Source organism: Cherax quadricarinatus, chromosome 41 (assembly GCF_038502225.1).
Source record: "Cherax quadricarinatus isolate ZL_2023a chromosome 41, ASM3850222v1, whole genome shotgun sequence".
Lineage (NCBI taxonomy): Eukaryota > Metazoa > Arthropoda > Malacostraca > Decapoda > Parastacidae > Cherax > Cherax quadricarinatus.
In genome coordinates, this window is record NC_091332.1 from 33,277,451 (window position 1) to 33,421,629 (window position 144,179).

General features: G+C 44.4%; 1 protein-coding gene across 1 annotated transcript; it reads right to left on the minus strand.

Moving 5' to 3' along the window:
• Positions 1-38,282: 38,282 nt before the first annotated feature.
• On the minus strand, positions 38,283-81,828 carry LOC128695777 (lysosomal aspartic protease). The gene is made up of 9 exons (XM_053786594.1): positions 81,670-81,828; positions 76,477-76,597; positions 71,149-71,272; positions 70,664-70,769; positions 69,921-70,133; positions 41,379-41,501; positions 41,005-41,104; positions 39,849-39,992; positions 38,283-38,626 (listed from the first exon to the last, which is right to left on the minus strand). Exons 1-9 carry the CDS (start codon positions 81,726-81,728, stop codon positions 38,465-38,467), a joined length of 1,152 nt encoding a protein of 383 aa, XP_053642569.1. The 5' UTR covers positions 81,729-81,828; the 3' UTR covers positions 38,283-38,464.
• Between the last annotated feature and the right edge of the window lie 62,351 nt (positions 81,829-144,179).

Sequence of the window (144,179 nt, forward strand, 5' to 3'; positions counted from 1 at the left end):
ACACTTACCTGTTACTTACCACACTCACTTGTCAGTTACTCACCACACTCACTTGTCAGTTATTCACCACACTCACCTGTCAGTTACTCACCACACTCACCTGTCAGTTACCCACCGCACTCACCTCTCATTTACTCACCACACTTACCTGCCATTTACTAACCACACTCACCTGTCAGTTACTCACCACACTCACCTGTCAGTTACTCATCACACTCCCCTGTCAGTTACTCAGTACACTAACCTGTCAGTTAATCACCACACTCACCTGTCAGTTACTCACCACACTCACCTGTCAATTACTCACAATACTCACCTGTCAGTTACTCACCACACACACCTGTCAGTTACTCGCTACACTCACCCTCTCAGTTACTCACTACACTCATCTGTCAGTTACTCACTACACTCCCCTGTCAGTTACCCACTACACTCACCTGTCAGTTACTCACCATATTCGCCTGTAAGCTACTCACTACACTCACCTGTCAATTACTTACCACACTCACCTGTCAATTACTCACCACACTCACCTGTCAGTTACTCACCACACTCAACTGTCAGTTACTCACCACACTCACCTGTCAGTTACTCACCACACTCACCTGTCAGTTACTCACAACACTCACCTGTCAGTTACTCACGACACTCACCTGTTACTCATCACACTCACCTGTCAGTCACTCACCACACTCACCTGTCAGTTACTCACAACCCTCACATGTCAGTTACTCGCCACACTAACCTGTCAGTTACTCACAACCCTCACCTGTCAGTTACTCACCACACTCACCTGTCAGTTACTCACCACACTCACCTGTCAGTTACTTACCACACTCACCTCTCAGTTACTCACCATTCTCACCTGTCAGTTACTCACCACACTCACCTGTCAGTTACTCACCACACTCATCTGTCAGTTACTCACCACACTCACCTGTCAGCTACTCACAACACTCACCAGTCAGTTACTCACCACACTCACCTGTCAGTTACTCACTATACTCCCCTGTCAGTTACCCACTACACTCACCTGTCAGTTACTCACCATATTCGCCTGTAAGCTACTCACTACACTCACCTGTCAATTACTTACCACACTCACCTGTCAATTACTCACCACACTCACCTGTCAGTTACTCACCACACTCACCTGTCAGTTACTCACCACACTCTCCTGTCAGTTACTCACCGCACTCACCTCTCATTTACTCACTACACTTACCTGCCATTTACTAACCACACTCACCTGTCAGTTACTCACCACACTCCTCTGTCAGTTACTCACTACACTAACCTGTCAGTTAATCACCACACTCACCTGTCAATTACTCACCATACTAACCTGTCAGTTACTCGCCACACACACCTGTAAGTTACTCACTACACTCACCCTCTCAGTTACTCACTACACTCACCTGTCAGTTACTCACTACACTCCCCTGTCAGTTACCCACTACACTCACCTGTCAGTTACTCAATTCAGTCACCTGTCAGTTACTCACCACACTCACCTGTGAGTTACTCACCACACTCACCTGTCAGTTACTCACCATACTCACCTGTCAGTTATTCACCACTCTCACCTGTCAGTTGCTCACCACACTCACCTGTCAGTTACTCACCACACTCACCTGTCAGTTACTCACCACACGCACCTGCCAGTTGCTCACCACACTCACCTGTCAGTTACTCACAATCCTCACCTGTCAGTTACTCAACACATTCACCTGTCAGTTACTCAACACATTCACCTGTCAGTTACTCACAACCCTCACCTGTCAGTTACTCACCACACTCACCTCTCAATTACTCACCACACTCACCTGTCAGTTACTCATCACACTGATGGGGAACATAAAAAGTCCGGGCTGAATGGTACTGCCCTTGATACTGGCCATGTAGTCAGAAACTGTAAGGCTGGAGATGATGTCCTGGTAGTCAGTAAATGGGGGGCTGATAGTGCTGTCCTGGGAGACAGTAATGGGGAAGCTGGAGGTGCTGTCCTGGGAGACAGTAATGGTGAAGCTGGAGGTGCTGTCCTGGGAGACAGTAATGGTGAAGCTGGAGATGCTGTCCTGGGAGACAGTAATGGGGAAGCTGGAGATGCTGTCCTGGGAGACAGTAATGGTGAAGCTGGAGATTTTGTCCAGGTAGTCGGGAATTATACGCAGGAAGGAATACATATGAATGACCGCATAGGGGACAGGAGCCATAGTAGGGAAACAAGTGTAGTCAAAGATAAGATAAAACCAATATTGCAAACTAGAAATACCGCAGGAAATAGCAAACAAGAGGACTCCACTAGCAATAATGAGGATATATTAACAAAAACAAATGGTGGGAGCTCCATTGTTGGTGCTAGGGAGGATAGAAGTAAGACAGGGAAACATGCACCAACAGGGAATACAGTCACAGAAACCCAAGACAAACGGAAACCAAGCCTGTGCACATACTATGCACTCGGTATCTGCTGGCATGGGAAATCTGGAAAAACAGATGGGACGTGCAACTATGACCACCCTAGGAAATGCCATGCCCATATGACAACAGGAAAATGCAAACTCCCTTCCTGTAAGCTTTTTCACCCTGAACTGTGTACCTCTTCAGTACAGGAAAGACTGTGCTATAACTTAAATTGCCAGGCATACCATCTAAAGGGGACAAAAAGATACAAAACATCCAGGCCATGGGAAAACCTGGGTAGCCACAGCCACTCAAGAGGGAGAGTTTTTTTAGTGCCAGGAAGGAAAAAAAACTGGCAGGAAATGGCAGAAATCGTACACCAAATCCAGTCATTCCTGGAGTGGAACCACAGTCGATGGCCTCCACTCCAAACCAACAGATACAGATACTAATGCCGGAAAAAAAATCCCCCCCCAGTACCAACAATACCACCAGTCCGATAACATTCTTCTTTGCAAATATACAGGGTCTAAAGCCAGCAACAAACAACAAAATACCTTTCATCCGTGGACTGCTTGCAGAGGCAAAGGCAATGTTCGCGGCTTTCACTGAGACCCACATAAAGGATCACTTGGACAACGAAATATGGATCCCAGGTTACAACCTATACAGATGTGACAGAGTGAACAGGCAAAAGGGGGGGGGGTTGGCCTGTACATTGCAGAGTCACTTGTTTGCACAGAACTGCTAAATGCCTCAAATGATGTAGTGGAAGTTTTAGCAGTAAAGGTCGAGAACCAAAACCTAGTCATTGTGATAGTCTACAAGCCTCCGGATGCAACATCCCAGCAATTCCAGGAACAGCTGTTAAAAATTGACCACTGTCTGGAAAACCTTCCAGCTCCTGCACCCAACATCTTGCTCCTGGGGGATTTCAACTTAAGGCACCTAAAATGGAGGAATATAGCAAATAATATTGTTGCAGTAATAACACCAGGAGGCAGCTCTGATGAAAACTCACACTCACGCGAGCTTTTAAATCTCTGCACAAAATTCAATTTAAACCAGCAAATAATAGAGCCTACTAGACTGGAGAATACACTAGACCTCATCTTCACTAACAATGATGATCTGATAAGAAATATCACCATATCAAAAACAATATACTCAGATCACAACATAATTGAGGTTCAGTCATGTATGCGCGGAGCCCCAGACCGACATAATGAGATTAGTCACGAGGGAGCATTCACCAAATTCAACTTCAATAACAAAAACATAAAGTGGGACCAAGTAAACCAAGTCCTAACCGATATAAGATGGGAAGATATACTAAGCAACACAGACCCCAACTTATGCCTAGAACAGATTAACTCGGTAGCACTCGATGTATGCACAAGGCTTATTCCTCTAAGAAAAAGGAGGAGTAGATGTAAAACAGAAAGAGACAGGCGCTCCCTTTACAGGCGACGGAAAAGAATAACAGAGCGGCTAAAAGAGGTCAATATATCTGAAATGCGTAGGGAGACACTGGTCAGAGAAATAGCAAGCATCGAACTTAAGCTAAAAGAATCCTTTAGGAGTCAGGAATCGCGGGAAGAACTAAAAGCCATAAATGAAATCGAAAGAAACCCAAAGTATTTCTTCTCCTATGCCAAATCAAAATCGAGAACAACGTCCAGTATTGGGCCCCTACTTAAACAAGATGGGTCCTACACAGATGACAACAAGGAAATGAGTGAGCTACTCAAGTCCCAATATGACTCAGTTTTTAGCAAGCCGCTAACCAGACTGAGAGTCGAAGATCAAAATGAATTTTTTATGAGAGAGCCACAAAATTTGATTAACACAAGCCTATCCGATGTTATCCTGACGCCAAATGACTTCGAACAGGCGATAAATGACATGCCCATGCACTCTGCCCCAGGGCCAGACTCATGGAACTCTGTGTTCATCAAGAACTGCAAGAAGCCCCTATCACGAGCCTTTTCCATCCTATGGAGAGGGAGCATGGACACGATGGTCGTCCCACAGTTACTAAAAACAACAGACATAGCCCCACTCCACAAAGGGGGCAGTAAAGCAACAGCAAAGAACTACAGACCAATAGCACTAACATCCCATATCATAAAAATCTTTGAAAGGGTCCTAAGAAGCAAGATCACCACGCATCTAGAAACCCATCAGTTACACAACCCAGGGCAACATGGGTTTAGAACAGGTCGCTCCTGTCTGTCTCAACTATTGGACCACTACGACAAGGTATTAAATGCACTAGAAGACAAAAAGAATGCAGATGTAATATATACAGACTTTGCAAAAGCCTTCGACAAGTGTGACCATGGCGTAATAGCGCACAAAATGCGTGCTAAAGGAATAACAGGAAAAGTCGGTCGATGGATCTATAATTTCCTCACTAACAGAACACAGAGAGTAGTCGTCAACAGAGTAAAGTCCGAGGCAGCTACGGTGAAAAGCTCTGTTCCACAAGGCACAGTACTCGCTCCCATCTTGTTCCTCATCCTTATATCCGACATAGACAAGGATGTCAGCCACAGCACCGTGTCTTCCTTTGCAGATGACACCCGAATCTGCATGACAGTGTCTTCCATTGCAGACACTGCAAAGCTCCAGGCAGACATCAACCAAATCTTTCAGTGGGCTGCAGAAAACAATATGAAGTTCAACGATGAGAAATTTCAATTACTCAGATATGGTAAACATGAGTAAATTAAATCTTCATCAGAGTACAAAACAAATTCTGGCCACAAAATAGAGCGAAACAGCAACGTCAAAGACCTGGGAGTGATCATGTCGGAGGATCTCACCTTCAAGGACCATAACACTGTATCAATCGCATCTGCTAGAAAAATGACAGGATGGATAATGAGAACCTTCAAAACTAGGGAGGCCAAGCCCATGATGACACTCTTCAGGTCACTTGTTCTATCTAGGCTGGAATATTGCTGCACACTAACAGCACCTTTCAAGGCAGGTGAAATTGCCGACCTAGAAAATGTACAGAGAACTTTCACGGCGCGCATAACGGAGATAAAACACCTCAATTATTGGGAGCGCTTGAGGTTCCTAAACCTGTATTCCCTGGAACGCAGGAGGGAGAGATACATGATTATATACACCTGGAAAATCCTAGAGGGACTAGTACCGAACTTGCACACGAAAATCACCCACTACGAAAGCAAAAGACTTGGCAGACGATGCACCATCCCCCAAATGAAAAGCAGGGGTGTCACTAGCACGTTAAGAGACCATACAATAAGTGTCAGGGGCCCGAGACTGTTCAACTGCCTCCCAGCACACATAAGGGGGATTACCAACAGACCCCTGGCAGTCTTCAAGCTGGCACTGGACAAGCACCTAAAGTCAGTTCCGGATCAGCCGGGCTGTGGCTCGTACGTTGGTTTGCGTGCAGCCAGCAGCAACAGCCTGGTTGATCAGGCTCTGATCCACCAGGAGGCCTGGTCTCAGACCTGGCCGCGGGGGCGTTGACCCCCGGAACTCTCTCCAGGTAAACTCTCCAGGTAAACTCACCTGTCAGCTACTCACCGCACTAACCTGTCAGCTACTCACCACACTTACCTGTCAATTACTCACCACACTCAACTGTCAGTTACTAACCAAACTCACCTGTCAGTTACTCACAACAGTCATTTGTCAGTTACTCAAAACTGACCCGTTAGTTACTCACCACACTGACCTGTCAGTTACTCACCACACTCTCCTGTCAGTTACTCACCACATTCACGTGTCAGTTACTTACCACATTCACTTTCCAGTTACTCACCACACTCATCTGTCAGTTTCTCACCACACTCACCTGTCAATTACTCACCACTCACTTGTCAGATAGTCACCACACTCACCTGTCGGTTACTCACCACACTTACCTGTCAGTTACTCACCACACTCAACTGTCAGTTACTCACCACACTCACCTGTCAGTTACTCATCACACTCACCTGTCTGTTACTCACCACAATCGCCTGTCAGCTACTCACCACACTCACTTGCCAGTTACTCACCACACTTACCTGTCAGTTACTCACCACACTCACCTGTGAGTTACTCACCACACTCATCTGTCAGTTACTCACCACACTCACCTGTCTGTTACTAACAACACTCTCCTGTCAGTTACTCACCACTTACCTCTTACTCACTCACCAAATACACCTGTCAGTTACCACACTCACCTGCCAGTTACTCACCACACTCAACTGTCAGTTACTCACCACACTCACCTGTGAGTTACCACACTCACCTGCCAGTTACTCACAACAATCGCCTGTCAGTTACTCACCACACTCACTTGCCAGTTACTCACCACACTTACCTCTCAGTTACTCACCACACTCACCTATGAGTTACTCACCACACTCATTTGTCAGTTACTCACCACACTCATCTGTCTGTTACTCACAACACTCACCTGTCAGTTACTCAGTACTTACCTCTTACTTACTCACGAAACTCACCTGTCAGTTACTCACCACACTCACCTGCCGGTTACTCACCACACTCACCTGTCAGTTACTCACTACATTCACCTGTCAGTTACTCACAACATTCACTTTCCAGTTACTCACCACACTCATCTGTCAGTTTCTGACCACACTCACCTGTCAATTACTCACCACTCACTTGTCAGTTACTCACCACATTCATCTGTCAGTTACTCACCACACTCAACTGTCAGGTATTCACCATGCTCATCTGTCAGTTACTCACCACACTCACCTGTCAGTTACTCACCACACTCGCATGTCAGTTGGTCACCACACTCACTTGTCAGTTACTCACCACACTCAACTGTCAGTTACTCACCACACTCACCTGTGAGTTACTCACCACACTCATCTGTCAGCTACTCACCACAATCACCTGTAAGTAACTCACCACACTCACCTGTCAGTTACTCACTACACTTATCTGTAAGTTACCCACCACACTCACCTGTGAGTTACTCACCACACTCACCTGTCAGTTGCTCACCACACTCACCTGTTAGTTACTCACCACAGCCACCGGTCAGTTACTCACCACACTTACCTGTCAGTTACCCACCAAACTCACCTGTCAGTTACTCACCACACTCACCTATCAGTTACTCACCACACTCACCTCTCAGTTACTCACTACACTCACCTGTCAATTACTCAATACACTCACCTGTCAGTCACTCACCACATTCACCTGTCAGTTACTCACCACACTCACCTGTCAGTTACTAACCACACTAACCTGTCAGTAACTCACCACACTCAATGGTCAGTTACTCACCAAACTCACCTGTCAGTTACTCACCATACTCACCTGTCAGTTACTCACCACACTCACCTGTCAGTTACTCACCACACTCACCTGTCAGTTACTCACCACAAACACCTGTCAGTTACTCACTACGCTCACCTGTCAGTTACTACAATCACCTGTCAGTTACTCACTACACTCACCTGTCAGTTACTCATCACACTCACCTGTCAGTTACTCACCACACTCACTTGTCAGTTACTCACAACACTCATCTGTCAGTAACTCACTACACTCACCTGTCAGTTACTCACCACACTCACCTGTCAGTTACTCACCACACTAACTTGTCAATTACTCACCATACTCACCTGTCAGTTACTCACCACACTCACCTGTCAGTTACTCACTACACTTATCTGTCAGTTACTCACCATACTCACCTGTCAGTTACTCACTACACTAACCTGTCAGATACTCATTACAATTACCTGTCAGTTACTCACCACACTCACCTGTCAGTTACTCACCACACTCACCTGTCAGCTACTCACCACACTCACCAGTCAGTTACTCACCACACTCACCTGTCAGGTACTCACCACACTCACCTGTCAGTTACTCACCACACTCACCTGTCATTTACTCACCACACTCACGTGTTACTTACTCACCACACTCACCTGTCAGTTACTCACCACACTCACCTGAATGTTACTCACAACGCTCAACTGTCAGTTACTCACCACATTCACCTGTCAGTTACTCACCACACTCACCTGTCAGTTACTCACCACACTCACCTTTCAGTTACTCACCATACTCACCTGTCAGTAACTCACAACACTCACCTGTCAGTTACTCACCACATTCACCTGTCAGTTACTCGCCTCACTCACCTTTTACTTACCACACTCACTTGTCAGTTACTCACCACACTCACCTGTCAGTTACTCACCACACTCACCTGTCTGTTACTCACCGAACTCACCTCTCATTTACTCACCACACTTACCTGCCATTTACTAACCGCACTCACCTGTCAGTTACTCACCACACTCACCTTTCAGTTACTCACCATACTCCCCTGTCAGTTACTCAGTACACTAACCTGTCAGTTAATCACCACACTCACCTGTCAGTTACTCACCACACTCACCTGTCAAATACTCACAATACTCACCTGTCAGTTACTCATCACACACACCTGTCAGTTACTCACTACACTCCCCTGTCAGTTACCCACTACACTCACCTGTCAGTTACTTATCATACTCGCCTGTAAGCTACTCACTACACTCACCTGTCAATTACTTACCACACTCACCTGTCAATTACTCACCACACTCACGTGTCAGTTACTCACCACACTCAACTGTCAGTTACTCACCACACTCACCTGTCAGTTACTCACCAAACTCACCTGTCAGTTACTCACCATACTCACCTGTCAGTTACTCACCACACTCACCTGTCAGTTACTCACCACACTCACCTGTCAGTTACTCACCACACTCACCTGTAAGTTACTCACCACACGCACCTGCCAGTTGCTCACCACACTCACCTGTCAGTTACTCACCACACTCACCTGTCAGTTACTCACCACACTCACCTGTCAGTTACTCACCAAACTCACCTGTCAGTTACTCACCATACTCACCTGTCAGTTACTCACCACACTCACCTGTCAGTTACTCACCACACTCACCTGTCAGTTACTCACCACACTCACCTGTAAGTTACTCACCACACGCACCTGCCAGTTGCTCACCACACTCACCTGTCAGTTACTCACCACACTCACCTGTCAGTTACTCACCACACTCACCTGTCAGTTATTCACAACACTCACCTGTCAGTTACTCACGACACTCACCTGTTACTCATCACACTCACATGTCAGTCACTCACCACAGTCACCTGTCAGTCACTCACAACCCTCACATGTCAGTTACTCGCCACACTCACCTGTCAGTTACTCACCACACTCACCTGTCAGTTACTCACCACGCTAACCTGTCAATTACTCACCACACTCACCTCTCAGTTACTCACCATTCTCACCTGTCAGTTACTCACCACACTCACATGTCAGTTACTCACCACACTCATCTGTCAGTTACTCACCACACTCACCTGTCAGCTACTCACAACACTCGCCAGTCAGTTACTCACCACACTTACCTGTCAGTTACTCACCACACTCACCTGTGAGTTACTCACCACACTCATCTGTCAGCTACTCACCACAATCACCTGTAAGTAACTCACCACACTCACCTGTCAGTTACTCACTACACTTATCTGTAAGTTACCCACCACACTCACCTGTGAGTTACTCACCACACTCACCTGTCAGTTGCTCACCACACTCACCTGTTAGTTACTCACCACAGCCACCGGTCAGTTACTCACCACACTTACCTGTCAGTTACCCACCAAACTCACCTGTCAGTTACTCACCACACTCACCTATCAGTTACTCACCACACTCACCTCTCAGTTACTCACTACACTCACCTGTCAATTACTCAATACACTCACGTGTCAGTCACTCACCACATTCACCTGTGAGTTACTCACCACACTCACCTGTCAGTTACTAACCACACTAACCTGTCATTAACTCACCACACTCAATGGTCAGTTACTCACCAAACTCACCTGTCAGTTACTCACCATACTCACCTGTCAGTTACTCACCACACTCACCTGTCAGTTACTCACCACACTCACCTGTCAGTTACTCACCACAAACACCTGTCAGTTACTCACTACGCTCACCTGTCAGTTACTACAATCACCTGTCAGTTACTCACTACACTCACCTGTCAGTTACTCATCACACTCACCTGTCAGTTACTCACCACACTCACTTGTCAGTTACTCACCACACTCATCTGTCAGTAACTCACTACACTCACCTGTCAGTTACTCACCACACTCACCTGTCAGTTACTCACCACACTAACTTGTCAATTACTCACCATACTCACCTGTCAGTTACTCACCACACTCACCTGTCAGTTACTCACTACACTTATCTGTCAGTTACTCACCATACTCACCTGTCAGTTACTCACTACACTAACCTGTCAGATACTCATTACAATCACCTGTCAGTTACTCACCACACTCACCTGTCAGTTACTCACCACACTCACCTGTCAGTTATTCACAACACTCACCTGTCAGCTACTCACCACACTTACTCACCACACTCACCTGTCAGGTACTCACCACACTCACCTGTCAGTTACTCACCACACTCACCTGTCATTTACTCACCACACTCACGTGTTACTTACTCACCACACTCACCTGTCAGTTACTCACCACACTCACCTGTTACTCACCACAATGTTACTCACAACGCTCAACTGTCAGTTACTCACCACATTCACCTGTCAGTTACTCACCACACTCACCTGTCAGTTACTCACCACACTCACCTTTCAGTTACTCACCATACTCACCTGTCAGTAACTCACAACACTCACCTGTCAGTTACTCACCACATTCACCTGTCAGTTACTCGCCTCACTCACCTTGTTACTTACCACACTCACTTGTCAGTTACTCACCACACTCACCTGTCAGTTACTCACCACACTCACCTGTCTGTTACTCACCGCACTCACCTCTCATTTACTCACCACACTTACCTGCCATTTACTAACCGCACTCACCTGTCAGTTACTCACCACACTCACCTGTCAGTTACTCACCATACTCCCCTGTCAGTTACTCAGTACACTAACCTGTCAGTTAGTCACCACACTCACCTGTCAGTTACTCACCACACTCACCTGTCAAATACTCACAATACTCACCTGTCAGTTACTCATCACACACACCTGTCAGTTACTCACTACACTCCCCTGTCAGTTACCCACTACACTCACCTGTCAGTTACTTATCATACTCGCCTGTAAGCTACTCACTACACTCACCTGTCAATTACTTACCACACTCACCTGTCAATTACTCACCACACTCACCTGTCAGTTACTCACCACACTCAACTGTCAGTTACTCACCACACTCACCTGTCAGTTACTCACCACACTCACCTGTCAGTTACTCACCACACTCACCTGTCAGTTACTCACCATACTCACCTGTCAGTTACTCACCACACTCACCTGTCAGTTACTCACCACACTCACCTGTCAGTTACTCACCACACTCACCTGTCAGTTACTCACCACACTCACCTGTCAGTTACTCACCACACTCACCTGTCAGTTACTCACAACACTCACCTGTCAGTTACTCACGACACTCACCTGTTACTCATCACACTCACCTGTCAGTCACTCACCACACTCACCTGTCAGTCACTCACAACCCTCACATGTCAGTTTACTCTGTCAATTACCACACTCACCTGTCAGTTACTCACCACACTCTCCTGTCAGTTACTCACCACACTCACCTGTCAGTTACTCACCACACTCAACTCTCAGTTACTCACCATTCTCACCTGTCAGTTACTCACCACACTCACCTGTCAGTTGCTCACCACACTCATCTGTCAGTTACTCACCACACTCACCTGTCAGCTACTCACAACACTCGCCAGTCAGTTACTCACCACACTTACCTGTCAGTTACTCACCACACTCACCTGTCAGTTACTCACCACACTCACCTGTCAGTTATTCACCACACTCACGTGTTACTTACTCACCACACTCTCCTGTCAGTTACTCACCACACTCACCTGTCAGTTACTCACAACACTCACCTGTCAGTTACTCACCACACTCACCTGTCAGTTACTCACCACACTCACATGTCAGTTACTCACCACACTCACCTGTCAGTTACTCACCACACTCACCTGTCAGTTACTCACCACACTCACCTGTCAGTTACTCACTACACTCACCTGTCAGTTACTCGCCACACTCACCTGTTACTTACTCACCACACTCACCTGTCAGTTACTCACCACACTCACCTGTCAGTTACTCACCACACTCTCCTGTCAGTTACTCACCGCACTTACCTCTCATTTACTCACTACACTTACCTGCCATTTACTAACCACAGTCACCTGTCAGTTACTCACCACACTCCTCTGTCAGTTACTCACTACACAAACCTGTCAGTTAACCACCACACTCACCTGTCAATTACTCACCATACTAACCTGTCAGTTACTCACCACTCACACCTGTAAGTTACTCACTACACTCACCCTGTCAGTTACTCAATACACTCACCTGTCAGTTACTCACTACACTCCCCTGTCAGTTACCCACTACACTCACCTGTCAGTTACTCAATTCAGTCACCTGTCAGTTACTCACCACACTCACATGTCAGTTACTCACCACACTCACCTGTCAGTTACTCACAACACTCACCTGTCAGTTACTCACCACACTCACCTGTCAGTTACTCAAAACACTCACATGTCAGTTACTCACCACACTCACCTGTCAGTTACTCACCACACTCACCTGTCAGTTACTCACCACACTCACCTGTCAGTTACTCACTACACTCACCTGTCAGTTACTCGGCACACTCACCTGTTATTTACTCACCACAGTCACCTGTCAGTTACTCACCACACTCACCTGTCAGTTACTCACCACACTCTCCTGTCAGTTACTCACCGCACTTACCTCTCATTTACTCACTACACTTACCTGCCATTTACTAACCACAGTCACCTGTCAGTTACTCACCACACTCCTCTGTCAGTTACTCACTACACAAACGTGTCAGTTAACCACCACACTCACCTGTCAATTACTCACCATACTAACCTGTCAGTTACTCACCACTCACACCTGTAAGTTACTCACTACACTCACCCTGTCAGTTACTCAATACACTCACCTGTCAGTTACTCACTACACTCCCCTGTCAGTTACCCACTACACTCACCTGTCAGTTACTCAATTCAGTCACCTGTCAGTTACTCACCACACTCACCTGTCAGTTACTCACCACACTCACTTGTCAGTTACTCACCACACTCATCGGTCAGTTACTCACTACACTCACCTGTCAGTTACTCACCACACTCACCTGTCAGTTACTCACCATACTCACCTGTCAGTTACTCACCACACTCACCTGTCAGTTACTCACTACACTTATCTGTCAGTTACTCACCATACTCACCTGTCAGTTACTCACTACACTAACCTGTCAGATACTCATTACAATCACCTGTCAGTTACTCACTACACTCACCTGTCAGTTACTCACCACACTCATCTGTCAGTTACTCACCACACTCACCTGTCAGCTACTCACCACACTCACCAGTCAGTTACTCACCACACTCACCTGTCAGGTACTCACCACACTCACCTGTCAGTTACTCACCACACTCACCTGTCATTTACTCACCACACTCACGTGTTACTTACTCACCACACTCACCTGTCAGTTACTCACCACACTCACCTGAATGTTACTCACAACGCTCAACTGTCAGTTACTCACCACATTCACCTGTCAGTTACTCACCACACTCACCTGTCAGTTACTCACCACACTCACCTTTCAGTTACTCACCATACTCACCTGTCAGTAACTCACAACACTCACCTGTCAGTTACTCACCACATTCACCTGTCAGTTACTCGCCTCACTCACCTGTTACTTACCACACTCACTTGTCAGTTACTCACCACACTCACCTGTCAGTTACTCACCACACTCACCTGTCTGTTACTCACCGCACTCACCTCTCATTTACTCACCACACTTACCTGCCATTTACTAACCGCACTCACCTGTCAGTTACTCACCACACTCACCTGTCAGTTACTCACCATACTCCCCTGTCAGTTACTCAGTACACTAACCTGTCAGTTAGTCACCACACTCACCTGTCAGTTACTCACCACACTCACCTGTCAAATACTCACAATACTCACCTGTCAGTTACTCATCATACACACCTGTCAGTTACTCACTACACTCCCCTGTCAGTTACCCACTACACTCACCTGTCAGTTACTCACCATACTCGCCTGTAAGCTACTCACTACACTCACCTGTCAATTACTTACCACACTCACCTGTCAATTACTCACCACACTCACCTGTCAGTTACTCACCACACTCAACTGTCAGTTACTCACCACACTCACCTGTCAGTTACTCATCATACTCACCTGTCAGTTACTCACCACACTCACCTGTCAGTTACTCACCATACTCACCTGTCAGTTACTCACCACACTCACCTGTCAGTTACTCACCACACTCACCTGTCAGTTACTCACCACACTCACCTGTCAGTTACTCACCACACGCACCTGCCAGTTGCTCACCACACTCACCTGTCAGTTACTCACCACACTCACCTGTCAGTTACTCACCACACTCACCTGTCAGTTATTCACAACACTCACCTGTCAGTTACTCACGACACTCACCTGTTACTCATCACACTCACATGTCAGTCGCTCACCACACTCACCTGTCAGTTACTCACAACCCTCACATGTCAGTTACTCGCCACACTCACCTGTCAGTTACTCGCAACCCTCACCTGTCAGTTACTCACCACACTCACCTGTCAGTTACTCACCACGCTAACCTGTCAATTACTCACCACAGTCACCTCTCAGTTACTCACCATTCTCACCTGTCAGCTACTCACCACACTCACATGTCAGTTACTCACCACACTCATCTGTCAGTTACTCACCACACTCACCTGTCAGCTACTCACAACTCTCACCAGTCAGTTACTCACCACACTTACATGTCAGTTACTCACCACACTCACCTGTCAGTTACTCACCACACTCACCTGTCAGTTATTCACCACACTCACGTGTTACTTACTCACCACACTCTCCTGTCAGTTACTCACCACACTCACCTGTGAGTTACTCATCACACTCACCTGTTAGTTACTCACCACAATCGTCTGTCAGTTACTCACCACACTCACTTGCCAGTTACTCACCACACTTACCTGTCAGTTAGTCACCACACTCACCTGTGAGTTACTCACCACACTCATTTTTCAGTTACTCACCAGACTCACCTGTCTGTTACTCACAACACTCACCTGTCAGTTACTCAGCACTTACCTCTTACTTACTCACCAAATTCACCTGTCAGTTACTCACCACACTCACCTGCCGGTTACTCACAACACTCACCTGTCAGTTACTCACTACACTCACCTGTCAGTTACTCACAACATTCACTTTCCAGTTACTCACCACACTCATCTGTCAGTTTCTCACCACACTCACCTGTCAATTACTCACCACTCACTTGTCAGTTACTCACCACATTCATCTGTCAGTTACTCACCACAGTCAACTGTCAGTTATTCACCATACTCATCTGTCAGTTACTCACCACACACACCTGTCAGTTACTCACCACATTCGCATGTCAGTTGCTCACCACACTCACTTGTCAGTTACTCACCACACTCAACTGTCAGTTACTCACCACACTCACCTGTGAGTTACTCAACACACTCATCTGTCAGCTACTCACCACAATCGCGTGTCAGTTACTCACCACACTCACCTGTCAGTTACTCACTACACTTATCTGTCAGTTACCCACCACACTCACCTGTGAGTTACTCACCACACTCACCTGTCAGTTGCTCACCACACTCACCTGTCAGTTACTCACCACAGCCACCGGTCAGTTACTTATAACACTTACCTGTCAGTTACCCACCAAACTCACCTGTCAGTTACTCACCACACTCACCTGTCAGTTACTCACCACACTCACCTCTCAGTTACTCACTACACTCACCTGTCAATTACTCAATACACTCACCTGTCAGTTACTCACCACATTCACCTGTCAGTTACTTACCACACTCACCTGTCAGTTACTATCCACACTAACCTGTCAGTAACTCACCACACTCAAGTGTCAGTTATTCACCACACTCACCTGTCAGTTACTCACCATACTCAGCTGTCAGTTACTCACCACACTCACCTGTCAGTTACTCACCACACTCACCTGTCAGTTACTCACCACAAACACCTGTCAGTTACTCACTACGCTCACCTGTCAGTTACTACAATCACCTGTCAGTTACTCACTACACTCACTTGTCAGTTACTCATCACACTCACCTGTCAGTTACTCACCGCACGCACCTCTCATTTACTCACCACACTTACCTGCCATTTACTAACCGCACTCACCTGTCAGTTACTCACCACACTCACTTGTCAGTTACTCACCACACTCATCTGTCAGTTACTCACTACACTCAACTGTCAGTTACTCACCACACTCACCTGTCAGTTACTCACCACACTTACATGTCCATTACTCACCATACTCACCTGTCAGTTACTCACCACACTCACCTGTCAGTTACTCACTACTCTAACCTGTCAGATACTCATTACAATCACCTGTCAGTTACTAACCACACTCACCTGTCAGTTACTCACCACACTCACCTGTCAGTTACTCACCACACTCTCCTGTCAGTTACTCACCGCACTTACCTCTCATTTACTCACTACACTTACCTGCCATTTACTAACCACAGTCACCTGTCAGTTACTCACCACACTCCTCTGTCAGTTACTCACTACACAAACCTGTCAGTTAACCACCACACTCACCTGTCAATTACTCACCATACTAACCTGTCAGTTACTCACCACTCACACCTGTAAGTTACTCACTACACTCACCCTGTCAGTTACTCAATACACTCACCTGTCAGTTACTCACTACACTCCCCTGTCAGTTACCCACTACACTCACCTGTCAGTTACTCAATTCAGTCACCTGTCAGTTACTCACCACACTCACCTGTCAGTTACTCACCACACTCACTTGTCAGTTACTCACCACACTCATCGGTCAGTTACTCACTACACTCACCTGTCAGTTACTCACCACACTCACCTGTCAGTTACTCACCACACTAATTTGTCAATTACTCACCATACTCACCTGTCAGTTACTCACCACACTCACCTGTCAGTTACTCACTACACTTATCTGTCAGTTACTCACCATACTCACCTGTCAGTTACTCACTACACTAACCTGTCAGATAGTCATTACAATCACCTGTCAGTTACTCACTACACTCACCTGTCAGTTACTCACCACACTCATCTGTCAGTTACTCACCACACTCACCTGTCAGCTACTCACCACACTCACCAGTCAGTTACTCACCACACTCACCTGTCAGGTACTCACCACACTCACCTGTCAGTTACTCACCACACTCACCTGTCATTTACTCACCACACTCACGTGTTACTTACTCACCACACTCACCTGTCAGTTACTCACCACACTCACCTGAATGTTACTCACAACGCTCAACTGTCAGTTACTCACCACATTCACCTGTCAGTTACTCACCACACTCACCTGTCAGTTACTCACCACACTCACCTTTCAGTTACTCACCATACTCACCTGTCAGTAACTCACAACACTCACCTGTCAGTTACTCACCACATTCACCTGTCAGTTACTCGCCTCACTCACCTGTTACTTACCACACTCACTTGTCAGTTACTCACCACACTCACCTGTCAGTTACTCACCACACTCACCTGTCTGTTACTCACCGCACTCACCTCTCATTTACTCACCACACTTACCTGCCATTTACTAACCGCACTCACCTGTCAGTTACTCACCACACTCACCTGTCAGTTACTCACCATACTCCCCTGTCAGTTACTCAGTACACTAACCTGTCAGTTAGTCTCCACACTCACCTGTCAGTTACTTACCATACTCACCTGTCAAATACTCACAATACTCACCTGTCAGTTACTCATCATACACACCTGTCAGTTACTCACTACACTCCCCTGTCAGTTACCCACTACACTCACCTGTCAGTTACTCACCATACTCGCCTGTAAGCTACTCACTACACTCACCTGTCAATTACTTACCACACTCACCTGTCAATTACTCACCACACTCACCTGTCAGTTACTCACCACACTCAACTGTCAGTTACTCACCACACTCACCTGTCAGTTACTCATCATACTCACCTGTCAGTTACTCACCACACTCACCTGTCAGTTACTCACCATACTCACCTGTCAGTTACTCACCACACTCACCTGTCAGTTACTCACCACACTCACCTGTCAGTTACTCACCACACTCACCTGTCAGTTACTCACCACACGCACCTGCCAGTTGCTCACCACACTCACCTGTCAGTTACTCACCACACTCACCTGTCAGTTACTCACCACACTCACCTGTCAGTTATTCACAACACTCACCTGTCAGTTACTCACGACACTCACCTGTTACTCATCACACTCACATGTCAGTCGCTCACCACACTCACCTGTCAGTTACTCACAACCCTCACATGTCAGTTACTCGCCACACTCACCTGTCAGTTACTCGCAACCCTCACCTGTCAGTTACTCACCACACTCACCTGTCAGTTACTCACCACGCTAACCTGTCAATTACTCACCACAGTCACCTCTCAGTTACTCACCATTCTCACCTGTCAGCTACTCACCACACTCACATGTCAGTTACTCACCACACTCATCTGTCAGTTACTCACCACACTCACCTGTCAGCTACTCACAACTCTCACCAGTCAGTTACTCACCACACTTACATGTCAGTTACTCACCACACTCACCTGTCAGTTACTCACCACACTCACCTGTCAGTTATTCACCACACTCACGTGTTACTTACTCACCACACTCTCCTGTCAGTTACTCACCACACTCACCTGTGAGTTACTCATCACACTCACCTGTTAGTTACTCACCACAATCGTCTGTCAGTTACTCACCACACTCACTTGCCAGTTACTCACCACACTTACCTGTCAGTTACTCACCACACTCACCTGTGAGTTACTCACCACACTCATTTTTCAGTTACTCACCAGACTCACCTGTCTGTTACTCACAACACTCACCTGTCAGTTACTCAGCACTTACCTCTTACTTACTCACCAAATTCACCTGTCAGTTACTCACCACACTCACCTGCCGGTTACTCACAACACTCACCTGTCAGTTACTCACTACACTCACCTGTCAGTTACTCACAACATTCACTTTCCAGTTACTCACCACACTCATCTGTCAGTTTCTCACCACACTCACCTGTCAATTACTCACCACTCACTTGTCAGTTACTCACCACATTCATCTGTCAGTTACTCACCACAGTCAACTGTCAGTTATTCACCATACTCATCTGTCAGTTACTCACCACACACACCTGTCAGTTACTCACCACATTCGCATGTCAGTTGCTCACCACACTCACTTGTCAGTTACTCACCACACTCAACTGTCAGTTACTCACCACACTCACCTGTGAGTTACTCAACACACTCATCTGTCAGCTACTCACCACAATCGCGTGTCAGTTACTCACCACACTCACCTGTCAGTTACTCACTACACTTATCTGTCAGTTACCCACCACACTCACCTGTGAGTTACTCACCACACTCACCTGTCAGTTGCTCACCACACTCACCTGTCAGTTACTCACCACAGCCACCGGTCAGTTACTCACCACACTTACCTGTCAGTTACCCACCAAACTCACCTGTCAGTTACTCACCACACTCACCTGTCAGTTACTCACCACACTCACCTCTCAGTTACTCACTACACTCACCTGTCAATTACTCAATACACTCACCTGTCAGTTACTCACCACATTCACCTGTCAGTTACTTACCACACTCACCTGTCAGTTACTATCCACACTAACCTGTCAGTAACTCACCACACTCAAGTGTCAGTTATTCACCACACTCACCTGTCAGTTACTCACCATACTCACCTGTCAGTTACTCACCACACTCACCTGTCAGTTACTCACCACACTCACCTGTCAGTTACTCACCATAAACACCTGTCAGTTACTCACTACGCTCACCTGTCAGTTACTACAATCACCTGTCAGTTACTCACTACACTCACCTGTCAGTTACTCATCACACTCACCTGTCAGTTACTCACCGCACGCACCTCTCATTTACTCACCACACTTACCTGCCATTTACTAACCGCACTCACCTGTCAGTTACTCACCACACTCACTTGTCAGTTACTCACCACACTCATCTGTCTGTTACTCACTACACTCACCTGTCAGTTACTCACCACACTCACCTGTCAGTTACTCACCACACTTACATGTCCATTACTCACCATACTCACCTGTCAGTTACTCACCACACTCACCTGTCAGTTACTCACTACTCTAACCTGTCAGATACTCATTACAATCACCTGTCAGTTACTAACCACACTCACCTGTCAGTTACTCACCACACTCATCTGTCAGTTACTCACCACACTCACCTGTCAGCTACTCAACACACTCACCAGTCAGTTACTCACCACACTCACCTGTCAGCTACTCACCTCACTCACCTGAAAGTTACTCACCACACTCACCTTTCAGTTACTCACCATACTCACCTGTCAGTTACTCAGCACACTCATCTGTCAGTTACTCACCACACTCACCTGTCAGTTACTCGCCACACTCACTTGTTACCTACCACACTCACTTGTCAGTTACTCACCACACTCACCTGTCAGTTACTCACCACACTCACCTGTCAGTTACCGCACTCACCTCTCATTTACTCACCACACTTACCTGCCATTTACTAACCGCACTCACCTGTCAGTTACTCACCACACTCACCTGTCAATTACTCACAATACTCACCTGTCAGTTACTCACCACACACACCTGTCAGTTACTCACTACACTCACCCTCTCAGTTACTCACTACACTCACCTGTCAATTACTCACTACACTCCCCTGTCAGTTACCCACTACACTCACCTGTCAGTTACTCACCACACTCACCTGTCAGTTACTTACCACACTCACTTGTCAGTTACTCACCACACTCACCTGTCAGTTACTCACCACACTCACCTGTCAGTTACTCACCGCACGCACCTCTCATTTACTCACCACTCTTACCTGCCATTTACTAACCGCACTCACCTGTCAGTTACTCACCACACTCACCTGTCAGTTACTCACCACACTCTCCTGTCAGTTACTCAGTACAATAAGCTGTCAGTTAATCACCACACTCACCTGTCAGTTACTCACCACACTCACCTGTCAATTACTCACAATACTCACCTGTCAGTTACTCACCACACACACCTGTCAGTTACTCACTACACTCACCCTCTCAGTTACTCACTACACTCACCTGTCAGTTACTCACTACACTCCTGTGTCTGTTACCCACTACACTCACCTGTCAGTTACTCACAACACTCACCTCTCAGTTACTCACTACACTCACCTGTCAATTACTCAATACACTCGCCTGTCAGTTACTCACCACATTCACCTGTCAGTTACTTACCACACCCACCTGTCAGTTACTCACCACACTCACCTGTCAGTTACTCACCACACTCACCTCTCAGTTACTCACTACACTCACCTGTCAATTACTCAATACACTCACCTGTCAGTTACTCACCACATTCACCTGTCAGTTACTTACCACACTCACCTGTCAGTTACTAACCACACTAACCTGTCAGTAACTCACCACACTCAATGGTCAGTTACTCACCACACTCACCTGTCAGTTACTCACCATACTCACCTGTGAGTTACTCACCACACTCACCTGTCAGTTACTCACCACACTCACCTGTCAGTTACTCACCACAAACACCTGTCAGTTACTCACTACGCTCACCTGTCAGTTACTACAATCACCTGTCAGTTACTCACTACACTCACCTGTCAGTTACTCATCAGACTCACCTGTCAGTTACTCACCACACTCACTTGTCAGTTACTCACCACACTCATCTCTCAGTTACTCACTACACTCACCTGTCAGTTACTCACCACACTCACCTGTCAGTTACTCACAACACTTACTTGTCCATTACTCACCATACTCACCTGTCAGTTACTCACCACACTCACCTGTCAGTTACTCACTACACTTATCTGTCAGTTACTCTCCATACTCACCTGTCAGTTACTCACTACTCTAACCTGTCAGATACTCATTACAATCACCTGTCAGTTACTCACCACACTCACCTGTCAGTTACTCACCACACTCATCTGTCAGTTACTCACCACACTCACCTGTCAGCTACTCAACACACTCACCAGTCAGTTGCTCACCACAGTCACCTGTCAGCTACTCACCACACTCACCTGTCAGTTACTCACCACACTCACCTTTCAGTTACTCACCATACTTACCTGTCACTTAGTCACCACACTCACTTGTCATTTACTCACCACATTCACCTGTCAGTTACTCGCCACACTCACTTGATACTTACCACACTCACTTGTCAGTTACTCACCACACTCACCTGTCAGTTACTCACCACACTCACCTGTCAGTTACCGCACTCACCTCTCATTTACTCACCACACTTACCTGGCATTTACTAACCGCACTCACCTGTCAGTTACTCACCACACTCACTTGTCAGTTACTCACCACACTCTCCTGTCAGTTACTCAGTACACTAACTTGTCAGTTAATCACCACACTCACCTGTCAGTTACTCACCACACTCACCTGTCAATTACTCACAATACTCACCTGTCAGTTACTCACCACACACACCTGTCAGTTACTCACTACACTCACCCTCTCAGTTACTCACTACACTCACCTGTCAATTACTCACTACACTCCCCTGTCAGTTACCCACTACACTCACCTGTCAGTTACTCACCACACTCACCTGTCAGTTACTCACCACACTCACCTGTCAGTTACTCGCCACACTCACTTGTTACTTACCACACTCACTTGTCAGTTACTCACCACACTCACCTGTCAGTTACTAACCACACTCACCTGTCAGTTACTCACCGCACGCACCTCTCATTTACTCACCACACTTACCTGCCATTTACTAACCGCACTCACCTGTCAGTTACTCACCACACTCACCTGTCAGTTACTCACCACACTCTCCTGTCAGTTACTCAGTACACTAACCTGTCAGTTAATCACCACACTCACCTGTCAGTTACTCACCACACTCACCTGTCAATTACTCACAATACTCACCTGTCAGTTACTCACCACACACACCTGTCAGTTACTCACTACACTCACCCTCTCAGTTACTCACTACACTCACCTGTCAGTTACTCACTACACTCACCTGTCAGTTACCCACTACACTCACCTGTCAGTTACTCACCACACTCACCTGTCAGTTACTCACCACACTCACCTGTCAGTTACTCGCCACACTCAGTTGTTACTTTCCACACTCACTTGTCAGTTACTCACCACACTCACCTGTCAGTTACTCACCACACTCACCTGTCAGTTACTCACCGCACTCACTTCTCATTTACTCACCACATTTACCTGCCATTTAGTAACCGCACTCACCTGTCAGTTCCTCACCACACTCACCTGTCAGTTACTCACCACACTCACCTGTCAGTTACTCACCACACTCACCTGTCAGTTACTCACCACACTCTCCTGTCAGTTACTCACTACACTCCCCTGTCAGTTACCCACTACACTCACCTGTCAGTTACTCACCATACTCGCCTGTAAGCTACTCACTACACTCACCTGTCAATTACTTAGCACACTCACCTGTCAATTACTCACCACACTCACCTGTCAGTTACTCACCATACTCACCTGTCAGTTACTCACCACACTCACCTGACAGTTACCATACTCAGCTGTCAGTTACAGACCCACACTCACCTGTCAGTTACTCACCACACTCACCTGTCAGTTACTCACCACACTCACCTGTCAGTTACTCACCACACGCACCTGCCAGTTGCTCACCACACTCACCTGTCAGTTTCTCACCACACTCAACTGTCAGTTACTCACCACACTCACCTGTCAGTTACTCACCATACTCACCTGTGAGTTACTCACCACACGCACCTGCCAGTTGCTCACCACACTCACCTGTCAGTTACTCACCACACTCACCTGTCAGTTACTCACCACACTCACCTGTCAGTTACTCACAACACTCACCTGTCAGTTACTCACGACACTCACCTGTTACTCATCACACTCACCTGTCAGTCACTCACCACACTCACCTGTCAGTTACAACCCTCACATGTCAGTTACTCGCCACACTCACCTGTCAATTACTCACAACCCTCACCTGTCAGTTACTCACCACACTCACCTGTCAGTTACTCACCACACTCACCTGTCAGTTACTCACCACACTCAACTCTCAGTTACTCACCATTCTCACCTGTCAGTTACTCACCACACTCACCTGTCAGTTACTCACCACACTCATCTGTCAGTTACTCACCACACTCACCTGTCAGCTACTCACAAATCTCACCAGTTAGTTACTCACCACACTCACCTGTCAGTTACTCACCACACTCACGTGTCAGTTACTCACCACTCTCACCTGTCAGTTATTCACCAAACTCACGTGTTACTCACCACACTCACCTGTCAGTTACTCACCACACTCACCTGTCAGTTACTCACAACACTCACCTGTCAGTTACTCACCACACTCACCTGTCAGTTACTCACCACACTCACATGTCAGTTACTCACCACACTCACCTGTCAGTTACTCACCACACTCACCTGTCAGTTACTCACCACACTCACCTGTCAGTTACTCACTACACTCACCTGTCAGTTACTCGCCACACTCACCTGTTACTTACTCACCACACTCACCTGTCAGTTACTCACCACACTCACCTGTCAGTTACTCACCACACTCTCCTGTCAGTTACTCACCGCACTCACCTCTCATTTACTCACTACACTTACCTGCCATTTACTAACCACACTCACCTGTCAGTTACTTACCACACTCCTCTGTCAGTTACTCACTACACTAACCTGTCTGTTAATCACCACACTCTCCTGTCAATTACTCTCCATACTAACCTGTCAGTTACTCACCACACACACCTCTAAGTTACACACTACACTCACCCTGTCAGTTACTCACTACACTCACCTGTCAGTTACTCACTACACTCCCCTGTCAGTTACCCACTACACTCAAATTTCAGTTACTCAATTCAGTCACCTGTCAGTTACTCACCACACTCACCTGTCAGTTACTCACCACACTCACCTGTCAGTTACTCACCATACTCACCTGTCAGTTACCACTCTCACCTGTCAGTTGCTCACTACACTCACCTGTCAGTTAATCACCACACTCACCTGTCAGTTACTCACCACACGCACCTGCCAGTTGCTCACCACACTCACCTGTCAGTTACTCAACACATTCACCTGTCAGCTACTCACCGCACTAGCCTGTCAGCTACTCACCACACTTACCTGTCATTTACTCACCACACTCACCTGTCAGTTACTAACCAAATTCACCTGTCAGTTACTCACAACAGTCATTTGTCAGTTACTCAAAACTCATCTGTTAGTTACTCACCACACTGACCTGTCAGTTACTCACCACACTCACCTGTCAGTTACTCACCACATTCACGTGTCAGTTACTCACCACATTCACTTTCTAGTTACTCACCACACTCATCTGTCAGTTTCTCACCACACTCGCCTGTCAATTACTCACCACTCACCTGTCAGTTACTCAACACATTCACCTGTCAGTTACTCACAACCCTCACCTGTCAGTTACTCACCACAATCACCTCTCAGTTACTCACCACACTCACCTGTCAGTTTCTCACCACACTCACCTGTCAGCTACTCACCGCACTAGCCTGTCAGCTACTCACCACACTTACCTGTCATTTACTCACCACACTCACCTGTCAGTTACTAACCAAATTCACCTGTCAGTTACTCACAACAGTCATTTGTCAGTTACTCAAAACTCATCTGTTAGTTACTCACCACACTGACCTGTCAGTTACTCACCACACTCACCTGTCAGTTACTCACCACATTCACGTGTCAGTTACTCACCACATTCACTTTCTAGTTAGTCACCACACTCATCTGTCAGTTTCTCACCACACTCGCCTGTCAATTACTCACCACTCACTTGTCAGTTACTCACCACACTTACCTGTCAGTTACTACTCTCCACTGTCAGTTACTCACCACACTCACCTGTCAGTTACTCATCACACTCATCTGTCAGTTACTCACCACAATCGCCAGTCAGTTACTCACCACACTCACTTGCCAGTTACTCACCACACTTACCTGTCAGTTACTCACCACACTCACGTGTGAGTTACTCACCACACTCATCTGTCAGTTACTCACCACACTCACCTGTCTGTTACTAACAACACTCTCCTGTCAGTTACTCACCACTTACCTCTTACTTACTCACCAAACTCACCTGTCAGTTACCACACTCACCTGCCAATTACTCACCACACTCACCTGTCAATTACTCACCACATTCACCTGTCAGTTACTCACAACATTCACTTTCCAGTTACTCACCTCACTCATCTGTCAGTTTCTCACTACACTCACCTGTAAATTACTCACCACTCACTTGTCAGTTACTCACCACATTTATCTGTCAGTTACTCACCACACTCAACTGGTAGTTATTCACCATACTCATCTGTCAGTTACTCACCACACTCACCTGTCAGTTACTCCCCACACTCGCATGTCAGTTGCTCACCACACTCACTTGTCAATTACTCACCACAATCAACTGTCAGTTACTCACCACACTCACCTGTGAGTTACTCACCACACTCGTCTGTCAGCTACTCACCACAATCAGCTGTCAGTTACTCATCACACTCACCTGTCAGCTACTCACCGCACTAACCTGTCAGCTACTCACCACACTTACCTGTCATTTACTCACCACACTCACCTCTCAGTTACTAACCGAACTCACCTGTCAGTTACTCACAACACTCATTTGTCAGTTACTCACCACTCATCTGTTAGTTACTCACCACACTCTCCTGTCAGTTACTCACCACATTCACGTGTCAGTTACTCTCCACATTCACTTTTCAGTTATTCACCACACTCACCTCTCAGTTACTCACTACACTCACCTGTCAGTTACTCACCACACTCACCTGTCAGTTACTCACCATATTAACTTGTCAGTTACTCACCACAATCACCTGTCAGTTAGTCACCACACTCACCTGTCGGTTACTCACCACACTCACCTGTCAGTTATTCACCACACTTACCTGTCAGTTACTCACCACACTCAACTGTCAGTTACTCACCACACTCACCTGTGAGTTACTCATCACACTTACCTGTTTGTTACTCACCACAATCGCCTGTCAGTTACTCACCACACTCACTTGCCAGTTACTTACTACACTTACCTGTCAGTTACTCACCACACTCACCTGTGAGTTACTCACCACACTCATTTGTCAGTTACTCACCACACTCACCTGTCTGTTACTCACAACACTCACCTGTCAGTTACTCAGCACTAACCTCTTACTTACTCACGAAACTCACCTTTCAGTTACTCACCACACTCACTTGCCGGTTACTCACCACACTCACCTGTCAGTTACTCACTACATTCACGTGTCAGTTACTCACAACATTCACTTTCCAGTTACTCACCACACTCATCTGTCAGTTTCTCACCACACTCACCTGTCAATTACTCACCACTCACTTGTCAGTTACTCATCACATTCATCTGTCAGTTACTCACCACACTCAACTGTCAGTTATTCACCATACTCATGTGTCAGTTACTCACCACACTCACCTCTCAGTTACTCACCACACTCGCATGTCAGTTGCTCACCACACTCACTTCTCAGTTACTCACCACACTCAACTGTCAGTTACTCACCACACTCACCTGTGAGCTACTCACCACACTCATCTGTCAGCTACTCACCACAATCACCTGTCAGTTACTCACCACACTGACCTGTCAGTTACTCACTACACTTATCTGTCAGTTACCCACCACATTCACCTGTGAGTTACTCACCACACTCACCTGTCAGTTGCTCACCACACTCACCTGTCAGTTACTCACCACAGCCACCGGTCAGTTAGTCACCACAATTACCTGTCAGTTATCCACCAAACTCACCTGTCAGTTACTCACTACAGTCACCTGTCAGTTACTCACCACACTCACCTGTCAGTTACTCACCACACTCATCTGTCTGTTACTCACCACAGTCAACTGTCAGTTACTCATCACACTCACCTCTGAGTTACTTATCACACTCACCTGTCAGTTACTCACCACAATCACCTGTCATTTACTCACCACACTCACCTCTCAGTTACTCACCACACTTACCTGTCAGTTAGTCACCACACTCACATGTGAGTTTCTCACCGCACTCACCTGTCAGTTACTCACCACACTCACCTGTCAGTTACTCACCACACTTACCTGTCAGTTAGTCACCACACTCACCTGTGAGTTTCTCACCACACTCACCTGTCAGTTAATCACCACTCTTACCTGTCAGTTACTCACCACAATTACCTGTTGCTTACTCACCAAACTCACCTGTCAGTTACTCACCACGCTCACCTGTCAGTTACTCACAACACTCACCTGTCAGTTACTCACCACATTCACCTGTCAGTTACTCACCACAATCACTTTTCAGTTACTCACCACACTTACCTGTCAGTTAGTCACCTCACTCACCTGTGAGATTCTCACCACACTCACCTGTCAGTTACTCACCACACTCACCTGTCAGTTACTCACCACACTTACCTGTCAGTTACTCGCCACATTCACCTGTCAGTTACTCACCACATTCACTTTTCAGTTACTCACCACACTCATGTGTCAGTTTCTCACTACTCTCACCTGTCAGTTACTCAACACACTCACTTGTCAGTTGCTCACCACATTCACCTGTCAGTTACTCACCACACTCACCTGTGAGTTACTCACCACACTCACCTGTCAGTTACTCACCACAATCACTTGTCAGTTACTCTCCACACTCACCTGTCCATTACTCACTACACTTACCTGTCAGTTACTCACCACACTCACTTGTCAGTTGCTCACCACATTCACCTGTCAGTTACTCACCACACTCACCTGTCAGTTACTCACCATAATCACTTGTCAGTTACTCTCCACACCGACCTGTCAGTTACTCACTACACTTACCTGTCAGTTACTCACCACACTCACCTGTCAGTTACTCACCACACTTACCTGTCAGTTACTCACCAAACTCATCTGTCAGTTTGTGGAAATTTATTTGGTCCCTAAAGTTCCACAGGACCGATCCGACGTGGCCGTAATGGAGCGGCTGAGCTGGGTGGCCCTTAAACTCACCCAAACAAAAGGCGTTCTCCCCAATCATAAACACATTTCTCTCCCCGGGGGGTGGCGTGGATGGTAGGCATTTATTTAATTTATAGATTTACTCTTCAGGGAAGGAGTAGGTAGTTTTACTGTTAGTATATTAACATTAGGTTTTCTAAGGCAAGTGTAGATAATAATAATGTAGACCTAAGACCTTAACATAGGTAGTAATAGGCTGATAATGTAGGCAAACACTAGGATAAGTTAGCTAGGGAGAACTGGCAGCCCTAGTTTGAACAAAGAGACGAGGGTCTGGAAGAGAGACCAGCTAGTTCTTCATAAGACAGACACCAATTGGACAAGACGTGCCGTGATCAGCAGACGGCGCCCCCGTCGTGTCTTCAGATTTGAGACCTGGGTAAATCTGGTAGAGGCACCTCGATGTACCGTAGATGACCTCCTCCGTCAGGCCCATACAGTAAGAAAAGACCTCCACTTTATCTCGTTGATTTCTGGCCAGTGTCTGGGGAGATTGTGAGTGAGTTTGATCTGTGGGCCCGGTGTGCAACAGGCAGTACATGCCCAGTAAGTACCAGTGTCTCAAGGCAGTCTGGAAGCTAGTGTCCGTGTCTGCATAGTTATACTAGGGGATACATACCCTCTTGGATATAGGAATTTCTGAGGTGCAGGCAGGACACTAATAACGATTGAATATTGCAGGAATTAAGGCTCCCGGTTGCACGTGGTTTCTGAGGGGAAGTCCAAAGGGGCTATGGCTAAGCTTAGGGAAGTTGAAGATCAGGATATATGCTGCAACACCAAGTAAGTTAGTCCTTTATTAGTGCATGCAGGCGAGTTTTCTTGCAACATCAATCATTTGTGAAAATCTGTCCTATAAGCCACTTGTGAGGCTGAGGTACCCACCTCAGAGCTCGGTGTCAACAGAGTTTGCCAGGGTAGGTGACTCACTTGGAGGCAGTCCACACAAATTTTCACAAAAGTGGTCCTTCGAAAACCGTGATGTCGAATAGCTAGGTTAAGCTAACATAGCTAGGCCACAGTTAGGAACCAGTTTTACAGAGTTAGGTTAAGTTAGCACACCTAGGCCCAGAGTTACACAGAGGCTAGGCCAAGCTGACTATACACAGAAGTTGTTATTTGCAGTAATTTACAGGCAGGTCAGGTAGGCTAGAGAAGCTTGTGAATTTATTTACAGTGATTACAAGTAATCCAGAGTAGGAGACTTGTGTGTTAATTACTTACAGTGGATTTGCAATGTAGCCATAGTTAGGCTAGGCTTGTGCAATATTTACAACAGTTATAGTAGCTAGGACAGATTTAACCTAGTTATTATTTACAGGGATTTCTAAAGCCAGGTTTAAGTTATAGCACACTAGTTAGGTTGGGATTTACCTTATCCAACCATCCACGCTAGACAGAGTAAACTGGGCAGTTAGGCCAAGCTGTTTACATACATTATTCATTTACTGTTTCACAAGTTGAATTGTTGAATTTACTTGTGCGAATTAAGTGATTTTTTAATTTGTATACTGCATTTTTATTGTGTGATTTTCATTGTCTTTGATTCATTTTAATGTGGGATTTGTGAATTGTACCTGAGACTAGGTTAAGTCCTGTAATTATTTGCTGGCATTGTACAGGAAATTGCTAGGTTAAGCTTTCACACCGATACACATTTCGATTGGAATTTGAGAGCTAACAGTGTACATTTTTGATTCAGAGTAGAGTCAATATAATAAGGGGAGTTGTCAAGCTTGTTGAGAAGTCTTGAGACTCGTTCATTCTCACCTAATACCGTTCGTGCTGTGGGGTGGGCTAATTGAAGTACAAATTAATACCGTGATCATAACTAAACCGCAACTATGGTAGGTGAAGATGTAGTACCAGCTGTCCCAGCTCTAAGTCAATTAAAGCAGTCTATGGGAGCCTATAAGGGGCGCCTGAGCAAAGCATGTGAGGAGTGTCGTACGGTCAGGCAAGACCAGGACGTAGACTGGGAGGAACTAGAGAGTTGTCTGAAACCTTTGGAGCAAAGACTGGAGGCCTTTGAGAGATCATTTATCCTTTATGAGACAGAGGCCTATACTACAGGCGAGTCTGAATATACAGTCGAAGTAGCACGGACGGACTATGACGAACGAAGGGCAGAGTGTAAAGCCGAGATGAGACTCTGCAGGCAGTTAATAAAGACTTTGAAGGCCGGTACAGCAGGGGGAGCGAATGTTTCAAGGAACACGAACAACAGCACGCCTGTTAATGTGTTGCCCAGATTGCCCCAGTTGAATTTACCAACGTTCGATGGAACCTTAACAGAGTACATTGCTTTCTGGGATCATTTTAAAGCCCAGATAGATGACAGAGACGATTTGTCAGATGCTGTCAAATTACAATATTTACGTTCACAGCTCAAGGGTAAAGCCTTGGACTTGCCTGGAGTTTACCTGGAGAGAGTTCCGGGGGTCAACGCCCCCGCGGCCTGGTCTGTGACCAGGCCTCCTGGTGGATCAGAGCCTGATCAACCAGGCTGTTGCTGCTGGCTGCATGCAAACCAACGTACGAGCCACAGCCCGGCTGGTCAGGAACCGACTTTAGGTGCTTGTCCAGTGCCAGCTTGAAGACTGCCAGGGGTCTGTTGGTAATCCCCCTTATGTATGCTGGGAGGCAGTTGAACAGTCTCGGGCCCCTGACACTTATTGTATGGTCTCTTAACGTGCTAGTGACACCCCTGCTTTTCATTGGGGGGATGTTGTATCGTCTGCCAAGTCTTTTGCTTTCGTAGTGAGTGATTTTCGTGTGCAAGTTCGGTACTAGTCCCTCTAGGATTTTCCAGGTGTTTATAATCATGTATCTCTCCCGCCTGCGTTCCAGGGAATACAGTTTTAGGAACCTCAAGCGCTCCCAGTAATTGAGGTGTTTTATCTCCGTTATGCGCGCCATGAAGGTTCTCTGTACATTTTCTAGGTCAGCAATTTCACCTGCCTTGAAAGGTGCTGTTAGTGTGCAGCAATATTCCAGCCTAGATAGAACAAGTGACCTGAAGAGTGTCATCATGGGCTTGGCTTCCCTGGTTTTGAAGGTTCTCATTATCCATCCTGTCATTTTTCTAGCAGATGCGATTGATAGAATGTTATGGTCCTTGAAGGTGAGATCCTCTGACATGATCACTCCCAGGTCTTTGACGTTGGTCCGGCATTACCAAACCACCGACACCAATTACCAACATGCCAAAGACCAATTAAAGGACACGTTTGGCAACACTGAGGAGATAAAGGTAGCTATACTTTATCGGTTGTTGGATCTAGAGGCTTGTCGCCATGACCGTCATAGCCTAGAGAAGTTCCGAATTGAAGTTATGAGTTTGACGAATAGTCTTAAAGATTTACATGATTGGGGTAAGTCGGAATGGTTCATCAGTCAGGTGATTCAGAGGAAACTGGCTGGCACTACAGTGCACGAGTTGCACTTAAAATATCGGACGAACCGGTTCACAATACAACAGATCATTGAGGGGTTGGGAGGTCTCGTGTCTCACCTGAGCATAGGTCGGGGGGAGAAATTGCCGACCAAGGTGGAATCGATCAACCCCCCCAGATACTCGAGAGATAAAGCTAAACCACCTCCTACTAGGGTTGGCTCATATTATGCCCAGGACAAGTCCTCCACCCCCAGAGCCAAGGGAGAAGTCACTCAAGCGGCCAGTATGAGACGGTGCGTGTTTTGTGAAGAATAACATGCTAGTTCAGGGTGTTCAAGCTTCACCACCTATAACCAAAGGGTTCAACGACTAAGGGAGTTGAGACTTTGTTTCAAGTGTTGTGGAGAACATTTTGTCAGGGACTGTAACGCCCAACTCAGGGAGTGTCGGGGCTCCTGGAAGGGTAAGCACCACATTGCACTGTATCCCAATGACGCCAGATTAGCACAAGTTAAGGAGAGCAAACCGCGAGAAAGGGCGGAGAACAAGAACAAGTCTGAAGTAGTGATGAGTGTGGCGAGTATGGCACCGAGAATTTGTTCTGGTGAGCAGTTTCAAGGTTCGGTGGCCTTGCCCACCATAATGGTGGTGGTTGCGAACGGGAAGAAGTCTGAAACGACCCGTTTGTTCTTCGACAGTGGGGCACAGAGATCCTTCATAGCGGAGAGTCTAGTAACTAGGTTGAAGCTGGAGACAGTTGGTAAAGTTGACATGAAGGTGGAAGGGTTTGGTGGGGAAGTCCCACGCAGGTCTTATCCAGTAGTCAATGTGACGGTCAAGTTAGCCGGGCATCGAAGGGAAATTTCAGCCTTGATAGTGAAGAGGCTGCCCAATATCATTACCACTAAGGGAATAGCTGCAGCAGTCAAACGTTTGAGAGAGTTGGGTGTGAAGCTAGCGGAACCAGACATTGCTACCGACAACGTTAGTAATGTAGGAATCTTGGTAGGAGGGGATTACATAGACGAGTTCGTGTCTACAAGAAGGGTTATCAAGGAGGGTGTTGGCCTGTACAGGACTCTAGCTGTGTACATCGTAGGAGGCAGAGTACCAGCTCACTTCCCTGCGACCCCGGGAAAGGAGGGCTCTGGTATTACAGCGACTGAGGCTGTACTGGTGATGCGGATTGGTGTGCACGAAGGTCTGTCAGAGACGCAAGTTGGCATATCCGACAGTGAGCCGGTCCATAAACTATGGGACCTGGATGTAGTAGGGATTAAAGGTGACCAGCCGCCCCCCGAACATGAAGAGACGTATCGAGATTACTTGAACCATGTGCAGTTCAGGGACGGACAGTACTGGGTGCGACTCCCATGGAAACCGGGACACCCAACGCTGCCCACTAATTTCAAGAAGGCACGAGGTCAGTTGAATTCATTGGTGAACAGCCTGACCAAGAAGGGTCTGGTGGGGAAATATGATGATATTATTTAGGAACAGCTAGCCCTTGGGTTCATTGAGAAAGTGCCCAATGCCAGCCCTTGGGAAAACGCTTTTACAGGGTACATAAAGAGGGAGATAGATTGCCTTTAAATCCAGGGAACCTCGTAACAGTGGGAGGAAAGGCTACCAAGGCATGTGGGCCACTGGGTGGGAAAGTATGGAGCCGCTCAGTCAAGGCTAGACATATGAAAGACATTAAAGTTAAAGCAAAGGGTGCTAAGACCACCGGAACCAACAAGTTTACACCCCCAGAGGTCCACACAGGGGAAACTGGACGGTTGAAGTTAGACCGGAGTCTGCTCGACGAGAGTGGCCAGACGGCACTCGTGTTCAGGGTCTGCTGTGGGGGCTCGCGGAAGGTGAACTTGATTTAGACCTAGCGCCTACCTTCGCCGGTGAGAGGATGTGGAAATTTATTTGGTCCCTAAAGTTCCACAGGAGCGATCCGACATGGCCGTAATGGAGCAGCTGAGCTGGGTGGCCCTTAAACTCACCCAAACAAAAGGCATTCTCCCCAACCATAAACACATTTCTCTCCCTGGGGGGTGGCGTGGATGGTAGGCATTTATTTAATTTATAGATTTACTCATCAGGGAAGGAGTAGGTAGTTTTACTGTTAGTATATTAATATTAGGTTTACTAAGGCAACTGTAGATAATAATAATGTAGACCTAAGACCTTAACATAGGTAGTAATAGGCCGATAATGTAGGCAAACACTAGGATAAGTTAGCTAGGGAGAACTGGCAGCCCTAGTTTGAACGAAGAGACGAGGGTCTGGAAGAGAGACCAGCTCGTTCTTCTTAAGACAGACATCAACTGGACAAGACGTGCCGTGATCAGCAGACGGCGCCCCCCACGTGTCTTCACAATTGAGACCTGGGGAAATCTGGTAGAGGCACCTCGATGTACCATAGATGACCTCCTCTGTCAGGCCCATACAGTAAGACAAGACCTCCACTTTATCTCGTAGATTTCTGGCCAGTGTCTGGGGAGATTGTGAGTGAGTATGATCTGTGGGCCCGGTGTGCAACAGGCAGTACATGCCCAGTAAGTACCAGTGTCTCAAGGCAGTCTGGAAGCTAGTGTCCGTGTCTGCATAGTTATACTAGGGGATACATACCCTCTTGGATATAGGAATTTCTGAGGTGCAGGTAGGACACTAATAACGACTGAATATTGCAGGAATTAAGGCTCCAGGTTGCACGTGGTTTCTGAGGGGAAGTCCAAAGGGGCTATGGCTAAGCTTAGGGAAGTTGAAGATCAGGATATATGTAAGTTAGTCCTTTATACGTGCATGCAGGCGAGTTTTCTTGCAACATCAATCATTTGTGAAAATCTGTCCTATAAGCCACTTGTGAGGCTGAGGTGCCCACCTCAGAGCTCGGTGTCAACAGAGCTTGCCAGGGTAGGCGACTCACTTGGAGGCAGTCCACACAAATTTTCACACAGTTACTCACCACACCCAACTGTCAGTTACTCACTACGCTTACCTGTCACTTACTCACCACACTCACCTGTGAGTTACTCACCACACTCACCTATCAGTTGCTCACCACACTCACCTGTCAGTTACTCAGCACACTCACCTGTCAGTTACTCACTACACTTACCTGTCAGTTACTCACCAAACTCATCTGTCAGTTACTCACCACACCCAACTGTCAGTTACTCACCACACTCACCTGTCAGTTACTCACCACACTCACCTGTGAGTTACTCACCACACTCACCTATCAGTTGCTCACCACACTCACCTGTCAGTTACTCAGCACACTCACCTGTCAGTTACTCACCACACTTACCTGTCAGTTACTCACCAAACTCATCTGTCAGTTACTCACCACACCCAACTGTCAGTTACTCACCACACTCACCTGTCAGTTACTCGCCACACTCACCTGTCAGTTACTCACCACACTAGTAATTCCCTGACACAGTTCATCAAAATTATTTCTCAAAGTCACGAGTCATCCGTCTCAATGTTCACAGCCACTCATCATCCCACTCATCACTGTCCCTCACCTTGAACCTGCCATCCCACTCATCACTGTCCCTCACAATGAACCTGCCATCCCACTCATCACTGTCTCTCACCATCAACCTGCCATCCCACTCATCACTGTCCCTCACCATCAACCTGCCATCCCACTCATCATTGTCCCTCACCATCAACCTGGCATCCCACTCATCACTGTCCCTCACCATCAACCTGCCATCCCACTCATCACTGTCCCTCACCATCAACCTGCCATCCCACTCATCACTGTCTCTCACCATCAACCTGCCATCCCACTCATCACTGTGCCTCACCATCATCCTGCCATCCCACTCATCACTGTCCCACACCATCATCCTGCCATCCCACTCATCACTGTCCCTCACCATCAATCTGCCATCCCACTCATCACTGTCCCTCACCATCAACCTGGCATCCCACTCATCACTGTCTCTCACCATGAACCTGCCATCCCACTCATCACTGTCTCTCATCGGCAACCTGCCATCCCACTCATCACTGTCTGTCACCATCAACCTGCCATCCCACTCATCACTGTCTCTCACCATCAACCTGCCATTACACTCATCACTGTCCCTCACCATCAACCTGCCATCCCACTCATCGCTGTCTCTCACCATCAACCTGCCATCCCACTCATCACTGTCCTTCACCATCAACCTGCCATCCCACTCATCACTGTCCTTCACCATCAACCTGCCATCCCACTTATCACTGTCTCTCACCATCAACCTGCCATCCCACTCATCACTGTCTCTCACCATCAACCAGCCATCCCACTCATCACTGTCCCTCACCATTATCCTGCCATCCCACTCATCACTGTCCCTCACCATCAACCTGCCATCCCACTCATCACTGTCCCTCACCATCAACCTGGCATCCCACTCATCACTGTCTCTCACCATCAACCTGCCATCCCACTCATCACTGTCTCTCACTGTCAACCTGCCTTCCCACTCATCACTGTCTCTCACCATCAACCTGCCATCCCACTCATCACTGTCTCTCACCATCAACCTGCCATTCCACTCATCACTGTCCCTCACCATCAACCTGCCATCCCACTCATCACTGTCTCTCACCATCAACCTGCCATCCCACTTATCACTGTCCCTCACCATCAACCTGCCATCCCACTTATCACTGTCTCTCACCATTAACCTGCCATCCCACTCATCACTGTCTTTTACCATCAACCTGCCATCCCACTCATCACTGTCTGTCACCATCAACCTGCCATCCCACTCATCACTGTCCCTCACCATCAACCTGCCATCCCACTCATCACTGTCCCTCACCATCATCCTGCCATCCCACTCATCACTGTCTCTCACCATCAACCTGCCATTGGAAGACATGATAAAAAAACTGGAATATATTAACAAGAAAGCTGCCTCTGTCAGTTTCGCATTGTTTATTCTACATTTTGTGGGGAGACGTGGAGCTGCTGCTGCTGCTGGTGCTGCTGCTGCTGCTGGTGCTGCTGTTGCTGCTGGTGCTGCTGGTGGTGCTGCTGGTGCTGCTGCTGCTGCTGGTGCTGCTGCTGCTGCTGCTGCTACTGCTGCTGCTGCTGCTGCCAGCTTAAATTGACTTTGCAAAGCCAATGCGCTTTTCTTCGACGTTAAATTCGGTGTAGTAGCGGGAGATGAATGTGTCTCCCAGGATCCAGGCTTCTATGCTTCCCAAGTCGACGCCCATGATGCCTACTATGCAAGTTTTGACGCCTGTCGCCTCATCCACGCTCTGTGCGTCGACAAGAAGGAGAGAGTTTAGTTTAATATTTATATTATGTACCCCATACCCATCCTGTGGGTGGTAGTCACCCCATACCCATCTTGTGGGTGGTAATTACCCCATACCCATCTTGTGGGTGGTAGTCACCCCATACCCATCTTGTGGGTTTTAGTTACCCCATACCCATCTTGTGTGTGGTAGTCACCCCATACCCATCCTGTGGGTGGTAGTCACCCCATACCCATCTTGTGGGTTGTAGTTACCCCATACCCATCTTGTGTGTGGTAGTCACCCCATACCCATCCTGTGGGTGGTAGTCACCCCATACCCATCTTGTGGGTTGTAGTTACCCCATACCCATCTTGTGTGTGGTAGTCACCCCATACCCATCCTGTGGGTGGTAGTCACCCCATACCCATCTTGTGGGTTGTAGTTACCCCATACCCATCTTGTGTGTGGTAGTCACCCCATACCCATCCTGTGGGTGGTAGTCACCCCATACCCATCTTGTGGGTTGTAGTTACCCCATACCCATCTTGTGTGTGGTAGTCACCCCATACCCATCCTGTGGGTGGTAGTCACCCCATACCCATGTTGTGGGTTGTAGTTACCCCATACCCATCTTGTGTGTGGTAGTCACCCCATACCCATCCTGTGGGTGGTAGTCACCCCATACCCATCTTGCGGGTGGTGGTCAAAAGATTACAGAGGTACATAATGGGCCCAAGGACTGGATCACAGCTGAACAAGTTACAAAGGTTATGAACCATTTACACGTCTACATCTTGTCACAGTCATGAACAAGTTACAAAGGTAATGAACCATTTACACGTCTACACCTGGTCACAAGTGTAATGAGTTACTGGAGAGAGATGTGAGTTTAAAGCGAGATGGACTGGCTTCTCTGTACTGAGAGTTGTTATCACTCATTGTGGTTTACGTCTGGCCACTTTCTTGGTCTTGATATTTATTATATAATTCGTCGTTTATAAATAACGAAAGGTAAAAAGAGTATTTCTTAACCACGGAAGATACTGATACCCCTCGTTATCTGTTTTCTGTCACCATCCATACTGATTTAAACTTCCGAGTCTCTTTGTCTTCAGTAACTTTCGCAGCTTCTTTAATTCTTGTGTCTTCATCTCACCCATTATGACTTAATGCATTTCTTGCCCCTTGATCTAATGATAACCCTTCGGTTATCTCCCTTCCGCCCGATCCTGTGACTCACCTCGATGACCAGCTCGGATCCGGTCAGTTCGAAGTCGATGCCATTGAGTGTGAAGGTGAAGACTGGCATCTCGTCAACCTTATTGCAGTTGATAAGGTACTCACCAGCAAGGAAGGCGTAACCACCTAGCTCGGTCACAATCTCCTGTAGGAGGAATCGTAGGAGTGAGAAGGGAACGTACTATGGAGGTGAAGGATGGTACTGATGAGGTGGCGTGAAGGACATCTGAGGGAGGGTGGTACAGAGGTGTAGTAGGACCTACATTTTTGGGGCCCTGAAGCTTGAACTGATAATGGGGTCTTATCGCAACCAGCAGGCCCCATAACTATTATTTTGTGTTGAATTACACTATATTATTAATATTATTATTTAAAAAAAAAACTTCTCATACAGTAGACCCAAAAATTTTAAGAAATGTGGACTAAAGTGGCTTCTGGGGCCCCTCCGGGATTAGAGACCCTGAAGCTTATAAGCTCTATTAGTTTCATAGCAGATCCGCCCCTGGGGGTAGTAAAGGCCAAGTGCAGGAGGGTAGCAGTGGTGAAAAAGTGAGGGGGGAGGGGAAGGTTGGTGGTGAGTTTGAACTAGAGAGTGGCTAGGGGTCATGATAGTTAGATGCTTTGTCCAGCTAGAGGCTGGGTTGCCGCCCCATCCACAATAATACTTCACGCTTATATGGACCCCATCCACACTAATACTTCACGCTTATATGGGCCCCATCCACACTAATACTTCACGCTTATATGGACCCCATCCACAATAATACTTCACGCTTATATGGACCCCATCCACAATAATACTTCACGCTTATATGGACCCCATCCACACTAATACTTCACGCTTATATGGACCCTCGCAAATGTACTGACAACAGGCGTTAAAGAATATGTTTCTCGAGGCAGGGAAACTCAATAAAGACTTGCAGTATATATCAACATTAATAAACTATGTTACTGAGAAGATTTATGAAGCTGATAAAGTATAGTAATGAATTATGGTGTGGTACATTTGTCTTCAGTTAATGCCATCCTGAAGGTTCAGTAACCTTCACTTCCTTATTGATAATTATGATCTATTCCACATGGCGTTGTAAAGGTAAATTTATTTTTGTCACTACGTATATCAAAGTTTAACAAAGGTCAAGAAGTCAACTCACGTGGACCTGGTCACTGGGTCCAACAATAAGGGAGGTACCAGTGTCGACAATACCTTCACAAGGGTTGCAGAAGCTCTTGGCTTCACCTCCCAACTTGATTCTGACAGTAAGATCAAATAAGGTGAACCACAGCTCAACGATAAGTCATCATGATTTAGTAAAGCAAATCTGAAGAGTTTTAATTATTTATTGAATCATAAGATGCATGTTAACACTATATAGCTTAAGATTTACCAAGACCAGCAGAATAACGTTGCATGGTTAGTTAGTGATGGTGATGATGTGTTGATAGCGAGTGATGATAATGATTCTGGTAGTAGTGGGGGAGGTGATGAGAATGGCGGTCTAACCACTACTCTAACACCGACACTTACTCATCAATGGTGATCTGCCAATAGCCCACTCTGGAGACTGGCACGTACTGGAACTCTCCTTCGTAGTGGTTGGGGTCAGACCCTCCCAGCACCAGCTCTCCTCCCAGCGTGGAGCTCATGTCACTGACGAGACACATTAGTTAGACAGCGAACAATGATGTGACTGACTGCTTTGTCGACAAAATGTGGCACATATTTCTCATCAGAGCTACTTAATTAATAACTGACACAGGCTTACCAGATATTTTTTCTATCCATTCAAATTACCTGGAGTATATCTGGAGAGAGAGTTCCGCGGTGATTGTATCACAATATATATATATATATATATATATATATATATATATATATATATATATATATATATATATATATATATATATATATATATATATATATATATATATATATATATATATATTACATAATATGGTACAAAAGATTTAAGAGATACATTGTTGATATAAAGGTGGCATATACGGTACATGTTGTTACGCGTGTATCACCGATTATAAGGCGAAAATCTCATCCAGCTCCTCAGAGCTGGGGCGTGTGCCCAAAATACAGCAGGCATTACCCCTTTGAACAGCCGCACTGAGCCGCTGGAACAGAAAACTAGCTGCCCTGGGATCCCTAGTTACCCTGATGAGTCTATTTAGATGCATTCTTTCCCCATGAGCCAAGGGTCTCTGAGCCTGTGGGAACAAACATATAATGATGGGCAAGTTCTCCATATTTTCTAGACTTTTGGGACTCCCTAAAGCTGGCAGCTGCCCCTCCTTCCTCCCTGGTGTATTGGAGATAAGTATCAGCCAAGGTAGATGCACATGTATAGTCCCACACCACCTGCTTCTCATCTGTCCAGGCTTGAAGGGTGAAACCATCTGGACGCTTCTGGCTGCCATCAGATCTGCATAGATGGGGTGGCTCCCTTACTGCTGGGCATCCAGCTGTTGTGAGGCTCCTCTTGATAATGTTATTAACCTCTTCATGTCTTGCAATCTTTCCCTCGGATTTACGGCACACAAGACCATGGTACCCGAATCGGTCTGCTGCTTCACTGCCACAAATACACCTGTGTTCGGCGAGAATAGGGGCGGCAAGTCGAAGGGCAACACCGATGCGGGCTCTATCCTTCCCTGACACACTCTGAAGCATTGTTGAGGCTATATTTTCCACTATTGGACCATCCCAGTGCGATTGTTTGTAGTTGTTGGGGGGAGCAGGTTTGGTTTCAGAGCCCGATAGATTGTCCCAGATCATGGCTCCGTCAATGAACTTTTGGTCCTGGACTCCAATCTTGTCCCTAAGATGTTCAGGGAGAATCGTTGCTACAAGTCCTCTGGATGCAATACATGAGGACAGAAAAGCAGGTAGCGCAGTCTGTGATGACTTGCGGACACCAATGTCTCCAAGTCTGACTGGAAGTGTAGCTTGGTTCCACTGCCCGTCTTCTAGAGTAAGATTAAGCACTTTCGTAAAAATCTGCCTCAGGATACTGTCATATTCGTGCAGTATAGGGTTATCATATGAAGGTGCACATCTTAGGAAATATGTCAACCTGGGCAGACTCAAGCACTTTGTGAGAAGGTACAAGGCATCGTGGGTGTCCAGATTGCCTATTCGTTGTTCCATTTACCTCAACTCTTCCAATGTCATCCTGAGAATTGTGTCAATGGCTTTGCTTCCCAGAGGTGCTCCTAGCAAGGCACTATTTGTGGGGGCAATGACTGCTGCCCCTGGTAGTTTTGATCTCACTGCATTCATCACTTGTTGATTGACTGAGATGATTTCATATTTGGATGGATTCAGGATGAGACCCATTTTCTGTCCCCGTGTCATTACCCGTGTAAGATCATGTAGGAGGGACTCCTTTGTACCTGCTAGTGTGCCATCATCTAGGAACCAGAAGTTTAGCTCGCTGGTCAGTCTGACTGTGATTTCCCTAACTGCTATACAGAGGAGAAATGGTGCAAGAGGATCTCCTTGGACACCCCCTGATGATGTGATTTCATGCTCTCCAAAGAGAAACATTGATTCCTTGTTATACCCAGCTGCAACAAAAGGGAAGAGACCAGGAAAATGTTCTTGTACTGCTGCTAATACCACGTCTCTTTTCAGGAGATTGAATGCATACTTGAAATCTAATTTTACGACTGCTTTGTCTTCAGGCAGGTTGTTGATATACGCCCTTGTTGAATGAACCGCTGCATCACTTCCTTGAGAGACCCCAAAGTCAACCTGGTTTGGTTGAAGCATCATGGCTGCCTGTGCACGAATACTTTGGACAGCAGCTTTGGATACGAGGCGGCGTAACGCGTTGCCTACTGCAATTGGCCGAATTCCTCCATCCTTTGCATATATATATATATATATATATATATATATATATATATATATATATATATATATATATATATATATATATATATATATATATATATATATGCAAAATAACCACTGTGAAAGAAAAGAGAAATTCCAAGCGTTTCGTGACTACTCACATTATCAAGGAACAATGAAAGTAATGCATCAAAGGAAGGCATATAAAGGGTCTAGACCACACCTAACTATCACATCCAACAACAAAGCAACACCTGACGCGCGACTCATAAGAAAGAGAACACTGCAGCAGGCCCGCTGGCCCAACTAGACAGGTCCTTCACACAACCCACCAACAAACAATTCTACCCAAGAATTAAGAATTTTAAAATTTATTATTTCTCCAATGTATTATTAAATTCTTCCCAAATTCTATTAATTATAAATGTATCTAATTTATATAAACCAAAGGAAATGTTCATATTATTGTCAAAACTGCTTTTTATGAAACAAGATTTAATTATATTCCTGTCGACCATGGACTTGCTTGATACTACTTTCTCAACTTTTTGAAAATCAATTGGATGGTTAAAATCTCTCACATGAATAAATAGAGCATTGGAATCTTGTCTAGTTCTAATGCTATATTTATGTTGTTTTAATCTTAGTTCGAGATTTTTACCAGTTTGACCGTAATAAACTTTATTGCAAATTTTACAAGGAATCTTATAGACACATCTGTCAGCATTTTTGGGGGAATTCTTTATCAAAAGATTTTTTACTGTATCAAGATTTTTAAATACAACTTTGAAATTAAAAGTCTTAAGAAGAGAAGGCATATCAACCAAGTTTTCATGGTGAGGGAGAACCAACATATTTTTAGTTGAATAAGGCTGGTTGTTCCTTTTTGGATTGTAAAAAGTATTTCTAGCAATTTTAAAAGATTTTCCAATTACGTTTCTTGGGTATTTCAAATCTTTAGCTATTTCATAAATTTTGGATATTTCCTCATCTATGGACTCCGGACTACAAATACGTAAAGCTCTCAAAAACATTGATGAGAAAACAGACAGTTTAACTGTATCTTGATGTGAAGAATAATAGTGTACATAGGAACAGTTATTTGTAGGTTTCTGTAAATTTTAAATTTGAATTCATTATTACCCTTAATAATTAAAACATCTAGGAAAGGCAATGAGTTATTTTCTTCAAACTCAACAGTAAAGTTTATAGAATGGGCTAGGCTATTTAATTGCCAAGGAAATGGTGTATATCTACATTTTTGGGCATAAGACACAAAATATCCTCAACACATCTGAATCATTTAGCTCTATTAGGGAGGATTGTGTTAAGCAACCTTGTTTCAAAAAATTCCATGTATAGGTTGCTAAGAACAGGTGAAAGAGGATTTCCCATTGCCATATCAAACTTCTGAGTGTAAAACTTATCATTAAATACAAGTTTTGCATTAACAATGCAAAGTTTTTTTTTCGTCTCTCGACCTGCGGGGAGAGAGGACGCTTCTACAGTTTCTCTTGCACGCCACCTGGTGAGGAAAACATAGCATTAGCACCAAGATGGCGGACCGAATGAACCGGCGCATAAATACTGTCTGCATTGAGCTGGTTAGAAGATCTTTAAGCAGCACCACGATGAACGTTCTCCTGCCAAGCATTATCAGGGACGTTTATGGCATCCCCAATGAAGAGTTGTATGGTGTGGCACTGAATGGTATGTCAAGGGTCTTCGTGAAGTTCATGAGGACCGACTTCTACTCTACCATAGTCAATGAATTTCAAGAAAGGAGGATGAGTATCAATTCAGCAGTGGAAGTATGCTTGCATGATGTGTCTAAGTATTTTACTTGGGTGAAGGTACGGAATGTACCTTTTGAAGCAACAGCATACAGCCTACAAGATGTGTTCAGTGGTTATGGGACTGTACACTCGGCGAGCATGGGAATGTGGAGGGACGGCCCCTACGAGGGGCTGCTGGAGAGATCCTTCACACTGAAAATGACCCTGAGGAGGCCGATACCATCATATGCCACATTGCATAGCCATAGAATTCAGGTTTTTGTACATTATGCGGGGCAGAGGAAGACATGCCGTTTATGACTCTTATGAGCACATGGCGGCACAATGCCCCAGGAGACAGGGCCCTGGGGGTCAAGAGAAAGCTTCTGAAGACACGCAGTTAGAAGCCTTGGGCGTTGTGACGGGTGGAGTGGAAAGCCGGGGTAAGGGCCTATGGAGTGAGGAGGTCGAAAGAGCAGAGGTGGGTTTGGAGACGTGTGTTACACTACCAGTGGAAACGGGGGGGAGGGGGGAGGGGGGGAGGGAATATCACTGTCAGACAGACCGTTAGGTACTACAGATTCAGCTCAAGAAGGGATGTTGGAGGCTGTGCTGAAAGATTTTTTGGAAGAGTCGGAGCATGGTGTGGAAGGTGACATGAGGTTAGGTGATATCAAGGTGATGGACGAACAGAAATGGGGCAAGGAAGACTTGAGTGAGGTTCGAATGGAGAGGAATGTGGTGGTGGAGGTCCATCAAGATGTGGTTGTAGAAGATATGTGTGTAGAGGGTAGCTCCCGCAAGAGATCAGCGGGGGCATCAGACATGGACGAGGTCCTCACACCAGCGCAGCGGCCTGGGAAGAAGATTTGGGCAGCTGTGGTGGAAACGGCGAGACCGGGAGGAGGGGGAGGGGAATGGGAAGATCGGCGGGAAGGGACAGGGAGGGGTTGGAGGGCAGGAACGAGGGATTGATAGAGATGGACCGAGACCTATGAAAGAAGGACCAAGTAAGCCTCAGCGGCATAGGGGTAAGCCGCCTTTCTAATAAAATTCAGGTGTGCAACTTTCAATGTAAACGGTCTTAAAACCGAGGTCAAGAGGGTATGGTTAGAGTGGGTTTTGAGGAGATTTAGTATTGATGTCTGTTTCTTGCAGGAACATAACCATAGGTTAGGATGTGAGTTGTTGTTGAAAGGTTATAGGTTGTTTAACAGTGATGCTTTGAGGTTGAAAGTAGGTGTGGCTGTGGCGGTAAAGGAGACCAGTCCTTTGCATATCCTGGGTTGGGAGGAGGGGAAGGGGTGGGAGGGTTGCCAGGGTGGATGGGTTTTGGGGGGCCGGGAGGGTTTGTTTTGTAGGTGTGTACATGCCAACAACTAGTAACGTTAGAGTGAAATTGGATTTTGTACGCGATGTTTTGGTATATCACTTGAGAGGTTTACCTGCTATTACGGTGATTGGTGGGGATTGGAATTGCGTAATTAGGAATGGTGATGTGGTTCCGAGGGGGGCAGGTTGTATTTTGGGGGTTCTGAGAGATGTTTGCAAGATGTAGGAGTGGTAGATGTGGTGGGGAGTAGGGGATATGGAGTGGAGCACACTTTTATTCATAGGGGATATGAGGCACGGTTAAATAGGATTTATGTTAGGCAGGGAATAAGTGTGGAGAGAGTGAGGACTATAGATGTGGGTTTTTCTGATCATCGTGCTGTTATAGCAGATTTGAGGGTAGATGGTATAGTGTGAGTTTATGCGGGATACTGGAAATTGAATGTGAGGCTACTTAGGGACGAGGGTGACGCTACAGGATTTGAAGATTGGTGGAAATCCTTTTGGGAGACTAGGAATATGGAGATGGATCTGCTGGATTGGTGGGAAATGAGGGCTAAAGTTGGAATAGCGGATTTTTTTAAAGTATGGGGTAAGGAGATGGCGAGGTGGAACTATGGCCTACAAAATTATCGTGAAGGTCAGTTAAATGACTGTTATGCAGAAGAACGGGTGGGGCAGAGTGAGGACATGGAACGTTTGTGAAATAGGTTGGCGGAAATTCACAATGAAAAGTTTGAGGCAATTAGAGTAAGGGCAGGGTTGGAGGATGTTTTAAGGTGGGATAGGCCATTGGGTTTTGTACTAAGGAGGTTTAAGGAACGGCAGGCGAAAACCACCTTGGCGTATATTGAGGCAGGTACAGGGGGGGGGCGATTTTGAGGAGGGTCAAGGCCTATCCACCACGGAAAATATTAGTTTGTACGCCGATTTTTGGTTTAGGGAGAAATGGAGGAGGGTTGGCGGGGGAGTGGGTGAGGGACGTTATGGAGATGAAGGGTTTAATAGGGTATTAAGTGAGCAGGACAGTGACAGACTCGAGAGTAGTATTAGTGTAGCGGAGGTGGAGGAGACAGTTTTTGGGCTGTGCCAAGGTAAAACCCCAGGCATAGACGGCATACCAAATGATTTTTATAGGTGTCATTGGGGGAGTGTACGGCATTGTCTGGAGGGGCTTTTGAATTGTATGTTAAGTAGTGGGAGGATGGGAAAATCGCAAAGAATGGGTGTCACGGTTTTAGTGCCCAAAAAGAAGGAATGCCGAGTTTTTAATGATTACCGTGCGATTAATAAAATAGGCCATAATATAGCGAGAGTCCACCAGCAATATTTCGATATAAATGAGTTACTCCTCGTCTCCTTGTTGTATTGTTTGGTCTGTGAGTGATAGAAAATGGTGTTTTGAAGAGGATAACTGCACTAGAACATCAGTTTACTAAGAAATACACCGAAACAAACGCGATTTCCTCGCAAAAAAAAAAAAAAAAATTTTTTGAGACGGCGGGTCGGCCGACGTTCTAGGCCTATATCTCGGAAGTAACTTATTCACTTATTTAGCTTTACAACTCCATTATTAATGATTGTATTGAAATGATTTTCACAGACAATATAAAACAAAGTGTGTTTGAATTTTTAACGTCAGATTTTTTGGAATATCTCAAATATTTTTGATTTTGTGGGGGGTAAAAGGCAGATATTTTGGCGAATGCCAAAAATTCTGTCAAATGTATTTTTTTTTACCATGATAATAAGATATATTAGATGAAATGGCAATGTAAAAACGTCGTGCTAGTTGTATTCTAACAGTTGGGAATGTCGGAAGTGCCACTCGTAGTGCCAATTTGTCATTTCATGCTGCCATATATCAAAATTATGTTTATATTTTTTCTCTGTTGTTTGTTGGCCAATCCTACTGAAAGTTTGTCACATGCTTCTACATATGCACCTCTAAAAGTACACCAAAAATAAAATAAATCGGTTGAACGGCACTGATGTTTGGTATGAATACGGGGATGCGGGTTAATACGGTGAAATCAAGGTTACTAGAGGTGGGTAATTGGATAGGGGGGGGCTTGGGGATGGGGTTAAGATGGACAGTGGTTGACAGAATCAGGGTATGTGGGATATGGTATATGGCGGAGGCGCAGGCATGCAGAAGGGTAAATTCGGAGTCTGTCACGGGTAAGGTTTTAGGTAGACTAGGAGGTTTAAGTGCGAGGGACCTAGCTTTACATCAGAGGGTAGTGGTGGTAAATTCACTTGTCTATAGCAAGGTATGGGGGGTGGCAGAGGTTTTTCCCTTAGAGGTTCAGGACATTGTGGAAATGCAGAGGAGGGTGGGGATTTGGGAGGGCATGGTTAAGCAAGGAGGTAGTTACGAGGGATGCTCGGAGAGGGGGTTTAGGTTTGTTGCCTTTAGGACTGAGAGTAATGGTTATATATATCAAGCGGAGGTATATTAGGGAAGGGGGTGTGAGGGGCGCTAAAGTAGGAAGAGTTATGGAGGAGGCACGTAAATGGTGGAGTGGGAAGGAATTGAGGTTTTGTGAAGATATGTTGAGATTTTTATTGACAGTGCAACAGGTGGATAACATCAAAGTGAAAAGGTTGGTGAGGGTAGTGAGAGGTCGGGGAATTATGCAAGGGGTAGCCGTATATCCAACGTATGATTGGGGGATTATTTGGAAAGATTTTAGTAAGCTTAGGATACCGGCTAGAGTAAGAGAATTAGTGTATCGTTTCATCATGGGGATTCTGGCTTTCAAGGAGGTGTTACGTTGTATGGGGTTTGTGGAAGAGGCTTTTTGTCAGTTTTGTGGTGATGTTGAAACGGCGTTTCATGTGGTCTTCTTTTGTACCTCCTTGGAGGGGGTGAGATCATGGATGAGTGGGGTTATCAGACTGTTGGGGGGGGGGGGTCGTTTGCCGCTTTTAAGGGCTTTACTACGAGATGTAAAGGGAGTGCCTAGGGATGTGGGTAGGGCTATAATGTATATCATAGTAGATTATTTGGATATCTCATGGGGAATGAGGAGATTAAGGGGTGAAATGAGGATAAAAGCGTTGGCGGCTAGATTCTATAGGATGAAGTGTAGGAATATACTGGTTTATGGGGCGTCCTGGGAAAAAAGTTTCCCGGAAGGTTATAGGAACCTCACTGTGGGCTCTCTTTGTCGGGGTGCCTGAGGAAGGACAAAGGGGTGGTCTCCTTATGGGGGGATGTAAAGGGGGAGTGGGGGGCTTTTTGTTTTCCTCTGGAGTTTGTGGTGTGTAAGAGGAAGGTAGTAACAGCTTGGTATGGATGGTACGCTATGTTTCATGAGAATGTTTGTCATAGTGAGATATAAGTGTAGCTTACAAGGTTAAAATTTTAAACCTGATGGTTAGGTTCACTGTGTTAAAAAAATTTCCTTGATAGCCAGGATACCGAGCCCTTAGGATCTCGGTTTTAAGTAATCAGATTGGCAAGTTGGTTTCAACAAAAAAAATTCTGAGGTACATGTCTGTTCTTTTGGGAGCGGCAAAATACAGCTGTCCTTATCCTTACTAATTGTCTTGTATTATGTTTAACTTTTATTGTCTGCTGGAGGTTCTATGTGGTAATTTTTAAGTGTATCTATAGGTCTATACCATGTTTATTACGGGGTTATACCAAAAAAGTCTTGTGGACAAGATTTTCGGTTTACATACATAAGTGGAAGGTTTAATTTATGTGTAGGGTTTGGTTATAAACCCTTTTGATGTGCCGAGGTTTTTGTTATAAAACCTTGTTTTGGGTTATTTTATTATTGTATGTTACATGTGTGTTGTTCTGTTTTCTGTACCTGAATTATTGAACTTGATGGTTTAACATATTAATAATATTAAAATACTGTTTCTCTATGGTTATTGTGCATAAGGAATCATACGTTCCTTCCGAATTCCTATTGGTTAGGATATAATGTAACATAACTTAACCAAAACTCTGTACCCTGTCATAGCGGGTATGTTCGGGTTTTATCTTGTTTTATAGTTGTTAAGGTAGCTTTGGTTAGGGTCTTTTTACTTTACTGACATGATATGTGTAGTACATATATTGTGTGTGTTAAAGGCGGTTATGGTTTTAGTCATGTGTGACAATTTCAACTTTAGAAACCTTGTGATGTTGTACATTTGTATGTTGTTTTTGTTGTAATAGGTTATGAAAGGTACTCATTTTATATTGTTACACCATTTAATGTTTCATTTTGGTGTGTTTTTTTTGGTTACAATGGCGTGGCGGCAACTATTAATGACTGTTATACTTTAGTGAGGTTTGTCTTAGCGTTTAGTGTTTGCTATAACTGGATGTTGTTATAATACTTGTTACCTCCAGGAATAACCTGGTACTAGTAGCGCAAAAGACTGTTTTTCTATTCCTGTACTATTATAATGCATCCTTTGTATTTTTGTAAGGCTTTTAATAAAAATATAAAAAAAATATCTACATTTTTGGGCATAAGACACAAAATATCCTCAACACATCTGAATCATTTAGCTCTATTAGGGAGGATTGTGTTAAGCAACCTTGTTTCAAAAAATTCCACGAAAAGGTTACTAACAACAGGTGAAAGAGGATTTCCCATTGCCATACCAAACTTCTGAGTGTAAAACTTATCATTAAATAAAAATTTTACATTAACAATGCAAAGTTTAATAAGTTTAATGATTAAGTAGGAACTGACAATGGTAAATTATAAATAACGAGTTCTTTAGATAAGAAACTTCATAAATCATCAACAGGAACTTTCGTAAACAAGGAAGTAACATCAAAACTGGGAGAGTACATGTGTCTCGACTCACAGGTTAAGGTGGGAGAGTTCCTGTGTCTCGACTAACAGGTTAAGGTGGGAGAGCACATGTGTCTCGACTCACAGGTTAAGGTGGGAGAGTACCTGTGTCTCGACTCACAGGTTAAGGTGGGAGAGTACCTGTGTCTCGACTCACAGGTTAAGGTGGGAGAGTACATGTGTCTCGACTCACAGGTTAAGGTGGGAGAGTTCCTGTGTCTCGACTCACAGGTTAAGGTGGGAGAGTACCTGTGTCTCGACTCACAGTTTAAGGTGGGAGAGTACCTGTGTCTCGACTCACAGGTTAAGGTGGGAGAGTACCTGTGTCTCGACTCACAGTTTAAGGTGGGAGAGTACCTGTGTCTCGACTCACAGTTTAAGGTGGGAGAGTACCTGTGTCTCGACTCACAGGTTAAGGTGGGAGAGTGCATATGTCTCGACTCACAGGTTAAGGTGGGAGAGTTCCTGTGTCTCGACTCACAGGTTAAGGTGGGAGAGTACCTGTGTCTCGACTCACAGGTTAAGGTGGGAGAGTACCTGTGTCTCGACTCACAGGTTAAGGTGGGAGAGTACCTGTGTCTCGACTCACAGGTTAAGGTGGGAGAGTACATGTGTCTCGACTCACAGGTTAAGGTGGGAGAGTTCCTGTGTCTCGACTCACAGGTTAAGGTGGGAGAGTACCTGTGTCTCGACTCACAGGTTAAGGTGGGAGAGCACCTGTGTCTCGACTCACAGGTTAAGGTGGGAGAGTACCTGTGTCTCGACTCACAGGTTAAGGTGGGAGAGTACCTGTGTCTCGACTCACAGGTTAAGGTGGGAGAGTACCTGTGTCTCGACTCACATGTTAAGGTGGGAGAGTACCTGTGTCTCGACTCACAGGTTAAGGTGGGAGAATACCTGTGTCTCGACTCACAGGTGGGAGAGTACCTGTGTCTCGACTCACAGATTAAGGTGGGAGAGTACCTGTGTCTCGACTCACAGGTTAAGGTGGGAGAGAACCTGTGTCTCGACTCACAGATTAAAGTGTGAGAGTACCTGTGTTTCGACTCACAGGTTAAGGTGGGAGAGTACCTGTGTCTCGACTCACAGGTTAAGGTGGGAGATTACGTTAAGGTGGGAGAGTACCTGTGTCTCGACTCACAGATTAAGGTGGGAGAGCACCTGTGTCTCGACTCACAGGTTAAGGTGGGAGAGTACCTGTGTCTCGACTCACATGTTAAGGTGGGAGAGTACCTGTGTCTCGACTCACAGGTTAAGGTGGGAGAGTACCTGTGTCTCGACTCACAAGTTAAGGTGGGAGAGTACCTGTGTCTCGACTCACAGGTTAAGGTGGGAGAGTACATGTGTCTCGACTCACAGGTTAAGGTGGGAGAGTACCTGTGTCTCGACTCACAGGTTAAGGTGGGAGAGTACCTGTGTCTCGACTCACAGGTTAAGGTGGGAGAGTACCTGTGTCGCGACTCACAGGTTAAGGTGGGAGAGTACCTGTGCATCGACTTATAGGTTAAGGTGGGAGAGTACCTGTTTCTCGACTCACAGATTAAAGTGGGAGAGTACATGTGTCTCGACTCACAGGTTAAGGTGGGAGAGTACCTGTGTCTCGACTCACAGGTTAAGGTGGGAGAGAACCTGTGTCTTGACTCACAGATTAAAGTGGGAGTGTACCTGTGTCTCGACTCACAGGTTAAGGTGGGAGAGTACCTGTGTCTCGACTCACATGTTAAGGTGGGAGAGTACCTGTGTCTCGACTCACAGGTTAAGGTGGGAGAGTACATGTGTCTCGACTCACAGGTTAAGGTGGGAGAGTACCTGTGTCTCGACTCACAGGTTAAGGTGGGAGAGTACCTGTGTCTCGACTCACAGGTTAAGGTGGGAGAGTACATGTGTCTCGACTCACAGGTTAAGGTGGGAGAGTTCCTGTGTCTCGACTCACAGGTTAAGGTGGGAGAGTACCTGTGTCTCGACTCACAGGTTAAGGTGGGAGAGTACCTGTGTCTCGACTCACAGGTTAAGGTGGGAGAGTACCTGTGTCTCGACTCACAGTTTAAGGTGGGAGAGTACCTGTGTCTCGACTCACAGTTTAAGGTGGGAGAGTACCTGTGTCTCGACTCACAGGTTAAGGTGGGAGAGTGCATGTGTCTCGACTCACAGGTTAAGGTGGGAGAGTTCCTGTGTCTCGACTCACAGGTTAAGGTGGGAGAGTACCTGTGTCTCGACTCACAGGTTAAGGTGGGAGAGTACCTGTGTCTCGACTCACAGGTTAAGGTGGGAGAGTACCTGTGTTTCGACTCACAGGTTAAGGTGGGAGAGTACATGTGTCTCGACTCACAGGTTAAGGTGGGAGAGTACCTGTGTCTCGACTCACAGGTTAAGGTGGAAGAGTACCTTTGTCTCGACTCACAGGTTAAGGTGGGAGAGTACCTGTGTCTCGACTCACATGTTAAGGTGGGAGAGTACCTGTGTCTCGACTCACAGGTTAAGGTGGGAGAATACCTGTGTCTCGACTCACAGGTTAAGGTGGGAGAGTACCTGTGTCCCGACTCACAGATTAAGGTGGGAGAGTACCTGTGTCTCGACTCACAGGTTAAGGTGGGAGAGAACCTGTGTCTCGACTCACAGATTAAAGTGTGAGAGTACCTGTGTTTCGACTCACAGGTTAAGGTGGGAGATTACCTTAAGGTGGGAGAGTACCTGTGTCTCGACTCACAGATTAAGGTGGGAGAGCACCTGTGTCTCGACTCACAGGTTAAGGTGGGAGAGTACATGTGTCTCGACTCACATGTTAAGGTGGGAGAGTACCTGTGTCTCGACTCACAGGTTAAGGTGGGAGAGTACCTGTGTCTCGACTCACAGGTTAAGGTGGGAGAGTACCTGTGTCTCGACTCACAGGTTAAGGTGGGAGAGTACATGTGTCTCGACTCACAGGTTAAGGTGGGAGAGTACCTGTGTCTCGACTCACAGGTTAAGGTGGGAGAGTACCTGTGTCTCGACTCACAGGTTAAGGTGGGAGAGTACCTGTGTCTCGACTCACAGGTTAAGGTGGGAGAGTACCTGTGTATCGACTTACAGGTTAAGGTGGGAGAGTACCTGTTTGTCGTCTCACAGATTAAAGTGGGAGAGTACATGTGTCTCGACTCACAGGTTAAGGTGGGAGAGTACCTGTGTCTCGACTCACAGGTTAAGGTGGGAGAGAACCTGTGTCTTGACTCACAGATTAAAGTGGGAGTGTACCTGTGTCTCGACTCACAGGTTAAGGTGGGAGAGTACCTGTGTCTCGACTCACATGTTAAGGTGGGAGAGTACCTGTGTCTCGACTCACAGGTTAAGGTGGGAGAGTACATGTGTCTCGACTCACAGGTTAAGGTGGGAGAGTACCTGTGTCTCGACTCACAGGTTAAGGTGGGAGAGTACCTGTGTCTCGACTCACAGGTTAAGGTGGGAGAGTACATGTGTCTCGACTCACAGGTTAAGGTGGGAGAGTACCTGTGTATCGACTTGCAGGTTAAGGTGGGAGAGTACCTGTTTCTCGACTCACAGATTAAAGTGGGAGAGTACCTGTGTCTCGACTCACAGGTTAAGGTGGGAGAGTACCTGTGTCTCGACTCACAGGTTAAGGTGGGAGAGTACCTGTGTCTCGACTCACAGGTTAAGGTGGGAGAGTACCTGTGTCTCGACTCACAGGTTAAGGTGGGAGAGTACCTGTGTCTCGACTCACATGTTAAGGTGGGAGAGTACCTGTGTCTCGACTCACAGGTTAAGGTGGGAGAATACCTGTGTCTCGACTCACAGGTTAAGGTGGGAGAGTACCTGTGTCTCGACTCACAGATTAAGGTGGGAGAGTACCTGTGTCTCGACTCACAGGTTAAGGTGGGAGAGAACCTGTGTCTCGACTCACAGATTAAAGTGTGAGAGTACCTGTGTTTCGACTCACAGGTTAAGGTGGGAGAGTACCTGTGTCTCGACTCACAGGTTAAGGTGGGAGATTACCTTAAGGTGGGAGAGTACCTGTGTCTCGACTCACAGATTAAGGTGGGAGAGCACCTGTGTCTCGACTCACAGGTTAAGGTGGGAGAGTACCTGTGTCTCGACTCACATGTTAAGGTGGGAGAGTACCTGTGTCTCGACTCACAGGTTAAGGTGGGAGAGTACCTGTGTCTCGACTCACAGGTTAAGGTGGGAGAGTACCTGTGTCTCGACTCACAGGTTAAGGTGGGAGAGTACATGTGTCTCGACTCACAGGTTAAGGTGGGAGAGTACCTGTGTCTCGACTCACAGGTTAAGGTGGGAGAGTACCTGTGTCTCGACTCACAGGTTAAGGTGGGAGAGTACCTGTGTCTCGACTCACAGGTTAAGGTGGGAGAGTACCTGTGTCTCGACTCACAGGTTTAAGGTGGGAGAGTACCTGTGTCTCGACTCACAGGTTAAGGTGGGAGAGTACCTGTGTCTCGACTCACAGGTTAAGGTGGGAGAGTACCTGTGTCTCGACTCACAGGTTAAGGTGGGAGAGTACCTGTGTCTCGACTCACAGGTTAAGGTGGGAGAGTACCTGTGTCTCGACTCACAGGTTAAGGTGGGAGAGTACCTGTGTCTCGACTCACAGGTTAAGGTGGGAGAGTACCTGTGTCTCGACTCACAGGTTAAGGTGGGAGAGTACCTGTGTCTCGACTCACAGGTTAAGGTGGGAGAGTACCTGTGTCTCGACTCACAGGTTAAGGTGGGAGAGTACCTGTGTCTCGACTCACAGGTTAAGGTGGGAGAGTACCTGTGTCTCGACTCACAGGTTAAGGTGGGAGAGTACCTGTGTCTCGACTCACAGGTTAAGGTGGGAGAGTACCTGTGTCTCGACTCACAGGTTAAGGTGGGAGAGTACATGTGTCTCGACTCACAGGTTAAGGTGGGAGAGTACCTGTGTCTCGACTCACAGGTTAAGGTGGGAGAGTACCTGTGTCTCGACTCACAGGTTAAGGTGGGAGAGTACCTGTGTCTCGACTCACAGGTTAAGGTGGGAGAGTACCTGTGTCTCGACTCACAGGTTAAGGTGGGAGAGTACCTGTGTCTCGACTCACAGGTTAAGGTGGGAGAGTACCTGTGTCTCGACTCACAGGTTAAGGTGGGAGAGTACCTGTGTCTCGACTCACAGGTTAAGGTGGGAGAGTACCTGTGTCTCGACTCACAGGTTAAGGTGGGAGAGTACCTGTGTCTCGACTCACAGGTTAAGGTGGGAGAGTACCTGTGTCTCGACTCACAGGTTAAGGTGGGAGAGTACCTGTGTCTCGACTCACAGGTTAAGGTGGGAGAGTACCTGTGTCTCGACTCACAGGTTAAGGTGGGAGAGTACCTGTGTCTCGACTCACAGGTTAAGGTGGGAGAGTACCTGTGTCTCGACTCACAGGTTAAGGTGGGAGAGTACCTGTGTCTCGACTCACAGGTTAAGGTGGGAGAGTACCTGTGTCTCGACTCACAGGTTAAGGTGGGAGAGTACCTGTGTCTCGACTCACAGGTTAAGGTGGGAGAGTACCTGTGTCTCGACTCACAGGTTAAGGTGGGAGAGTACCTGTGTCTCGACTCACAGGTTTAAGGTAAGGTGGGAGAGAACCTGTGTCTCGACTCACAGGTTAAGGTGGGAGAATACCTGTGTCTCGACTCACAGGTTAAGGTGGGAGAGTACCTGTGTCTCGACTCACATGTTAAGGTGGGAGAGTACCTGTGTCTCGACTCACAGGTTAAGGTGGGAGAGTACATGTGTCTCGACTCACAGGTTAAGGTGGGAGAGTACCTGTGTCTCGACTCACAGGTTAAGGTGGGAGAGTACCTGTGTCTCGACTCACATGTTAAGGTGGGAGAGTACCTGTTTCTCGACTCACAGATTAAAGTGGGAGAGTACCTGTGTCTCGACTCACAGGTTAAGGTGGGAGAGTACCTGTGTCTCGACTCACATGTTAAGGTGGGAGAGTACCTGTGTCTCGACTCACAGGTTAAGGTGGGAGAGTACCTGTGTCTCGACTCACAGGTTAAGGTGGGAGAGAACCTGTGTCTCGACTCACAGGTTAAGGTGGGAGAATACCTGTATCTCGACTCACAGGTTAAGGTGGAAGAGTACCTGTGTCTCGACTCACAGGTTAAAGTGGGACAGTACATGTGTCTCGACTCACAGGTTAAGGTGGGAGAGTACCTGTGTCTCGACTCACATGTTAAGGTGGGAGAGAACCTGTGTCTCGACTCACATGTTAAGGTGGGAGAGAACCTGTGTCTCGACTCACAGGTTAAGGTGGGAGAATACCTGTGTCTCGACTCACAGGTTAAGGTGGGAGAGTACCTGTGTCTCGACTCACAGGTTAAGGTGGGAGAGTACCTGTGTCTCGACTCACAGGTTAAGGTGGGAGAGTACATGTGTCTCGACTCACAGGTTAAGGTGGGAGAGTACCTGTGTCTCGACTCACAGGTTAAGGTGGGAGAGTACCTGTGTCTCGACTAATATGTTAAGGTGGAAGAGTACCTGTGTCTCGACTCACAGATTAAAGTGGGAGAGTACCTGTGTCTCGACTCACAGGTTAAGGTGGGAGAGTACCTGTGTCTCGACTCACAGGTTAAGGTGGGAGAGTACCTGTGTCTCGACTCACAGGTTAAGGTGGGAGAGTACCTGTGTCTCGACTCACAGGTTAAGGTGGGAGAGTACCTGTGTCTCGACTCACATGTTAAGGTGGGAGAGTACCTGTGTCTCGACTCACAGGTTAAGGTGGGAGAATACCTGTGTCTCGACTCACAGGTTAAGGTGGGAGAGTACCTGTGTCTCGACTCACAGATTAAGGTGGGAGAGTACCTGTGTCTCGACTCACAGGTTAAGGTGGGAGAGAACCTGTGTCTCGACTCACAGATTAAAGTGTGAGAGTACCTGTGTTTCGACTCACAGGTTAAGGTGGGAGAGTACCTGTGTCTCGACTCACAGGTTAAGGTGGTAGATTACCTTAAGGTGGGAGAGTACCTGTGTCTCGACTCACAGATTAAGGTGGGAGAGCACCTGTGTCTCGACTCACAGGTTAAGGTGGGAGAGTACCTGTGTCTCGACTCACATGTTAAGGTGGGAGAGTACCTGTGTCTCGACTCACAGGTTAAGGTGGGAGAGTACCTGTGTCTCGACTCACAGGTTAAGGTGGGAGAGTACCTGTGTCTCGACTCACAGGTTAAGGTGGGAGAGTACATGTGTCTCGACTCACAGGTTAAGGTGGGAGAGTACCTGTGTCTCGACTCACAGGTTAAGGTGGGAGAGTACCTGTGTCTCGACTCACAGGCTAAGGTGGGAGAGTACCTGTTTCTCGACTCACAGATTAAAGTGGGAGAGTACATGTGTCTCGACTCACAGGTTAAGGTGGGAGAGTACCTGTGTCTCGACTCACAGGTTAAGGTGGGAGAGAACCTGTGTCTTGACTCACAGATTAAAGTGGGAGTGTACCTGTGTCTCGACTCACAGGTTAAGGTGGGAGAGTACCTGTGTCTCGACTCACATGTTAAGGTGGGAGAGTACCTGTGTCTCAACTCACAGGTTAAGGTGGGAGAGTACATGTGTCTCGACTCACAGGTTAAGGTGGGAGAGTACCTGTGTCTCGACTCACAGGTTAAGGTGGGAGAGTACCTGTGTCTCGACTCACAGGTTAAGGTGGGAGAGTACATGTGTCTCGACTCACAGGTTAGGGTGGGAGAGTACCTGTGTCTCGACTCACAGGTTAAGGTGGGAGAGTACATGTGTCTCGACTCACAGGTTAAGGTGGGAGAGTACCTGTGTCTCGACTCACAGGTTAAGGTGGGAGAGTACCTGTGTATCGACTTACAGGTTAAGGTGGGAGAGTACCTGTTTCTCGACTCACAGATTAAAGTGGGAGAGTACCTGTGTCTCGACTCACAGGTTAAGGTGGGAGAGTACCTGTGTCTCGACTCACAGGTTAAGGTGGGAGAGTACCTGTGTCTCGACTCACAGGTTAAGGTGGGAGAGTACCTGTGTTTCGACTCACATGTTAAGGTGGGAGAGAACCTGTGTCTCGACTCACAGGTTAAGGTGGGAGAATACCTGTGTCTCGACTCACAGGTTAAGGTGGGAGAGTACCTGTGTCTCGACTCACAGGTTAAGGTGGGAGAGTACCTGTGTCTCGACTCACAGGTTAAGGTGGGAGAGTACCTGTGTCTCGACTCACAGGTTAAGGTGGGAGAGTACCTGTGTCTCGACTCACAGGTTAAGGTGGGAGAGTACCTGTGTCTCGACTCACAGATTAAGGTGGGAGAGTACCTGTGTCTCGACTCACAGATTAAAGTGGGAGAGTACCTGTGTCTCGACTCACAGGTTAAGGTGGGAGAGTACCTGTGTCTCAACTCACAGGTTAAGGTGGGAGAGTACCTGTGTCTCGACTCACAGGTTAAGGTGGGAGAGTACCTGTGTCTCGACTCACATGTTAAGGTGGGAGAGAACCTGTGTCTCGACTCACATGTTAAGGTGGGAGAGAACCTGTGTCTCGACTCACAGGTTAAGGTGGGAGAATACCTGTGTCTCGACTCACAGGTTAAGGTGGGAGAGTACCTGTTTCTCGACTCATATGTTAAGGTGGGAGAGTACCTGTGTCTCGACTCACAGGTTAAGGTGGGAGAGTACATGTGTCTCGACTCACAGGTTAAGGTGGGAGAGTACCTGTGTCTCGACTCACAGATTAAGGTGGGAGAGTACCTGTGTCTCGACTCATAGGTTAAGGTGGAAGAGTACCTGTGTCTCGACTCACAGATTAAAGTGGGAGAGTACCTGTGTCTCGACTCACAGGTTAAGGTGGGAGAGTACCTGTGTCTCGACTCACATGTTAAGGTGGGAGAGTACCTGTGTCTCGACTCACAGGTTAAGGTGGGAAAGTACCTGTGTCTCGACTCACAGGTTAAGGTGGGAGAGAACCTGTGTCTCGACTCACAGGTTAAGGTGGGAGAATACCTGTATCTCGACTCACAGGTTAAGGTGGAAGAATACCTGTGTCTCGACTCACAGGTTAAAGTGGGACAGTACATGTGTCTCGACTCACAGGTTAAGGTGGGAGAGTACCTGTGTCTCGACTCACAGGTTAAGGTGGGAGAGTACATGTGTCTCGACTCACAGGTCAAGGTGGGAGAGTACCTGTGTCTCGACTCACAGGTTAAGGTGGGAGAGTACCTGTGTCTCGACTCAAAGGTTAAGGTGGGAGAGTACCTGTGTCTCGACTCACAGGTTAAGGTAGGAGAGTACCTGTGTCTCGACTCACAGGTTAAGGTGGGAGAGTACCTGTGTCTCGACTCACAGGTTAAGGTGGGAGAGTACATGTGTCTCGACTCACAGGTTAAGGTGGGAGAGTACCTGTGTCTCGACTCACAGGTTAAGGTGGGAGAGTACCTGTGTCTCGACTCACAGGCTAAGGTGGGAGAGTACCTGTGTCTCGACTCACAGGTTAAGGTGGGAGAGTACCTGTGTATCGACTTACAGGTTAAGGTGGGAGAGTACCTGTTTCTCGACTCACAGATTAAAGTGGGAGAGTACATGTGTCTCGACTCACAGGTTAAGGTGGGAGAGTACCTGTGTCTCGACTCACAGGTTAAGGTGGGAGAGAACCTGTGTCTTGACTCACAGATTAAAGTGGGAGTGTACCTGTGTCTCGACTCACAGGTTAAGGTGGGAGAGTACCTGTGTCTCGACTCACATGTTAAGGTGGGAGAGTACCTGTGTCTCGACTCACAGGTTAAGGTGGGAGAGTACATGTGTCTCGACTCACATGTTAAGGTGGGAGAGTACCTGTGTCTCGACTCACAGGTTAAGGTGGGAGAGTACCTGTGTCTCGACTCACAGGTTAAGGTGGGAGAGTACATGTGTCTCGACTCACAGGTTAAGGTGGGAGAGTACCTGTGTCTCGACTCACAGGTTAAGGTGGGAGAGTACATGTGTCTCGACTCACAGGTTAAGGTGGGAGAGTACCTGTGTCTCGACTCACAGGTTAAGGTGGGAGAGTACCTGTGTATCGACTTACAGGTTAAGGTGGGAGAGTACCTGTTTCTCGACTCACAGATTAAAGTGGGAGAGTACCTGTGTCTCGACTCACAGGTTAAGGTGGGAGAGTACCTGTGTCTCGACTCACAGGTTAAGGTGGGAGAGTACCTGTGTCTCGACTCACAGGTTAAGGTGGGAGAGTAAATGTGTTTCGACTCACATGTTAAGGTGGGAGAGAACCTGTGTCTCGACTCACAGGTTAAGGTGGGAGAATACCTGTGTCTCGACTCACAGGTTAAGGTGGGAGAGTACCTGTGTCTCGACTCACAGGTTAAGGTGGGAGAGTACCTGTGTCTCGACTCACAGGTTAAGGTGGGAGAGTACCTGTGTCTCGACTCACAGGTTAAGGTGGGAGAGTACCTGTGTCTCGACTCACAGGTTAAGGTGGGAGAGTACCTGTGTCTCGACTCACAGATTAAGGTGGGAGAGTACCTGTGTCTCGACTCACAGATTAAAGTGGGAGAGTACCTGTGTCTCGACTCACAGGTTAAGGTGGGAGAGTACCTGTGTCTCAACTCACAGGTTAAGGTGGGAGAGAACCTGTGTCTCGACTCACATGTTAAGGTGGGAGAGAACCTGTGTCTCGACTCACAGGTTAAGGTGGGAGAATACCTGTGTCTCGACTCACAAGTTAAGGTGGGAGAGTACCTGTTTCTCGACTCATATGTTAAGGTGGGAGAGTACCTGTGTCTCGACTCACAGGTTAAGGTGGGAGAGTACATGTGTCTCGACTCACAGGTTAAGGTGGGAGAGTACCTGTGTCTCGACTCACAGATTAAGGTGGGAGAGTACCTGTGTCTCGACTCATATGTTAAGGTGGAAGAGTACCTGTGTCTCGACTCACAGATTAAAGTGGGAGAGTACCTGTGTCTCGACTCACAGGTTAAGGTGGGAGAGTACCTGTGTCTCGACTCACATGTTAAGGTGGGAGAGTACCTGTGTCTCGACTCACAGGTTAAGGTGGGAGAGTACCTGTGTCTCGACTCACAGGTTAAGGTGGGAGAGAACCTGTGTCTCGACTCACAGGTTAAGGTGGGAGAATACCTGTATCTCGACTCACAGGTTAAGGTGGAAGAGTACCTGTGTCTCGACTCACAGGTTAAAGTGGGACAGTACATGTGTCTCGACTCACAGGTTAAGGTGGGAGAGTACCTGTGTCTCGACTCACATGTTAAGGTGGGAGAGAACCTGTGTCTCGACTCACATGTTAAGGTGGGAGAGAACCTGTGTCTCGACTCACAGGTTAAGGTGGGAGAATACCTGTGTCTCGACTCACAAGTTAAGGTGGGAGAGTACCTGTTTCTCGACTCATATGTTAAGGTGGGAGAGTACCTGTGTCTCGACTCACAGGTTAAGGTGGGAGAGTACATGTGTCTCGACTCACAGGTTAAGGTGGGAGAGTACCTGTGTCTCGACTCACAGATTAAGGTGGGAGAGTACCTGTGTCTCGACTCATATGTTAAGGTGGAAGAGTACCTGTGTCTCGACTCACAGATTAAAGTGGGAGAGTACCTGTGTCTCGACTCACAGGTTAAGGTGGGAGAGTACCTGTGTCTCGACTCACATGTTAAGGTGGGAGAGTACCTGTGTCTCGACTCACAGGTTAAGGTGGGAGAGTACCTGTGTCTCGACTCACAGGTTAAGGTGGGAGAGAACCTGTGTCTCGACTCACAGGTTAAGGTGGGAGAATACCTGTATCTCGACTCACAGGTTAAGGTGGAAGAGTACCTGTGTCTCGACTCACAGGTTAAAGTGGGACAGTACATGTGTCTCGACTCACAGGTTAAGGTGGGAGAGTACCTGTGTGTCGACTCACAGGTTAAGGTGGGAGAGTACCTGTGTCTCGACTCACAGGTTAAGGTGGGAGAGTACCTGTGTCTCGACTCACAGGTTAAGGTGGGAGAGTACCTGTGTCTCGACTCACAGGTTAAGGTGGGAGAGTACCTGTGTATCGACTTACAGGTTAAGGTGGGAGAGTACCTGTTTGTCGACTCACAGATTAAAGTGGGAGAGTACATGTGTCTCGACTCACAGGTTAAGGTGGGAGAGTACCTGTGTCTCGACTCACAGGTTAAGGTGGGAGAGAACCTGTGTCTTGACTCACAGATTAAAGTGGGAGTGTACCTGTGTCTCGACTCACAGGTTAAGGTGGGAGAGTACCTGTGTCTCGACTCACATGTTAAGGTGGGAGAGTACCTGTGTCTCGACTCACAGGTTAAGGTGGGAGAGTACATGTGTCTCGACTCACAGGTTAAGGTGGGAGAGTACCTGTGTCTCGACTCACAGGTTAAGGTGGGAGAGTACCTGTGTCTCGACTCACAGGTTAAGGTGGGAGAGTACATGTGTCTCGACTCACAGGTTAAGGTGGGAGAGTACCTGTGTATCGACTTGCAGGTTAAGGTGGGAGAGTACCTGTTTCTCGACTCACAGATTAAAGTGGGAGAGTACCTGTGTCTCGACTCACAGGTTAAGGTGGGAGAGTACCTGTGTCTCGACTCACAGGTTAAGGTGGGAGAGTACCTGTGTCTCGACTCACAGGTTAAGGTGGGAGAGTACCTGTGTCTCGACTCATAGGTTAAGGTGGGAGAGTACCTGTGTCTCGACTCACATGTTAAGGTGGGAGAGTACCTGTGTCTCGACTCACAGGTTAAGGTGGGAGAATACCTGTGTCTCGACTCACAGGTTAAGGTGGGAGAGTACCTGTGTCTCGACTCACAGATTAAGGTGGGAGAGTACCTGTGTCTCGACTCACAGGTTAAGGTGGGAGAGAACCTGTGTCTCGACTCACAGATTAAAGTGTGAGAGTACCTGTGTTTCGACTCACAGGTTAAGGTGGGAGAGTACCTGTGTCTCGACTCACAGGTTAAGGTGGGAGATTACCTTAAGGTGGGAGAGTACCTGTGTCTCGACTCACAGATTAAGGTGGGAGAGCACCTGTGTCTCGACTCACAGGTTAAGGTGGGAGAGTACCTGTGTCTCGACTCACATGTTAAGGTGGGAGAGTACCTGTGTCTCGACTCACAGGTTAAGGTGGGAGAGTACCTGTGTCTCGACTCACAGGTTAAGGTGGGAGAGTACCTGTGTCTCGACTCACAGGTTAAGGTGGGAGAGTACATGTGTCTCGACTCACAGGTTAAGGTGGGAGAGTACCTGTGTCTCGACTCACAGGTTAAGGTGGGAGAGTACCTGTGTCTCGACTCACAGGCTAAGGTGGGAGAGTACCTGTTTCTCGACTCACAGATTAAAGTGGGAGAGTACATGTGTCTCGACTCACAGGTTAAGGTGGGAGAGTACCTGTGTCTCGACTCACAGGTTAAGGTGGGAGAGAACCTGTGTCTTGACTCACAGATTAAAGTGGGAGTGTACCTGTGTCTCGACTCACAGGTTAAGGTGCGAGAGTACCTGTGTCTCGACTCACATGTTAAGGTGGGAGAGTACCTGTGTCTCAACTCACAGGTTTAGGTGGGAGAGTACATGTGTCTCGACTCACAGGTTAAGGTGGGAGAGTACCTGTGTCTCGACTCACAGGTTAAGGTGGGAGAGTACCTGTGTCTCGACTCACAGGTTAAGGTGGGAGAGTACATGTGTCTCGACTCACAGGTTAGGGTGGGAGAGTACCTGTGTCTCGACTCACAGGTTAAGGTGGGAGAGTACATGTGTCTCGACTCACAGGTTAAGGTGGGAGAGTACCTGTGTCTCGACTCACAGGTTAAGGTGGGAGAGTACCTGTGTATCGACTTACAGGTTAAGGTGGGAGAGTACCTGTTTCTCGACTCACAGATTAAAGTGGGAGAGTACCTGTGTCTCGACTCACAGGTTAAGGTGGGAGAGTACCTGTGTCTCGACTCACAGGTTAAGGTGGGAGAGTACCTGTGTCTCGACTCACAGGTTAAGGTGGGAGAGTACCTGTGTTTCGACTCACATGTTAAGGTGGGAGAGAACCTGTGTCTCGACTCACAGGTTAAGGTGGGAGAATACCTGTGTCTCGACTCACAGGTTAAGGTGGGAGAGTACCTGTGTCTCGACTCACAGGTTAAGGTGGGAGAGTACCTGTGTCTCGACTCACAGGTTAAGGTGGGAGAGTACCTGTGTCTCGACTCACAGGTTAAGGTGGGAGAGTACCTGTGTCTCGACTCACAGGTTAAGGTGGGAGAGTACCTGTGTCTCGACTCACAGATTAAGGTGGGAGAGTACCTGTGTCTCGACTCACAGATTAAAGTGGGAGAGTACCTGTGTCTCGACTCACAGGTTATGGTGGGAGAGTACCTGTGTCTCAACTCACAGGTTAAGGTGGGAGAGTACCTGTGTCTCGACTCACAGGTTAAGGTGGGAGAGTACCTGTGTCTCGACTCACATGTTAAGGTGGGAGAGAACCTGTGTCTCGACTCACATGTTAAGGTGGGAGAGAACCTGTGTCTCGACTCACAGGTTAAGGTGGGAGAATACCTGTGTCTCGACTCACAGGTTAAGGTGGGAGAGTACCTGTTTCTCGACTCATATGTTAAGGTGGGAGAGTACCTGTGTCTCGACTCACAGGTTAAGGTGGGAGAGTACATGTGTCTCGACTCACAGGTTAAGGTGGGAGAGTACCTGTGTCTCGACTCACAGATTAAGGTGGGAGAGTACCTGTGTCTCGACTCATAGGTTAAGGTGGAAGAGTACCTGTGTCTCGACTCACAGATTAAAGTGGGAGAGTACCTGTGTCTCGACTCACAGGTTAAGGTGGGAGAGTACCTGTGTCTCGACTCACATGTTAAGGTGGGAGAGTACCTGTGTCTCGACTCACAGGTTAAGGTGGGAGAGTACCTGTGTCTCGACTCACAGGTTAAGGTGGGAGAGAACCTGTGTCTCGACTCACAGGTTAAGGTGGGAGAATACCTGTATCTCGACTCACAGGTTAAGGTGGAAGAATACCTGTGTCTCGACTCACAGGTTAAAGTGGGACAGTACATGTGTCTCGACTCACAGGTTAAGGTGGGAGAGTACCTGTGTCTCGACTCACAGGTTAAGGTGGGAGAGTACATGTGTCTCGACTCACAGGTCAAGGTGGGAGAGTACCTGTGTCTCGACTCACAGGTTAAGGTGGGAGAGTACCTGTGTCTCGACTCAAAGGTTAAGGTGGGAGAGTACCTGTGTCTCGACTCACAGGTTAAGGTAGGAGAGTACCTGTGTCTCGACTCACAGGTTAAGGTGGGAGAGTACCTGTGTCTCGACTCACAGGTTAAGGTGGGAGAGTACATGTGTCTCGACTCACAGGTTAAGGTGGGAGAGTACCTGTGTCTCGACTCACAGGTTAAGGTGGGAGAGTACCTGTGTCTCGACTCACAGGCTAAGGTGGGAGAGTACCTGTGTCTCGACTCACAGGTTAAGGTGGGAGAGTACCTGTGTATCGACTTACAGGTTAAGGTGGGAGAGTACCTGTTTCTCGACTCACAGATTAAAGTGGGAGAGTACATGTGTCTCGACTCACAGGTTAAGGTGGGAGAGTACCTGTGTCTCGACTCACAGGTTAAGGTGGGAGAGAACCTGTGTCTTGACTCACAGATTAAAGTGGGAGTGTACCTGTGTCTCGACTCACAGGTTAAGGTGGGAGAGTACCTGTGTCTCGACTCACATGTTAAGGTGGGAGAGTACCTGTGTCTCGACTCACAGGTTAAGGTGGGAGAGTACATGTGTCTCGACTCACATGTTAAGGTGGGAGAGTACCTGTGTCTCGACTCACAGGTTAAGGTGGGAGAGTACCTGTGTCTCGACTCACAGGTTAAGGTGGGAGAGTACATGTGTCTCGACTCACAGGTTAAGGTGGGAGAGTACCTGTGTCTCGACTCACAGGTTAAGGTGGGAGAGTACATGTGTCTCGACTCACAGGTTAAGGTGGGAGAGTACCTGTGTCTCGACTCACAGGTTAAGGTGGGAGAGTACCTGTGTATCGACTTACAGGTTAAGGTGGGAGAGTACCTGTTTCTCGACTCACAGATTAAAGTGGGAGAGTACCTGTGTCTCGACTCACAGGTTAAGGTGGGAGAGTACCTGTGTCTCGACTCACAGGTTAAGGTGGGAGAGTACCTGTGTCTCGACTCACAGGTTAAGGTGGGAGAGTAAATGTGTTTCGACTCACATGTTAAGGTGGGAGAGAACCTGTGTCTCGACTCACAGGTTAAGGTGGGAGAATACCTGTGTCTCGACTCACAGGTTAAGGTGGGAGAGTACCTGTGTCTCGACTCACAGGTTAAGGTGGGAGAGTACCTGTGTCTCGACTCACAGGTTAAGGTGGGAGAGTACCTGTGTCTCGACTCACAGGTTAAGGTGGGAGAGTACCTGTGTCTCGACTCACAGGTTAAGGTGGGAGAGTACCTGTGTCTCGACTCACAGATTAAGGTGGGAGAGTACCTGTGTTTCGACTCACAGATTAAAGTGGGAGAGTACCTGTGTCTCGACTCACAGGTTAAGGTGGGAGAGTACCTGTGTCTCAACTCACAGGTTAAGGTGGGAGAGAACCTGTGTCTCGACTCACATGTTAAGGTGGGAGAGAACCTGTGTCTCGACTCACAGGTTAAGGTGGGAGAATACCTGTGTCTCGACTCACAAGTTAAGGTGGGAGAGTACCTGTTTCTCGACTCATATGTTAATGTGGGAGAGTACCTGTGTCTCGACTCACAGATTAAGGTGGGAGAGTACCTGTGTCTCGACTCATATGTTAAGGTGGAAGAGTACCTGTGTCTCGACTCACAGATTAAAGTGGGAGAGTACCTGTGTCTCGACTCACAGGTTAAGGTGGGAGAGTACCTGTGTCTCGACTCACATGTTAAGGTGGGAGAGTACCTGTGTCTCGACTCACAGGTTAAGGTGGGAGAGTACCTGTGTCTCGACTCACAGGTTAAGGTGGGAGAGAACCTGTGTCTCGACTCACAGGTTAAGGTGGGAGAATACCTGTATCTCGACTCACAGGTTAAGGTGGAAGAGTACCTGTGTCTCGACTCACAGGTTAAAGTGGGACAGTACATGTGTCTCGACTCACAGGTTAAGGTGGGAGAGTACCTGTGTCTCGACTCACATGTTAAGGTGGGAGAGAACCTGTGTCTCGACTCACATGTTAAGGTGGGAGAGAACCTGTGTCTCGACTCACAGGTTAAGGTGGGAGAATACCTGTGTCTCGACTCACAAGTTAAGGTGGGAGAGTAACTGTTTCTCGACTCATATGTTAAGGTGGGAGAGTACCTGTGTCTCGACTCACAGGTTAAGGTGGGAGAGTACATGTGTCTCGACTCACAGGTTAAGGTGGGAGAGTACCTGTGTCTCGACTCACAGATTAAGGTGGGAGAGTACCTGTGTCTCGACTCATATGTTAAGGTGGAAGAGTACCTGTGTCTCGACTCACAGATTAAAGTGGGAGAGTACCTGTGTCTCGACTCACAGGTTAAGGTGGGAGAGTACCTGTGTCTCGACTCACATGTTAAGGTGGGAGAGTACCTGTGTCTCGACTCACAGGTTAAGGTGGGAGAGTACCTGTGTCTCGACTCACAGGTTAAGGTGGGAGAGAACCTGTGTCTCGACTCACAGGTTAAGGTGGGAGAATACCTGTATCTCGACTCACAGGTTAAGGTGGAAGAGTACCTGTGTCTCGACTCACAGGTTAAAGTGGGACAGTACATGTGTCTCGACTCACAGGTTAAGGTGGGAGAGTACCTGTGTCTCGACTCACAGGTTAAGGTGGGAGAGTACCTGTGTCTCGACTCACAGGTTAACGTGGGAGAGTACCTGTGTCTCGACTCAAAGGTTAAGGTGGGAGAGTACCTGTGTCTCGACTCACAGGTTAAGGTAGGAGAGTACCTGTGTCTCGACTCACAGGTTAAGGTGAGAGAGCACCTGTTTCTCCACTCACAGGTTAAGGTGAGAGAGTACCTGTGTCTCGACTCACAGGTTAAGGTGGGAGAGTACCTGTGTCTCGACTCACTGGTTGATGTATAAGAACACGACTTAACTCGCTGGTTGAGGTATAAGAACACGACTTAACTCGCTGGTTGAGGTATAAGAACACGACTTAACTCACTGGTTGAGGTATAAGAACACAACTTAACTCACTGGTTGAGGTACAAGAACACGTCTTAACTCACTGGTTGAGGTATAAGAACACGACTTAACTCACTGGTTGAGGTATAAGAGCACGACTTAACTCACTGGTTGAGGTATAAGAACACAACTTAACTCACTGGTTGAGGTACAAGAACACGTCTTAACTCACTGGTTGAGGTAGAAGGAGAATATAGGTTGGGTGACAGCGCCCTGAACCAACATGGTGTCGAACACTGTGGGGATGCCCATGACTGAGATCTCAGTGAAGGCCATGCCTAAGATACCGTCGAACCTGCCAGCGAGGAAGGATACACCAGGCTCCTCAGTGGCCTCAGCGAAGGTTTGATCCGTGACTGTCACTCCTCCCACGTCCACGGTGTCACTGTAGGAGCGGCTGGGGTCATTACAGAGCCATATAAAGGAATTCAAGGAACTTTGGGAAGCACTTGCCCTTTGCATTTCTTACTAGAACACAAGTGAGTAACGTAATTACTTCCATACTCTGTCAGTTTTACTAGAAATATAAAACTACCTATTGGGAAAGCTTTGTTGATCCAAATCAAATTCGTATAGTCATTTAGCAATTGCCCAAAGATGCTGCGCAATTAAGATGGAGACCGTAAAGGGATTACAGAAAAGAAGAGACATAAATTTGTTGTAAAACAGTCTTTCCTGTATGTTCAAATTATATACACAATTTGGTCACACAGTAATCTCCAATATAATTTTATTGCGCGGAAGACGTGTGGAATTGCAAAAGTAGGGGATTTCACCTTCACTTGACTTACCAAAACATAAAATTGTGAAGGTTTTCCTAGGAAAATGGTTGCAAGAGTAGCGGCTCATCTGGACATAAAATCAATTGGAAAGGAAGTCTGAAACTGCGGATGGGCTGTGTGTGGGAAAACTCACCTAGAAAGAAAGCCTCGGAGTGCACCTGAACCATACTCAATGGCAAAATCGGTACCGTTGGGCTTGTAGGTTGAGGAGAGGGTAGAGTCATAGCGGTTGTGCAGCTCTGCAACACCAATATGTTACAATGAGTACTTGGCACTTTCTAGAGATATAATGTATATCTTTGTCAAGTCAACTGCCAGAGTAGCATGTTTAGGAAAATTCTTGGAAATATTGCCTCATTTTTCTAAAGTTTTGTGAGTTATTTAGTGCATAAATAACAATCATTGTTAAGCGATAAACCTATGTGGGTCATTCAGCGGAAGACGTGGCTGAGTCTTGATCATGTGTGTGCCAGGCGCCAGTGTGCTGCCTATCTGTACTCACATAGACGAGAGTTATTTAGTGCAATAATAAATAGAAAGAGGAAAATTAACAACTGCACACTACAGTTGTATCCTGATTTGTTTAACAAATAAAACTCTGGGTGTGACACTACTCACGGCATGCCAGGTTAATGATGCGGCACTGTTCAGATGGCACCCACAGATTGGACGACCCAGTGTCGAAGATCACCTCAAACGTCTGTCCGGGTGTACCAATGTCGATGGGACCGTAGTACTGTGCCTGTTGATGCCGGCGATTCATGCAGGTGGTTGACACAGGTAATGTAGTTGTTGACCATGAGAATGGTGGTGGTATGATTGGTAGTGTTGGTGGCAAGAATGGATATTGGTGATTATAATGTTGGTAGGTCCTTTGGAGGCGATGTAGATGGTAATAGTGGTGATGCAGGTAATAAAGTCAGGTTCAGATATGTCTTGATGCAGATGGTAGTGATAATATAGGTGGTGATAAGGAAGGTGGATAAGATGTGGTTTATTGGTAATGGTAGATGAAGAGGATGGTGACAGCAGGTGGTAAAGACAGCAATAAATCCACAACATCAAACATGTAAACATCTTGCATTTGCGGCTTCAGGCGGGTAACTATAGACAGAGAAGTTGAACTTTTTTTTTTTTATAATTTAAACATAATACATTCTCGAGAATAACTATAATAGACTAGCGAACTCTTCGCCTCATTCGTAATGCAGAAAAGAACTTTTGTTTTCGAGTTACGTGAAATATTTTTGAGGCAGTGTCCATGATTCTGAGTAAGAAATATGAAGACAAACCTTCCTGGTTCCTATTACATCAGAGGATCCAGAGAAAAGACTTAACTGTGTTTCCAGAGATACTCGGAGGAACCAGAGAAAAGACTTAACTGTGTTTCCAGAGATACTCGGAGGAACCAGAGAAAAGACTTAACTGTGTTTCCAGAGATACTCAGAGGAACCAGAGAAAAGACTTAACTGTGTTTCCAGAGATACTCGGAGGAACCAGAGAAAAGACTTAACTGTGTTTCCAGAGATACTCAGAGGAACCAGAGAAAAGACTTAACTGTGTTCCCAGAGTTACTCGGAGGATACAGAGAAAAGACTTAACTGTGTTTCCAGAGATACTCGGAGGAACCAGAGAAAAGACTTAACTGTGTTTCCAGAGATACTCGGAGGAACCAGAGAAAAGACTTAACTGTGTTTCCAGAGATACTCAGAGGAACCAGAGAAAAGACTTAACTGTGTTCCCAGAGTTACTCGGAGGATACAGAGAAAAGACTTAACTGTGTTTCCAGAGATACTCGGAGGAACCAGAGAAAAGACTTAACTGTGTTTCCAGAGTTACTCGTCGATCCTTAAATAAATCGTTTTCTTTCTGACTTATATGATAACTCCAAGTCTAGATAATTAAGACCTTGTCATGAGGTGTTCAGAAACACCCAAGTAAATACACTAACATTTACTACATTTTAGTCAAAAGTGAGCATTTTTGAAGTTTAAAAGCTCAAGGACTGCATAGGAAATGAGTCACGTTAGTTAATGGGGTAACCTGGAGTTTGCCTGGAGAGGGTTTCCGGGGTCACCGCCCCCGCGTCCCGGTCTGAGACCAAGCCTCGTGGTGGGTACAGGGTCTGATCAACCAGGCTGTAACTTCTAACCTGCTCAAGTCTTTAAAACACTTTCATACCTAAAATATGGATTAAATCACCTTATATACACTAAGATACACATACACATCTTGGTGTATGTATCCTGGAAGTTACATACACACGCTGGTGTATGTATACCGGAAGTTACATACGTTGGTGTATGTATACCGGAAGTTACATACACACCTTGGTGTAGGTATACCAGGAGTTACATACACACCTTGGTGTATGTGTACAGGAAGTTACATACACACCTTGGTGTATGTATTACCTGGAGAGAGTTTACCTGGAGAGAGTTTCGGGGGTCAACGCCCCCGCGGCCCGGTCTGTGACCAGGCCTCCTGGTGGATCAGCGCCTGATCAACCAGGCTATTGCTGCTGGCTGCACGCAAACCAACGTACGAGCCACAGCCCGGCTGATCAGGAACTGACTTTAGGTGCTTGTCCAGTGCCAGCTTGAAGACTGCCAGGGGTCTGTTGGTAATCCCCCTTATGTGTGCTGGGAGGCAGTTGAACAGTCTCGGGCCCTTGACACTTATTGTATGGTCTCTTAACGTGCTAGTGACACCCCTGCTTTTCATTGGGGGGATAGTGCATCGTCTGCCAAGTCTTTTGCTTTCGTAGTGAGTGATTTTCGTGTGCAAGTTCGGTACTAGTCCCTCTAGGATTTTCCAGGTGTATATAATCATGTATCTCTCCCTCCTGCGTTCCAGGGAATACAGGTTTAGAAACCTCAAGCGCTCCCAGTAATTGAGGTGTTTTATCTCCGTTATGCGCGCCGTGAAAGTTCTCTGTACATTTTCTAGGTCGGCAATTTCACCTGCCTTGAAAGGTGCTGTTAGAGTTACATACACACCTTGGTGTATGCATACTGGAAGTTACATGCACACCTTGGTGTATGTGTACAGGAAGTTACATACACACCTTGGTGTATGTGTACAGGAAGTTACATACACACCTTGGTGTATGCATACTGGAAGTTACATACACACGCTGGTGTATGTATACCGGAAGTTACATACACACCTTGGTGTATGTATACCGGGAGTTACATACACACTTTGGTGTATGTATACCGGAAGTGACATACACACCTTGATGTATGTGTACCGGGAGTTACATACACACCTTTGTGTATGTATACTGGAAGTTACATACACAAGTTGGTGTATGTATACCGGAAGTTACATACACACCTTGGTGCATGTATACCGGGAGTTACATACACACCTTGGTGTATGTATACAGGAAGTTACATACACACGTTGGTGTATGTATACTGGAAGTAACATACACACGTTGGTGTATGTATACAGGAAGTTACATACACACGTTGGTGTATGTATACCGGAAGTTACATTCACACCTTGGTGTATGTATATGGGGAGTTACATACACACCTTGGTGTATGTATACCGGGAGTTACATACTCAAATTGGTGCATGTATAGCGGAAGTTACATACACACCTTGGTGTATGTATACTGGAAGTTACATACACACCTTGGTGTATGTATACTGAAAGTTACATACACACCTTGGTGTATGTATACTGGAAGTAACATACACACGTTGGTATATGTATACAGGAAGTCACATACACACGTTGGTGTATGTATACCGGAAGTTACATACACACCTTGGTGTATGTATACTGGAAGTAACATACACACGTTGGTATATGTATACAGGAAGTCACATACACACGTTGGTGTATGTATACTGGAAGTTACATACACACCTTGGTGTATGTACACTGGAAGTTACGTACACACCTTGGTGTATGTACACCGGAAGATACATACCTTGGTGTATGTATACCGGAAGATACATACACACCTTGGTGTATGCACACCGGAAGTTACATACAAACCTTGATGTATGTATACCGGAACATACATACCTTGGTGTATGTATACCGGAAGACACATACACACCTTGGTGTATGCACACCGGAAGTTACATACAAACCTTGATGTATGTATACCGGAAGATACATGGCTTGATGTATGTATACCAGAAGATACATGGCTTGATGTATGTATACCGGAAGATACATGGCTTGATGTATGTATACCGGAAGATACATGGCTTGATGTATGTATACCGGAAGATACATGGCTTGATGTATGTATACCAGAAGATACATGGCTTGATGCATGTATACCGGAAGATACATGGCTTGATGTATGTATACCGGAAGATACATGGCTTGATGTATGTATACCGGAAGATACATGGCTTGATGTATGTATACCGGAATATACATGGCTTGATGTATGTATACCGGAAGATACATGGCTTGATGTATGTATACCGGAAGATACATGGCTTGATGTATGTATACCGGAAGATACATGGCTTGATGTATGTATACCGGAAGATACATGGCTTGATGTATGTATACCAGAATATACATGGCTTGATGCATGTATACCGGAAGATACATGGCTTGATGTATGTATACCGGAAGATACATGGCTTGATGTATGTATACCGGAAGATACATGGCTTGATGTATGTATACCGGAAGATACATGGCTTGATGTATGTATACCGGAAGATACATGGCTTGATGTATGTATACCGGAAGATACATGGCTTGATGTATGTATACCGGAAGATACATGGCTTGATGTATGTATACCGGAAGATACATGGCTTGATGTATGTATACCGGAAGATACATGGCTTGATGTATGTATACCGGAAGATACATGGCTTGATGTATGTATACCGGAAGATACATGGCTTGATGTATGTATACCGAAAGATACATGACTTGGTGTATGTATACCGGAAGATACATGGCTTGATGTATGTATACCGGAAGATACATGGCTTGATGTATGTATACCGGAAGATACATGGCTTGGTGTATGTATACCGGAAGATACATGGCTTGATGTATGTATAACGGAAGATACATGGCTTGATGTATGTATACCGGAAGATACATGGCTTGATGTATGTATACCTGAAGATACATACCTTGGTGTATATATACCGGAAGATACATACCTTGGTGTATGTATACCGGAAGATACATACCTTGGTGTATGTATACCGGAAGATACATACCTTGGTGTATATATACCGGAAGATACATACCTTGGTGTATGTATACCGGAAGATACATACCTTGGTGTATGTATACCGGAAGATACATACCTTGGTGTATATATACCGGAAGATACATACCTTGATGTTATTGTACAGTGCAGCTTCTATGAACTATATTATATAAATACATATTGAACGTTTGTAATTATGTAAGAGCCAAACATTCTATAATTAATGTGGAGTGTCAGCACCACCCTGGTGTTGTCAGCACCACCCTGGTGTTGTCAGCACCACCCTGGTGTTGTCAGCATCACCCTGGTGTTGTCAGCACCACCCTGGTGTTTTCAGCATCACCCTGGTGTTGTCAGCACCACCCTGGTGTTGTCAGCATCGCCCTGGTGTTGTCAGCACCACCCTGGTGTTGTCAGCATCACCTTGGTGTTGTCAGCACCACCCTGGTGTTGTCAGCATCACCCTGGTGTTGACAGCACCACCCTGGTGTTGTCAGCACCACCCTGGTGTTGTCAGCACCACCCTGGTGTTGTCAGCACCACCTTGGTGTTGTCAGCACCACCCTGGTGTTGTCAGCATCACTCTGACACCTGGTGTTGTCAGCATCACCGTGGTGTTGTCAGCATCACCCTGGTGTTGTCAGCATCACCCTGGTGTTGTCAGCATCGCCCTGGTGTTGTCAGCATCACCCTGGTGAGTGTTCTATGGAGAGACAGAGTTAAGACTCACGTCCTGGTAGTCCTCAAGAATGACAATATCGTCCTTGGGGGCGTAGCGTTGGGAAACAAAGATGTGGCTGCGATGTAACTGTTCAGCGGTCCACTTCCTCTGCACTCTCTTCAGCGGTATCCTAGGTAAGCCACAACACAACACATATATCAATGTTGCTCAAGCTATCTGCTTCATTTAAATTGTTTTGTAACACCACTACGTAAAAACATCTTAATGTAAGTCACTCTCTGCTTGAGGTGATAATTGCAAGATCAAAGGGACATAGTCTCTGAGCACTGCTATTTGTTCTTTGATTTCATACACTGCATTTTCTCGTTTATATATATATATATATATATATATATATATATATATATATATATATATATATATATATATATATATATATATATATATATATATATATATATGAGGACCCCAGAAAGAGGTCGAAATGTACAGATTAATTAACCTCCTGTGTTTGTCTCTATGTTGGTAAATATTGAACATATATTATTTACTTTATTAACACTTCGGCCGTCTCCCACCAAGGTAGGGTGGTCCGAAAAAGAAAAACTTTCATCATTCACTCCATCACTGTCTTAGCAGAGGGATACTTTACACTACAGTTATAAAACTGCAACATTAACTCCCCTCCTTCAGAGTGCAGACACTGTACTTCCCATCTCCAGGACTCAAGTCTGGCCTGCCGGTTTCCCTGAATCCTTTCATAAATGTTACTTTGCTCACACTCCAACAGCACGTCAAGTATTAAAAATCATTTGTCTCCATTCACTTTTACCAAATACGCTCACATATGCTTGCTGGAAGTGCAAGCCCCTCGCACACAAAACCTTCTTTATCCCCTCCCTCCAACCTTTCCTAGGCCGGCCCCTACCCCGCCTGCCCTCCACTACAAATCTATACACTCTAGAAGTCATTCTGTTTCGCTCCATTCTCTCTACGTGTCCGAACCACCTCAACAACCCCTCCTCAGCCCTCTGGACAACAATTTTGGTAATCCCGCACCTCCTCCTAACTTCCAAACTACAAATTCTCTGCATTATTTTCACATCACACATTGCCTCTGACATGACATCTCCACTGCCTCCAGTCTTCTCCTCGTTGCAACATTCACCACTCATGCTTCACACCCACATTGCCCTCAGACATGACATCTCCACTGCCTCCAGCCTTCTCCTCGCTGCAACATTCATCACCCATGCTTCACACCCATATAAGAGTGTTGGTATAACTATACTCTCATACATTCCCCTATTTGCTTCCACGGACAAAGTTCTTTGTCTCCACAGACTCCTAAGTGCACCACTCACCCTTTTCCCATCATCAATTCTATGAGTCACCTCATCTTTCATAGACCCATCTGCTGACACGTCCACTCCCAAATATCTGAATACATTCACCTCCTCCATACTCTCTCCCTCCAATCTGATATTCAATCTTTCATCACCTAATATTTTTGTTATCCTCATCACCTTACTCTTTCGTATATTCACTTTTAACTTTCTTCTTTTACATACACTATAATACTGAACATATATTACTGAACATATATTACTGAACATATATTACTGAACATATATTACTGAACATATATTACTGAACATATATTACTGAACATATATTACTGAACATATATTACTGAACATATATTACTGAACATATATTACTGAACATATATTACGGAACATATATTACTGAACATATATTACTGAACATATATTACTGAACATATATTATTGCCTTGTATCACTGTATCCAGTGTACACAGTGTCCTGTATCACTGTATCCAGTGTACACAGTGTCCTGTATCACTGTATCCAGTGTACACAGTGTCCTGTATCACTGTATCCAGTGTACACAGTGTCCTGTATCACTGTATCCAGTGTACACAGTGTCCTGTATCACTGTATCCAGTGTACACAGTGTCCTGTATCACTGTATCCAGTGTACACAGTGTCCTGTATCACTGTATCCAGTGTACACAGTGTCCTGTATCACTGTATCCAGTGTACACAGTGTCCTGTATCACTGCATCCAGTGTACACAGTGTCCTGTATCACTGCATCCAGTGTACACAGTGTCCTGTATCACTGCATCCAGTGTACACAGTGTCCTGTATCACTGCATCTAGTGTACACAGTGTCCTGTATCACTGTATCCAGTGTACACAGTGTCCTGTATCACTGTATCCAGTGTACACAGTGTCCTGTATCACTGTATCCAGTGTACACAGTGTCCTGTATCACTGCATCCAGTGTACACAGTGTCCTGTATCACTGCATCCAGTGTACACAGTGTCCTGTATCACTGCATCCAGTGTACACAGTGTCCTGTATCACTGCATCCAGTGTACACAGTGTCCTGTATCACTGTATCCAGTGTACACAGTGTCCTGTATCACTGTATCCAGTGTACACAGTGTCCTGTATCACTGTATCCAGTGTACACAGTGTCCTGTATCACTGCATCCAGTGTACACAGTGTCCTGTATCACTGCATCCAGTGTACACAGTGTCCTGTATCACTGCATCCAGTGTACACAGTGTCCTGTATCACTGCATCCAGTGTAAAAAGTGTACTGTATCACTGTATCCAGTGTACACAGTGTCATGTATCTCTGCATCCAGTGTACACAGTGTCTTGTATCACTGTATCCAGTGTACACAGTGTCTTGTATCACTGTATCCAGTGTACACAGTGTCCTGTATCACTGTATCCAGTGTACACAGTGTTCTGTATCACTGCATCCAGTGTACACAGTGTCCTGTATCACTGTATCCAGTGTACACAGTGTCCTGTATCACTGTATCCAGTGTACACAGTGTCCTGTATCACTGTATCCAGTGTACACAGTGTCATGTATCACTGCATCCAGTGTAAACAGTGTCCTGTATCACTGTATCCAGTGTACACAGTGTCCTGTATCACTGTATCCAGTGTGCACAGTGTCCTGTATCACTGTATCCAGTGTACACAGTGTCCTGTATCACTGTATCCAGTGTAAACAGTGTCCTGTATCACTGTATCCAGTGTACACAGTGTCCTGTATCACTGCATCCAGTGTAAACAGTGTCCTGTATCACTGTATCCAATGTACACAGTGTCATGTATCACTGTATCCAATGTACACAGTGTCCTGTATCACTGTATCCAATGTACACAGTGTCATGTATCACTGTATCCAATGTACACAGTGTCCTGTATCACTGTATCCAATGTACACAGTTTCATGTATCACTGTATCCAATGTACACAGTGTCCTGTATCACTGTATCCAGTGTACACAGTGTCATGTATCACTGTATCCAGTGTAAAAAGTGTCCTGTATCACTGTATCCAGTGTAAACAGTGTCCTGTATCACTGTATCCAGTGTACACAGTGTCCTGTATCACGGTATCCAGTGTAAACAGTGTCCTGTATCACTGTATCCAGTGTAAACAGTGTCCTGTATCACTGTATCCAATGTACACAGTGTCCTGTATCACTGTATCCAGTGTAAACAGTGTCCTGTATCACTGTATCCAGTGTACACAGTGTCCTGTATCACTGTATCCAATGTACACAGTGTCCTGTATCACTGTATCCAATGTACACAGTGTTCTGTATCACTGTATCCAGTGTAAACAGTGTCCTGTATCACTGTATCCAGTGTACACAGTGTTCTGTATCACTGTATCCAGTGTAAACAGTGTCCTGTATCACTGTATCCAGTGTAAACAGTGTCCTGTATCACTGTATCCAATGTACACAGTGTCATGTATCACTGTATCCAATGTACACAGTGTCCTGTATCACTGTATCCAATGTACACAGTGTCATGTATCACTGTATCCAATGTACACAGTGTCCTGTATCACTGTATCCAGTGTACACAGTGTCATGTATCACTGTATCCAGTGTAAAAAGTGTCCTGTATCACTGTATCCAGTGTACACAGAGTCCTGTATCACTGTATCCAGTGTACACCGTGTCATGTATCACTGTATCCAGTGTAAACAGTGTCCTGTATCCCTGTATCCAGTGTACACAGTGTCCTGTATCCCTGTATCCAGTGTACACAGTGCCCTGTATCACTGTATCCAATGTACACAATGTTACAGGTCATTCTGTATCACTGTATTCAGTATACACTATGTCCTGTATCACTGTATCCGGTGTACACAATGTCCTGTATCACTGTATCCAGTGTGCACAATGTCCTGTAACACTATATCCAATGTGCACAAAGCCCTGTATCACTGTATCAAGTGTACAGAATGACCTGTATCACTGTATGCAGTGTATGCAATGTCCTGTATGACTGTGTCCAGTGTACAAAATGTCCTATTTCACTGTATCCAGTGTATACAATGTCCACTGTCACTGGATCGTGTACACAATGTCCTATATCACTGTATCCAGTGTACACAGTTTCTGTATCACTGTATCCAGCCTATACAATGTCCTGTATCACTGTATCCAGTGTATACAATGACCTGTATCACTGGATCCAATCAACATAGTCCTGTATCACTGTATTCCAGTGTACACAATGACCTGTATCACTGTATCCAGTGTACACAATGTCCTGTATCACTGTATCCAGTGTACACAATGTCCTGTATCACTGTATCCAGTAAAAACAATAACCTGTACCACTGTATCCAGTGTGCACAATGACTGTACCACTGTATCCTGTGTACACGATTAGCTGTATTACTGTAGTCAGTGCACACAATGACCTGCGTCAGTGTATCCAGTGTACACAATAACCTGTTTCACTTACATTGAAGAACAAAGTTCAGGTTTGTTGTACTGTAGCTTGGACCAGGAAACTGCCAATTTAACTGTCAATTTTAACGCTAGGATCCAGGCTCATTTGCCCCTTTCAAATGACAGTTAACAAAGCAGGAAAGGGAAATGAGGGAAGACTAATAGAAGTGAAAGTGTTTCTTTCAATACATGTTTTTTGTCCCCTGACACAGATGTATTCAACCATTACTCAGCGCTGTGCAGCTGTTTTTATAATATCTTTTCCGAAAAGTTTTCTTTTTGATTACCTCCCATTTCTTAGGCTATGCAAGACATTTCTTCATGTATGTAATAACATTCCAACCCAGCTTATTCCATCCTTTACATCCTTCTGTTCTTGTTACAATCCCAATTCCTCGTACAACCTTGTTTCTGCACTTTCTGAGTCCTCTTACCTGTGGATGTCTGCGTCGACCAGGGCAGTCAGGAGCAGTAGGCAGACCAGGACTCTCATGGTGTGCGAGTGTAGGCGCTGGTGTCAGACAAGGAACTCTGTGTGTGAGTGGCTGTTTCCTCGCCTCTAGCACGTCCTTATATACTCAACCTCATGGAACACACACACACACACACACACACACACACACACACACACATACGTGCCGAGGTGTCAGAGCGGGCACCTGTAACGAGTGGGGCACCACAGGGATCACTCATAGGACCGGTGCTGTTTCTGGTATTTGTGAACGACATGACGGAAGGAATAGACTCCGTAGTGTCCCTATTTGCAGATGATTTGAAGTTGATGAGAAGTCATAAGCTCGGTATATAGTGATAATTACTGGGAAGGTATTCTTCATTATATATATAAGTGATATTTAAGAAGAGATACAATACAATTTTCATTTCTTTATGCGCTACAATTAATGTGGTTTACATATATCAAAACATTGGTAAGCACAAAACAATAAAAAATTAAGCAATGCATTTCAGGAAAACTAACTTTGATGGTTATATGTTACTTAAGATTTAGGAAGACTATTAAGTAGGACTTTTAATGCAGTTAACTACAATCATATCAGTTATAAAAATATGACTTAATATTTCAGGTAACCACAAATACAGCTACATAGATTATCATACATAGCAACGTGTGTAGAGAACCTAGATTACCACATATAGTAACATATGTGTACCGACCTTAGATTATCATACATAGTAACATATGTGTATGGAACATAGATTATCATAAATAGCAATATATGTGTATAGAACCTAGATTATCATACCTGTAGTTTACATGGAGAGAGTTCCGGGGGTCAACGCCCCTGGTGGATCAGAGCCTGATCAACCAGGCTGTTGCTGCTGGCTGGCTGCACGCAAACCAACGTACGAGCCACAGCCCGGCTGGTCAGGAACTGACTTTAGGTGCTTGTCCAGTGCCAGCTTGAAGACTGCCAGGGGTCTGTTGGTAATCCCCCTTATGTGTGCTGGGAGGCAGTTGAACAGTCTCGGGCCCCTGACACTTATTGTATGGTCTCTTAACGTGCTAGTGACACCCCTGCTTTTCATTGGGGGGGGGGTGTTGCATCGTCTGCCAAGTCTTTTGCTATCGTAGTGAATGATTTTCGTGTGCAAGTTCGGTACTAGTCCCTCTAGGATTTTCCAGGTGTATATAATCATGTATCTCTCCCGCCTGCGTTCCAGGGAATACAGGTTCAGGAACCTCAAGCGCTCCCAGTAATTGAGGTGTTTTATCTCCGTTATGCGCGCCGTGAAGGTTCTCTGTACATTTTCTAGGTCAGCAATTTCACCTGCCTTGAAAGGTGCTGTTAGTGTGCAGCAATATTCCAGCCTAGATAGAACAAGTGACCTGAAGAGTGTCATCATGGGCTTGGCCTCCCTAGTTTTGAAGGTTCTCATTATCCATCCTGTCATTTTTCTAGCAGATGCGGTTGTCACAATGTTATGGTCCTTGAAGGTGAGATCCTCCGACATAATCACTACCAGGTCTTTGACGTTGGTGTTTCGCTCTATTTTGTGGCCAGAATTTGTTTTGTACTCTGATGAAGATTTAATTTCCTCGTGTTTACCATATCTGAGTAATTGAAATTTCTCATCGTTGAACTTCATATTGTTTTCTGCAGCCCACTGAAAGATTTGGTTGATGTCCGCCTGGAGCCTTGCAGTGTCTGCAATGGAAGACACTGTCATGCAGATTCGGGTGTCATCTGCAAAGGAAGACACGGTGCTGTGGCTGACATCCTTGTCTATGTCAGATATGAGGATGAGGAACAAGATGGGAGCGAGTACTGTGAATTGTGGAATAGAGCTTTTCACCGTAGCTGCCTCGCACTTTACTCTGTTGACTACTACTCTCCGTGTTCTGTTAGTGAGGAAATTATAGATCCATCGACCAACTTTTCCTGTTATTCCTTTAGCACGCATTTTGTGCTCTATTACCCCATGGTCACACTTGTCGAAGGCTTTTGCAAAGTCTGTATATATTACATCTGCATTTTTTTTCTTCTAGTGCAGATATCAAGGACCTTGTTGTAGTGATCCAATAATTGAGAGAGACAGGAGCAACTTGTTCTAAACCCATGTTGCCCTGGGTTGTGTAATTGATTGGTTTTTAGATGGGTGGTGATCTTGCTTCTTAGGACCCTTTCAAAGATTTTTATGATATGGGATGTTAGTGCTATCGGTCTGTAGTTCTTTGCTATTGCTTTACTGCCCCCTTTGTGGAGTGGGGCTATGTCTGTTGTTTTTAGTAACTGTGGGACGACCCCCGTGTCCATGCTCCCTCTCCATAGGACGGTAAAAGCTCTTGATAGGGGCTTCTTGCAGTTCTTCATGAACACGGAGTTCCATGAGTCTGGCCCTGGGGCAGAGTGCATGGGCATGTCATCTATCGCCTGTTCGAAGTCATTTGGCGTCAGGATAACATCAGATAGGCTTGTGTTAACCAAATTCTGTGGCTCTCTCATAAAAATTCATTTTGATCTTCGACTCTCAGTCTGGTTAGCGGCTTGCTAAAAACTGAGTCACATTGGGACTTAAGTAGCTCACTCCTTTCCTTGCTGTCATCCGTGTAAGACCCATCTTGTTTAAGTAGGGGCCCAATACTGGACGTTGTTCTCGACTTCGATTTGGCATAGGAGAAGAGATACTTTGGGTTTCTTTCGATTTCATTTATGGCTTTTAGTTCTTCCCGCGATTCCTGACTCCTATAAGATTCCTTTAGCTTAAGTTCGATACTTGCTATTCCTCTGACCAGTGACTCCCTACGCATTTCAGATATATTGACCTCTTTTAGTCGCTCTGTTATTCTTTTCCGTCGCCTGTGAAGGGAGTGCCTGTCTCTTTCTATTTTTCATCTACTCCTCCTTTTTCTTAGAGGAATAAGCCTTGTGCATACAACGAGTGCCACCGAGTTAATCTGTTCTAGGCATAAGTTGGGGTCTGTGTTGTTTAGTCTATCTTCCCAGCTTATATCATAGCAACATTTGTGTACAGAACCTATATTATCATACATAGTAACATATATGCACCGAACCAAGATTATCATACATAGCAACATATGTGTATAGAACATAGATCATCATACACTGCAACATATGTGTACAGAACCTAGATTATAATACATAGTAACATATGTGTACAGAACCTATATTATCATAAACAGCAACATATGTACACAAAACCTAGATTATCATACAGATCAACATACGTGTACAGAACCTAGATTATCATACATAGCAACATATGTGCACAGAACCTAGATTATGATGCTATGCAAGATATGTGTACAGAACCTGGATTATCATACATAGCATTACATGTATACAGAACCTATTAGATTATTATACATAGCAACGTGTTTACAGAACCTAGATTACCATACATAGCTATATATGTGTATAAAATCTAGATTATCATACACAGCAATATACGTGTAGTGAATTTAAATTATAATACATAGCAACATATGTGTACAGAACCTAGATTATCATACATAGCAACATATGTGTACAGTACTTAGATTGCTATACATAACAATATATGTGTACAGAATCTAGATTATCATACATAGCAACATACGTGTACAGAATCTAGATCATTATACATAACAACTTATGTGAACAGAACTTAGTTTATCATACATAGGAACATATGTGTACAGAACCTATGTTACCATACATAGAAACATATGTGTACAGAACCTAGATTATCATACATAGCAACATATGTGTACAGAACCTAGATTATCATACACAGCAACACATTTGTACAGAACCTAAATTATCATACATAGCAACATATGTGTACAGAACCTAGATTATCATACACAGCAACATATGTGTACAGAACCTAGATTATCATGCATAGCAACATATGTGTACAGAACCTTGATTATCACACACAGCAACATATGTGTACGGAACCTAGATTATCATACATAGCAACATATTTGTACAGAACCTAGATTATCATACTCAGCAACATATGTGTACAGAACCTAAATTATCATACATAGCAACATATGTGTACAGAACATAGTTTATCATACATAGGAACATATGTATACAGAACCTAGATTACCATACATAGCAACTTATGTGTACAGAACCTAGATTATCATTCATAGCAACATATGTGTACAGAACCTAGATTATCACACATAGCAACATATGTGTACAGAACCTAGATTATCATACATAACAACATATATGTACAGAACCTAGATTATCATACATAGCAACATATGTGTACAGAACCTAGATTATCATACATAGCAAAATATGTGTACAGAATCTCGTTTATCATGCATAGCAACATATGTGTACAGAACCTAGATTATCATACACAGCAACGTAAGTGTACAGAACCTAGATTATCATACATAGCAACGTGTGTATAGAGCCTAGATTATCATACATAGCAACATATGTGTACGGAACCTAGATTATCATACACAGCAACATATGTGTATAGAACCTAGATTATGATACATAGCAACATATATGTACAGAACCTAGTTTATTATACATAGGAACATATGTGTATAGAACCTACGTTACCATACATAGCAACATATGCGTACAGAACCTAGATTATCATACGTAGCAACATATATGTACAGAACCTAGATTATCATACACAGCAACATATGTGTACAGAACCTAGGTTATCATACATAGCAACATATGTGTGCAGAACCTAGATTATCATACATAGCAACATATGTATACAGAACCTAGATTATCATACTCAGCAACATATATGTACAGAAACCAGGTTATCATACATAGCAACATATGTGTACAGACCCTAGTTTATTATACATAGGAACTTATGTGTACAGAACCTAGATTATCATACATAGAAACATATGTGTACAGAAACTAGATTATCATACATAGCAACATATGTGTACAGAACTTAGATTATCATACATAGCAACATATGTGTACAGAACCTAGATTATCATACACAGCAACATATATGTACAGAACCTAGATTATCATACATAGCAACATATGTGCACTGAACCTAATTTATCATACATAGGAACATATGTGTACAGAACCTAGATTACCATACACAGCAACATATGTGTACAGAACCTAGATTATCATACATAGCAACATATGGGTACAGAACCTAGATTATCACACACAGCAACATATGTGTACAGAACCCAGATTATCATGCGTAGCAACATATGTGTACCGAACCTAGTTTATCATACATAGGAACATATGTGTACAGAACCTAGATTACCATACATAGCAAAATATGTGTACAGAACCTAGATTATCATACATAGCAACATATGTGTACAGAGCCTAGATTATCATACACAGCAACATATATGTACAGAACCTAGATTATCATACATAGCAACATATGTGTACAGAACCTAGATTATCATACATAGCAACATATATGTACAGAACCTAGATTACCATACACAGCAACATATGTGCACAGAACGTAGACTATCATACATAGCAACGTATGTGTACAGAACCTAGATTATCATACACAGCAACATATGTGTACAGAACCTAGATTATCACACATAGCAACATATGTGTACAGAACCTAGTTTATCATACATAGGGACATATTTGTACAGAACCTAGATTACCATACATAGCAACATATGTGTACAGAACCTAGATTATCATACATAGCAACATATGTGTACAGAATCTAGATTATCATACATAGCAACATATGTGTACACAACCTAGATTATCACACATAGCAACATATGTGTACAGAACCTAGATTATCATACATAGCAACATTTGTGTACAGAACCTAGATTATCATACATAGCAACATATGTGTACAGAGCCTAGATTATCATACATAGCAACATATGTGTACAGAACCTAGATTACCATACATAGCAACATATGTGTACAGAACCTAGGTTATTATACATAGCAACATATGTGTTCAGAATCTAGTTTATCATACATAGGAACATATGTGTACAGAACCTAGATTACCATTTAAAAGAAAAGCTAACATCTGCTCCAATTTTGAAATTTCCAGATTTTTCTAAGCCCTTCTATCTGACAACTGATGCTAGTTCTATTGGCATAGGTGCCGTACTAGCTCAGAAGACTGATGGCAAGTACAACGCAGTTGCATTTGCTAGCCGAGTCCTTACGAAGGCTGAACGTAATTATACAGTAACTGAGCAAGAAGCTTTAGCAATAGTATGGTCCTTAAAGCACTTCCGAGACATTTATCAGTACTCTGTTCATGTCTTGACAGACCACGCTCCACTGATACCTTTATTCCAGAACAAACAACCTACTGGAAGGTTAGCCAGATGGACCTTGACTATCCAAGAGTTCAATCCCACCTTTGAACACTTACCTGGCAAGTCAAATGTAGTCGCAGATGCCTTATCGCGACATGTTAGTATAGTAACTGCAGACCCTCCATTTAGTGCTGAAGATGTAAAGAATGCTCAACGAACAGATCCCATGTGGTCTGGTGTGATTCGATTCCTGCTCCAGGAAGATCTTATTCTGACTGTGAAGCCACCAGCACCCATCAGTGACTTTGTCATGAACCAAGAATTACTGTATCGAACACCGAGTTGGGTACTCCTAGCAGAAGAGTATACCAGTTAGTAATTCCACAGTCGCTAGTGAATGTAGCCTTACAGCTAGTTCACGATGTACCAGGTGTTGCGCACCCTGGTATGGATGGTTCAGTAAAACAAGCCAGATTGAAATACTTTTGGCCTCGTATGGCAACTGATATTTCTGAGTATGTTAAGAAATGTAGTGTCTGCATGCAACATAAAGGTAATGCTAATGGTCCTATTCCAATCCAAGTGTATCCAACCACTAGCGAACCGTGGGAAAGAGTTGCGCTAGATTTGTTAACTAATTTCCAATGTTCCCTCCAGGGCAACAAACATCTATGTGTTATGGTAGACCATTTCACCAGATATTTTGAGTTAGTTCCTATTGCAGATAAGACTGCCGAGACAGTAGCTAAAGCATTTAAAGAACGCATTATCTGCAGGCATACCACCCCTAAGTCCCTAGTAACAGATAATGGAGGTGAATTCTTTAATGAGATTCTTGAAAATTTGTGCACTTTGTACAAGATCTCTAAATCCACCATTGTTCCTCATCATCCTGCCAGCAATGGGTTAGCGGAATGTACCAATAAGAAAGTACTTGATGTCTTGAGAGCCACTATCAATCCCAACAGTGAAACTTGGGATGAAGTTATACCTGATGTGCAGTGTGCTATAAATTCTGCTTACAATGTTTCTATAGGTGACACTCCACATTATGCATTGTATGGTGTAGATAAACGCTTGCCTTATGAGTTGCTATATTCTAATCCGAAACCAAATTACAACCCTGATGATTTCATAGCAACTCGTACCAGTTTAGCTCAAAGTGTCTTTAGAAGAATCCGTGAAACACTTCGTAAATCAACAGCAGAATTTACAAGATTCGCAAACACTCGAGCAAAGCCGTCCAAAATCAAAGTAGGTTCGAGAGTTATGCTGACTAACTTTAATAAAACGTCTGCAATGCCAAAGCTTGATCAAAAGTTTGTTGGTCCTTATCGAGTAGTTGAACATATCACTGGTAATAAGTATAAGGTTAGAGAAATTAGTACTGGTCAGTATAAAGAATCGCATTTAGATCATATGAAGTTAGTATGTGATGATAATGATGTTCCAACCCAGACTTATGTGACAGACTCTGACAATCCTACAGATCCTGTACTCTCTACCTCTGATACTCAGTCAGACGATCAACCTGAATGTCGTTATTCCCTACGTACACGACAGGTATTGAGAAATCCTCAAGTATCATTTGTTACTACCAATTCAGATTTGCCTCAAATACAGCATGAGTTAGCCAGTGCAACAGTTTGATCCTCCCAGAGATGACACCCATTCTGCATATATCAATCTCACCCTAGCAGAGTTGGGGTTAAATGTAAATAACCTGTTTGGTGAATAATTACAGTATCAACTTATCAGTGTTCAAAAATTTTTTTTTGTGTTCACGTTCTCTCCGAATTCTGAGAATTAACAGTCTAGATTTGAGTGCACTGAATCTGCCTTTCTGTTAAACACTTCTTTCTTTGTATATATTCCTTCCTCAAAATCCGTAGATCACATGAATACAGATCGATCGATCAAATTTTTTGTTATCACTTCTATTGTGTAATCCCAACGTTGAGTTTCATTCGATGAGTTGTGCTATATTATACCTTGTATTGCATTACAGTTTTATTACAGTTTCAATTACATAAGCTTCCATTCCAATATTCTACTTATGTATGTTATAATGTTTAATTGTTGTGTACTTTGACATTGTATAGAATCAGCCCAAGCCGTACACCTGCCATCTCTAGTTTGTATTAGTTGTATGTCGGGACGACATACGTTAGTGTCGCCGAGCTCTCAGTAGTAGTACCAGTTCCTAGTAACCAGTTACCAGTAACCAGTGTACCAGTAGATGACTCACTACCAACCGTCTGTGTGAATCATTGACTGTATTCATATTGCTGCTGACCATAGCAGGATTTCAAACACCCTCACCCGTAGGCACTATGGGTCAGTCTTAGTTAGGCAGCAGAGAGAGACAGGTCGGCTGTTGGCGCTTTTCATACTTCCCGTTATATATTATACGTACCAGCCTACGTGAGTATTTTTACCCATCCACGTATCGAAAACCCACATGACACAGAACCTAGATTACCATACATAGCAACATGTGTGTACAGAACCTAGAGTATCATACATAGCAACATATGTGTACAAAACCTAGATTATCATACATAGCAACATGTGTACAGAACCTAGATCATACACAGCAACATGTGTACAAAACCTAGTTTATCATACATAGGAACATATGTGTACAGAACCTAGATTACCATACACAGCAACATGTGTACAGAACCTAGACTATCATACATAGCAACATGTGTACAGAACCTAGATTATCATACACAGCAACATATGTGTACAGAACCTAGATTATCATACATAGCAACATATGTGTACAGAACCTAGACTATCATACATAGCAACATATGTGTACAGAACCTAGATTATCATACATAGCAACATATGTGTACAGAACCTAGACTATCATACATAGCAACATATGTGTACAGAACCTCGCATGTTTGAAGAATAAACAAAACTGAAGAAATTAATATTTCCCAGAAGGTGTCCAAACCTTCTTAAGTATTTGGTTTAATTGTCGTATTAACTTAATTAATTTGATAATTAAGAATTTTCTTTACAGAAATAAATTTTTTGATGGCAGGTATTTGATGGCAGACATTTGATGGCAGATATGTGATGGCAGGTATTTGATGGCAGGTATGTGATGGCAGGCATTTGATGGCAGGTATGTGATGGCAGGTATTTGATGGCAGGTATTTGATGGCAGGTATTTGATGGCAGGTATTTGATGACATGTATGTGATGCAGATATTTTATTTCAGGTATTTGATAGCAAGTATATGATGGCAGGAATTTGATGGCAGGCATTTGATGGCAGGCATTTGATGGCAGGTATTTGATGGCAGGTATTTGATGGCAGGTATTTGATAACAGGTATTTGATAACAGGTATTTGATAACAGGTATTTGATAACAGGTATTTGATAACAGGTATTTGATAACAGGTACTCGATTGCAAGTATTTGATGGTAGGTATTTGATAGCAGGTATTCGATGGTAGGTATTTGATAGCAGGTATTCGATGGTAGGTATTTGATAGCAGGTATTCGATGGTAGGTATTTGATAGCAGGTATTCGAAGGCAGGTATTTGATGACACGTATTTGACAGTAGGTACTTGATGGGATGAATTAGATGGCAGGTATTTGATAGCGGGTACTTGATGGCAGGTATTTGATGGCAGGTATTTGATGGCAGGTATTTGATGGCAGGTATGTGATGGCAGGTATATGATGGCTAGTATATGATGGCAGGTGTTTGATGGCAAGTACTTGACGGCAGGTATTTGATGGGAGGTATGGAAGGTATTTTACTGAAGGTATTTGATGGAAAGTATTCGATGACAGGTATCTGATGGCAGGTATTTGATGGCAGTATTTATTAACAGGTATTTGATGGCAGGTATTTGATGGCAGGTGTTCGATGACAGGTATGTAATGGCAGGCATTTGATGGCGGGTATTTGATGACAGGTATTTGATGACAGGTATGTGATGGCATGTATGTGATGGCAGGTATGTGATGGCAGATATGTGCTGACAGGTATGTGATGGCATGTATGTGATGGCAGATATGTGATGGCAGATATGTGCTGACAGGTATGTGATGGCATGTGATGGAATGTATTTGCTGACAGGTATGTGCTGACAGGTATGTGATGGCAGGTATGTGCTGACAGGTATGTGATGGCAGGCATGTTCTGACAGGTATGTGATGGCAGGCATGTTCTGACAGGTATGTGATGGCAGGCATGTTCTGACAGGTATGTGATGGCAGGTATGTTACGGCATGTATGTTATGGCAGGTATGTGATGGCAGATATGTGCTGACAGGTATGTGATGGCATGTGATTGAATGTATGTGCTGACAGATATGTGCTGACAGGTATGTGATGGCAGGTATGTGCTGACAGGTATGTGATGGCAGGCATGTTCTGACAGGTATGTGATGGCAGGCATGTTCTGACAGGTATGTGATGGCAGGCATGTTCTGACAGGTATGTGATGGCAGGCATGTTCTGACAGGTATGTGATGGCAGGTATGTTACGGCATGTATGTTATGGCAGGTATGTGATGGCAGATATGTGCTGACAGGTATGTGGTGGCAGGTATGTGCTGACAGGTATGAGATGGCAGGTATGTGCTGACAGGTATGTGATGGCAGGTATGTGCTGACAGGTATGAGACGGCAGGTATGTGCTGACAGGTATGTGATTGCAGGTGTTGCTCCGAAAGTGTATTATCAACTATCGACCAAAAGATTTTTCTAGTCTATTTTGCAAAGTTTGTTTGTATGCGCTTGTAGCTACATGGTACATGTATATGTAGGAAGGGTTGGACCGGCAGTTGTAGCTATGTAGTGTATGTAGGGAGGGTGGGACCGGAGCTTGTAGCTACGTAGTGTATGTAGGGAGGGTGGGACCGGCACTTTTAGCTACATATAGTATGTAGGGAGGGTGGAACCGGCACTTGTAGCTACATAGTGTATGTAGGGAGGGTGGGACTGGCACTTGTAGCTACGTAGTGTATGTAGGGAGGGTGGGACTCAACAGCTGGTGTACTTTGTTATCAGCTGTGTGGGTTTATGACGCTGTATCAAGATATCACACACACACTTGTGTCCATCATTCACTTCTCACATCCCCGGCCATTGTTTCTTACCCGCAACAAAAATAAATATTTTTACCTCTACAAGTACATATACAAGATATACAGGCTATTACATAGAAAGCCGCTTCTCATGCAAAGCATTTCGGGCAAATAAAGTCAATTTTGTTCCCAGGATGCGACCAACACCAGTCGACTAATACCCAGGTACTTATTTTGCCGACAGGTGAACATGGACAGCAGGTGCCTTAGGAAACACGTCCTAATGTTTCCATCCATACCGGAGATCGACCTCCGAACCTCATTATATAAGGCGAGTGCACTAGTAATCGAGCTGCGGTAAGATGGGCCCCAAAGAAAGTTCCTGTGTCTTTCAAAGACTTATTCCAGATACTAAGGTGTAGTATCTTCCCCAACCTTGTATCAGGTGTCACAGAGGCAGGCACTGTCATCTCCAGCCTTGTATCAGGCGTCACAGAATCATGTACCGTCATCCCCAGCCCTGTATGAGGTGTCGCAGAGGCAGGTACTGTCATCTGTAGCCTTGTATCAGGTGTCGCAGAGGCAGGTACTGTCATCTCTAGCCTTGGTCTTCCCTAACCTTATATCAGGTGATCAAAGGAGAGGTCCCCGGGTCTTCCCCAGTCTTATATCATTGTAACAGGAGTGGGCATTGGGGTTAAACTCCCAGGGGGTGCACAGATAATGTGGTAACTACCTGATTAACAGGTGGTGTGGTCACAGCTTCCAATAGCAATTGTTAAGTAATGAGCTGTCTAGCTGGGTCTTCCCCAGTAACAGAAACAAGGGCTCCCCTGGTTGCAAGAGTAGAGAAGCTGTTTCAGGATTACCATGCGAAGAGTAGAGCCTCCAACACTCAGTAACTAATATATGTAAAATGAAAAGTGAAAATGGCATTTTATATAAACATAATGAGTCTACCTTATAGGTGATGTTGCTACATGGTCAGTAAAACCTAAGAGGCGAAAGACTGACATGGAATTAGAAGAGAAGAAATGAAACATAACTGGCGATTAAACCAGAACCACAGAAATAAACTGAGAAGCAAGTGGAGGGAGAAGAAGTACAGACCATGGAATATGGCAAAAAACTCCAAAAATTGAGCAGAGGTATAAGGGCCGGATTAAATCATGGGCTTTATGAGCTGCAGCCCAGGGAACTCCGCCAGGTGAAGGGCCACCAGGAGCTGCAGCCCAGGGGACCCCGCTAGGTGGGGCGCCTGCAGCCCAGGGGACCCCGCTAGGTGGAGGCCTTGAGGGGCTGAGGCCCAGGGGATTCCGCCAGCTGGATGGCCTCCAGGGACTGCTGCCCAGGCGAGTCCACCAGCTGAAGAGCCTCCAGGGGATGCAGCCCCTGGTAATGATATCAGATGAAGGAAAAAAAGATACAAAATGACGGTAAAGATAACAGATGAAAGTGAGGATACAAGTTGACGGTAAAGATACAAGATGACGTTAAAGGTAAAAGATGACGGTGAAGATACCAGATGACGGTTATTACAAAAAAACACTAATTGGGTTTTACATTAGGTGTTAGCAATATAAAAGTTCGGGATACATATATACACATTAAAATAAATTAATCTTTAATATTATATAAAAACAATCTCTGGTCTAGAGGTATTCAAACTAATAAACATCTGATATATACATGTTACAATAATAAATTATAATTAGCATCTTTGGTAAAATAAATAATTCTTGACCCTACACAGGGTACAACTTCTTTAGACACTACTGTCACTATATATATATTTATGCTAAAATAAATTATAAAAAACATTTGTACAATAATGAATTACAGTCAACTCCGTGTCTCACGACACCCTAATGACGCTCTGTGTCTCACACGACACTTATATCAAAGTTATGATGCTCCGTGTCACACGACACTTATCCGTGTAATGATGCTCCATCTCAACTGTGTCCCTGGACACCCTTTTCTCTGTGTCACCAGACACTCCAGCTCTCCGTGTTCCGCGTCACACGACACCCTTTTCTCTGCGTTATACACTCTCTCAACTGTGTCACCCTTGACACCCTGCGACACTCGCACAGCGTCTTTCTCGAGGCCAGTCACATGACACTATTATATGTACACTACAACCGTAACTTCTTTGGTGTCACACGACACCCTTTTCTCAGTGTTCCACTACGGTCCTATAGCATATCTCAGTGTTAAACTCCATCATACTTGCTTAAGTGTCACACTACGGTCCTAGCCCAGTTCAGTGTCACACTCCAACCTTTTCTTCACGTAGTGTCCCACTAAAACAGCATCCGATGACTCCGGCCCACAGTTGACCAGCGTAGGCTGGTCAAACAAAAACAGTGGCACACAGCTCTTATTGTAGCGCTCTTAAGTGGTGATATCCAAATTAATCCAGGACCTCAAACTATTGTGCAGAGGCAAAACAGACAGATAAATGACGGCGATAATGACGGTCTAGTAGCTAGGAATGATAACCTTAACTCCATATGTAATGCATACATAGGTCAGTGTGAGACAATACAGCCATTATTATCTCAAACACTACCAAACAGATGCATACACTGTACTAAAGTACGCATGAAAAACAGAAAAGGCACCTTATGTAAAATGTGTAAGGGGTGGGTGCATGATGGATGTATGTACAATTATAGCAACGGTGCCAGAATTCATTTTGTGTGTAACAAATGCACTTTGGCACAGTTACCCTTTAGCAGTGATGACATTGATTTACCTAATTTTAATACAAATGACCCATTGCCATATATTGATGATTATGATTGTTTTATGAAAACAGGCCTTCACTTTATTCATGTCAATGCAAGATCACTTCTTCCTAAATTGGCAGAGATTAGGATTCTAGCTAACAAAATTAGAGCGGCAGTTATAACCATCTCTGAATCTTGGTTGGATGATACGGTGACTGACGACGAGGTCAAAATAGAAGGTTACAATATAAAACGCTTAGATAGGAACAGAAAGGGTGGTGGAGTATGTGCCTACATTAGAAATGACTTAGCTTACAACCCAAGACCTGATTTAAATAACAATAAACTGGAGATTCTATGGTTTGAAGTGCTGCTTCCCAAGACCAAACCCATCTTAGTAGGAACTAGTTACCGCTCTCCTACCCAGGACCAGTTCTTAGAAGACTTTTCCAGAGTCTTGTCCGGAGTTGAAAACAATTGCGAGACAATAATACTGGGCGACTTCAATATCTGTTTTCAGCAGCAAAATAATGGGCTATGCAAAAGGTATAAGCAAATTCTAGGATTAAATAGCTACACCCAACTAATTAATACACCAACCCGGATCACGCAGTTCTCAGCCACCCTAATTGACCACATACTTTGTAACCGCGCTGAGAACATTAGTCAGTCAGGCGTCATTACCACAGGTCTTAGTGATCATTTCATCATTTACTGCACCAGGAAAATCACTAGGGATAGGATAGGCCTACACAGGACAATAAAAATGAGGTCAACTAGAAACTACAGTAAAGAAACACTGGTAAATAGGCTACACAATTGTGACTGGACAGAGATAACAAGTTGCACGGACGTAAACGATGCCTGGGAAAAATTCAAAACAATGTTCACTACCATTCTTAATAATATTGCACCAGTTAAAGAGGTTAGGATTAAACGAAGAACTGAACCCTGGATGACTACTGAGATATTAGATAATATGAAATTCAGAGACCAGCTGCTAAAAAGATTTAAAGCAAACAGACAGGATATTGCAGCACTAAATGAATTCCAAATGGTGAGGAACAGAGTACAGAGGCTTATAAAAGGAGCAAAGGCAAAGCACTATTGCTCAAAAATTGAAGAGTATAAGCATAACCCCAGAAAGCTCTGGCAACAACTAAAACAGTTGGGGTATAGCCATAAGCCAGTAGATAGGTCTAACATAGTACTCACTATCGATAATGAGGTATGCCACGAAACATCTAAGGTGGCAAATTGCTTTAATTCCTACTACACATCTGTTGCATCAACACTAGTAAGTAAACTACCAGCTGCATCAAATACCTTTAACACAGACTCAGATAAGTTTCAAACATACTATACCAATAAAGGGGTAACCCCAAACAGTTGTCAACTAGTAAGTGTATCTCATGACATCATTCAAAAAGAACTAAGCAGGTTAAACCCAACTAAGAGCACAGGCCCTGATAACATCCCGTCTAAGTTCCTGAAAGATGGTGCTTCTGAACTGTCAATCCCTATTGCTCACATAATAAATCTATCAATCACCACTAATACCGTACCGGAAGGGTTCAAGGAGGCCAGAGTTACTCCTGTCTTCAAGAAAAATAATAGGTCTGATGTAAGCAACTATAGACCTGTTAGTATACTCAGTATAATATCTAAAATTCTGGAGAGGGCGGTGTATTCTCAAGTAGTTAAGTACCTTAATGACAACAGCATTCTCCATAGCTATCAATCGGGCTTTAGAAGATCCTACTCCCTTATTAATCTGATGGATTACCTGAGAACTGAAATGTCAAAAGGGAACCTCATATATTATGTAAGAAACTTCAAGCTATCGATATAGGTTCTGTAGACTGGTTTAAGTCCTACCTTAGCAACAGGAGACAAATAGTCAAAATCAACAAAACGGAATCAGAACCCCTGCCGATAACATGTGGAGTTCCCCAAGGTAGTATTCTGGGTCCCTTACTATTCTTATGTTATGTCAATGATATGCCTATCAGTGTCAAGTGCAAACTCCTACTGTATGCAGATGACAGTGCTCTGTTAGTGTCAGGTAAAGACCCACAAGATATTGCTAATGTTTTAACACTGGAACTGGAGTCCTGCAGCAAATGGTTAGTAGACAAACTATCATTACACCTAGGGAAAACTGAAGCCATTCTCTTTGGAACGAAACATAAACTGAGAAGGGTAAATAATTTTAATGTTCAGTGTAATGGGGAGTCCATCACTTTGGTTTCATCAGTAAAATATCTGGGAATTCCATTTGACCCATGCATGTCAGGAGAATTGATAGGGAACAGTGTAGTAAAGAAAGCGAATGCCAGACTGAAGTTCCTGTATAGACAAGTACAGTGTCTACCTACTGAGGCTCGCAGGACCCTATGTCTAGCCCTTATACAATGCCATATGAATTACGCTTGCTCTTCATGGTACTCTGCCTTGACAAAAAAAAACTGAAAGATAGACTGCAAATCACCCAGAACAAAATCGTAAGATTCATCCTGGGGCTGGGACCAAGAGAACATGTAGGCCAGGATGAATTACAGCAGTTGGATATGCTGAATGTTGAAGACAGAGTAAAACAACTGAAGCTAAATCATGTTTATAAAATTGCTCACGAACAGTGTCCAGAATATCTTGCTGTCAATTTTGTCAAGGTTGGGAACCAAAGCAATCATAGTACTAGGGGGAGAGAGCACAACTTTGTAGTACCCACAGTCAGTGGCCAGGCTTCAAACACCTTTTATTGTACAGCAATAAAGGAATGGAACAGACTACCCGCACATGCCAAAGCCAGTCATAGCATGAACCAGTTCAAGAAGACTGCCAAAAAGTGTCTGATGAATGAAGCTACAGAAAGGGAGGGGAATGATTTTCTATTTTTTAGCTAAAATACGTGTAAATTTTACCTTATTCCTAGTAATGACCCTCGTATTGTAGATAGTCTTAATGACCCTCGTGTAGTAGATAGTCTTTTTAGTATGATAATAAGATGTTATCTTCATTGTAGAATAATAAGAAAATATTATAACCTTTATATTATAATAATAAGGTAAAAGGACCCCAATGGAAATAAGTCACTCTGTCTGACTTTTTTGGGTTATCCTAGGTTCTCTACACATATGCTGCTATGTATGCTATGTAACTGTATTTGTGTATACCTGAATAAATTTACTTACTTACTAGGCGGCGAGTCCGCAGACATCACCTGGTAATCCTATAAATACTCTCCAAGGCCGGCAGAAGCACACCGTAAGATGGTCTGGCGAGTATTATCTACCGCCTTCAAGACCAGTTGACACACCGCAAGGTGGTCCGATGAATTACTAGCAGAATACCATGCTGCGAGCTCACTGAATGCGGCCGTCAAGTAACTGAGGCCATCAGACTCAGTGAGCTGCGGTAAGCGGTTCTTCTAAAATCTGTAGAAGCCAGTAGAATACCCTACTGCCAGTAGATATGTACCGTGAGGTGTTCTGGTACCTATTGCTTCTAAGGCCGGCTCTGCAGTCCCCACATTGGGTTTGATGACGTACCCTTGGTACTGGCGGCCGGCAGGTTAACAATTTAACTCCTAGTTTGGTAGGGGGCCGCAACACGGTAAAGATACAAGATGATGGTGAAGATACAAGATGATGGTGAAGATACAAGATGATGGTGAAGATACAAGATGAGGGTGAAGATACAAGATGATGGTGAAGATACAAGATGATGGTGAAGATACAAGATGATGGTGAAGATACAAGATGAGGGTGAAGATACAAGATGATGGTGAAGATACAAGATGATGGTGAAGATACAAGATGATGGTGAAGATACAAGATGATGGTGAAGATACAAGATGAAGGTAAAGATACAAGATGATGGTGAAGATACAAGATGATGGTGAAGATACAAGATGATGGTGAAGATACAAGATGAGGGTGAAGATACAAGATGAGGGTGAAGATACAAGATGAGGGTGAAGATACAAGATGAGGGTGAAGATACAAGATGATGGTGAAGATACAAGATGAGGGTGAAGATACAAGATGAGGGTGAAGATACAAGATGAGGGTGAAGATACAAGATGATGGTGAAGATACAAGATGATGGTGAAGAAACAAGATGAAGGTAAAGATACAAGATGATGGTGAAGATACAAGATGATGGTGAAGATACAAGATGATGGTGAAGATACAAGATGATGGTGAAGATACAAGATGATGGTGAAGATACAAGATGAAGGTAAAGATACAAGATGATGGTGAAGATACAAGATGATGTTTAAGATATGTTGCAACCCCTGAATGGGTTACAATGATTATTATGTATATATAATGTATATTATCTTTTCATATAATTTTATATTGCTTATATTTGCGATAATAGCTAAATCGTAAATGTATGACTTTATATTATTATTTGACTGTTATATTCTTATTTGACTTATGTTGTTAGGATGTACATAAAATGTGCTCAGTTAGTCTTGATTGTGACTTAGACACCTATTTTGATGTGTTTGAGAACCATGCTCATGCTATGAACTGGCCACGTAAGCACTGGGCAACATTGCTGCATACTGCTTTGACGGGAAGAGCTCAAACCTGTACTGCAGCTTTGCCATTTGCTAAGTACATTAGTTATGACGCTGTCAAACAAACTATTCTAGAGACATATAACTTGTTACCTGTAAGTTATCAGAGAGCATTTCGTACGTTACAACGACGACAAGATCAAACTTGTGTAGAGTTTGCTCGTGAGAAAAAAGTTGCATTTCAGAGGTGGTGTAGAGCTGCTAAATGTAACAACTATGACAGCCTTGTTCAGTTGTTACTACATGAAGAGTTTAACAACTGTATGCCTGCTGACATACAAGAATATCTGATCGATCATACTACCCCAGATATTCTGGAAACTGCAGCATTAGCAGACAATTACGAGATTTCTCACAAACTTGTACGTACTAAAACACAAAGAAACAAGGTAACTAAAAATTGTCCTAGAAGTTGGCAACCTAAATCAGCTGCTCATTGCCGGCCTGATGTACCTGCTACTGTAACTTCTCGTACCTTTACCAGGAAAACTCACAATCCTGAATCTGTCTCTGTGGCTAGACAGAAATCTGGTATCGAGAAGAAGAAAGTTAAATGTACCTATTGTAACAGAAAAGGACATACTAGAGAGTATTGCTATAAGTTAGAAAGAGATGCGAGATACAGTCGTGCGGCTGGCGCCCCCACTCAAGTCGTATCCTCTTCCGAACAACAAAGGCACCAAAATCCTAGCAATGCCTCTGATCCTACTGCTTAGATAATGTTACTCAGGACAGATGACTAGCGTCAGAAAGTGTATCTGATGAAAAGATTCGTTCAGCGATGAGTCCTTACTTTTCGTGAGATAAAGTAGGATTTGACGAATCACATCTAACTGAGATAATTTCTTTCAGAGACACTGGCAGTTATCTCACGTTATTAAGAGAAGATGTACTGCCCATAACTGACGATACCTATTGCAAGATAGATGTATTGTTAGAAGCCTATGGAGGGGCTGTTATAAAAGTGCCTCTGCACAAAGTTTACATTGAAACAAGCTATTATACTGGTTATATTTCAGTGGGTATATCCAGTGGTGTATTTCCCATCAGGTCAGTGGACTTGTTGATAGGGAACGATATCCTTCATGCTGGTATATGTAAAGAACCACTTGTGATTGATAATAACACTGATGATAATTATGCCATTGAAGCTTGTAGAGAGAAACCTATTTTATTTCCTCTCAGCGCAATTACTAGAGCTATGTCAAAGATTCAACAACCATCCTTGTCTCCTGTTGAGTTAGTGGATGACAATGATTTGGGGTTGAATATGTTGTTTAGTGATGCTCTGCGCCCAGGATCATTAACACTGACTCCCCCTGGTCATCAACCTAGTCAGGACACAACTGACATTAAATTTCTAACTCATGATGATTTAATCAAGGATCAGTTTGTTGATCAGTCACTGGAAAGACTGAGAGATATAGCAGTTACTGAGAGTGAAGCAAAGGATCTCGATAATTGTTACTATTATAGTAACGGTGTACTGATGGAGAAAAATACATGTAAGTTGTCAGCTGATAGTGTTTCCACCACAGTCAAGCATTTCGTAGTGTTACCAGTTACATTTCGTGAACAAACCATTGATTTTGCTCACAATAGTCCCATAGGAGGACATTTGGGTGTCAAGAAGACACTCGGTAAACTGGCAAAACATTTTACTTGGCCAAAGATGAAGGAAACAGTAGCTGATCATGTGCGACGTTGCCACGTGTGTCAAGTGACAGGCAAGCCAGCACTCACACCTCCACCTACACCTCTCACTATGAGCTCTAGTAGCAAAGTTCAGTTCACCTGGACTAGAGATTGTTCAGACTCGTTCAAAAGGTTGAAACGTTTGCTCTCCTCTGCTCCTGTGTTGAAGAGTCCTAATTTCAATCTTTCCTTCTTTTTACATATAGATGCGAGTTGCTATGCAGTGGGTGCTGTGCTGCTCCATCCTATATGTTACTATTCATCTAAGCTTAAACGACACCAGAAAAATTATGCCACTATTGAGAAAGAGGCTCTAGCTCTTGAGGTGTCCTTTGAACATTTTGACGAGTATTTGGGCACTTCCCCATTTAAAATTAACGTAATTTTATGCCCAAATACCTTTTGTTACTTGCTATGTCAAATTCAGTAAAGTAACTTAATCCCTCCAGCCCATATTAACTATATATACTCATGTCATGTCTAATTATTATATTTATATATTCACAGTAATGTTGTGTGAGGAGGAGACAAGCTGAGTGTTGAGTGGGTAGTGTGGTGCAGGTGATGTACTGCGTGACGCAACACTGTCCTGCCGCAGACCACCCCCTCACTACACACCATAAGCTGTTTCATACTCAGATGTTCATACTGCCTAGCATTCCACAACCACTACTTAAGAGTGGAATGCAGTCTCCTCTACTATGATCGAGCCTCAAAGTGCCCTGCTCGTCAGCACTATCCAGTCTCTACACTGATGTACATAACCACGAGTATGAAGAGATACGATACGGTGTACTGCCCTAGTACTAGGGGCATATCCTAGTGACAGACGCTGTGAAATTATAGAAGTGCTTGGCACAAGAGAGACTGATTATTATTTATATTAAATAATATTGATATGAGTAATCAGTAATAATGTGAAAGACATTAACGCAACTCCTAGTGCGACCCTCTGTCGTGTTGGGGGGGTGTTGCAACCCCTGAATGGGTTACAATGATTATTATGTACATATAATGTATATTATCTTTTCATATAATTTTATATTGCTTATATTTGCGATAATAGCTAAATCGTAAATGTATGACTTTATATTATTATTTGACTGTTATATTCTTATTTGACTTATGTTGTTAGGATGTACATAAAATGTGCTCAGTTAGTCTTGATTGTCAAACTACTGTAATTATCGCTTGTCGCTCGTTATACTGCCTGCTTCTGAGCTGCAGTTGTCCACGTAGCTATCACGTGATCGAGGGGGGGGTGTCCTCACCTCTCGTGAAGTTTTCAGTCTGCTCTAGACTCTCTTGGTGGTTGGACAGATTGTCTGTCTCATTATTCTTGTTAGTTCTGTAGAACTCTGTTCACAGAACATTGTATAGACTTAGTGATTTTCGACGTTGTACTGAGGTTGTGTGTCTCTTAGACACTCTGAGCATCTCAGGTCCTTAGCTATAGCTTCTGACCTAATTTTGTACTGGTTTCTGTGTATTGTCACAGTCGCGTTTTTCCTATGCTGAACATAGATTCAATAGTATGGGAGTTTTGTAACTTGTGGAGGATCTGCTGATGGTCCCTACTTAGTGTCGTTATGTTATCTCCCAGTTCCTGATTCTGTGTCGCAGTCGCATATTGCATTGCTATTGGGCTTAGCATTCTTTGTTGTTCAAGCAGACTGTTCGGGTTGCCAGTCGGTCAAGAAGTTAGTTTATTTGAGGATTTTGTCAGTCACTTGTTTAAGTCTAGTCGAGTCGTGAGACATAGCGAACTACTTAGAGCACTTATACACATACACACTTACTTGTACATATTTGTAATATCTTATTAAATGTTAATGTACCAGACGGTACTTAAGAATTATAAATGTGATATGTGCTTTCAGCACAATAATATTGAACTCGAGAGATTGATTTTATTTTGATTGCTGTGATTTAATTTACTTTGATAATATACCTCTAGACTTAATAAATTTATTAAATTTTAATTTCTCTAGTTAGTAGCCTACCAGTTGTAATCCTAAAGCACTATTGAACCATACTGAATTTTAATGGATAATTGGACAAGGATACTGACTACTTGTTACGAAAACCCAGTAACAGGCTGGATGCTAGAAGGGCAGTCCTTTCTAGTGTTCACTGGAGATCTCTAAGCTTTTAGAATCGCGTTTTTTGTAACAAGATACAAGATGATGGTGAAGATACAAGATGATGGTGAAGATACAAGATGATGGTGAAGATACAAGATGATGGTGAAGATACAAGATGATGGTGAAGATACAAGATGAAGGTGAAGATACAAGATGAAGGTGAAGATACAAGATGATGGTGAAGATACAAGATGATGGTGAAGATACAAGATGATGGTGAATATACAAGATGAAGGTAAAGATACAAGATGATGGTGAAGATACAAGATGATGGTGAAGATACAAGATGAAGGTAAAGATACGAGATGATGGTGAAGATACAAGATGATGGTGAAGATACAAGATGATGGTGAAGATACAAGATGATGGTGAAGATACAAGATGATGGTGAAGATACAAGATGATGGTGAAGATACAAGATGATGGTGAAGATACAAGATGACGGTAAAGATAGAGGTAATAATAATAATATTATAATAGTAATATAAACCACTGTTCTCACTACTCTTACAAGAGAAGCTACCTGGGTTTATAACAACAATAATATAAACCACTGTTCTCACTACTCTTACAAGAGAAGCTGCCTGGGTTTATAACAACAATAATATAAACCACTGTTCTCACTACTCTTACAAGAGAAGCTGCCTGGGTTTATAACAACAATAATATAAACCACTGTTCTCACTACTCTTACAAGAGAAGCTGCCTGGGTTTATAACAACAATAATATAAACCACTGTTCTCACTACTCTTACAAGAGAAGCTGCCTGGGTTTATAACAACAATAATATAAACCACTGTTCTCACTACTCTTACAAGAGAAGCTGCCTGGGTTTATAACAACAATAATATAAACCACTGTTCTCACTACTCTTACAAGAGAAGCTGCCTGGGTTTATAACAACAATAATATAAACCACTGTTCTCACTACTCTTACAAGAGAAGCTGCCTGGGTTTATAACAACAATAATATAAACCACTGTTCTCACTACTCTTATAAGAGAAGCTGCCTGGGTTTAAAACTACAATAATATAAACCACTGTTCTCACTACTTTTATAAGAGAAGCTGCCTGGGTTTATAACAACAACAATATAAACCACTGTTCTCACTACTCTTACAAGAAAAGCTGCCTGGGTTTATAACAACAATAATATAAATCAATTGTGGAAACTTATTCGGTCCTAAAGTGTCACAAGGCAAATACGTCGTATGAAGGCCCTAATATTCCACAGAAAGGCCGTCTGAGTTTGAGTTTTCACCAGTCTACTCACAATGGCAGAAGGAGGACGCAGGCGCATCAACACTGTCTGCCTTGATTTAGTGACTGGCTCTTTTAATAGTCAGAATACTCATATTCTGCTGACGGCGATCCTGAGAGATACGTATGGAATTGCCAATGAAGACCTTTACGGTGTAGCATTAAATGGCAATATGAGGTTATTCGTCAAATTCAGACAAGGCTGCACCAATGAGAATTTATTATTCTTTATTATCACACTGGCCGATTCCCACCAAGGCAGGGTGGCCCGAAAAAGAAAAACTTTCACCATCATTCACTCCATCACTGTCTTGCCAGAAGGGTGCTTTACACTACAGTTTTTAAACTGCAACATTAACACCCCTCCTTCAGAGTGCAGGCACTGTACTTCCCATCTCCAGGACTGGGAGCCCTTAGATTGAACTTTGTGTAGAAAGGGGTTTAGTTATAGGTAATACATATTTTAAGAAAAAGAGGATAAATAAGTATACAAGATATGATGTAGGGCGAAATGACAGTAGTTTGTTGGATTATGTATTGGTAGATAAAAGACTGCTGAGTAGACTTCAGGATGTACATGTTTATAGAGGGGCCACAGATATATCAGATCACTTTCTAGTTGTAGCTACACTGAGAGTAAAAGGTAGATGGGATACAAGGAGAATAGAAGCATCAGGGAAGAGAGAGGTGAAGGTTTATAAACTAAAAGAGAAGGCAGTTAGGGTAAGATATAAACAGCTATTGGAGGATAGATGGGCAAATGTGAGCATAGGCAATGGGGTCGAAGAGGTATGGGGTAGGATTAAAAATGTAGTGTTAGAGTGTTCAGCAGAAGTTTGTGGTTACAGGAAAGTGGGTGCAGGAGGGAAGAGGAGCGATTGGTGGAATGATGATGTAAAGAGAGTAGTAAGGGAGAAAAAGTTAGCATATGAGAAGTTTTTACAAAGTAGAAGTGATGCAAGGAGGGAAGAGTATATGGAGAAAAAGAGAGAGGTTAAGAGAGTGGTGAAGCAATGTAAAAAGAGAGCAAATGAGAGAGTGGGTGAGATGTTATCAACAAATTTTGTTGAAAATAAGAAAAAGTTTTGGAGTGAGATTAACAAGTTAAGAAAGCCTAGAGAACAAATGGATTTGTCAGTTAAAAATAGGAGAGGAGAGTTATTAAATGGAGAGTTAGAGGTATTGGGAAGATGGAGGGAATATTTTGAAGAATTGTTAAATGTTGATGAAGATAGGGAAGCTGTGATTTCGTGTATAGGGCAAGGAGGAATAACATCTTGTAGGAGTGAGGAAGAGCCAGTTGTGAGTGTGGGGGAAGTTCGTGAGGCAGTAGGCAAAATGAAAGGGGGTAAGGCAGCCGGGATTGATGGGATAAAGATAGAAATGTTAAAAGCAGGTGGGGATATAGTTTTGGAGTGGTTGGTGCAATTATTTAATAAATGTATGGAAGAGGGTAAGGTACCTAGGGATTGGCAGAGAGCATGCATAGTTCCTTTGTATAAAGGCAAAGGGGATAAAAGAGAGTGCAAAAATTATAGGGGGATAAGTCTGTTGAGTGTACCTGGTAAAGTGTATGGTAGAGTTATAATTGAAAGAATTAAGAGTAAGACGGAGAATAGGATAGCAGATGAACAAGGAGGCTTTAGGAAAGGTAGGGGGTGTGTGGACCAGGTGTTTACAGTGAAACATATAAGTGAACAGTATTTAGATAAGGCTAAAGAGGTCTTTGTGGCATTTATGGATTTGGAAAAGGCGTATGACAGGGTGGATAGGGGGGCAATGTGGCAGATGTTGCAAGTGTATGGTGTAGGAGGTAGGTTACTGAAAGCAGTGAAGAGTTTTTACGAGGATAGTGAGGCTCAAGTTAGAGTATGTAGGAAAGAGGGAAATTTTTTCCCTGTAAAAGTAGGCCTTAGACAAGGATGTGTGATGTCACCGTGGTTGTTTAATATATTTATAGATGGGGTTGTAAGAGAAGTAAATGCGAGGGTCTTGGCAAGAGGCGTGGAGTTAAAAGATAAAGAATCACACACAAAGTGGGAGTTGTCACAGCTGCTCTTTGCTGATGACACTGTGCTCTTGGGAGATTCTGAAGAGAAGTTGCAGAGAGTGGTGGATGAATTTGGTAGGGTGTGCAAAAGAAGAAAATTAAAGGTGAATACAGGAAAGAGTAAGGTTATGAGGATAACAAAAAGATTAGGTGATGAAAGATTGAATATCAGATTGGAGGGAGAGAGTATGGAGGAGGTGAACGTATTCAGATATTTGGGAGTGGACGTGTCAGCGGATGGGTCTATGAAAGATGAGGTGAATCATAGAATTGATGAGGGAAAAAGAGTGAGTGGTGCACTTAGGAGTCTGTGGAGACAAAGAACTTTGTCCTTGGAGGCAAAGAGGGGAATGTATGAGAGTATAGTTTTACCAACGCTCTTATATGGGTGTGAAGCGTGGGTGATGAATGTTGCAGCGAGGAGAAGGCTGGAGGCAGTGGAGATGTCATGTCTGAGGGCAATGTGTGGTGTGAATATAATGCAGAGAATTCGTAGTTTGGAAGTTAGGAGGAGGTGCGGGATTACCAAAACTGTTGTCCAGAAGGCTGAGGAAGGGTTGTTGAGGTGGTTCGGACATGTAGAGAGAATGGAGCGAAACAGAATGACTTCAAGAGTGTATCAGTCTGTAGTGGAAGGAAGGCGGGGTAGGGGTCGGCCTAGGAAAGGTTGGAGGGAGGGGGTAAAGGAGGTTTTGTGTGCGAGGGGTTTGGACTTCCAGGAGGCATGCATGAGCGTGTTTGATAGGAGTGAATGGAGACAAATGGTTTTTAATACTTGACGTGCTGTTGGAGTGTGAGCAAAGTAACATTTATGAAGGGATTCAGGGAAACCGGCAGGCCGGACTTGAGACCAATGAGAATATGGTTGCTAAATACCAGGATGTGATAAAGACTGTTAACCCTGGTGTTACCGTCCGCCTTCGAGATGTCTCCCGTGTTTACACATGGGTGAAGGTGCGCAACGTACCCTTTGAAGCGGACGAAAGCAATTTAAGGAACGTTTTTGACCGTTACGGCACCGTGCATCTGGCGGCGTTGGGACACTGGTGTGACGGCCCCCTTGTTGACATGCCGGAAGGGTCGTTTTCTTTGAAAATGTCCCTTAAGCACCCGATACCGTCGTATGTGGTAATGGAGGACTTCAGAACGCAAGTGTATGTGACATATTCAGGTCAAAGGCGCACATGTAGACTCTGTGGGGTGTATGACCACATTGCAGCACAATGTCTGACGAGGCGTGGAAGACCAGAGGTCGCGACGAGGAAGGAGGTGACAGCAGTACCGCAGTCATACGCTGGGGCTACACAGCGTGGGAAACTGTGGAGTGAGGAGGTAGAAGGGGAGACAGAGGAGTCACCTGCCTGCGTAACTCTACCGGGTGTGGAGGAGGACGTAGGCGTGGTGTCGGCGACGCTGGAGGATGCATACGCACCCGCCCAGGATGACATGGAGTCATCCATTCGAGAGGCTTTAAACGTTTTGTTGGAAGCTTCAACAGCTGATGGACTCCAGGGTGGGCTGGAGGATGTCAGTGTATAAGAGGAAGGAGGAGGTGTCACAAAGCCGACTGTAGAACACCAGGTTGTGACTGTGGAGGTACACAGGGATGATAGATCCGAAGTTGACATGATCACCGATCGTGGCTGTCGCAAAAGGGCTGCAGTGACGACAGATAGTGACGACGTTCTAACTCCCGGACAAAGACCAGGGAAAAAGACATGGCACGATGAGACCCATAGAGGAGCGAGCGGATCCAACAATGTTCAGCAAGATAGAGAGGAAGGCATAGGAGGTCGTGGGGGAAGAAGTGGAGAGAATCGCAAAGGTGTTAAGAGTGTTAGGATATCTAAGGGTAAACCATCAATGAAACCTTCAGGTGTATAACTCTAAATGTTAATGGTTTGAAATCAGACAACAAGCGTAACTGTCTGGTGGCGTTTTTGAGGAAACATGTTCCTGATGTTGTGTTTTTACAGGAACACAGTCACAAATCTCCCGGGAAATTGATAATTCCTGAATATGTAGTGTACATGGGCTGTTCTAGCAGATTGAAAGGAGGTGTGGCAGTGTTAATAAAAGAGGCCAGCCCGTTTTCTTTACACACCTGTGAGGTTGGGGAGGAGGGGAGGGTGGTGCGGGTGGTTGGGGCATGGGGTGGGGTGCAGGTGGGATTCATCGGCGTCTATGGACCAGCAGAAAGTGATATGCAAATAAAAAACGGTTTTTTTAGGGATGTTTTGGTGTATCATTTAAGGTCGCTGCCAGCCGTCACGATCATTGGGGGAGATTGGAATTGTCTTGATCGCCACAAGGATGTCGAACCTAGGGGAAGGTTTTTTTTTTCGTTTTTTTTTAGGGGACTTACTGCGGGGTGTGAATGTCTTTGATGTGGGGGGGGATGAGGTAGGGAGGAGTGTGCATACGTTTATTAGGAGGGAGTATGCAGCACGATTGGACCGCATATATGTTTCTAGGGGAATCATGGTTCGAACCGTTTGTGCTCTAAATGTGAGTTTCTCTGACCATAGAGGAGTCATGGTGGACGTGGATTGGGAGGGATTACCGAGGCGGTACAGGGGTTTCTGGAAAATGAATGTTGGGTTAATGCGTAAAAGGAGCGTGAGGGAATCTTTTGCGAGTGTATGGAAGGAATGGTGGGATAACCGTAGGGTAGGGAGTGATATTATTGAGTGGTGGGACACGATTGGCAAGAGGAAGGTGAGAGACTTCTATCAGAGGAGTGGGGTAGAGGAACGAAAAATGCAACGTGGAACTTTGTCTTATCTGGAAAACCAACTGCAGGACTGTTATGTGAATGGTAAGGGGGTGTACCCTGTGGCGGAAATTGAAAACTTAAAGCGCATGATAGGGGATATCCATAATCGTAATTTTGATGCGGCGCAGATAGCGAGTGGCATACAGGAGGTATTATGGGGAGATTGCCCTTCGGCGGTTGTCCTGCGGGAGCAGGGCAAACGCCGAAGGGCGACAGAATTAATGGGATTGGAAGTGCACGAGCAAATGGGGGTGTATAGCAGGGGACAGTACATTACGACAACTGAGGGAATGAGTTGCTATGTGGATAAATGGTACGAATCGCAATATGAGAATGTGGGTATCTCTAAGGAGGTGCTAGAAAAAAATGGGTGAATGGGTATGTTGTGATTTAGAGAATAAGGATCGAATGAATTTGAATGGAAGCATAAGTGAGGAGGAGGTTAGGCTAGCGGTAGAGAGTATGAATGCTGGGAAATCACCGGGGATCGATGGTATCCCTTGTGATTTCTATAAGGAAAACTGGGAATGCCTATGCAACCTTCTAGTGGTATTATTTAACGAAATGAAAACAAGAGGAAGACTCGGGGCACAACAAAGAACAGGCGTTGTGGTTATGATTCCAAAAAGGCTACGGGGAACTGTGTCCAAAATTATAGGTCGATAACATTAATGTGTGGTGATTATAAAATATTTGCGAAAATGTTAGGTAATAGAATTAAAAGGGTATTAGAGAAGGTTTTGGATGAAGGGCAATATGGGGTACCCAGAAGATCAATGTGTGTGGGGCAAGGTATTATACGCAGGTTCATTGACGAATGTGGGAAGGGAAATGCAGGGGAATACTGGCTTTGGACTGGCATGCGGCATACGATTGTGTGGAGCATGAGGCTTTATGGAAGTTCATGCAGTGGAAGGGATTCAGGAAGGAAATAGTAAGTTGGACGATGGCTTTGTATGAGCAGGCTATGTTTAGGGTACAGATAAATGGCAGGTTAGGGAATTTAATTGGAATGAAACGTGGTTTAAGGCAGGGGTGTCCTGTATCGCAGATTCTTTTTGCGTTACTTCAGGATCATTTTTTCAGAGCTGTACGGGAGGGTGTGAATGATGGTGAAATGCGAGGAAGGGTGGGGATAAAAGCGGGAATCGTAGGCTATGTGGATGACACCACGATTTTATATAGGGGATCACGGGATTTACGAAAAGTAGGTGAATTGGTAAAACTTTTTGGGAGAGCAACAGGGATGATGGTCAATAGGGATAAGTCAATGCTTATGCACGTGGGAGATAGCATTAGTGGGGACATAGGTCAGGAGGAGGGTTGGCCTTTAGTAAATCACATCAAGGTATGTGGAATTGTTCATATGAGAAACATTCAGGAAGCGAGGAAGGTTAATTCGAGTGAGGTTGTGGATAGGGTGTTAGGTCGCTTGGCGGGGTTGCGTGCAGGAGGCTTAACTTTGCATCAGCGTGTAATTGTAGCGAATGTGCTCTTGTTTGGTAAGTTGTGGCATGTGGTAAGCATGCATCCGTTAGTTGCGTGTGATGAGAAACGTTTATTGAAGCGTGTATTTAGATATATATGGGGTTCAGGTTGTGATTGGTTAGCGAGAGATGTTGTGTATTTACCGACTAGTCGGGGTGGACTGGGGTTAATGAATCTGCACATGAGAATATTAGGTATGTACGTTAAACATAGCTATTTGCGTGAGGGTCGGAGGGTTGGTACAGGTTTGAATTGGATTCGAGGGGATTTGGTACAATGGATGAATGGTGGGGATGTTACAAGATGCGAGAAAGAACATGCTGAGGGTTTTAATTTATGCAAGGGATCCAAGTCAAATCAAGATTAGAAAACTGGCAAGGGTGGGAGAGAGGGAGGGGGTGGCTAGCGTAGAGGGTATATATCCAATGTATGCATGGCGTAATATTTGGGGTCGCTTGAAGGAGTTACGATTGAGGGCCGGGGTACGGGAGGTCATGTATAAATTCCTTCACAATATATTGCCTTCCGGGGAGGTTTTAGCGAATAGACGTGTACAAGTGGGTAAGGAGCGTTGTGTGTGGGGATATTGACACGGCATTCCACGCAGTGTTTTTTTGTGAGAGATTGGAAGCGGTAAGAGTGTGGTTTAGCAGAGTTATACAGATGGTGGGAGGTGAGGGAATTAGTGTCTTAAGAGCGTTAAGTCTAGATGTGGGGGGGTAGGGTTGCCGGTACAAGGGGCGACTGGATATCTAGTCACTGACTTTGTATAAGATAAGAGATAAGATTTCGTTCGGATTTTTAACCCTGGAGGGTTAGCCACCCAGGATATCCCAAGAAAGTCAGTGCGTCATCGAGGACTGTCTAACTTATTTCCATTGGGGTCCTCAATCTTGTCCCCCAGGATGCGACCCACACCAGTCGACTAACACCCAGGTACCTATTTACTGCTAGGTGAACAGGACAACAGGTGTAAGGAAACGTGTCGAAATGTTTCCACCCGCCGGGAATCGAACCCGGGCCCTCCGTGCGTGAAGCGGGAGCTTCAGCCACCAGGCCTGCAGACACGTATCAGCAAGAGAGAGGATCAGGGCGCTGGCAGCGATTTTTTTATGGTACACAGCAGAGGAATAGAGAGATTGCTGGGGGTAGATGGCTTTCGACTTTTTCAGTGGGATATTGTAATTTTCATGTTCGTGATTTATGGGCATTAGTACCATAGAGGGTAGACGTGGCTGGCCTTTTCGTGTGTGAGCGAGAGTGACGGTTGGATTCGAAATGGTGAGGAATAATGATGAAACATTGGGAAGGGGCGGTCATGTAAGGTCATGTAAGGTCTAGAAGGTATAAACGAGAACGAACCGGGGCTTTGAAAAAATTTTTTATGTTATATTGTTTGCCAAGTGAATAGATCGAATAAAATGTACGTTAACCTTTTATAATACACATCATTTGTGTAGCAGAATCGACACATGCTATAGTAATATTGTCGTCAGTATGATGACGCCTTAAGGTTAGATTTTGAAACTATAGAGGTTTGAGCAATCCCTGGCATACGTCGGCGACCCCCGTCGCTATTTGTTATACATTGATGTACCTTAGGGTCGACATTTAAGATAATTGTATTTTTGTTGTGATACTGATAATGGATAAATGTCGAACACCGACGCATGAGATAATCTCAAGCAATGGCCTGTCGTGTATTGCTAATAGGTGAACGTGACGGTCATATGTGTACATATCCTGTTAATGCTTGGCTTAGCTCAAGCATTTTCAAAAAAGTATGTATTTGATGTATGGTTCTTTAAAAGGTATCAGCCTTCACATGGCTTATATAATCTGAGATATATGTATATGAACCTACTATCACAATCTTTAATTATTACGTGTTTTGTATTTTTTTCTACGTTAATGTTACTCAATGCCAGATTTAGGCTTGTTATATAACTTCTCATGATGTATTTTTGTGCTTCAAATAGGGAAATAAGGTTTTAATGTACTGTAACTAGATCGTTTTGATACCTTACGATAGGATTTTGTTATTTGTATGGATTGTACTTGTATACATAATGTTAAATCTTTTACTTGCGGATGTGTCTTGCCCAGTGTTTAGGTGGGAGGTTTCATTGTGAAATGCCCTAATGTAATGTTTATTATAGGCTTTGTTTTGCCTAACGTTTTAGGTCAATGTTCTGTATTTTTAAAATTTGTAGGTTGTGTGATATTTACAGTGCAACTTGCGCAAGGGGTCTTATAGAACAGAGCAGTGGGGGGTTGGTGTGAGCGCTGACATAAATTGTAAGCGTTGTTTGTGTTAAGATAAGATAAGATTTCGTTCGGATTTTTAACCCCGGAGGGTTAGCAACCCAGGATAACCCAAGAAAGTCAGTGCGGCATCGAGGACTGTCTAACTTATTTCCATTGTGGTCCTTAATCTTGTCCCCCAGGATGCGACCCACACCAGTCGACTAACACCCAGGTACTTATTTGCTGCTAGGTGAACAGGACAACAGGTGTAAGGAAACGTGTCAAATGTTTCCACCCGCCGGGAAACGAACCCGGGCCCTCCGTGTGTGAAGCGGGAGCTTTAGCCACCAGACCACCGTGGTTTTGTTCGGTGCTGGAGCTGTGTTAGGTGGTTCCAGCACTTTGCGGGACGTATTATGGTGGTATGTCTTGGCAATTTTATTGAAGGCTTAGGTTTGCCTTTTGTTTCATTATTGTAATGTATAATGTTTTTATTCCTATGTTTATCATATCTTCTGTGTGCTTTGTGCAAGGAGGTTTTATTGTACAGTGTAACAGGAGTGTATTGTAGGTTTAGATTCTGTTAGTGTATTTTCTGAGCAGGTATTATCATGCTCTTTTCATTGTTAGGTGATGGTTTACCCTTTAATACGATATGATTGTAACACTTGGGGTCTGATGGGGGTTGACACTAGATCTTTGTATTTGCAAGTGGCTAATTGTTGTGTTCTTTTATTTATTTATATCTTGTATTGTGTCTTTTTCAATAAAATATAAAAAAAAAAATATTCCACAGAAAGGCCGTCTGAGTTTTGCAGACCCTCACTTTTACCCAAACACATACATACACCCAGGTTAGCGAAGGTGGTAGGAAGGTACATTTTAATAGATAGATTTACCCATCAAGGAAGAGGTAGGTAGTTTATACTGTTAGTAAACTAATATTAGGATTATTGAGGCAACTTTAGATAATAATAATGTAGACCTTAAAACCTCCCAACACCCCGGATTTATGTGTGTGTGTGATGAATGGTTTGAAAAACCGACAAGTTGAAGATTGACACACTTATGCAGCATATGGGAATCTTTATTCAGGAAACGTTTCGCCACACAGTGGCTTCATCAGTCCAATACAAAGAGGAAGGCGTAAGGAGAGGAGGAGTATGAGGTAATCAGTCCCTCAGCCTGGAGTCGATGTGTTCAGTCCATCAATCTTGTAGAATGTACAGCATAGGGCCGTAGACGTGGCTTATATACTGTAGTGAGGTGAGGTGAAGCAGGCGGAGGCGGGGTCATAGTGGTACCATCCACTAGTCGAAGTAGGTCTTCGTTCAAAGGGTGAACAAGTGTTGAAGAATTCTTTGTAACAAGATCCCATGATGCTGCAGTGTCTGACAGTTGTGATGAATGGTTTGAAAAACCGACAAGTTGAAGATTGACACACTTTTCAAACCATTCATCTTGTTACAAAGAATTCTTCAACACTTGTTCACCCTTTGGACGAAGACCTACTTCGACTAGTGGATGGTACCACTATGACCCCGCCTCCGCCTGCTTCACCTCACCTCACTACAGTATATAAGCCACGTCTACGGCCCTATGCTGTACATTCTACAAGATTGATGGACTGAACACATCGACTCCAGGCTGAGGGACTGATTACCTCATACTCCTCCTCTCCTTACGCCTTCCTCTTTGTATTGGACTGATGAAGCCACTGTGTGGCGAAACGTTTCCTGAATAAAGATTCCCATATGCTGCATAAGTGTCTCAATCTTCACCCCAGATTTAACATAGGTAGGAGTAGGCCGGTAATATAGGCAAACACTGTGTTACGTTAGCTAGGAAGAACTGGCAGCCTCAAGCTTGAACGACGAGGTACAGGTCGAAAAGACGCCAGAGCTTCCTTCTACAACGGGACGGCAAACTTGGCACACAGCTGTGAACAGCAGGGTGGCGCCCCCATGTGTCTTCACATACTAGACCTGGGGAAATCTGGTGGAGGCACCTCAAAGTACCGTAAATGCCTTCCTCCATCAGGCCCATACAGTAAGACATGACCTCCCTTTCTTTCTCAGTATTCTGGCCAGTTTCTGAGGGAAATTGCGAGTGACTTGAACTGTGGGTCTTTGTGCAGTCGGACGCCCGAAGACCAGTACGTACCGGCATCCCCTCTTGTGCTTAGAAGCTAGTGCCACTTCCTGCATAGTTATACTAGGGGATACATACCTCCTTGGAATCAGGTGTGAGGAATGAGGTGCAGGCAGGTCACTAATACCGACTAAATATTGCAGGAATTAAGTTCCTTGCTGCACGTGGTCTTGAAGGGGAAGTCCAGAGGGGCTAAGGCTTAGGGAGGTTGAAGACCAGGATATATTCTCCAACACCAAGTAAGTTAGTCCTTTATTTGTGCATGCAGGTGAGATTCCTTGCAACATCAGTTATTTATGGAAATGTGCCATATAAGGCACTTGTGAGGCTGAGCTACCAGCCTCAGGGCTCGGTGTCAACAGAGCTTGCTAGGGTAGTCAACTCACATGGAGGCAGTCCAGACAAATTTCCACAGTGGTCCTTCAAACCAGATGTTGAATAGCAGGGTTAACATAGGTAGGCCACAGTTAGGAACCAGAGATTAACAAAGTTAGGTTAAGTTAGCACACCCAGGCCCAGAGACTTTCACAGAGGCTAGGCCAAGCTGACTATACACAGAAGTTATTATTTACAGAAATTTACAGGCAGGCCATGTTTAATTAGTAAGGGCCACTGAGCTTGGGAAATGGGAAGCATTTAGGCTTATTTAGAGAAACAGAAGGATAGCTCCAACTTCTTGGATTAAGAGACCTTCACCATCGTGAGAGTATCTTAAAGTTATTTTATGAAATACTGTTTATTTTGCAACATAGATTTGAACTTTATTGTCGTTGTTTGAATGTGTACTGCTAGCACTCAATTCCAGGGAGAGTGTCAGCACTCAGTTCCAAGGAGAGTGTCAGCATTCAGTTCCAAGGAGAGTGTCAGCACTCAGTTCCAAGGAGAGTGTCAGCACTCAGCTCCAGGGAAAGTGTCAGCAATCAGTTCCAGGTAAAGTGAAATCGCTCAGGGACAGGGAGAGTGTCGTTACTCAGGGACAGAGAGAGTGTCAGCACTTAGCTCAAGGAAGAGTGTCAGCACTCAGCTCCAGGGAGAGTGTCAGCACTCAGCTCCAGAGAGAGTGTCAGCACTCAGGAATAGGGAGAGTGTCAGCACTCAGCTCTAGGGAGAGTGTCAGTACTCAGGGATAGGGAGAGTGTCAGCAGTCAGCTCCAGGGAGAGTCTCAGCACTCTGCTCCAGGGAGAGTGCCAGCACTCAGCTCCAGGGAGAGTCTCAGCATTCAGCTCCAGGGAGAGTGTCAGCACTCAGGGATAGGGAGAGTGTCAGCAGTCAGCTCCAGGAAGAGTGTCAGCACTCAGCTCCAGGGAGAGTGTCAGCACTCAGCTTCAGGGAGAGTGTCAGCATTCAGCTCCAGGGAGAGTGTCAGCACTCAGAGATAGGGAGGGTGTCAGCACTCAGCTCCATGGAGAATGTCAGCACTCTGCTCCAGGGAGAGTATCAGCACTCAGCTCCAGGGAGAGTGTCAGCAGTCAGCTCCAGGGAGAGTGTCAGCACTCAGGGAAAGGGAGAGTGTCAGCAGTCAGCTCCAGGAAGAGTGTCAGCACTCAGCTCCAGGGAGAGTGTCAGCACTCAGCTCCAGGGAGAGTGTCAGCATTCAGCTCCAGGGAGAGTGTCAGCACTCAGAGATAGGGAGGGTGTCAGCACTCAGCTCCAGGGAGAATGTCAGCACTCTGCTCCAGGGAGAGTGTCAGCACTCAGCTCCAGGGAGAGTATCAGCAGTCAGCTCCAGGGAGAGTGTCAGCACTCAGGGATAGGAAGAGTGTCAGTACTCAGGGATAGGGAGAGTGTCAGCACTCAGCTCCAGGAAGAGTGTCAGTACTCAGCTCCAGGGAGAGTGTCAGCACTCAGCTCCAAGGGGAGTGTCAGCACTCTGCTCCAGGGAGAGTGTCAGCACTCAGCTCCAGGAAGAGTGTCAGCACTCAGGGACAGGGAGAGTGTCAGCACTCAGCTCCAGGGAGAGTGTCAGCACTCAGCTCCAAGGGGAGTGTCAGCACTCTGCTCCAGGGAGAGTGTCAGCACTCAGCTCCAGGAAGAGTGTCAGCACTCAGGGACAGGGAGAGTGTCAGCACTCAGCTCCAGGGAGAGTGTCAGCACTCAGGGACAGGGAGAGTGTCAGCACTCAGCTCCAGGGAGAGTGTCAGCACTCAGGGACAGGGAGTGCTCTTTGTCCGTTTAAATGTTCTTGGAATTCTTTTTTACCATTCCTATAATATTTCTATGGTCCAGATTTCTACTTCTAATATCCTTTACCCCCACTATCTATGTTATCAGATAATCTCGTGTACCTGTCAATGTTTGGTACAATCACAGCTAAACGCGTTATATCACCATACACCAACTGACGTAACATGGTGTTTTGGTGCGTAGACACTGGTCAGGAGTCACCAATCCGTCATGAGACCACCTGGTATAATGAGTAATCCTGTGATTCATTGTCCTCATCGCTTCCGGGCCGTGTGGACGTGCTGCGCAGACGCACCCGATTCAGTTGATTTTCTGCGCAGTTTGCCTGTTTTGAGCAATCAACATGGCGGATAGACATGGCAGACGTGTGAATACTGTCTGTGTGGAACTGGTACGTGGTGCCCTAAGCAGTTCTACAATGCAGGTGCTACTCCCTACGATTATTCGTGATGTGTATGGGATACCCAATGAAGAGCTTTATGGTGTGGCTGTTAACGGAGTTACGAGGACTTTCATCAAATTTATAAATGCTGGATTTTACTCTAGTATAGTTGACAAGTACCACGAGAAGAGGATGGCCATGAATACAGCAGTGGAGATATGTCTACATGATGTATCCAGCTATGTGACATACGTAAAAGTCAGGAATGTGCCCTTTGAAGCTACAGAGTATGATGTGGTTGCGGTTTTCCGTCGTTATGGCAAGATTCATGCGGCGGAATTGGGAGTGTGGAAGGATGGGCCTTATGTGGGACTACCCGAGGGATCCTTCAATCTGAAGATGACGTTACGGCAATCAATTCCTTCTTATGTTTTACTGGAAGAGTTCCGAACGCAGGTCTACGTACACTATGCAGGACAGAGGCGGACTTGTAGGCTGTGGGGATCATTTGACCATATGGCAGCCCAATGCTATAGGAAACCAGGATGGAGGGAACAGATGCCAACACCGGTGGATCAACAGTTGGGTCCTGTGGTGCAGGAGACAGATGCGGCCGAAAGGCAGGCATCGTGCAGTTGGAGTTAGGAAGTGGATAAAGCAGAGGCGGAGACGGACTCTTGTGCTACGCTACCTGTGGGAACGGGGCCTGAGCAGACGACGACGATGACGATGAACGATGACGGTGAGCCTGTAATGCAACAGGATGGAATGCTGGATGAGGTTTTGAATACCTTCCTGAGTGAGGTGGAGGGGAGTCTGGATGATGAGCAGCGTACGGTTGAAAGTGTGTTGGAGCTTTTCGGGAGGGTATCTGGCATGCGGGTGAACAGAGCAAAATCAAGTTTGCTGGAGGTTGGTACCTGGGTGGGGGGGGCTTGGGGTTGGAGTTTGGGTGGGAAGTAATGGCTAGGCTAAAAATTTGTGGAGTTATATACATGACAGATGCGCGGGAGGCTAGGCAGGTGAATTCGGAGGTGGTGGTGGAGAAGGCAGTAAAAAGGTCAAGGAGTTTACGGGCGAGGGACGTCACCTTACAACAGAGGGCGATAATCGTAAATTCATTAGTTTATAGTAGAGTGTGGAGTATGGCTGTGGTGTATCCACTGCGGACTCCAGACGTACATAAGATTCATAGGAGGGCATTACGTTATGTTTGGGGTTTCGGGAGGGCATGGCTAAGCAAGGAGGTGGTGATGTCGAATATACGCAGTGGAGGAGTAGGCCTTTTAGCGTTGGGGCCGAGAGTAAAGGCCTTATATGTAAACAGAGGTTCGTTAGGGAGGGGGGGAAAGAGGGGTTAGATGGGGGAAAGTGATGGAAGATGTGCGGAGATGGTGGAGCGGAAAAGAATTAATTGAATGCGAGGATATGCTGAGGTTATTGTTATTGATTAGGGAAGTGGAAAAACTTAGGGTGGGGCGGTTGGTGACGATGAGCAGAAGGCCGGAAATCATACAGGGGGTGTCGGTTTATCCCTTGTATGATTGGGGTATGATATGGAATGACTTTCGAAAGCTTAAGTTAATGCCGAGAGCACGGGAGTTTGTATATAGATTTATAATGGGGATATTAGCATCGAAAGCTGTTTTGTGTTCAATGGGATTGGTGAGGGAACAGACCTGCGATCACTGTGGAGAACAGGAAACAGCTTTTCATGCAGTTTATTTCTGTGAAGAGTTGAGGGAGGTAAGGGTGTGGTTAGCGAAGGTTTTTAGGTTGATGGGTGGGGGTAATGTAGAGACCCTGCGAGCCTTAACATTAGAAGTACACGGGGTCTCCAGAGAAGTGAAAAGGGCGATTATGTATGTAGTGGTGGATTTTCTGTATATTTCCTGGGGGATGAGAGACACGGGAGGGGGAAGAATTAGGATTAGGGCAATTGCGGTGGGCATATATAGAACGGTTTGCAGAAACAATCTTATTTACGGGGGACAGTGGAGGGAACGTTTTCCGGAGACCTACTGCAAACTTATGGTCAATGGCCTCATTCAGTTGGCGAGCTAATTATACGTAAAGGACTGGTTTCCTTTATAAGCGGGTTGATATTAGTTTTTCGGAGCGAGAGTGTATGAGGTAAAGGACTTGCGAAGGAATGTGAGGGTCGGGAAGGTATGTACTGTGTGGTGCTGCGTTGACATATAAGTTTTGTGTGCAAGATTTTGATAAGCCCAAGATTTGTATAAAATAGGTCCTTGTGATTAAAAGGGAGTTATAGAAGTCACTCTCCATGTTAGTCTAAAAGTTTTTGCAAAGATAATTTTTCTGGTATCTATTTTCGCAGTATTTATTGTAATTTTGTAGGGAATTTCTTTCCTCTTAGATGGCTTTTATATTTGTTTTTACATAATTTGTTTTCCATCCCTTTTGTAATGTTATTAAGTTTCGTTGCTGATGCAACGTATGCTGTAAACATCTTGCAGTTGTTGATGCTTTATACGCTTATGTAATTTTGTGTAATGCTTATTGTTGTTATAGAGAAATGTTTTCGGATAATTACCAGACTTTGTTCTTAAGTTAAATCTCATAAACAGTTGCATGTATATATAAAGTTACAAAAATTTATGTTTGATCACTGCTGTGATCAATACGTGTGTGAATGATGTGGGTGTATTTATAGATGAGTTTTCATGGGGGGGGTCCCCCCTTTGTGTGTATGTCAGATATATTATTATTTTGTATAATGTGTGTCAGTGCATGGTGTGTATGTATTTTGCGTGTTTCAAAATTTTTCTCTTGCACTTTTGATATAATTCTTCGTAATCTTGTTCAGATCCTGTATTATTGTGGTATTTAATATTTTATACTACCTTGTAATTTATGATGTTTTAAATAAAATATAAAAAAAATCCTGTGATTTTGTATTGCACTTTTATTTAAGGTTGTTATTTAAGCTTGTATAACACATAATTTAAGTCATATACGGCATTCCTGTCATGTTTCAAGAGAGAAGATTCAATTATATTTCTTTCTATGACAGAACTGTTTGGTACAATGATTTGGGCAGCATCCCATCTCGGTGGGTGATTACAGGAACTAACGTGGTTAAAGATAGCGTTCGACTCCTGCCCTATCCTGACTGAGTATTCATGTTGGGTTGTTCTGATTTCCAGAGATTTATCTGTTTGACCTATATATGAGAGAGAAGACTGAATACATGGGGCCTTGTGAACACCAACTTTGTTGGAGGGTGTATTTTTAACCAGCTTTTGTTTTACTGTCCCATTGTTTTTGAAAGCAAGGTTAATATTGATCGTTTTTAATGCCTCACGCAGGCAAACCAGATTCTCATTGCATGGTAAAACTAGTACATTTTTCCTTCCTTAGGTTCACTCCTGGAAAACCTCATGCATCAACATGTTAGAGACACTACCAGAGAGAGAGGAGAGGATGAACCAGCAAGACTGGACCTTATATTCACCTTGAGTAGTTCTGGCATCGAGGATATCATGTATGAAAGGCCCCTGGGAGCTAGTGATCATGTGGTTCTGTGCTTCGACTACATAGTTGAGCTCCAAGTGGAGAGAGTAGCAGGAATAGGGTGGGAAAAACCAAACTACAAAAGGGGGAACTACTCAGGCTTGAGGAACTTCTTTCAAGACATTCAGTGGGAGAGGGAACTGATAGGAAAACCAGTACAAGAAATGATGGACTATGTCGCAACAAAATGCAAGGAGGCAGAAGAGAGGTTTGTTCCCAAGGGAAACAGAAATAATGGGAAGAACAGAACGAGTCTTTGGTTCACCCAAAGGTGTAGGGAGGCAAAAAACTAGGTGTACTAGAGAATGGAAAAGGTACAGAAGACAGAGAACTCAGGAAAATAAAGAGATAAGCCGAAGAGCCAGAAACGAATATGCACAGATAAGAAGGGAGGCTCAGCGGCAATACGAAAATGACATAGCATCGAATGTCAAGACTGACCCGAAGCTGTTGTACAGCCACATCAGGAGGAAAACAACAGTCAAGGACCAGGTAATCAGACTGAGGAAGGGTGATAGGGAATTCACAAGAAACGACCGGGAGGTATGTCAGGAGCTCAACACGAGATTTAAAGAAGTATTTACAGTGGAAACCAGTAGGACTCCAGGAAATCAGAGCAGGGGGGTGCACCAGCAAGTGCTGGATGAGGTACATATAACCAAGGAGGAGGTGAAGAAGCTGCTATGCAAACTTGACACCTCAAAGGCGGTGGGACCAGACAACATCTCTCCGTGGGTCCTTAAAGAGGGAACAGAGATATTGTGTGTACCATTAACAAAGATCTTCAACACATCATTTGAAACTGGGCAACTCCCCGAGGTATGGAAGATGGCAAATGTAGTCCCAATTTTTAAAAAGGGAGACAGACATGAGGCACTAAACTACAGACCTGTATCACTAACGTGTATAGTATGCAAGGCCATGGAGATCATCAGGAGGAGAGTGGTGGAGCACCTGGAAAGAAACAAGTGTATAATTGACAACCAGCATGGTTTCACGGAGGGAAAATCCTGTGTCACAAACCTACTAGAGTTTTATGACAAGATGACAGAAGTAAGACAAGAGAGAGAGGGGTGGATCGACTGCATTTTTTTGGACTGCAAGAAGGCCTTCGACACAGTTCCTCACAAGAGGTTACTGCAAAAGCTAGAGGATCAGGCACACATAACAGGAAAGGCTCTGCAATGGATCAGAGAATACCTGACAGGGAGGCAACAACGAGTCATGATACGTGACGAGGTGTCAGAGTGGGTGCCTGTGACAAGCGGGGTTCCACAGGGGTCAGTCCTAGGACCTGTGCTGTTCTTGGTATATGTGAATGACACAACGGAAGGGATAGACTCAGAAGTGTCCTTGTTTGCGGGTGATGTGAAGTTAATGAGAAGAATCAAATCGGATGAGGATCAGGCAGAACTACAAAGAGACCTGGACAGGCTACAAGCCTGGTCCAGCAACTGGCTCCTTGAGTTTAACCCCGCCAAATGCAAAGTCATGAAGATTGGGGAAGGGCAAAGAAGACCGCAGACACAATATAGTTTAGATGGCCAAAGTCTGCAAACCTCACTCAAGGAAAAAGATCTGGGGGTGAGTATAACACCGAGCATATCTCTTGAGGCGCACATCAATCAGATAACTGCTGCAGCATACAGGCGCCTGGCAAACCTACGGATAGCGTTCCGATACCTCAGTAAGGATTTGTTCAAGACTCTGTATACCATTTATGTCAGGCCCATACTGGAGTATGCAGCACCAGTTTGGAATCCACACCTAGTCAAGCACGTCAAGAAACTAGAGAAAGTGCAAAGGTTTGCAACAAGACTAGTCCCAGAGCTACGGGGATTGTCCTACGAAGAAAGGTTGAGGGAAATCGGCCTGAAGACACTGGAGGCCAGGAGGGTCAGGGGAGACATGATAACGACATATAAAATACTGCACAGAATAGACGAGGTGGACAAAGACGGGATGTTCCAGAGATGGGACACAGACACAAGAGGTCACAATTGGAAGTTGAAGACTCAGATGAATCAAAGGGATGTTAGGAAGTATTTCTTCAATCATAGAGTAGTCAGGCCGTGGAATAGCCTAGAAAGTGACGTAGTGGAGGCGGGAACCATACATAGTTTTAAGGCGAGGTATGATAAAGCTCATGGAGCAGGGAGAGAGATGACCTAGTAGCAATCAGTGAAGAGGCGGGGCCAGAAGCTATGACTCGACCTATGACTCAGGCGGAAGACAACAGTCAAAGACCAGGTGATCAGACTGAGGACAGAAGGTGGAGAACTCACAAGAAATGATCAGGAGGTATGTGAGGAGCTAAACAGGAGATTTAAGGAAGTTTTTACAGTAGAGACTGGAAGGGCTCTGGGAAGACAGCACAGAAGGGAACATCAAGAGGGAATATACAAACAAGTGTTGGATGACATACGAACAACCGAGGAGGAGGTGCAGAAGCTGCTAAGTGACCTTGATACCTCAAAGGCGATGGGACCGGACATCTCCCCATGGGTCCTTAGAGAAGGAGCAGAGATGCTGTGTGCACCCCTAACCACAATCTTCAACACATCCCTTGAAACTGGGCAACTACCTGAGAAATGGAAGACAGCAAATGTAGTCCCCATATTTTAGAAAGGAAACAGAAATGAGGCACTAAACTACAGACCTGTGTCTCTGACATGTATAGTATGCAAAGTCATGGAGAAGATTATCAGGAGGAGAGTGTTGGAACACCTTGAACAGAACAAGATTATAAATGAAAACCAGCATGGGTTCATGGAAGGCAAATCCTGTGTCACAAACCTTCTGGAGTTTTATGACAAGGTAACAGAAGTAAGACACGAGAGAGAGGGGTGGGTTGATTGCATTTTCCTGGACTGCGGGAAGGCCTTTGACACAGTTCCTCACAAGAGATTATTGCAGAAGCTGGAGGATCAGGCGCATATAACATGGAGGGCACTGCAATGGATCAGGGAATACCTGACACGGAGGCAACAACGAGTCATGGTACGTGAAGAGGTATCACAGTGGGCGCCTGTGATGAGCGGGGTCCCACAGGGGTCAGTTCTAGGACCAGTGCTATTTTTTATATATGCGAACGACATGATGGAAGGAATAGACTCTGAAGTGTCCCTATTTGCAGAAGATGTGAAGCTGATGAGAAGAATTAAATTGGATGAGGATGAGGCAGGACTGCAAAGAGACCTGGACAGGCTGGACACGTGGTCCAGAAACTGGCTTCTCGAATTCATCCCTGCCAAATGCACGGACATGAAGATTGGGGAGGGGCAAAGAAGATCGCAGACAGAGTATAGGCTAGGTGGACAAAGACTACAGACCTCACTCTGGGAGAAAGATCTTGGGATGACCATATCACCGAGCATGTCACCGGACTCACACATCAACCAAATAACTGCTGCAGCATACGTGCGCCTGGCAAACCTGAGAATAGCGTTCCGATACCTTGCTAAGGAATTGTTCAAGACACTGTACACTGTGTATGTCAGGCTCATGTTGGAGTATGCAGCACCAGTCTGGAACCCACACCTGGTCAAGCACGTCAAGAAGTTAGAGAAAGTACAAAGGTTTGCAACAAGGTTAGTTCCAGAGCTCAGGGGAATGTCGTACGAGGAAAGATTGAGGGAAATCGGACTTACGACACTGGAGGACAGAAGGGTCAGGGGAGACATGATAACGACATACAAGATACTGCGGGGAATAGACAAGGTGGACAGAGACAGGATGTTACAGAGAGTGGACACAGAAACAAGGGGTCACAATTGGATGCTGAAGACTCAGACGAGTCACAGGGACGTTAGGAAGTATTTCTTCAATCATAGAGTCGTCAGGAAGTGGAATAGCCTAGCAAGTGAAGTAGTGGAGGCAGGAACCATACATAGTTTTAAGAAGAGGTATGTTAAAGCTCAGGAAGCAGAGAGGGAGAGGACCTAGTAGCGATCAGTGAAGAGGCGGGGCCAGGAGCTGAGTCTCGACCCCTGCAACCACAATTAGGTGAGTACAGTTCGGTGAGTACACACACGTACGTGAAGCAGTATCGCTAAATAGTGCTCCCAGGATTTAGCGTTCTAGTAGCTGTCGTAAGATATTATTAGCGGTCATCATATGTGAGTGAACCAGTGAACATACGTACAAGAGTGTAACAGCTTTCAAGAGTGCGAATAATGTGATAAGATCAAGAATTTTACAATTTAAATTTGAATGAATGCTGAGTGAGGGAGGGTTGAAGTCAGCTGATGAGGCTGCTGGCACCAGTGTTGACACAAAATATCCAAACATAGTTAATTGGGTTAACGGTGTGATCTGAAATATTAACAAATACAGATGTTGGTGGGTTATAGCAGCAGTGTAGTGATAAGATCATAAACTCTGATATTAACCCTCCCCTCAAACATCTCCTTGCCAACCTCAACAGAACACATGACCATAACACAAGGCACAGATCACTCTTTGATGTTCCTCGTGTCCATCTCACACTATGCAAAAACTCAATGCACATAAAAGGCCCTAAAATCTGGAATTCATTACCTGTAAATATAAAAGAAACACAACCTGTTTATAAATTCAAGTCTCTTCTCAAAGATTACTTACTCACCCAAAACCAAATAAATACTGGAGTTTACCTGGAGAGAGTTTCGGGGGTCAACGCCCCCGCGGCCCGGTCTGTGACCAGGCCTCCTGGTGGATCAGCGCCTGATCAACCAGGCTGTTGCTGCTGGCTGCACGCAAACCAACGTACGAGCCACAGCCCGGCTGATCAGGAACTGACTTTAGGTGCTTGTCCAGTGCCAGCTTGAAGACTGCCAGGGGTCTGTTGGTAATCCCCCTTATGTGTGCTGGGAGGCAGTTGAACAGTCTCGGTCCCCTGACACTTATTGTATGGTCTCTTAACGTGCTAGTGACACCCCTGCTTTTCATTGGGGGGATGGTGCATCGTCTGCCAAGTCTTTTGCTTTCGTAGTGAGTGATTTTCGTGTGCAAGTTCGGTACTAGTCCCTCTAGGATTTTCCAGGTGTATATAATCATGTATCTCTCCCTCCTGCGTTCCAGGGAATACAGGTTTAGAAACCTCAAGCGCTCCCAGTAATTGAGGTGTTTTATCTCCGTTATGCGCGCCGTGAAAGTTCTCTGTACATTTTCTAGGTCGGCAATTTCACCTGCCTTGAAAGGTGCTGTTAGAGTGCAGCAATATTCCAGCCTAGATAGAACAAGTGACCTGAAGAGTGTCATCATGGGCTTGGCCTCCCTAGTTTTGAAGGTTCTCATTATCCATCCTGTCATTTTTCTAGCAGATGCGATTGATACAATGTTATGGTCCTTGAAGGTGAGATCCTCCGACATAATCACTCCCAGGTCTTTGACGTTGGTGTTTCGCTCTATTTTGTGGCCAGAATTTGTTTTGTACTCTGATGAAGATTTAATTTCCTCATGTTTACCATATCTGAGTAATTGAAATTTCTCATCGTTGAACTTCATATTGTTTTCTGCAGCCCACTGAAAGATTTGGTTGATGTCCGCTGATGAGGCTGCTGGCACCAGTGTTGACACATCCTTGTCTAAATATCCAAACATAGCTTTTAATTCGGGTTAACTGTTAGTGAGGAAATTATAGGTGTGATCTGAAATATTAACTGTAAATACAGATGTTTAGGACCTTGTCGTAGTGATCCAGTAGTTGAGACAGACAGGAGCGACCTGTTCTAAACCCATGTTGCCCTGGGTTGTGTAACTGATGGGTTTCTAGATGGGTGGTGATCTTGCTTCTTAGGACCCTTTCAAAGATTTTTATGATATGGGATGTTAGTGCTATTGGTCTGTAGTTCTTTGCTGTTGCTTTACTGCCCCCTTTGTGGAGTGGGGCTATGTCTGTTGTTTTTAGTAACTGAGGGACGACCCCCGTGTCCATGCTCCCTCTCCATAGGATGGAAAAGGCTCGTGATAGGGGCTTCTTGCAGTTCTTGATGAACACAGAGTTCCATGAGTCTGGCCCTGGGGCAGAGTGCATGGGCATGTCATTTATCGCCTGTTCGAAGTCATTTGGCGTCAGGATAACATCGGATAGGCTTGTGTTAATCAAATTTTGTGGCTCTCTCATAAAAAATTCATTTTGATCTTCGACTCTCAGTCTGGTTAGCGGCTTGCTAAAAACTGAGTCATATTGGGACTTGAGTAGCTCACTCATTTCCTTGCTGTCATCTGTGTAGGACCCATCTTGTTTAAGTAGGGGCCCAATACTGGACGTTGTTCTCGATTTTGATTTGGCATAGGAGAAGAAATACTTTGGGTTTCTTTCGATTTCATTTATGGCTTTTAGTTCTTCCCGCGATTCCTGACTCCTAAAGGATTCTTTTAGCTTAAGTTCGATGCTTGCTATTTCTCTGACCAGTGTCTCCCTGCGCATTTCTGATATATTGACCTCTTTTAGCCGCTCTGTTATTCTTTTCCGTCGCCTGTAAAGGGAGCGCCTGTCTCTTTCTATTTTACATCTACTCCTCCTTTTTCTTAGAGGAATAAGCCTTGTGCATACATCGAGTGCCACCGAGTTAATCTGTTCTAGGCATAAGTTTGGGTCTGTGTTGCTTAGTATATCTTCCCAGCTTATATCGGTTAGGACTTGGTTTACTTGGTCCCACTTTATGTTTTTGTTATTGAAGTTGAATTTGGTGAATGCTCCCTCGTGACTAGTCTCATTTTGTCGGTCTGGGGCTCCACGCATACATGTCTGAACCTCAATTATGTTGTGATCTGAGTATATTGTTTTTGATATGGTGACATTTCTTATCAGATCATCATTGTTAGTGAAGATGAGGTCTAGTGTATTCTCCAGTCTAGTAGGCTCTATTATTTGCTGGTTTAAATTGAATTTTGTGCAGAGATTTAAAAGCTCGTGTGAGTGTGAGTTTTCATCAGAGCTGCCTCCTGGTGTTATTACTGCAACAATATTATTTGCTATATTCCTCCATTTTAGGTGCCTTAAGTTGAAATCCCCCAGGAGCAAGATGTTGGGTGCAGGAGCTGGAAGATTTTCCAGACAGTGGTCAATTTTTAACAGATTACTTACTCACCCAAAAAACCAAATAAATACTGAATGACTGAACATTATAAATTGTATATCTTAAATGTTTCTCACAATTATATCACATAAATGTTAAACCTAAAACCCAATCTAACTTTATTACTTTTTAAATACACTACCTAACAGAATCACTACCTAACTGAATGCAACCATATGACCTGTCTTTGTAATACTCACTTGTGCTTTATAGTTATCTGTTTACATTAATGTTTTATCACTGATTTCATCATTGCTTAGTAGCAGCGCTGTATAGTCCTTGTGGCTTAGCGCTTCTTTTTGATTATAATAATAATAATAATCATTGCTTAGTTAATCTTAAGTTAATTTTAAGCCAGCCCGTAATGCTATGCATAGTATAAGTGGCTTTGGCATACTGCTCTTATCTGTATTTTTTTTGTACCTCTGTATGTGTGCACAAATTGGAAATAAATAAATAAATAAATAAATAAAAGTAAATATTGAAAGTAAGAAAAAATTAGTCAATCCCCATCTGTTGGTATTGTGAATGCAGTTAATATCATCAGATTTGTTATGACCATAATGCTGTACTAAAGAAAAAAGAGGGAATACCAAGTCTTAAAAGAAAAAGAAAATAAAAACTTGAATGTATGATAAAGTTCCTGAAGGAGTTACAAAGTGAAGGAGTTGATAGCAGCCACCAGGAACCTCCACTGTTGTGCAGACAGCATCACTTGCCTATGTGTTTACCTGTGGTTAATTTTGGTTAATGGACTTCCTGTTTTCTCCAATATGGTGCAGGGTGTGAGGAAGAGGGTAAATACTGTGGGCATCGAGTTGGTTCGCGGGGCAATTTCGCCGCAAGCTGCTCCCGTGCTGTTGCCATTATAATGCCTGGAGACGTCATGAAGGCGGACACTCATCATAGAACTGACGTCCACTCGCACATCCTGGTATTTCTCTACCAGCCTCTCACAGACGCCGGTGTTCAACAACTTGACAAACACCCTGTATGCGCCACTAATTGATACACCATACAATTCTTCATCCTGTATACCATACGCAAATAAATGTAGCTTTTTTGTTTACCGTCCGATTTCCTCCAGTTTTGGTGCACAAGACAAAGTGTTTTCACTCTTTCTTGAAAATATTTATCAAAAATATACCTCAAACAACAACTGAGAAAAGACTGAAAAAGGACTGATTTATTGAAAATGCCCTTGGGGTGCGATTTATTCCTATATTGGACGACGTAAGGTTGTTTGGACACTTGGTGCCGAGAGAACAATGCTTATACTAATTTTGTACATTGCCTGATCTCTAAATAACTTATCTTTATTTCACAAAAAAAATAAAGTTTATTAGTTATTGGAATGTTGCAAAAAATCTGCCCTTTACTCCCACATAACTCTCAAAGTATTTGGAATATTTCCAAAAATTGATTGTAGAAAATTAGAGAAATCGTTATTCTACAATTTCTGTGAATATTATTCCATTTAATTAAGTAATAAAGGCAGAAATAGGTACATTAGGTGAATAAGTTACTTCCGAGATATTGGCCGGGAGCGCCGGCCGGCCCACCGTCTCAAAAAAAAAATTTTTTCGCGAAAATCGCGTTTGTTTGGGTGTATTTCTTAGTAAACTGATGTTCTAGTGCAGTTATCCTCTTTAAAACACCGTTTTCTCTTACTCAGAGACCAAAGAATACGACATGGAGAGCAGTAACTCATTTATATCGAAATATTCCCGATAATCTCTCGCCATATTATGGCCTATTTTTTTTCAGTCTAGAGTATATAACATGTTTGTATGTTATTTAGAGTGTTTATTATATCATATTAGATCAATTCTGATAGATAAATAAGCCGTGGAGTTGATATATAAGCTGATATAAGCGTAATAATGAAGTGATTTCTCCTGGCTCTCTCTGGAGCGGGAGCACTGCCGAGCATTCCCATATGGTTCCTGGTTGTCTCTAAGTCTACGGATAAGCGCCCCTCAAGGAAGGTTCCTTGATGTTGGTGAGGGGCTCTTGATTTAGGGAATTGGATCTGTGCTCCAGTTCCCCGAATTAAGCCTGAATGCCTTCCACATCCCCTCCCCCAGGCGCTGTATAATCCTCCGGGTTTAGCGCTTCCCCCTTGATTATAATAATAATAATAATACGGATAAGCTCCGCCTTCTGTTTTATGATGCCAAATAGTCAGTTATTATAAGTAAGTAAGTAAGTAAGTTTATTCAGGTATACACAAATACAGTTACATAGAATTATCATACATAGCAGCATATGTGTATAGAACCTGGGATAACCCAAAAAAGTCAGACAGAGTGACTTATTTCCATTGGGGTCCTTTTACCTTATTATTATAATATAAAGGTTATAATATTTTCTTATTATTCTACAATGAAGATAACATCTTATTATCATACTAAAAAGACTATCTACTACACCAAGGTCATTAAGACTATCTACAATACCAGGGTCATTACTAGGAATATGGTAAAATTTACACGTATGTTAGCTAAAAAATAGAAAATCATTCCCCTCCCTTTCTGTAGCTACATTCATCAGACACCTTTTGGCACTCTTCTTGAACTGGTTCATGCTATGACTGGCTTTGACATGTGCGGGCAGTCTGTTCCATTCCTTTAGTGCTGTACAATAAAAGGTGTTTGAAGCCTGGCCACTGACTGTGGGTACTACAAAGTTGTGCTCTCTCCCCCTAGTACTATGATTGCTTTGGTTCCCAACCTTGACAAAATTGACAGCAAGATATTCTGGACATTGTTTGTGAGCAATTTTATAAACATGATTTAGCTTCAGTTGTTTTACTCTGTCTTCAACATTCAGCATATCCAACTGCTGTAATTCATCCTGGCCTACATGTTCTCTTGGTCCCAGCCCCAGGATGAATCTTACGATTTTGTTCTGGGTGATTTGCAGTCTATCTTTCAGTTTTTTTTGTCAAGGCAGAGTACCAAGAAGAGCATGCGTAATCCATATGGCATTGTATAAGGGCTAGACATAGGGTCCTGCGAGCCTCAGTAGGTAGACACTGTGCTTGTCTATACAGGAACTTCAGTCTGGCATTCGCTTTCTTTACTACACTGTTCCCTATCAATTCTCCTGACATGCATGGGTCAAAGGGGATTCCCAAATATTTTACTGATGAAACCAAAGTGATGGGCTCCCCATTACATTGAACATTAAAATTATTTACCCTTCTCAGTTTATGTTTCGTGCCAAAGAGAATGGCTTCAGCTTTCCCTAGGTGTAATCATAGTTTGTTGTCTACTAACCATTTGCTGCAGGACTCCAGTTCCAGTGTTAAAACATTAGCAATATCTTGTGGGTCTTTACCTGACACTAACAGAGCACTGTCATCTGCATACAGTAGGAGTTTGCACTTGACACTGATAGGCATATCATTGACATAACATAAGAATAATAAGGGACCCAGAATACTACCTTGGGGAACTCCACATGTTATCGGCAGGGGTTCTGATTCTGTTTTGTTGATTTTGACTATTTGTCTCCTGTTGCTAAGGTAGGACTTAAACCAGTCTACAGAACCTATACCGATAGCTTGAAGTTTATTACATAATATATTGTGGTTGACAGTATCGAAGGCCTTTTGCAAGTCTAAGGTTACCATACCTATGAGGTTCCCTTTTGACATTTCAGTTCTCAGGTAATCCATCAGATTAATAAGGGAGGTGTCGGTTGAGTAGGATCTTCTAAAGCCCGATTGATAGCTATGGAGAATGTTGTTGTCATTAAGGTACTTAACTACTTGAGAATACACCGCCCTCTCCAGAATTTTAGATATTATCCTGAGTATACTAACAGGCCTATAGTTGCTTACATCAGACCTACTATTTTTCTTGAAGATAGGAGTAACTCTGGCCTCCTTGAACCCCTCCGGTACGGTATTAGTGGTGATTGATAGATTTATTATGTGAGCAATAGGGATTGACAGTTCAGAAGCACCATCTTTTAGGAACTTAGACGGGATGTTATCAGGGCCTGTGCTCTTAGTTGGGTTTAACCTGCTTAGTTCTTTTTGAATAAAGTCATGAGATACACTTACTAGTTGACAACTGTTTGGGGTTACCCCTTTATTGGTATAGTATGTTTGAAACTTATCAGAGTCTGTGTTAAAGGTATTTGATGCAGCTGGTAGTTTACTTACTAGTGTTGATGCAACAGATGTGTAGTAGGAATTAAAGCAATTTGCCACCTTAGATGTTTCGTGGCATACCTCATTATCGATAGTGAGTACTATGTTAGACCTATCTACTGGCTTATGGCTATTACCTGGAGTTTACCTGGAGAGAGTTTCGGGGGTCAACGCCCCCGCGGCCCGGTCTGTGACCAGGCCTCCTGGTGGATCAGCGCCTGATCAACCAGGCTGTTGCTGCTGGCTGCACGCAAACCAACGTACGAGCCACAGCCCGGCTGATCAGGAACTGACTTTAGGTGCTTGTCCAGTGCCAGCTTGAAGACTGCCAGGGGTCTGTTGGTAATCCCCCTTATGTGTGCTGGGAGGCAGTTGAACAGTCTCGGGCCCCTGACACTTATTGTATGGTCTCTTAACGTGCTAGTGACACCCCTGCTTTTCATTGGGGGGATGGTGCATCGTCTGCCAAGTCTTTTGCTTTCGTAGTGAGTGATTTTCGTGTGCAAGTTCGGTACTAGTCCCTCTAGGATTTTCCAGGTGTATATAATCATGTATCTCTCCCTCTTGCGTTCCAGGGAATACAGGTTTAGAAACCTCAAGCGCTCCCAGTAATTGAGGTGTTTTATCTCCGTTATGCGCGCCGTGAAAGTTCTCTGTACATTTTCTAGGTCGGCAATTTCACCTGCCTTGAAAGGTGCTGTTAGAGTGCAGCAATATTCCAGCCTAGATAGAACAAGTGACCTGAAGAGTGTCATCATGGGCTTGGCCTCCCTAGTTTTGAAGGTTCTCATTATCCATCCTGTCATTTTTCTAGCAGATGCGATTGATACAATGTTATGGTCCTTGAAGGTGAGATCCTCCGACATAATCACTCCCAGGTCTCTGACGTTGGTGTTTCGCTCTATTTCGTGGCCAGAATTTGTTTTGTACTCTGATGAAGATTTAATTTCCTCATGTTTACCATATCTGAGTAATTGAAATTTCTCATCGTTGAACTTCATATTGTTTTCTGCAGCCCACTGAAAGATTTGGTTGATGTCCGCCTGGAGCCTTGCAGTGTCTGCAATGGAAGACACTGTCATGCAGATTCGGGTGTCATCTGCAAAGGAAGACACGGTGCTGTGGCTGACATCCTTGTCTATGTCGGATATGAGGATGAGGAACAAGATGGGAGCTAGTACTGTGCCTTGTGGAACAGAGCTTTTCACCGTAGCTGCCTCGGACTTTACTCTGTTGACGACTACTCTCTGTGTTCTGTTAGTGAGGAAATTATAGATCCATCGACCGACTTTTCCTGTTATTCCTTTAGCGCGCATTTTGTGCGCTATTACGCCATGGTCACACTTGTCGAAGGCTTTTGCAAAGTCTGTATATATTACATCTGCATTCTTTTTGTCTTCTAGTGCATTTAGGACCTTGTCGTAGTGATCCAGTAGTTGAGACAGACAGGAGCGACCTGTTCTAAACCCATGTTGCCCTGGGTTGTGTAACTGATGGGTTTCTAGATGGGTGGTGATCTTGCTTCTTAGGACCCTTTCAAAGATTTTTATGATATGGGATGTTAGTGCTATTGGTCTGTAGTTCTTTGCTGTTGCTTTACTGCCCCCTTTGTGGAGTGGGGCTATGTCTGTTGTTTTTAGTAACTGAGGGACGACCCCCGTGTCCATGCTCCCTCTCCATAGGATGGAAAAGGCTCGTGATAGGGGCTTCTTGCAGTTCTTGATGAACACAGAGTTCCATGAGTCTGGCCCTGGGGCAGAGTGCATGGGCATGTCATTTATCGCCTGTTCGAAGTCATTTGGCGTCAGGATAACATCGGATAGGCTTGTGTTAATCAAATTTTGTGGCTCTCTCATAAAAAATTCATTTTGATCTTCGACTCTCAGTCTGGTTAGCGGCTTGCTAAAAACTGAGTCATATTGGGACTTGAGTAGCTCACTCATTTCCTTGCTGTCATCTGTGTAGGACCCATCTTGTTTAAGTAGGGGCCCAATACTGGGCGTTGTTCTCGATTTTGATTTGGCATAGGAGAAGAAATACTTTGGGTTTCTTTCGATTTCATTTATAGCTTTTAGTTCTTCCCGCGATTCCTGACTCCTAAAGGATTCTTTTAGCTTAAGTTCGATGCTTGCTATTTCTCTGACCAGTGTCTCCCTGCGCATTTCAGATATATTGACCTCTTTTAGCCGCTCTGTTATTCTTTTCCGTCGCCTGTAAAGGGAGCGCCTGTCTATACCCCAACTGTTTTAGTTGTTGCCAGAGCTTTCTGGGGTTATGCTTATACTCTTCAATTTTTGAGCAGTAGTGCTTTGCCTTTGCTCCTTTTATAAGTCTCTGTACTCTGTTCCTCACCCTTTGGAATTCATTTAGTGCTGCAATATCCTGTCTGTTTGCTTTAAATCTTTTTAGCAGCTGGTCTCTGAATTTCATATTATCTAATATCTCAGTGTTCATCCAGGGTTCAGTTCTTCGTTTAATCCTAACCTCTTTAACTGGTGCAATATTATCAAGGATGGTAGTGAACATTGTATTGAATTTTTCCCAGGCATCGTTTACGTCCGTGCAACTTGTTATCTCTGTCCAGTCACAATTGTGTAGCCTATTTACCAGTGTTTGTTTACTGTAGTTTCTAGTTGACCTCATTTTTATTGTCCTGTGTAGGCCTATCCTATCCCTAGTGATTTTCCTGGTGCAGTAAATGATGAAATGATCACTAAGACCTGTGGTAATGACGCCTGACTGACTAATGTTCTCAGAGCGGTTACAAAGTATGTGGTCAATTAGGGTGGCTGAGAACTGTGTGATCCGGGTTGGAGTATTAATTAGTTGAGTGTAACTATTTAATCCTAGAATTTGCTTATACCTTTTGCATAGCCCATTATTTTGCTGCTGAAAACAGATATTGAAGTCGCCCAGTATTGTCTCGCAATTGTTTTCAACTCCGGACAAGACTCTGGAAAAGTCTTCTAAGAACTGGTCCTGGGTAGGAGGGCGGTAACTAGTTCCTACTAAGATGGGTTTGGTCTTAGGAAGCAGCACTTCAAACCATATAATCTCCAGTTTATTGTTATTTAAATCAGGTCTTGGGTTGTAAGCTAAGTCATTTCTAATGTAGGCACATACTCCACCACCCTTTCTGTTCCTATGTAAGCGTTTTATATTGTAACCATCTATTTTGACCTCGTCGTCAGTCACCGTATCATCCAACCAAGATTCAGAGATGGTTATAACTGCCGCCCTAATTTTGTTATCTAGAATCCTAATCTCTGCCAATTTAGGAAGAAGTGATCTTGCATTGACATAAATAAAGTGAAGGCCTGTTTTCATAAAACAATCATAATCATCAATATATGGCAATGGGTCATTTGTATTAAAATTAGGTAAATCAATGTCATCACTGCTAAAGGGTAACTGTGCCAAAGTGCATTTGTTACACACAAAATGAATTCTGGCACCGTTGCTATAATTGTACATACATCCATCATGCACCCACCCCTTACACATTTTACATAAGGTGCCTTTTCTGTTTTTCATGCGTACTTTAGTACAGTGTATGCACCTTTTTGGTAGTGTTTGAGATAATAATGGCTGTATTGTCTCACATTGACCTATGTATGCATTACATATGGAGTTAAGGTTATCATTCCTAGCTACTAGACCGTCATTATCGCCGTCATTTATCTGTCTGTTTTGCCTCTGCACAATAGTTTGAGGTCCTGGATTAATTTGGATATCACCACTTAAGAGCGCTACAATAAGAGCTGTGTGCCACTGTTTTTGTTTGGGTATGCGGTGTTGCCATACCTTGCAGCGATAGTGACATTTACTTTTCTGGTAGGATGGCAACTGTTGGGCTTTTACTGTCCAGGGCGCTGTTACTCCATTCACCTTTTCCAGCCCCCATGACTGATTTCTTTCTTCATGGAATTGAAGAAGAAATATAAATATAATTATGGCAGCCTGTACCCCCCTAATGCCTGCCATTTTCACTCTTCGCTCTTTTACTCATATACAATAATATTTATTTCTCTTTTCCAGTCCCTAGTACACTTAGTATCTGCTTTAGCAATCACCACTGAATTACTAGTAAAATTTCCTCTTCAAAACCCTCTTCACTGCTCACTTTTCCCTTAACTTCACAAAACCCTTACAGTTAACCCCTTATTACACACTCCCCTTCCCATCTCACTTCACAGTCTGGCTTCCCCAATTAACTTCTAACTCCTTTCCATTCTGGTAGATCAGAAAGGTTTAATCCATGGTTTTATCCTTCCAAATCCCCCTCAATTCCATTTATCGGGGGTTGTGCGGTGTTGTTGACTGCCTGACCTGTTCTGCTGACTCAGCCATTTTTAAAACACTGAGGGGAGTAACGCCACCTACAACCTGACTTTCCTTGAGTTTATAGATATATTTGGCGTTTTCTGCTATGATTCTCTCACTGTACACTGGTCAGCTGAATATAGGTCAGCTACTAAAACATTAACCTTGACTGTTTAACTATTCACTTCTTTCTCACGACTGGCACTGAGGGATATCCGACCTATAACCTTGGAGTTTTGTACTGTTGATTTGACGATGTCTCCTGTGTTTCCCTCTCGTTAGCACTGGTACAGGTGATATGATGGTGGTACAGATATGATGCTACTGTCAACAGATGAACATCAGTAAAGATGAGAATTTCACTTCACTAGTTGTACGTCTGGCAGTAGCGGCTGTTTGGATGCCGGTCAGCCATGTTTAAATGCTCAATTCTTTCCCTCGTTTGGCACTGAAGAAAAAAGTCCTACAGACCTGTCATTTCCTTGGAGATTTAGTTGATCAGGTTTTCTGCCATGTTGTCTTCCCGTTAAACACTGGCGCAGTTGATATGGAGGTCAGTTATTTCATTGTAGTGGAAAACGTCTCATGTCTGGTTCACGTCTGACAGCAGGTCTGGTACTTGAATGCCGGTCCCTCTTTTGTCATATTTAGTCCATTTCGTTGTCGTCACCGTCAGTTTTTATGTCACTATAGGTTCCTTGCATGGTAGGGGTACAGGCTGCCATAATTATATTTATATTTCTTCTTCAATTCCATGAAGAAAGAAATCAGTCATGGGGGCTGGAAAAGGTGAATGGAGTAACAGCGCCCTGGACAGTAAAAGCCCAACAGTTGCCATCCTACCAGTCTCATTTAGACTCCATGACGAGGCCTCAGTAAGGAAGTTCAAAGCTGACCTAGAGACTGTTTATTGGCCTACAGAATTCTCCAAGGCCAATGGTATTGATGACTGGACAGATATTTTTCTTAACAAATTACTTAGACTATACAACATTGTCCTATAAAAACAAAACAGATCACAAACAAACGGCTTGGTTGCCCATGGCTAACCAGCACCATTCTGAAATCCATTGACAAGAAACACCAATATGAAAAGCAATATAGACAGGGCTTAATACACAAAGATACTCTTAAACACTATTCATCAGCTCTCACCAAAGTAATAAAGAAAGCCAAATAACTATACTACTCCATTAGATTCACAGACACTAGAGGATATATAAAAAAGGCCTGGAAAACACTCTCTCAGATTCTAGGGACCCACAAACTGAGAAAAACCAAGAATATTGTCCTAACTAAACCTAATGAAACACCACTACATCCCACTGATACAGCTAACAAGATAAACGACTTCTTCTCAAACATAGGATCTAATCTCGCCAGTAAAATCCCACATACCAATGCCCATGCCGGGGACTACCTAGATGGGAATTTCCCTAATTCCTTCTATCTTGCACCAACTGAGCCCACGGAAGTCATTGAGATTATAAAGTCACTTAAAAATAACTCTGGGAATCTGTCTCATGTCCCACCATTACTGTACAAGCGAGCAGCCCATGTCCTTTCGCATGCAATTTCATTACTTTTTAACAAGTCACTAGAGACTAGCACCTTCCCGAAACTACTCAAGATGGCAAGGGTTACACCAATACATAAAGGTGGTGACCCTACAGACTTAAACAACTATAGGCCAATATCTAACTTACCATTGCTATCCAAAATCTTTGAGAAACTCGTACACAGGAGACTGTATTCATTTATAAAGGCTCAAAACATACTCAACCCCTGCCAATTTGGATTCAGGAAAAATAAAAGCACTAATGATGCTATCATAAAAATGCTAGATCTGCTTTACACAGCGTTGGAAAATAAGGAATATCCACTAGGAATTTTTATTGACCTAAGAAAAGCTTTTGACACAGTAGACCACGACATCCTACTCCACAAACTTGATCATTACGGTATAAGAGGCCATGCGCTTGCTTATTTCAAATCTTACATTACTAATAGGTATCAGTACGTCACCATTAAAGACACAGCATCAGCAACATGGCCACTTGATACTGGAGTTCCGCAGGGAAGTGTCCTTGGTCCCCTGCTCTTCCTCATATACATCAATGACCTTCCAAACGTATCCCAACACCTGAAACCCATTCTCTTTGCTGATGACACGACTTATGTCATCTCTCACCCTAATCTTGCCACCCTCAACACCATTGTGAATGAGGAGCTGATTAAAATATCGACTTGGATGACAGCCAATAAACTTACGCTTAACACTGACAAAACCTACTATATTATGTTTGGTAGCAGTACGTCACCATTAAAGACACAGCATCAGCAACATGGCCACTTGATACTGGAGTTCCGCAGGGAAGTGTCCTTGGTCCCCTGCTCTTCCTCATATACATCAATGACCTTCCAAACGTATCCCAACACCTGAAACCCATTCTCTTTGCTGATGACACGACTTATGTCATCTCTCACCCTAATCTTGCCACCCTCAACACCATTGTGAATGAGGAGCTGATTAAAATATCGACTTGGATGACAGCCAATAAACTTACGCTTAACACTGACAAAACCTACTATATTATGTTTGGTAGCAGAGCAGGAGTTGCGCAAATTAACATTAAGATTGACAACACTCTAATTACCAGAAATAATGGGGGAAAATTCCTAGGCTTATACCTTGACAACAACCTGAATTTCAGCACCCATATCCAGCATATAACCAAAAAAGTATCCAAAACGGTTGGGATCCTCTCCAAGATTCGATACTACGTGCCGCAAAATGCCCTTCTCACACTATACCACTCACTTTTTTATCCATACCTCACCTATGCTATTTGTGCTTGGGGATCAACTGCAGCAACACACCTAAAGCCAATAATAACCCAACAAAAAGCTGCAGTAAGAATAATCACTAAATCCCATCCCTGGCAACACCCCCCCCACTCTTCATAGACCTAAACTTACTCCCAGTTCAGTACATCCACACTTACTACTGTGCAATCTACATCTGCAGGGCCTTAAACTCTAATATCAACCTTGACCTAAAATGCTTTCTTGATAGTTGTGACAGAACTCACAGGCATAACACCAGACACAAACATCTCTACGACATTCCCCGTGTCAGACTAAACCTTTACAAAAATTCAATGTATGTCAAAGGCCCTAAAATCTGGAATACCCTACCTGAGAACTCTAGAACTGCAGACACATTCATCACCTTCAAAACTACCATTAGAAAACATCTTATCTCCCTGATACACCCCATCAACTAACTACACGAATACCACCTGGTGATTCACACTTTCACTCACTCATTTGACCATAAACAGAAATATTAATCTCAATCTTAAAATAATGAATCCTGTGATACTCCAATACTGAAACTATGTACTGTGCCAAAACAAAAGCATTCACATTGCTAAACTTACAAACTAGTATTTAGTCACTTAGCCATAATACCAACTTACCTCATAATTTGTAATATTTTACAATTAAGAATAAAACTAAGTATGCCCGAAATGCCTAGCCATGCTAAGCGTTCTAGTGGTACACTCTGTAATCACAATTTTACTACATGTAAACCAAACAATAACCAAATTTCTGTAAACTCAGCATTGTAATCCTTATAGAGAATAAACTTTGAATTTGAAATTTGAATTTGCATGTTGTTGCAGCAGTACTTGCAAATTTGGCCATCACTGGAGTTCGGATAGGCCCAGGGGACGGCAAGATATAGGAGCAGCCTTGTTGCTGCTTGCTGCGGCTGCGGCAAACCCAGGTCGCATGAAAGAAATAATAAAAGAATAATGCAAGAAAAAGCGATAAAAAACAAAGAAAAATTTCCAAAATATACATGGGCTGTGAGCAGACTCGCTACCAATATCACCGTCACCATACCTGATATAAATGACTATAATTTCTTGTAGAAACGTCGTAGAACATTGATTCTGGTATCAATGTTCTTGCCAAAGAGTTAAGCTATTTTTCGGTACACAAGACAAAGTGTTTTCACTCTTTCTTGAAAATATTTATCCAAAATATACCTCAAACGACAACTGAGAAAAGACTGAAAAAGACTGATTTGCTGAAAATGCCCTTGGGGGACAATTTATTCCTATATGGGTTGTTTGGACACTTGGTGCCGAGAGAGCAATGCTTATACGAATTTTACTCAACGCCTTTTCTCTAAATAACTTATCTTTATTTCACAAAAAAGATAAAGTTTGTTAGTTCCTGGAATTTTGCAAAAAATCTGCCCTTTACTCCCACATAACTCCGAAAGTATTTGGAATATTTCCAAAAATAGCTTCTAGAAAAAAAGAGAAATCATTATTCTACAATTTCTGTGAATATTATTCCATTTAATTAAGTAATAAAGGAAGAAATAGGTACCTTAGGTGAATAAGTTACTTCCGAGATATTGGCCGGGAGCGCCGGCCGGCCCTCCGTCTCAAAAAAAAAAAAAAAATCGCGAAAATCGCGTTTGTTTGAGTGTATTTCTTAGTAAACTGATGTTCTAGTGCAGTTATCCTCTTCAAAATACCGTTTTCTCTTACTCAGAGACGACATGGAGAGCAGTAACTCATTTATATCGAAAAATTCCCGATTATCTCTCGCCATATTATGGCCTATTATTTTCTTATCACCCAAGATGCGACCCACACTAGTCGACTAACACCCAGGTACCTACTTGCTGCTAGGTGAACAAGACAACAGGTGTAAGGGAATGCATCGAAATGTTTTTACCCAGCTGGGCTAAAGCTCCCGCTTCACACACGGAGGGCCCGGGTTCGATTCCCGGCGGGTGGAAACTTTCGACACGTTTCCTTACACCTGTTGTCCTGTTCACCTAGCAGCAAATAGGTACCTGGGTGTTAGTCGACTGGTGTGGGTCGCATCCTGGGGGACAAGATTAAGGACCCCAATGGAAATAAGTTAGACAGTCCTCGATGACGCACTGACTTTCTTGGGTTATCCTGGGTGGCTAACCCTCCGGGGTTAAAAATCCGAACGAAATCTTATCTTATCTTATCTAACCCGGGGCCTCCGTGTGTGAAGCGAGAATGTTGCCAGCCAGGCCACGGGTGATGCTACGATAAGATTGCGTAGGTCAGGGTATGTCTTTAGATCCAATATTTTAAGAAGCAAGATGTTGTGGTCAGCTGTATAGAAACCTTCCAGCAAGTCTCTGAACAGTTCCAGAAGATCGTAATTTTTTCAAGAGCTGATATAAACCGGCTTAAGCATTTTTATAATTACATTATTTTTACTTTTTCTCAGCCTAAAGGAAAATTGGCAGAAGTTGAGTATGTTGTGATACACTAGTAAGTAATATGTTGTGATACACTAGGAAGTAGTATGCCGAGATACACTAGGAAGTAGTATGCTGTGATACACTAGGAAGTAGTATGTTGTGATACACCAGGAAGTAGTATGCTGTGATACACTAGGAAGTAGTATGTTGTGATATACCAGGAAGTAGTATGCTGTGATACACTAGGAAGTAGTATGTTGTGATATACCAGGAAGGAGTATGTTGTGATACACTAGGTAGTATGTTGTGATACACTAGGAAGTAGTATGTTGTGATATACCAGGAAGGAGTATGTTGTGATACACTAGGAAGTAGTATGTTGTGATACACTAGGAAGTAGTATGTTGTGATACACCAGGAAGTAGTATGTTGTGATACACTAGGAAGTAGTATGTTGTGATACACTAGGAAGCAGTACGTTGTGATACACCAGGAAGTAGTATGCTGTGATACACTAGGAAGTAGTATGTTGTGATATACCAGGAAGGAGTATGTTGTGATACACTAGGTAGTATGTTGTGATACACTAGGAAGTAGTATGTTGTGATACACCAGGAAGTAGTATGCTGTGATACACTAGGAAGTAGTATGTTGTGATATACCAGGAAGGAGTATGTTGTGATACACTAGGTAGTATGTTGTGATACACTAGGAAGTAGTATGTTGTGATACACCAGGAAGGAGTATGTTGTGATACACTAGGAAGTAGTATGTTGTGATACACTAGGAAGTAGTATGTTGTGATACACCAGGAAGTAGTATGTTGTGATACACTAGGAAGTAGTATGTTGTGATACACTAGGAAGTAGTATGTTGTGATACACTAGGAAGTAGTATGTTGTGATACACTAGGAAGTAGTATGATGTTTACCTGGAGTTTACCTGGAGAGAGTTTCGGGGGTCAACGCTCCCGCAGCCCGGTCTGTGACCAGGCCTCCTGGTGGATCAGCGCCTGATCAACCAGGCTGTTGCTGCTGGCTGCACGCAAACCAACATA

What these genes read in the sequence shown, in the direction of transcription:
- LOC128695777 (XM_053786594.1), bottom strand. Translation starts at nt 81,728, where the DNA reads ATGAGAGTCCTGGTCTGCCTACTGCTCCTGACTGCCCTGGTCGACGCA. An exon ending in TTCTTGAGGACTACCAGGAC is followed by an intron (nt 71,273 to 76,476) that starts GTGAGTCTTAAC and finishes CGGCATCAACAG; the next exon opens with GCACAGTACTACGGTCCCAT. An exon ending in CTCCGAGGCTTTCTTTCTAG is followed by an intron (nt 70,134 to 70,663) that starts GTGAGTTTTCCC and finishes CCGCTCCTACAG; the next exon opens with TGACACCGTGGACGTGGGAG.